This window comes from Pristiophorus japonicus, chromosome 23, assembly GCF_044704955.1.
Source record: "Pristiophorus japonicus isolate sPriJap1 chromosome 23, sPriJap1.hap1, whole genome shotgun sequence".
Classification (NCBI taxonomy): domain Eukaryota; kingdom Metazoa; phylum Chordata; class Chondrichthyes; family Pristiophoridae; genus Pristiophorus; species Pristiophorus japonicus.
In genome coordinates, this window is record NC_091999.1 from 45,334,223 (window position 1) to 45,478,401 (window position 144,179).

General features: G+C 45.5%; 4 non-coding genes and 1 pseudogene across 4 annotated transcripts; all 5 read left to right on the forward strand.

The window, feature by feature from the left end:
* Window positions 1–992: 992 nt before the first annotated feature.
* On the forward strand, window positions 993–91,950 carry LOC139235513 (zinc finger protein 420-like; annotated as a pseudogene).
* trnan-guu (transfer RNA asparagine (anticodon GUU)) lies at window positions 24,901–24,972 on the forward strand. The gene has a single exon. It is a non-coding gene; the product is annotated as a tRNA-Asn (tRNA).
* trnas-aga (transfer RNA serine (anticodon AGA)) lies at window positions 25,191–25,272 on the forward strand. Its single transcript has one exon. It is a non-coding gene; the product is annotated as a tRNA-Ser (tRNA).
* Window positions 26,864–26,935, forward strand: trnad-guc (transfer RNA aspartic acid (anticodon GUC)). The gene has a single exon. It is a non-coding gene; the product is annotated as a tRNA-Asp (tRNA).
* On the forward strand, window positions 42,300–42,382 carry trnal-uaa (transfer RNA leucine (anticodon UAA)). Its single transcript has one exon. It is a non-coding gene; the product is annotated as a tRNA-Leu (tRNA).
* Window positions 91,951–144,179: the final 52,229 nt, after the last annotated feature.

Here is a 144,179-nt window from a genome sequence, read left to right on the forward strand (position 1 = left end):
AGTAACGGATTTCAAACCTTATGCAAGATGGTTCAATAAAGGGGTGGTCCAAAGGAGTTCAGTTGAGTTTAAACTGACACACTGCAGTTAAGTCTACAACTACAACTCGTACTCAAATGGAACAAGTTTGGGGTTTTGCAGAAGGTGAACTCGGTGAGAAATGACATGTTAGATTAAGAAAAAGCACTAAAATGGAACAGTCAGTAACAGAACATCAATTAGTCTCCTCTGATCATGGAGGAATCAAATATTCGACAGACTGTGTTTGAAACAAAGATAATTTATTCAACATTTATACACAATATTAATCTCCAGCTCAGGTATAGGGGTTATTAAGATCATCAGAAACAAAGCAGAGCTGCCAGAGTGAACATGTTTCAGTGCCCAATACAATCACAGTAAATCCTGTTCTATTCACAAATGCAGCCTTTCTCCTCAGCCCATTCAAAACTGAGATAAGGAGAAATGTCTTCTCTCAGAGGGTTGTAAATCTTTGGAATTCTCTGCCCCAGAGAGCAGTGGAGGCTGGGTCATTGAAGATATTTAAGGCGGAGATAGCCAGATTTTTGAGCGATAATGGAGTATAGGGTTCTGGGGAGCGGGCAGAGAGGTGGAGCTGAGTCTATGATCAGACCAGCCATGATCTTATTGAATGGGGAGCAGGCTCAGAGGTCCGGGTGGCCCACTCCTGCTCAAATTTCTCATGGTCTTATGTACCCAGCATGCCCCGCGCGGAAGAATGTGCCGCACCCAGACTACAGGAGCTCAGTGCGCAGGCGCCGATCTTGGATGTGTTTGGAGCATGCGCGGTGCGTGTAATGGCGGAGGAGACACCGTTTGGACAGGCTTCTTAGAAGTGTGCTTTTCAGCGGGACGGAGCGGAATAATGGACCAGCGGGGAGCCGGGGAGGCTTCATAAACATCCGGTGCCCGCCGCAAGCCCGGAATAATAACCGGAATATCGGCGGTTGCAGATTCGGGTCGTTCTCCCGGTCACAGGCCCAGACTAACGGCGGCCAGCTTGGTACAGGAAGGCAGGTTCATCGCTCCGCCATCTTGGTTCAGTGAGTAGCATAGCGCATGCGCTGCTATCTTGGTGCCGGAACAAAGTGAAAGATGTCAGTGTCTGGAACTGCACCCAAGCAGAGTCAGTACCTTCAGGGGAGGGGAACCAGTGAGTGTCGAACTGAACCCAGCCAGAGTCAGTACCTTCAGGGGAGGGGAACCAGTGAGTGTAGAACTGAACCCAGCCAGAGTCAGTACCTTCAGGGGAGGGGAACCAGTGAGTGTAGAATTGAACCCAGCCAGAGTCAGTACCTTCAGGGGAGGGGAACCAATGACTGTAGAACTGAACCCAACCAGAGTCAGCACCTTCAGGGGAGGGGAAGCAGTGAGTGTAGAACTGAACCCAGCCAGAGTCAGCACCTTCACGGGAGGGGAACCAGTGAGTGCAGAACTGAACCCAACCAGAGTCAGCACCTTCAGGGGAGGGGAAGCAGTGAGTGTAGAACTGAACCCAGCCAGAGTCAGCATCTTCAGGGGAGTGGAAGCAGTGAGTGCAGAACTAAACCCAGCCAGAGTCAGCACCTTCAGGGAAGGACATGGAGGGGAGCCAGTGAGTGTCGAACTGAACGCAGCCAGAATTGGTGGTGAAAATTGGGAGTGGAGGGAAAACAGTCTATAACATAAGAAATAGAAGCAGGAGTAGGCCATTTGGCCCCTCGAGCCTGCTCCCCATTCAATAAGATCATGGCTGATCTGATCATGGACTCGGCTCTACTTCCCTGCCTGGTCCCCATAACCCTTTATTCCCTTATTGTTCAAAAATGTGTCTATCTCCACCTTAAATTATTCAATGACTCAGCTTGCACAGCTCTTTGGGGCACAGAATTCCAGGGATTTGCCACCCTCAGAGAGGAAATTCTTCCTAATCTCACTTTTAAATGGACGGCTCCTTATTCTGAGACTATGTCCCCCTAGTTTTAGTTTCCCCTATGAGTGGAAATATCCTCTCTGCATCCACCTTGGCGAGCCCCCTCATTATCATTAAGTTTCAATAAGATCACCTCTCATTCTTCGAAACTCCAATGTGTATAGGCCCAACCTACTCAACCTATCCTCAGAAGTCAACCCCCTATCTCCGGAATCAACCTAGTGAACCTTCTCTGAACAGCCTTCAATGCAAGTATATCCTTCCTTCAATACGGAGACCAAAACTGTACGCAGTACTCCAGGTGTGGCTTCACCCATACTCTTTACAGTTGCAGCAGGACTTCTCTGCTTTTATACTCTATCCCCCTTGTAATACAGGCCAACATTCCATTTGCCTTCCTGATTACTTGCCGTACCTGCATACTAACTTTTTGTGTTTCATGCACAAGACCCCCAAGTCTCTCTGTAATGCAGCTCTTGGCAATTTTTCTCCATTTAAATTATAATTTGCTTTTCTATTATTTCTGCCAAAGTGGATAACTTCATATTTTCCCACATTATACTCCATCTGCCAAATGTTTGCCCTCTCACTTAACCTGTCTATATCCCTTTGCAGATTTTTTGTGTCCTCCGCACAATTTTTGTAACAACAGCAAACACGGTCCCTTCATCCAAGTCATTAATATGGATTGTAATTAGTTGAAGACCCGGCACCGATCCCTGCGGCACCCCACTAGTCATGTTTGCCAACTGGAAAATGACCATTTATCCCGACCCTCTGTTTTCTGTTGGTTTGCCAATCCTCTATCCACGTTAATACATTACCTCCAACCCTGTGAGCTTTTATCTTGTGCAGTAACCTCTTATGTGGCACCTTATCGAATGCCTTCTGGAAATCCAAATACACCACACTCACTGCTCCCCCTTATCCACCCTGCTCATTACATCCTCAAAGTACTCCAGTGAATTTGTCAAACATGATTTCCCTTTCATAAAACCATGTTGAATCTGCTTGATTGAATCATGCTTTTCCAAATGTCCTGCTACTGCTTCCTTAATAATGGACTCCAGCATTTTCCCAATGACAGATTTTAGACTAACTGGTCTAAATTGTCCTGCTCTTTGTCTGCTTCCTTTTTCAAATAGGCATGTTACATTTGCGGCTTTCTAATCTGTTGGGACCGCCCTAGAAACCAGGGAATTTTGGTAGATTACAACCAATGCATCCATGATCTCTGCAGCCACTTCTCTTAAGATCCGAGGATGCAAGCCATCAGTTCCAGGGGATTTGTCTGCCTTTAGTCCTGTTATTTTACCTAGTACTACGTCATTAGTGATAGTGATTGTATTGCGTTCCTCCCTATCTATAGCCCCTCGCTTATCCACTGCTGGGATGTTTTTAGTGTCTTCTACCATGAAGGACTCTTACTATCTGTTTTTATATTTTGTGCTAGTTTTCTTTCATAATCTATCTTCCCCCTCAATCATTTTTTTAGCCGTTCTCTGCTGGCTTTTAAAAATGTCATACATCTCTGGCCTCCCACTAGACTTGGCCACACTGTATGCCTTTGTTTTCAAATTGATACCTCCCTTATTTCCTTAGTTAGCCACGGATGGTTATCCCGTCTCTTACAGTCTTTGCTTCTCATTGGGATATATTTTTGTTGCAGGTTATGAAATATCTCCTTAAATGTCTGCCACTGCTCATCAACCATCCCATTCTTTAATCTATTTTCCCAGTCCAATTTAGCCAACTCTGCCCTCATACCATTGTAGTCTCCTTTATTTCAGCTTGGGACCCTGGTTTGAGAACCAACTTTCTCACCAACCAGAATATGGTTGAATTTGAAATTCAACCATATTATGGTCACTCATTCCGAGAGGATCTTTTAGTACCAGATCATTTATTAATCCTGCCTCATTACACAGTACTAGATCTGAGATAGCCTGCTCCCTGGTTGGTTCCACAACATACTGTTCAAGGAAACTATCCTGGATACACTCTATGGACTCCTCCTCAAGGCTACCCTGGCCAATTTGCTTTGTCCAATCAATATGAAGTTTAGAATCACCCATAATTATTGCCGTTCCTTTATTACAAGCCTCCATTATTTCTTGATTTATACTCCATCCAACAGTGTAGCTACTGTTAGGGGCCTATAGACTCTGTCCACCAGTGATTTTCCCTTTATTATTCCTCATCTCCACCCAAACTGATTCAATATCTTGATCCTCTGAGCAAATATCGTTTCTCACTAACACACTGATCTCATTCTTTATTAACAGAGCTACCCCACCTCCTTTTCCTTTCTGTCTGTCCTTCCGAATTGTCAAAAACCCTGAATATTTAGTTCCTAGTCCTGTCACCTTGCAACCACATCTCTGTAATGGGTATCAGATCGTACCCATTTGTATATATTTGTGCCGTCAATTCATCTATTTTGTTACAAATGTTATGTGCATTTAGACAAAGAGCTTTTAAATTTGTTTTTTTTCCTGTTTTTCCTGCTTTTTTCCTCTGTCCTTCCAACTCACTTTCTATATTTTTGCTTTCTAATTCCAGCTTACTTCCCTCCCACTGAATCTATTCTCAGGTTCCCATCCCCTGCCAAGCTAGTTTAAACCCTCCCCAACAGCACTGACAACCCCCCCCCCCTCCCCCGGACGAGGATATTGGTCCCGGCTCTGTTGAGGTGCAACCCGTCCGGCTTGTACAGGTCCCACCTCCCTCCAGAAGCGGTCCCAATGCATCAGGAATCTAAAGCCCTCCCTCCTGCACCATCTCTCCAGCCAGGCATTCATCTGCTCTATCCTCCTATTTCTGTACTCACTAGTTCATGGCACCAGGAGTCATTCTAAATATTACCCTAGACCATGTCACTATTTATAATTACACATGACCCAGTCTCGGTTTATATTACATTCGACCCTGCCTCTGTTTATATTACACTAGACCCTGTCCCTGTTTATACTACACTTGACAGTATCTCTGTTTACAAATAGAAGTATCGAGTACAAACGCATGGATATTATGATGAACCTGTACAAAACAGGAGCAGCTGGGGTTGCAAGGGGGATAGAGTATAAAAGCAGAGAAGTCCTGCTGCAACTGTACAGGGTATTGGTGAGGCCACACCTGGAGTACTGCATGCAGTTTTGGTCTCTGTATTTAAGAAAGGATATACTTTCATTGGAGGCAGTTCAGAGAAGATTCACTAGGTTGATTCCTGAGATGAGGGCATTGACTTTTGAAGAAAGGTTGAGTAGTTTGGAGCTATACTCATTGAAGTTCAGAAGAATGAGAGGTGATCTTATTGAAACTTAAAACATACTGGAGGGCTTGACAAGGTGGATGCAGAGAGGATATTTCCACTCATAGGAGAATCTAGAACTATGGGGCATTGTTTCAGAATAAGGGGTTGCCCATTTAAAACTGAGATGAGGGGGAATTTCTTCTCTCAGAGGGTTCTAATTCTGTGGAATTCTCTGCCCCAGAAAGCTGTGGAGGCTGGACCATTGAATTTTTTTAAGGCGGAGATAGACAGATTTTTTGAGCGATATGGGAGTAAAGATTTATGGGAGCGAGGGGGAAGTGGAGTTGAGTCCATGATCAGATCAGCCATGATTTTATTGAATGATGGAGCAGACTCGAGGAGCCAAATGGCCTACTCCCGCTCTTATTTCTTGTGTTCTCCTTGGAGAAGATTGAGAGGAGATTTGATCGAGGTGTTCAAAATCATGAGTGGTCTTGCCAGAGTAGATCGAGAGATACTGTTCCCATTGGCAGAAGGGTCGAGAACCAGAGGACACAGATTTAAGGTGATTGGCAAAAGAACCAGAGACGACACAAGAAAAAACCTTTTTGCGTAGCGAGTGTTTAATATCCGGATTGCACAGCCTGAAAGGGTGGTGGAGGTAGACTCAATCACGGCTTTCAAAAGGGAGTTGGATAAGTACCTGAAAGAAAAACATTTGCATAGCTGTGGGGTAAGGGCGGGGGAGTGCGACTAGCTGAGGTGCTCTTGCAGAGAGCCGAATGGTCTTGTTCCGTGCTGTAACCATTCTCTGATTCTATGGTTCTAACTCTCTCAGCATAAGCCTCTATTCCCTTCTCCCTCATATGCTGATCTTCAGTGCATCGATCCTGGAAACACAGAGCGACCAATCCAGAGCCGCTCTATCAGGGTGGTTGCTGGATACGGAAGTCGCCTCCTGTGTGCGTCTGTTTGTTGCATCAGTTTGACCTGGAGTGGAGAGGGGGAGAAGCTGCTGGGTTTAACCCCCAGAACCTCTGGGCCCAGTTGGGACCAACAATTTCCGATGAGAGACTGTCAACGGCGGTGGATTCTAGGGGAGATTAGGTTGTGAAACAGACACTGCCCGCACAATGTAGAAGAGTATTGTTTTAGGAACAAGTATTTCTGCAGAGGCTTTCAATATACAGATTTGTTTTAATCCATTCTTAGGATGTGGGTGTCGCTCGTAGGGCCAGAATATATTTCCAATTTCCATTTGCCCCTTGACAAGGTGATGGTGGGCCTTCTCGAACCACTGCAGTCCATGTGGTGAAGGCCCTCCCACAATGCTGTTGGGTGAGGAGTTCCAGGATTTTCACCCAGTGACGATGTAGGAACGGTGATATATGCCCAAGTCAGGATGGTGTGAGACTTGGAGGGGAACTTGGAGGTGATGGATTTCCATGCACCTGCTGCCCTGGTCCATCTAGGCGGGATAGGTTGCGGGTTTGGGAGGTTCTGTCAAAGTTCTGGTCGAGTTGCAGATGTTTAAATTCCCTCCCCTTCACCCCGCCCACCTCTCCCTCCTCCCATAGAAGCCAGAGTCTTGTGTCGGCCCAGACCGGTTGGTGGGTTCCCTTCCCTGCAGGACATTAGTGACCAGTTGGGTTATTACGACAATCCGTCAGCTTTCATGGTCACTTTTCTTCTGCTGATGGCCGCACAAATAGCCAGGTTCATTCAGCTCAATTTCACAACCTGCCTTTGTGTTTTTGTGGGTTCTCTCTCACCCACCCTTTTTCCTGTTTGAAACTCACTTTACAGGGTATTAAAAGGGGAGGATTTGTCAACCAGAGGCCCAAACCAAACATCACATTAAGATCTGATGGAGTCACTCGATTCATCGGGAACGGAATATCATCGGCCTTTGATCATGGAAGCAAAAAGCACTGTTCACAGCGGGGAGAAACAGTACACATGCTCTGTGTGTGGACAAGGCTTCAGCCGATCATCCAACCTGGAGAAACACAAGTGCAGTCATACTGGGGAGAAGCTGTGTAAATGTGCGGACTGTGGGAAATGTTTCAACTACCCATCCCAGCTGGAAACACATCGGCGAGTTCACACTGGGGAGAGGCCATTCAGCTGCTCTGAGTGTGGGAAGGGATTCACTCAGTCATCCAACCTGCTGATACACCAGCGAGTTCACACTGGGGCGAGACTGTTAAGCTGCTCCGATTGTGGGAAGGGATTCACTCGGTCAGCCGACCTGCTGAGGCACCAGCGAGTTCACACTGGGGAGAGGCCATTACCTGCTCCGAGTGTGGGGAAGGATTCACTCAGTCATCCAACCTGCTGATACACCCGCGAGTTCACACTGGGGAGAGGCCGTTCACCTGCTCCGATTGTGGGAATGGATTCCCTCGGTCCTCCCACGTGCTGGCACACCAGCGAGTTCACACCGGGGAGAGGCCGTTCACCTGCTCCGATTGTGGGAAGGGATTCGCTCGGTCCTCCCACCTGCTGAGGCACCAGCGAATTCACGCTGGGGAGAGGCCATTCACCTGCTCTGAGTGTGGGAAGGGATTCACTACATCATCCCACCTGCTGGCACACCAGCCAGTTCACACTGGGGAGAGGCCATTCACCTGCTCTGAGTGTGGGAAGGGATTCACTCAGTCATCCCACCTGCTGAGACACCAGCGAGTTCACACTGGGGAGAGGCCATTCACCTGCTCAGAGTGTGGGAAGGGATTCACTCAGTCATCCCACTTGCTGACACACCAGCGAGTTCACACCGGGGAGAGGCCGTTCATCTGCTCTGCGTGTGGGAGGGGATTCACTCAGTCATCCACCTTGCTGAAACACCAGAGAGTTCACAAGTGACTGCAGGGGTGGGATTCTGCTATTACTGCTGCTGTTAATCACATCCGGACTGAACCATATTCATTCTGACAGTTGGGGTTTGTTTCCGCTGATGTCAATAACTCCTGTAACTGGACTGGAGTTTAATATTTGGGAGAAAGACAAATAAATTCTTGTTGCTTTCAACACATTGGTGATGATTTCTTTCTTTCCCACCCGAGAGTTTAGCATCACCTGGCTGGAGCTCAGTGAGGATAATCTGGGCGGAGGATCGTATGGGGGGAGAACTTCAGCCTGGACACAGTCCTTCAGGGTCACACTGAGAGGGGCAAATGGCACTTTGGTCTTTCTAATCACTCTTCATTGACAGCAAAGTCGCCATGCGGGTTCACCTTGACATTGTAAGGTACGGATGATATCCACCCAAGGGTGTTTAAAGAGCTGGGACTGGTGCTCTGTCAGCCCTTTGTCCATATCTCCATCAGCTCACTCGAGTAATGGGTTGTTCCCCGAGATTGGAAGGTAGCACACATAGTTCAAGTTTTGCAAATTGGCCACAAGTTGGGAACTGAAGGCCCATCAACGTGACCTCGATCACTGGGAAGGTGCTTGAAGGGATCCTGAGAGATGCTGTTTTCGATCATGGGGAAAGGGAAGGGGCCATTACAGACACTGAACATGGATTCCGGGAAACATGGTCACGCCTTACAAACTAGCTTGAGTTTGTAAAGAAGTTATTCGGTTGGTGAATGGGCGAATCCGGTTGACATTGTCTACCTCAAGGTGTCAAACTCATTTTCTATGCTGGGCCTGATCCGATACCCTGGCACTTGGCATGGGCCACATTCAGCAAAAGCTATTATAATAGGAATAAATGAAGATAAACTACATCGGAATTTACATTTAGATTTTATTTACTGCCGCTGCTCCCGATCCCTGGCACCTCTTTGCTTGAGCATTCATGAACTGACCCTGCTAAAACCATAAGCTCAAGGATATCGGTGCATGGTTCTGCCTCTGACCACAAGGCTGTGTCACTGCCACACAACGATACCGTTTCCTTGTTTCACATCTCCATACAAACACCATCACTTCACACATCCTCTTTCTACACAATTGCAGCAGACATGAGCAAGGACATGAGGCTTATTAAAAGACACATTTCATTACAGCAAAGGTTGCACTGGGAGAAATGTTCAGTTACTTTGCATTACAGGCAAATACCGGACAAACCAGCAGCACACTGGCACCTGAGCAGTGTCTCATCGGCCTTCAGGCTTTTCTTAAATAGATTTGCTGCCTGGATATAAACTTAAACCAGCTTTGCAGGCGTGATGTTCTATTCACACATTGAAGGTGAGGGAGATGCTGTGGGGCACACACTCAGTCCAGTAGCTGAAAGTGATTAACAGACTGGGTTTTGTGTTTAGTGATCCCGCGCGTGTTACCAATACCAGCACAGATGAAGCCCATGGAATAAAAGGGACAGTGGAGCGAGTCAGAATGAGAAGCTTTAACAACAGCCGATGTTTCACAAAGGGAGACCTCACCAGACCAAAGGACATTGGTGGCGTTTAATGGGCTGTTTGTGTCACTGGGCTACAGGAGGCTATTTGTGACAGAAGGAAAGCTGGTCACAGCAAACAAACAGTTTCCCGACCTGTCCAGGGCCCACTCTGACCCCCACCTTCTCTCTCTCACTATTGATGGACACTGCTGCAGTATTTCCTCCTCTGACCTTTCCTCTCTTGTCCCTCCTACACCCCTAATACACGGCCCGACACAATCTCCCTCCCCGAACATCATCACTGTGCTGGAATCCACACCAGTCTCCCCATCTGTTCCTTTTTCTCTCCCTGGATCCTGAAACTACAGTCTGAATCCCATTGTACTTAAGGAAGTGGCCCTCGAAATACTAAATGCATTGGTGATCATTTTCCAACATTCTATCAACTCTGGATCAGTTCCTATGGACTGGAGGGTAGCTAATGTAACACTACTTTTTTTTAAAGTCGAGAGAGTGAAAATGGAGAATTATAGACTGGTTAGCCTGACATCCGTAGTGGGGAAAATGTTGGAATCAATTGTTAAAGATGAAATAGCAGCACATTTGGATCGGTCCAATTCAGCATGGATTTATGACAAGTCTTCTAAAATTTTTTGAGGATGTAACTAGTAGAGTGGACAAGGGAGAACCAGTGGATGTGGTGTATTTGGACTTTCAAATGGTTTTTGACAAGATCCCACACAAGAGATTGGTGTGCAAAATTAAAGCACAGGGTATTGGGGGTAATGTATTGACGTGGATAGAGAACTGGTTGGCAGACAGGAAGCAGAAAATTTGGATAAACAAGTCCTTTTCAGAATGGCAAGCAGTGACTAGTGGGGAGCCGCAGGGCTCAGTGCTGGGACTCCAGCTATTTACAATATGCATCAATGATTTAGATGAAGGAATTGAGTGTAATATCTCCAAGTTTGCAGATGACACTAAGCTGGATGGTGGTGTGAGCTGTGAGGAGGATGCTAAAAGGCTGCAGGGTGACTTGGACAGGTTAGGTGAGTGGGCAAATGCATGGCAGATGCAGTATAATGTGGATAAATGTGAGGTTATCCACTTTGGTGGCTAAAACATGAAGACAGAATATTATCTGAATGGCGACAGATTAAGAAAAGGGGAGGTGCAATGAGACAAGGGTGTCATGGTACATCAGTCATTGAACGTTAGCATGAAGGTCCAGCAGGTGGTGAAGAAGGCAAATGTCATGTTAGCCTTCATAGCTAGGGGATTTGTGTGTAGGAGCAGGGAGGTCTTACTGCAGTTGTATAGACTTTTGCTGAGGCCTCACCTGGAATGTTGTGTTCAGTTTTGGTCCCCTAATCTGAGGAAGGACGTTCTTGCTATTGGGGGAGTGCAGTGAAGGTTCAACAGATTGATTCTCGGGATGGCAGGACTGACCTATGTTGAGAGACTGGTTCGACTGGGCCTGTATTCACTGCAGTTTAGAAGAATGAGAGAGGATCTCATAGAAACATATAAAATGTTGACGGGACAAGACAAGTTAAATGTGGGAAGAATGTTCCCAATGTTGGGGAAGTCCAGAACCAGGGGGTCACAGTCTAACGATAAGGGGTAAGCCATTTAGGACCGAGTTGAGGAGAAACTTCTTCACTCAGAGACTTGTTAAACTGTGGAATTCTCTACTGCAGAGAGTTGTTCATGCCAGTTCGTTAGATATATTCAAGAGTGGGTTCGATATGGCCCTTATGGCTAAAGGGATCAAGGCGTATGGAGAGAAAGCAGGAAAGGGGTACTGAGGTGAATGATCAGCCATGATCTTATTGAATGGTGCTGCATGCTCGAAGGTCCGAATGGCCTACTCCTGCACCTATTTTCTATGTTTCTTACTCACTCTTCCCCTCCTGAAGCCTACAAGCTCTAAAACTGAAGCTTGATGGCCCTCAGTCCCCACTCCTTGATTTACCTCCACTTCTCTCCTCCTCTTTCCCCCTTGGTTCTGTTCCACACTGTGGGACTTGGGCCATCCCCGGGGATTCTCAGAATGAACAGGGGGATGTGTGTTGAGATAGGATGTCCCAGCTCTCCTCCTCTTTCCCCCTTGGTTCTGTTCCACACTGTGCGACTTGGGCCATCCCCGGGGATTCTCAGAATGAACAGGGGGATGTGTGTTGAGATAGGATGTCCCAGCTCTCCTCATCTTTCCCCTTTGGTTGTGTTCCACACTCTGGACCTTGGGCCTTCCCTGGGGATTCTCAGTATGAACGGGGGGATGTGTGTTGAGACAGGATGCCCCAGCTCTCCACCTTTAAAGGGACAAGGAGATGACCAGCTGGGCTGAATGGCCCTGCTTTATGACATCACTGCAGTGCCTAGCAATCAAACTCCCTGAGCCCTGCTCATTATGGGCTGGGTTGAGCTCAGTGCTGTTACAGGAAGGGAAACAGGAGCAGGATTCGACCCGTGTGGAGCCCAGCATTAATGGGGAGAGGTACAGGATGAATTTATACATTAGAGTGAGAAATGTCAGTGTCCCTGACACTCCCTGTCCCTCAGTATCTGTGTCGGGGAGCGACCGATGGGTTCACTCTGTTTCTAACCTGTGCTGTGCCCGACTGGAGAGTGTTTGATGCTGGCACGAGGTGCTCAGCTCGATAAGCACAACATTTAACCCGAAGATGATCAGATAACCCATCACCTTGTCCCTGGACACAGGTCCTGAACGACAGGAAGTGTTTCTAATAATTTGGCTGGTGTCCTTGATCAAATTGAAACACCTCCGATCTCTCTTTAAAAATTTGTTTATGGGATGTGCGTGTCACCTCTCACCTCTCCTTCTAAATGCTGGAGAATATAGGCCATGTCTACTCATTCTCTCAGGACAATCCCCCCATCCCAGGAATCAGTCTGATGAACCTTCATTGCACTCCCTCTGCAGCATGTTTATCTTTCCTTAGGTAAGGAGACCAAAACAGTACACAATACTCCTGGTGTGGTCTCACCAGGGCCCTGTATAATTGCAGTAAGACGTAAGTACTCAAATCTTTTTGTACAAAGGCCAATATAGCATTTGCTTTCTTAATTGTTTGCTGGACTTCATGTTAACTTTTATCGATTTGTGTACAAGAACACCCAGGTCTTTCTGAACACCAACATTTTCCAATTTCTCACCATTTAAAAAAATACTCTGCCTTTCTATTTTTACTATCAATGTCTAACTTAACATTTCTTCACATTATATTCCATTTACCATGTTCTTGCCCACTCACTGAGCCTGTATATATCCCTTTGAAACCTATTTTCATCCTTCTCACACTTACATTACCAACTAGCTTTGTATCCTCAGCAAACTTCGCTATATTACATTTGGTCCCCTCATCCAAAGTATTGATATAGATTGTGAATAGCAGGGGCCCAAGCACCGATCCTTGCAGCACCCCAACAGTTACAGCCTGCCAACCCGAAAATCACCCGTTTATTCCTACTCTCTGTTTTCTGTCCGTTAACCAATCCTCAATCCTTGCTCATATATTACTTTCAATCACATGAGTCCTAATTTTGTTTAATAATCTCTTGTGTGGCACCTCATTGAATGCCTTCTGTAAATCTAAATACACCACATCCGGTGGTTCCCCCTTATCTATCCTACGAGTTACAACCTCAAAAAACACCAACAGATTTGTCAAGAACAATTTCCCTTTCATAAATCCGTGTTAATTCTGCCCAATCCTGTTATCACTTCCGAAGTGTCCTGTTACCACGTGCTTAATAATAGATTGTAGCATTTTCCCGCTACTGATATCAGGATTAGCGGTACTGGACGAGTTAGATACAAAGTAAATCTCACTCCAGCCTATCCCAAACACTACCAGGGTTGATGTCGAGTAAATCTCAGTCTACAACATCCCAAACACTCCCAGGGCAGGTACAGCACTTGTTGGATATAGAGTAAATCCCCCTCTGCACAGTCCCATCAAACTCTCCCAAGGCAGGTACAGCATAATTTAGTTGAGGGTAATCCTCTCTCTAACCTCGCTCTGCAATTGCACAGGACCTTGGTGAGACCACACCTGGAGTACTGTGCACAGTTTTGGCCTCTTTATCTGAGGAAGGGTATACTTGAGTAGCTTTGATACAGAGTACAGCTTCCTCATCACTGTCCCACCAGACATTCCAAGGGCAGGAGAAGGCCACCTGGCCCCTCGAGCCTGCTCCATCATTTAATAGGATCATGGCTGATTTAATCATGGACTCAGCTCCAGTTCCCTGCCGGCTGCATATAAACCTTTATTCCCTTATCGCTCAAAAATCTGTCGATCTCCGCCTTAAATATATTCAATGAATCAGACTCCACAGCGCTCTGGGAAGAGAATTCCATAGATTTACAACCATCTGAGAGAATAAATTCTTCCTCATCTCAGTTTTAAATGGGCAGCCTTTTATTCTGATACTATGTCTCCTAATTTTAGTTTCCCTGATGAATGGAAATATCCTCTCTGCATCCACCTTATCGAGGCCCCTTATTTTCTTATCTGTTTCGATAAGATCAGCTCTCATTCTTCTGAACTCCAATGGGTATAGGCCAACCTACTCAAACTATCTTCATCAGTCAACCCCCTCATTTCTGGAATCAACCTCGTGTTCCTTCTCTGAACAGCCTCCAATGCATGTGTATCCTTCCTTAAATACGGAGACCAAAACTATACGCAGTACTCTAGGTGTGGCCTCATCAACACCCTGTCCAGTTGTACAAATACTTCTCTGCTTTTATACTCCATCTCCCTTGCAATAAGGGCTAATATTCCATTTGCCTTCCTGATTACCTGCTGTACCTGCATACTAACTTTTTGTGTTTCATGCACAAGGACCCCCAGGTCCCACTATAATGCAGCACTTTGCAATTTTTCACCATTTAAACTATAATTTGATTTTCTATTTTTTCTGCCAAGGTGGATTACCTTACATTTTCCTACATTGTACACCATTTGCCAATTTTTTTCCCACTCACTTAGCCTGTCTATCACTTTGCACATTTTTTGTGACCTCACAATTTGCTTTCTCACCCATCTTTGTATCATCAGCAAACTTGACTATATTACAGTTAGTCCCTTCATCCAAGTCATTAATATAGATTGTAAATAGTTGAGGACCCAGCACCGATCCCTGCAGCTCTCCACTAGTCACTGTTTGCCAACAGAAAAATGAACCATTTATCTTGACGCAGATACAAAGTAAATCTCCGTCTACACTGCTCCATCAAACACTCCCAGGGCAGGTATAGTACAGGTTAGCTACAGCAAAAAGTTATCTCTCGACTGTCCCATCAAACACTCCCAGGGCAGGTATGGCACGGGTTGGATACAGAGTAAAGCTGCCTCTACACTGTCCCATCAACCACTCCCAGGGCATGTGCTGCATTGGTTAGATACTAAGTAAAGCTCCCTCTACACTTTCCAAATAAACACTCCTAGGGCAGGTACAGCATAATTTAGATTAAGGGTAACCCTCTCTCTAACTTCGCTCTACAATTGTACAGGGCTTTGGTGAGACTACACCTGGAGTACTGTGCACAGTTTTGCTCTCCTTATCTAAGGAAGGATATATTTGCCTTGCTTAGATACAGAGTAAAGCTCCCTCAACACTGTCCCACCAGACATTCCAAGGGCAGGGACAACACAGGTTAGATACGGATTATATCGCCCTCTACTCTGTCCCAAGCATTCCAGAGTCGATGCTGCATTGGTTAGATACAGAAATAAAGCCCCTTCTAGACTGTCTCATCAAACACTGCCAGGGCAGGTACAGCACAGGTTAGCTACAAAATAAAGCTGCCTCTACACTGTCCCATCAAATCATAGGGCAGGTACAGAATGGGATAGATACAGAGTAAATCTCCATCTGCACTATCCCATCAAACACTCCCAGGGCAGGTCCAGCACGGGTTATAAATCTGACACAAACACCCCAGAGAGCACAACCCCGGGGAATGATTCCCAGAGCCCGATGCCTATCAGACACACACACGCTCTCTCGATCGTTTTCTGTTATACACACCGACTCTCTCAATTTTCCACTTGAACACACAGAAAGGCTCCAGCTTTTAGACAATATTTCTGGGAGATGAGAGGCGGTGCCAGACGATGCCTGCGAGTATTATTGACCCTTCTCCGCTGGTGGGCTCAGTGGGGGTGTTGATTCCTGGATTCTTTTACCTCAATCTGGTTCAGCAAAATTACTGAAACGAATACCGTTTGTGCTTTAAACAAAGCAAGCTTTTATTTTAAAAGCAAATCCCGATCGGGGACTTTATCAGACAGAAGGAATGCAAGTCTGTTCGAACGCACTCACTTCCTACGGACAAAGTGACGTTACATTGTAAAGGGACGATGGTTATACATTTTCGGCAAAAGATAACAAGATAGGGCCAGAGTGACATCCCAGCTCAGCCCATCTCTTTTGATCCCTCCTTCCCTTTGTCCACTCATAAGCCGACCCAAGCATGGTCCGATTTTAAACAAAGACCTTCTGTCAATGTTTCAGGTTAATAACATGATTTAATAAGACCTTGAGGTTTTTCTGCAAGCTGTGGGTTTTGTTTCAATATGTGTTAGTGTTGTAACATTTTGCAGTCTCGAGTCTGAGATGTCATGGCTATTCCACCATGAATTGTTTGTTAGCTTATACTGTCCCTATACAATTCCCACGTTCTCAACTTCAATATCTCTATACATTTTTAAACATTCACATTCCCCCCTTTTATCATTCCATGATAACACTTAGGATCATTCTAGGAGTATCGCATTCATCTGTTCACACTCTATTTCCTGACAGTCACAGTTAGGGTTAGTGGAACTCCCCCTTTGGAATGTATAGGGAATGTATAGGGAATGTGAACACACCCAACATCTAGAAAAGTTCCCATTTTGCGCATAAACATAAGACATGTAGCTCATGTCTCTGTCTCCCCTCCCATGCGCCGAAACTGTCATATAGCAACACTATTATACAGACTGTGGCATACAGACAGTTTCATCTTATGGCGCAGGATTCAGATAAATAGTCCAATTATTTTGCTGATTAAAAGAGTTCAGTTTTCCCGTCTCTCTTCTCAGGTCACCGTCGGTATAGCTGGCTGTCTATCACTATGGGTAAAAGTTCAAACTGGTCCACGTTCCAATTAGGATGCCAACGGCCTTGTTCAGCTATGGAGAAGAGCAAGTCTGGAACAGAAACAGGAGTTATAATAACCAGTAAAATAGGTTCGTTAGAGGGTGGTGAGCTTGCAGTGGTGCAGGTGAACCCAGGCACTTTCCCCCTCAACCTTGGCTGCAGTGGGGGTAGTGAGTAACACCTGAAAAGGCCCCTCCCATGGTGGCTCTAATCCCTTCCGAATCCATACTTCCCTGGTGCCACGAGGTACAATTCGGGTAAAACTGGGAGGTCGAGGTGAGCATCTTGAACCTGGTTGTGAGCTAGTCGCAGAGCCTGAGTCAGAGAAAGAACATAGGTGGTCATCAGTCGAGCTGAGATGCCATATCTAGGAACAATTTCCCTCATTAACACCTTAACAACAGTTTGAGCCTTATTGTCCAGGGTAGGGTAGGCTTCAATCCATCTGCTAAACACATCTACTATTACTAACACATATTTGTAACACTGAACTTTTTGCACCTCAATGTAGTCCAACTGAAATGTCTCAAAGGGACCTTCGGGTAGGGGCGTTTTACCCCAATCACAGGGGACTCCCTTCCCTGGATTATGTTGCTGGCAAACCAGGCAACGACTACTGATGTTCTGGGTGAGCGCCTGGAGTCGAGTGTTCCACCAAGTAGCCAAAAGTGTGTCACTCGTGGTCCTTGCTCCACAATGAGTAGCAAAATGCATACATTCAATAACCCATAGAGCCAACTCGTCAGACATGCAAGTCTGTTCTGCGGGAGTGGTCCAGAGTTTAGAAACATTGTCATAAGTACATGCATAATATTTCCACAACAGTTTAACTTTTTCAGGAGCGTCCTCCTGTGCTTTTATAACATCTTGGATGGCTGGCATTGGTTTTTCCGAGGCTAACTTATCCTTCGCAGGATTTTTAGTCTGACTCATAATTTTGGGCACTACCATCTGTTGGTCACGAGAGGCCTGTTTGGCCTTTTGGTCAGCACAATGATTCCCTATATCAACCAGAGAATTTCCGGTAGTGTGGGCAGCACATTTGACAATGGCAATGCGTTTGGGGAACATGAGGGCTTGCAACAAATCAGATACTAGCTGTTTATGGGATATCTCATTCCCCTGTGAGGTTAGGAATTTCCTATTTTTCCATAGTTGTCCGAAATCATGGGCCACCCCAAAGGCATGCCTCGAGTCGATATCGGCAATTTCAAAAGTGGCAGATTCCAAGACCTGATTCTCCTGGTTTACTATGGCGTATCCTGAGATTCGTGTACCTTCTGGATTAATTCCGTCAACATATATAATACAGTCTGGATCTTCAATTGGTACATCAACAAAATCTTCCCTGACTGATGTGGCCTCTTAAATTAAAGATAAACAATCATGACTGGGCTCTTCCTCATCTTGGGGTGGCTCAGTAAGAAAACAGGCCGGATTAATTGCAGTACAGTGCCGAAAGGTCAGCTTAGGATTGTTTAGTAAGTAGATCTCATATCTGCTTTGCCTGGCCATGGTAAGGTGTTGAGTCTGCAGTTGGCCCAGGAGGGCAGCTACGGAGTGAGATGTGTTAAGACAACGGTAGCACAGTCTTTCAGAACTGTAAATACAGTTGAAAGGGCCGGTCATAGAGGGGCCGGCCCAAAGCCGGAGCTTGCAGCAGGGCTGTCTTTAGTTCCTTAAAGGCTTTGACGTCTACGGTTTCTATTTCAAAGCTGCCTTACTTATTTGTATACGGGGTGAGGTGCTTAGTCATCAGGGCAACATTAGGGATCCAGGATCTGCAGTAATTGATCCTCCCCGAACACTGTCGCATTTGTTTAGCTGTGCTAGGGACTGAAATCTGACTAGCCTCCAAAGCTCGATGGATACTCAGTATTGCCTGTGATAACCGACTTGGGATGGGTCCTCTGCCCACACATGAGGATCCACATAGTCAGGTATGTCAGAGCCAGTATGATGCTGCAGAGTCGTTAAGACCTTCTCGGGGTCCCCGTGGAATTGGACTGTACGGCGATGTTTTACAATTTGCACATCCCGGCTGGTAGGGTCAGCCTCGTCTATAGCCTGGCACACCATAACTTCCAAATCATTAGCATGGTGGGGAGGTAATACTTCACGAGTAATATGTGGTGCCACCGTTGGGGCTGTCCATTTCCACAAAATCTGCCTTCTCTTCCGGTCCAGTCACTCTAGCCCTTAATAGAATTTCCTTCACTTCCCCTTCGTGATCCTGATAAAAGTTCTGCAGGTCCTGATTCTTTCCACTGGGATCGTATGCTAGGGTCACGTGATAGGGTGCCTGCCGCAGGTCCAGAGACCACCACTGAGGGGTTCTAGTGGTATAATACTGCCGCTTAAGGGTTCCCTGTTTTACAATGATCCCATCATCTCCACACTCCAAATGCAACTGGAATTTGCAGAGGAGGTCTCTAGCCATAAAGTTACAGTCCAGATTGGTTGTGATAACAAATCGATGTTCCACCGATTCTTCCTGGTAACCCATTTTAACCGGTTCTGACACCGGGAATGTCGCGATTTGTCCCAGGAATCCTGAAAGTTCCTGTGTTTCAGTCGAGGCAGGGAGTTTAAGCTTTGATTGTACAGAAGACATGAAGGCTCCCGTATCTATCAAAAAGGGTTGCCACTCATTCAGAATCTTTAACAATATCATTGGTTCGTCGTCCGGGGAGGATTCCTGCACAATCAAGCTGCGTAGTCAATCGGGGGACAATTGACCAAAGGGGTTGTTCTGGGAGAAGTTAGTGTAAGATCCTCCTTTCCCCCTTGCCCCCCTCCTCTTCCTTTTCCATGCTGACGGTAGGGGCAATTTTTATTCCAATGTCCTTCCTGCCCACAATTAAAACAGTCAATTCCTCTTACCCAGTCCCGGCCTCTTTCCATACCATGCCGGGGACAATAGGGAGGTTTATTAGCAGGGCTCGGGCAGTTTGGTTGTTTAGTATAACCGTATCCTTGCTTATCCATCCAATCCTGTATGCAACACTGCGGTTCTATTGATCCTTCCTCCCGAGATGGCTCTTCCTTTCTAGTCACGTATTCAGTCTTGACCCGGCTTGGGGGCGAACCTCCCCCCCCCGCCTTTCTTTTCCTGACAATAATATCTAACTGCCCTTTCCATTTGTCCGGATAGCGTGTGCAATCGAATTGTTATTTGAAGATCACATCGACATCTATAGTGGGGTGGTCTGCAGCTTGTTGTGCATCAGGGTTTGGCATTGGTCTGACAGGGAATTGGTGTCGGGATTTTGGGATCCTGGAAATAATTTCTAGGTCGGAGGATGTTTCGGAGCTGTCTGACTGCTTGACAGTTCTGCGTCTCGATCAGCGGGGGTGTTTGCTATGTCTTTCACAACTTGGACTGGTAGATTGACTAGAAGGTTTACGGGACTGTCTGTGATATCGAGATATAGTTCTGCCCTTTCGAGTGTGAGATCTGGTCCTTTCGGCTATATTGCTTGTGAACTGGGGATCCGAATCGCTATCAGAGGATGAGGAGTCAGTTTGGGTTTGTTGCTTTGGTGGTATGGGGTTATTTTTAACTCCTCTCACCGGAGTGTAAGGTGGAGGGTGTTGGGAAGAGGACTGGAGCAAGGGGCCAGGGGGTGCAGGAGGCGCCGTTGGGCGCTGAGTCAGTGACCACTCACCAAATTCATCATCAGCCTCGGTTAACACAAAGCCAGCCATTTGACTACGTAGTCGGTCAATACCTTTCTCAGAGGTCCCAGAGGATCTCTTAGTAAGTTTCTCGTGCACACATTCTTTTTTTTTAAGACCTCTACAGTTTTAACATGTGTTCCCTCTGTCAATGAGAATCCCAATTTAATAGCATTTATTTGACAACTTGACAGAAGTGATGCATCTTTTAATTTTTGTCAATCCCTGTGCTTTTTTTTGCTACCTCTACGCTTCTAGTGCCACCTAGAGGCCACTGGTCATCTCCTAATAATTTGTTCAGGGCTCCTGATAATTTTCTAAAGTCTTCAGCTCTTTCAGGGAATTCCACACATAACTTTTGTAGCGGACTGTCCGCATTCGTTGTTTTATCCAACTGATTATCCAGTTTCACGCTGCCCCTCGTATTACCGTGTCGTTACGCGTTCGTGTCGTCGTGCAATTTGAACATACTTAAAATAAACACAGACTTTATGAAACTAACACTGACTTTGAACAAACTCAAAATAAACAGACTTCACTAAATCTAACACTGATCCGCGTCGCCCCACGGTTCACGTCGCCGCTCGATTTAAAACACTTAAAATAAACAAAGACTTTACTAAATCTAACACTGATCCGCGTCGCCCCACGGTTCGTGTCGCCGTGCGATTTAAAACCCTTAAAATAAACAAAGACTCCCACGTCGCCACGCGATTTAAAACATTTAAAATAAACAAAGACTTACTGACACCAGCACTGACTTTGATATCAGCCCGCGGTTCGCGTTGCCGCGCGTTCGCGTCGTCCGATGTTCACACGGCCGCGCACTAGCGCCGTCGCACGTCCCGCGCTGCCACGCGTTCCACGCTGCTGCGCGTCTGCGTCAGCCCTCCTTCACTCGGCCGCACGCTCGCGCCGCCGCAAGTCTCGCGTCGCTACGCGTTCCACGCTGTGCTCGTCTGCGTCAGCCCTCCTTTACTCGGCGGCACGCTCGCGCCGCCGCACGTCTTGCATCGCTGCACGTTCGCACCGCTGCGCGTCCGCGTCGGTCCTATCTTTCGAGTTGCTGCGTGATTTAAATTCAGTCAGTGCCTTGACGGGCCAAGTGATATACGAGGTCGACGTCACACCTGAGTTGAACATCTATCCTCTATTTAATTCCCCATAAGCCTTACTTAATTTCCTGTGAGCCTAAGTTTCTAAATTTGATTTCTTATGAGCCTTATTTAATTTCTTTTAGTCTCCAAATGTCCCTATCCTTTCGCGTCACTGCGCAGTTTAAATCCAATCAGTCAATGAAAGCCCTAATTTAATGGAGTTTTTTTGCCAATTGGACAGGAGTGATTTTTTTTTTAGACTGCAGTGGAATTTTTCTCATAATTTAAAATACCAAGACATTTTTTTTTCAGCACCTATTTAGTACGTTACTTTTATTTGTCTTTTCCATAACTAGAGAGATGTCTGGCACGTAGGCTGTGGACTGCTTTTCGTTATCACAATTGTTCCAGCCTCAAGGTCGTGTTATTTAATATATTTTTTTTTGAATCCTTTTGAATCCATCTCAGTTGTTTTGCTGTGCCTTCTCTGAATGTTTTCTTTCGACAAGTAAGTGAGCATGTTACATCTTTTTTTTTAACCACCGGGACCATGTAATTTTTTTCTTTTTTTTTTACTCAACAACCCTATCCTTTGTGCATTTCCTGGCTCCGTAACTTATCATCCGAATATACGTAATTTAATAAGGTTCACACTCTTAAACTTCCCACATACAGGACAACACTACGAAGGGTTAAAAAAAACTTTTATTCTGTTTGAGATAAAACAAACCACAACTCCCCGTCTTTTTTTTTTACAGTAAAAATCACAGAAGCATTTCTCATTTAAACAGACGTTCACAAGAGTCTCTTTTCTTTCCTATTAATTTTTAGATCCATGATTGATCATCTATCCCTATCTAGCTCTAACTATAACCTATCTTTCCAAGTCGCCGCTTGGTTTGCGTTTTCGCGCAATATCCCTATCTCTATCCCGATTCTAAGTTTGAAAGGTATTCACCAGATTGTCCTGGATCTCGTTCAGACAATACCTGAGAACCAGCGAGTGGCTAAACTTTCCTCAGACATTTGAAACCGGGGGAAACTGGAGCAGTATTGAAATCATACTCACACTAGTGGCCACTTTCCCCATGTCTCGTCCAAGGCTAGTCTGGCTCTTAATTCGCAAGTTTTCGGCAGTCGTCCGTTGAGATCCCACTTCTGACACCAAATGTTGATTCTGGATTCTTTTACCTCAATCTGGTTCAGCAAAATTACTGAAACGAATACAGTTTGTGCTTTAAACAAAGCAAGCTTTTATTTAAAAAGCAAATCCCGATCGGGGACTTTATCAGACAGAAGGAATGCAAGTCTGTTCGAACGCACTCACTTCCTACGGACAAAGTGACGTTACATTGTAAAGGGACGATGGTTATACATTTTTGGCAAAAGATAACAAGATAGGGCCAGAGTGACATCCCAGCTCAGCCCATCTCTTTTGATCCCTCCTTCCCTTTGTCCACTCATAAGCCGACCCAAGCATGGTCCGATTTTAATCAAAGACCTTCTGTCAATGTTTCAGGTTAATAACATGATTTAATAAGACCTTGAGGTTTTTCTGCAAGCTGTGGGTTTTGTTTCAATATGTGTTAGTGTTGTAGCATTTCGCAGTCTCGAGTCTGAGATGTCATGGCTATTCCACCATGAATTGTTTGTTAGCTTATACTGTCCCTATACAATTCCCACGTTCTCAACTTCAATGTCTCTATACATTTTTAAGCATTGATATTGGCAGGGTGTGTGATCGCTGGGAAAAGTCCAATTCTGTACTAATACCATTTAATTTTGACCAGGCCAAATATGCGAGTGGAGCCCTCCTGTCGGGGAGGGCACTTGTACAATGATTTTTGGTTTTGGATTAGCCTCTTTAAATGACTCCCATGTCCAAACGTTTTAACAGACTGAGGAGCAAAGTAACCACCTCCAATCCTGCTCTAATCTCAACAACACCAATTAACCCTAACACTCAGTCTCCTATTTCCAGACTGCAGTTCGCCCTACTGGAATTAGTAATGGGGAACATGGAGATGGCAGAAACTCTGAACAAATATTTTGTATCAGTCTTTAAGGTAGAGGGCACTAGCAATAATATGGCAGTGGATAGTCAAGGGGCTGTGTGGGTGGGGGGTGGGGGGTAGGGGGAGGAACTTAACACAATCACAATCTCTAAGGAGGTGGTACTCAGTAAGATAACGGGACAAAAGGAAGCTAAATCCCCTGGACCAGATGGCTTGCATCCTAGGGTCTTAAGAGAAATAGTGGCAGGGATAGTGGATGCATTGGTTGTAATTTACCAAAATTCCCTTGATTCTGGGGAGCTCCCAGCAGATTGGAAAACTGCAAATGTAACACCACTATTTAAAAAAGGAGGCAGACACCAAGCAAGAAACTATAGACCAGTTAGCCTAACATCTATCGTTGGGAAAATGTTGGAGTCCATTATTAAAGAAACAATAGATGGAGATTTGGAAAAGCAAAATTCGGTCAGACAGTGTCAGCATGGATTTATGAAGGGGAAGTCTTGCTTGACAAATTTGCCGGAGTTCTTTGTGGATGCAATGAAGAGGGTGGATAAAGGGGAACCAGTGTATTTGGACTTGCAGAAGGCATTTGTCAAGGTGCCACATAAAAGGTTACTGCACAAGATAAAGTTCACGGGGTTGGGGGTAATATATTAGCATGTATAGAGGATTGGCTAACGAAAAGAATACAGAGAGTCGGGATAAATGGTTCATTCTTGGGTTGGCAACCAGTAACTAGTGGGCTGCTGCAGGGATCAGTGCTGGGCTCTCAAATATTGACTATCTATATTAACGATTTGGAAGAAGGTACTGAGTGTAACGAAGCCAAGTTTGCTGACGATACAACAATGGGAGGAAAAGCAATCTGTGAGGACACAAAAAACCTGACAAAGGAAATAGACAGCCTAAATGAATGGGCAAAAATTTGTCAGATGGAGTATAATGTTGGAAAGTGTGAGGTCATGCACTTCTCTCTTTCCCATCATTTCGGTCTGTCCACGTCTTTGCCTGTCTCTGTTAGTCCCTGCCTCGAACCTGAAAAGTATTTCCATCATTTTCTGTTTTAGTCTCTATCTCTCTCTCTATCTGTCTCTCTCCTTGTCACTGTCTTTATCATTGTCTTTCTCTCACTCTTTCCCTCTCTCTCTTAATAGATCACACACACACACACACGTCTTTGTCTCTGTATGTGTTTGAGTCTTTTTCTCACCCATTCTGCCTCTCCTTCTCAGTCTCACACTTTCTGTCTCTCGTTGTTTCCATCTCGGTGCCTGTCTGTCCCTGTTTGTAGGTTTGTCTCTGTCTCTCAATGTGTCTGTCGACTTCTCATGGTGTCCAGTTCTGTTCACAGCTCGATTCCTGCTCCGACAGAGCAGATACTCGTCAGTTCCTCGTTAGTATAGTGGTGAGTATCCCCGCCTGTTACGCGGGAGACCGGGGTTCAATTCCCTGACGGGGCGGCAGTTGTTTCAAAATGTTGAATTTTACTTCTGTTTCTTGGTTGAGAGACAAATTAAAAATTCCAGAGCGACATCGAAATGTGAAAATACAGGTAGAGGAGTTTGCCTCTTCCAGATTTTGAGCAAACGGAGACTTTTTCAGGATTCTTTGGCCGTCTGCTGCAAAGAGATGGATGACTGAGTTTTTTCTGAGTAACGTTTAAAAAGCCAGCGACACAGTAGTCGTGGCCGAGTGGTTAAGGCGATGGACTAGAAATCCATTGGGATTTTCCCACGCAGGTTCGAATCCTGCCGACTACGATTCTCAGCATTTTTCATTCCATTTCACAATTTAACCAGTTCTCTGCCAAACTGATCATGAGATAAATGGAACAACGTCCCACACCTTTCAACACTGATATTTGTTTCTCATTTTTATTAATCTGCAATATTCACGATACATCCGTTTAAAAAATCGCAAAAATCAGTCAAAGTTGCGACAGTGTTTCAGCCTGTCTATCCCCCGAGATGTCTGAGGCATCTGTGCATGCCCGTTGGTGCGTGTAAATTTTTGGTTATGTGTGTGTGTGTCTCTGTGTCTGTCTATCTCTATTTTTGTCTCTGTATATGTGCAAATGTCTGTGGAAATCATCACCATGAATTTGGTATGTCCTTGAACTTATAAAAAAGACTTGGGGAAAATAATACGGTTGTGAACTTTTGCATCGGCTTTGGTTCAGTAGCAGCATTCTCGACTGAATCAGGAGTTTGTGTGTTCAAGTCGCACTCCTTGGACTTGAGCATATCATCTTGGCTAACACTCAAGTGCAGCACTTGGGGAATTTTGAAATGTTGAAGCTGTTGACTTTTGGATGAAATGTTAAATTGAAGCTCAGTCTGCAATCTCGGGTGGATATGAAAGGTCCCAGAGGATTTCTCGAAACAGAGTCGGAGAGTTGCCCCCGTGCCAATATTCCTAAAAATGTTCGTAAATGCTCACTAAAAGACGATGTGCATGTGTTTGTATGTGGGGTTGGGGTTGAAGCCCAGTTTGTCACAGAGACACAATCCAAACTCTCACAGGACCAGCATAACCGAGTGGTTAAGGCGTTGGCCTTGAACCTCAAAGGATGTTTTCAGCGTGGGTTCTTCCCCACTCCTGGTATCTATTTAATTTAACACGGATTTCCTCCCATTCTGATCAGTGATATCCGATTTTCATCGGTTGAGTCAACAATTTTCTGTAACTATGTGACACTCTGAACCGATAATGAAATGAAATAGTGAAATGTATCTGTGTCGCTCGGTCTCTGCCTCTCTCTCTCTTCACAGAGCTGTGTATGTGTTTTTATATTTGAGTCTTTGTCTCTCTCAGTCTGACTCACTCTGTCTGTCCCTGTTTCTCCGTTTGTCTCAGTCTCTCAATCTGTCTCTTTCTCACGGTGCCCACGTCTGTTCCAATGGGATTCTCTCAGATTCATTGTCTGACTGGCTCTCTCTTTCCCATCATTTCGGTCTGTCCATGTCTTTGCCTGTCTCTGTCAGTCCCTGCCTCGAACCTGAGAAGTATTTCCATCATTTTCTGTTTTTGTCTCTATCTCTCTCTCTCTCTATCTGTCTCTCTCCTTGTCACTGTCTTTATCATAGTCTTTCTCTCACTCTTTCCCTCTCTCTCTTAATAGATCACACACACACACATCTCTGTCTCTGCATGTGTTTGAGTCTTTTTCTCACCCATTCTGCCTTTCCTTCTCAGTCTCACACTTTCTGTCTCTCGTTGTTTCTATCTCGGTGTCTGTCTCTCCCTGTTTGTCGGTTTGTCTCTGTCTCTCAATGTGTCTGTCGACTTCTCATGGTGTCCAGTTCTGTTCACAGCTCGATTCCTGCTCCGACAGAGCAAGTATCCGTCAGTTCCTCGTTAGTATAGTGGTGAGTATCCCCGCCTGTCACGCGGGGGACCGGGGTTCAATTCCCTGATGGGGAGGCAGTTGTTTCAAAATGTTGAATTTTACTTCTGTAAGATACATATTAAAAATTTCAGAGCGACATCGAACTGTAAAAATACAGTTAGAGGAGTTTGCCACTTCCAGATTTTTAGCAAACGGAGAGTTTTTCAGAATTCTTTGGCCATCTGCTGCACAGAGATGGATGACTGAGTTTTTTCTGAGTAACGTTTAAAAAGCCAGCGACACAGCAGTCGTGGCCCAGTTGTTAAGGCGATGGACTAGAAATCCATTGGGATTTTCCCGCACAGGTTCAAATCCTACCGACTACGATTCTCAGCATTTTCCATTCAATTTCACCAGGTCTCTGCCAAACTGATCCTGAGATAGATGGAATAACGTCCCACACCTTTCAACACTGACATTTTTTTTCTCATTTTTATTAATCAGCAATATTTACGATACATCCATTTAAAAAATCGCAAAAATCAGTCAAAGTTGCGACAGTGATTCAGCCTGTCTTTCCCTCGAGATATCTAAGGCATCTGTGCATGTCCGTTGGTGCGTGTACATTTTTGGTTATGTGTGTGTGTGTCTCTGTGTCTGTCTATCTCTATATATGTCTCTGTGTATGTGCAACTGTCTGTGGAAATCATCACCTTGAATTTGGTACGTCCTGGAACTTATAAAAAATGACTTGGGGAAAATAATACGGTTGTGAACTTTTGTATCGGCTTTGGTTCAGTGGCAGCATTCTCGACTGAATCAGGAGTTTGTGTGTTCAAGTCGCACTCCTTGGACTTGAGCATATCATCTTGGCTAACACTCAAGTGCAGCACTTGGGGAATTTTGCAATGTTGAAGCTGTTGACTTTCGGATGAAATGTTAAATTGAAGCTTCGTCTGCACCCTCGGGTGGATATGAAAGTTCCCAGTGCATTACTCGAAAAAGAATAGGAGAGTTGCCCCCGTGTCAATATTGCGAAAAATGTTCATAAATGCTCACTGAAAGCCGATGTGTTTGTGTTTGTATGTGGGGTTGGAGTTGAAGCCCAGATGCTCACAGAGACAGAATGCATGGTCCCACCGGAGCAGGATAGCTGAGTGGTTAATGCGTTGACCTTAAAATTCAATGGGTTTTTTTCCCCGTGTGTTCGTACCCCAATCCTTGTACCTCTTTAATTTAACACGGATTTCCACCCTTTCCAATCAGTAATACCGGATATTCATCATTTGAATCAGCAATTTTATGTAACTATGTGACACTCTGAACCGATAATGAAATGAAATTGTGAAATGTATCTGTGTCGCTCGGTCTCTGCCTCTCTCTCTCTCTTCAGAGAGCTGTGTATGTTTTTGTATGTTTGAGTCTTTGTCTCTCTCAGTCTGACTCACTCTGTCTGTCCCTGTTTCTCTGTTTGTCTCTGTCTCTCAATCTGTCTCTATCTCACGTTGCCCACGTCTGTTCCAATGGGATTCTCTCAGACTCTTTGTCTGACTGGCTCTCTCTTTCCCATCATTTCGGTCTGTCCATGTCTTTGCCAGTCTCTGTTAGTCCCTGCCTGTAACCTGAGAAGTATTTCTATCATTTTCTGTTTTAGTCTCTATCTCTCTCTCTCTCTCTCTGTCTGTTTTTCTCCTTGTCACTGACTGTATCATTGTTTTTCTCTCACGCTTTCCTCGCTCTCTTAATAGATCACACATACACACATCTCTGTATATGTGTGTGTTTGAGTCTTTTTTGTCACTCAGTCTGCCTCTCCTTCTCAGTCTTACACTTTCTGTCTCTCGTTGTTTCGATCACGCTGTCTGTCTCTCCCTGTTTGTCGGTTTGTCTCTGTCTCTCAATGTGTCTGTCGACTTCACATGGTGTTCAGTTCTGTTCACAGCTCGATTCCTCCTCTGATAGAACTCATGCTCGTTAGTATCGTGGTGAGTATCCCCGCCTGTTCCGCCGGAGACCGTGGTTCTACTTCCCGACGCGGTGGCAGCATTTATAAAATGCAGAATTTTACTTCTGTTTCTTGGTGTTGATTCATATTAAAAAGTTCCAGAGCAATATAGAACAGTACAAATTCAGGAAGAGGAGATTGCCTCTTCCAGATTTTTAGCAAACGGAGACTTTTTCCGGATTCTGTGGCCGTCTGTTGCACAGAGATGGATGACTGAGTTTTATCTGAGTAACATTTAATGATGCAGCGAGCCAGTAGTCGTGGCCGAGTGGGTAAGACAATGGACAAATAATCCATCGGGGTTTCTCTGCGCAGGTTTGAATCCTGCCGACTATGTTTCTCAGCATATTTCATTCTGTTTCACAATTTAACCACGTTACTGCAAAATTGATTCTGAGAAAGATGGAGCAACGTCCAACATCTTTCGACGCAGCCGCTTTTTTCTTTCTTTGATTAATTTGCAGTATTCACGATACATACGGATAGAAAAACGCAAAAGGCAGCCACAGTAGCGACAGTCACACTGCCTGTCTAACCATTTATTTGTCTAAGGCAACCTGTGTATATCTTGATCTGGGTGTCATGGTACATCAGTCATTGAAAGTTGCGTGCAGGTGCAGCAGGTGGTGAAGAAGGCAAATGGCATGTTCGCCTTCATAGCTAGGGGATTTGAGTATAGGAGCAGGGAGGTCTTGCTGCAGTTGTACAGGGCCTTGGTGAGGCCACACCTGGAATATTGTGTTCAGTTTTGGTCCCCGAATCTGAGCAAGGACGTCCTTGCTATTGAGGGAGTACAGCGAAGGTTCACCAGCATGATTCCTGGGATGGCAGGATTGCCATATGAGGAGAGACTGGATCAATTGGGCTGGTATCCACTGGAGCTTAGAAGAATGAGAGGGGATCACACAGAAAAATATAAAATTCTGACGAGATTGGACAGCTTAGAGCCTGAAAGAATGTTCTCGTTGCTAGGGAGTATGAGACGAAGGATTACAGTCTAAGAGTAAGGGGTAAGCCATCTAGGACCGAGATGAGGAGAAACTTCTTCACTCAGAGAGTGGTTAACCTGTGAAATTTTCTACCTCAGAAAGTCGTTGAGGCCAGTTCGTTAGATGTATGGAAAAGGGAGTTAGATATGGCCCTTACGGCTAAAGCGATCAAGGGGTATGGAGAGAAAGCAGGAAAGGGGTACTGATGTTGAATGATGAGCCATGATCAAAGGGCCGAATGGCATATTCCTGCACCTAATTTCTATATCTCTATGTTTCTTTGTTGATGCATGTAAAGTTCTGGTTATTGTGTGTGCGCGTGTCTGTGTATGTCTATCTGTATGTATGTCTCTGTGTATGTGCAACTGTCTGTGGAAATCATCACCATGAATTTGGTACGTCCTGGAACTTTTTTAAAAACTTGGGGAAAATAATACGGTTGTGAACTTTGGTATCGGTTTCGGTACAGTGGCTCCATTCTCGACTGAATCAGGAGGTTGTGTGTGTAAGTCCCACTCCTGAGACTTGAACACATCATCTTGGATGACACTCAAATGCACTATTTGGGGAATGTTGCATTGTTGAAGTTGTTGACCATCGACTGAAATTTTAAATTGAAGCTCCATCTGCACCCTCGGGTGGATGTGAATGTTCCCAGAGCCTTAGTCGAAAAATAATAGGAGAGCTGCGCCCGTGTCAATATTACGAAAAATGTTCGTAAATGCTCCCTGAAATCCAATCTGTCTGTGTGTCACTGTGGGGGTGGAGCTGAAGCCCAGATTCTCACAGAGGCAGAGTCCAACCACTGAAAGGATCAGGACCAGGATGGCCGAGTGGCAAAGGCGTTGGACTTAAGATGTAATGGGTTCAAACCCCACTCCTGGTAATTCCTTAATTAAACAGAGATTTTTCCCAACCTGCTCAGTGATACCTGATTTTCATCTGCTGAATCTCCAATTTTCTGTAACGATGTGACACTCTGAGCCGATAATGAAATGAAATTTTGAAATGTATCTGTGTCGCTCTCTCTCTTAAGAGAGCTGTGTATGTGTTTGTGGTTTGAGTCTTCATCTCTGTCTGTCCCTGTTTCACTGTTTGTCTCTGTCTCTCAATCTGTCTCTTTCTCACGGTGTCCAGTTCTGTTGCAATGGGATTCTCTCAGACTTTCTGTCTGACTGTCTCTCTCTGTCCTATTATCTCTGTCTGTCCATGTCTTTGCCTGTCTCTGTTAGTCCCTGTCTCTAACCTGATAAGTATTTCCATTATTTTCTGTTTTTGTCCCTATGTCTCTCTCTCTATCTGTCTTTCTCTCTATCTGTCGCGCTCTTTGTCTCTCTCTTTGTCCCTGTCCTTTTCTCTGGTTCCCAATGTGTCTGTCACTTTCTCACGGTGTCCAGTTCTGTTCGAATGGGATTCTCTCAGTCTCTCTGTCTGACTGTCTCACTCTTTCCCATCATCTTTGTCTGTCTATGTTTCTGCCTATCTGTCTCTCTTTGCCTGTCGCTGGTAATTCCTGTCTCTAACCTGCTGAGTATTTCCATCATTTTCTGTTTATATCTTTGCCTCTCTCTCGATTTGTCGCTCTCTCTCTATCTGTCTCTCTCCTTGTCATTGTCTTTATCACTGTCTTTCTTTCACTCTTTCCCTCTCTCTCTTTATTGATCACACACACACATCTCTGTATATGGAGGTGTTTGAGTCTTTTTCTCAGAGTCTGCCTGACTTTTCAGTCTCACCCTTTCTGTCTCTCGTTGTCTCTCTCTCTCGCTATCTGTCTCTCCCTGTTTGTCTCTGTCTCTCAATGTCTCTGTCGACTTCTGTTCACAGCTCGATAACTGCTCTGACGCAGCCCGTACCCTCGTCCATGTAGTGGTGAGTATCCCTGCTTGTTACATTGGAGAACCGGGTTCAAATCCCCAACGGAAAAGCAGCTTTTTCAAAATGTCGAATTTTACTTCTGTTTCTTGGTATAGATTCATATTAAAAAGTTTCAGAGCAATATAGAACAGTAAAGATACAGCAAGAGGAGATTGCCTCTTCCAGATTTTTTGCAAACGGAGACTTTTCAGGATTCTGTGGCCGTCTGCTGCACAGAGATGGATGACTGAGTTTTTTCTGAGTAACATTTAAAGTGCCAGAGATGCAGTAGTTGTGGCCGAGTGGTTAACGCGATGGTCTAGCAATCCTTTGGGTTTTCCCCGCGCATGAACGAATTTTGCCGGCTACGATTCTCAGCATTTTTCATTCCATTTTACAATTTAACCAGGTTTTTGCAAAACTGATCCTGAGAAAGGCGGAAGAACGTCCCACACCTTTCAACACTGACATCTATTTCTCATTTTTATGCAATATCTCAATATCTGCAATATTCAAGATACATACGGATAGAAAAACGCAAAAATCAGCCAAAGTAGCGACAGTGATTCAGCCTGTCTATCCCTCGATATGTATAAGGCATATGTGCATGTCCGTTGGTGCATGTATATTTTTGGTTATGTGTGTGTGCGTGTGTCTCTGTGTCTGTCTCTCTGTATCTATGTCTCTGTTTATGTGCAACTGTCTGTGGAAATCATCTCCATGAATTTGGTATGTCCTGGAACTTATTAAAAAGTGTTGGGGAAAATAATACGATTGTGAACTTTGGTATCGGCTTTGGTTCAGTGGCAGCATCCTCGACTGAAAAACGCAAAAGCAAGACAAAGTAGCGACAGTGACCCTGCCTGTCTATCCATCTATTTGTCGAAGGCAACCTGTCTATATCTTAATCTGGATGACATGGTACATCAGTCATTGATTGTTGGTATGCAGGTGCAGAAGGCGGTAAAGAAGGCAAATGGCATGTTCGCCTTCATATTGAGGGGATTTGAGTATCGGAGCAGGGAGGTCTTACTGCAGTTGTACAGGGCCTTGGTGAGGCCACACCTGGAATATTGTGTTCAGTTTTGGTCTCCAAATCTGAGGAAGGACGTCCTTGCTATTGAGGGAGCACAGCGAAGGTCACCAGCATAATTCCCGCAATGGCAGGACTGACGTATGAGGAGAGACTGGATCAACTGGGCTGGTATCTACTGGAGTTTAGAAGAATGAGAAGGGATCTCATAGAAACATATAAAATTCTGACGAGATTGGACAGCTTTGAGGCTGGAAGAATGTTACCGTTGATGGGGTGTTCGAGACCAAGGATCATAGTCTAAGAATAAGGTGTAAGCCATTTAGGACCGAGATGAGGAGAAACTTCTTCACTCAGAGAGTGGTTAACGTGTGAAATTTTCTACCGCAGAATGTAATTGAGGCCAGTTGGTTAGATATATTCAAAAGGGCCCTTACGGCTAAAGCGATCAAGGGGTATGGAGAGAAAGCAGGAAAGGGGTACTGAGGTTGAATGATGAGCGATGATCTTATTGAATGGTGGTGCAGGCTCGAAGGGCCGAATGGCATATTCCTGCACCAAATTTCTATGTTTCTATGTTTCTATGTTGATGCGTGTATATCTTTGGTTATTGTGTGTACGTGTGTCTGTGTATGTCTATCTGTATGTATGTCTCTGTGTATGTGCAACTCTCTGTGGAAATCATCACCATGAATTTGGTACGTCCTGGAACTTTTAAAAAAACTTGGGGAAAATAATACGGTTGTGATCTTTGAGATCGGTTTTGGTTCAGTGGCTCCATTCTCGACTGAATCAGGAGGTTGTGTGTGTAAGTCCCAACCCTGAGACTTGAACACATCATCTTGGCTGACACTCAAATGCAGTACATGGGGAATGTTGCATTGTTGAAGCTGTTGACCATCGGCTGATATTTTAAATTGAAACTCCATCTGCAACCTCGGGTGGATGTGAAAGTTCCCAGAGCCTTAGTCGAAAAAGAATAGGAGAGTTGCGCCCGTGTCAATATTAAGAAAAATGTTCGTAAATGCTGCCTGAAATCCTGTGTGTCTGTGTGTCGCTGTGGGGGTGGGGCTGAAGCCTAGATTCTCAGAGAGGCAGAGTCCAACCTCTGACAGGATCAGGACCAGGATGACCGAGTGGTAAAGGCGTTGGATTTAAGATGTAATGGGTTTATACCCGCGTGGGTTTGAACCCCAGTCCTGGTAATTCCTTAATTAAACGTCGATATTATCCATCCTGCTCAGTGATACCCGATTCTCATCTGCTGAATCTCCAATTTTCTGCAACGATATGACACTCTGAGCCGATAATGAAATGAAATTGCGAAATGTATCTGTGTCGCTCGGTCTCTGCCGCTCTCTCCCTTTCGAGAGCTGTGTTTGTGTATGTGTGTTTGAGTCTTTGTCTCTCTCAGTCTGCCTCTCTCTGTCTGACTGTCTCTCTCTGTCCCATTATCTTTGTCTGTCCATGTCTTTGCCTGTCTCTGTTAGTCCCTGACTCTAACCTGATAATATTTCCATTATTTGCTGTTTTTGTCTCTATGTCTCTCTCTCTCTATCTGTCTTTCTCTCTATCTGTCACCCTCTTTGTCTCTCTCTTTGTCCCTGGCCTTTTCTCTGTCATTCCATCGCAATTTGCCTCCCTCTCTTTATGGAGCACGCAAATACATCTCTGTGTATGTATGTGTTTGAGTCTTTTTCTCATTCATTCTGATCCTCCCTTTCAGACTCAAACTTTATGTCTCTCTTTGTCTCTACCTCACTGTCTGTCTCTCCCTGTTTCCCTGTTTGTCTCTGGTTCTCAATGTGTCTGTCTCTTTCTCACCGTGTCCAGTTCTGTTCGAATGGGATTCTCTCAGTCTCTCTGTCTGACTGTCTCACTCTTTCCTATCATCTCTGTCTGTCTACGTTTCTGCCTGTCTGTCTCTCTTTGCCTGTCGCTGATAGTTCCTGTCTCTAACCTGCTGAGTATTTCCATCATTTTCTGTTGAAATCTTTGTCTCTCTCTCTATCTGTCGCTCTCTCTCTATCTGTCTCTCACCTTGTCACTTTCTTTATCACTGTCTTTCTCTCACTCTTTCCCTCTCTTTTTATAGATCACACTTACACATTTCTGTATATGTCGGTGTTTGAGTCTTTTTCTCGCTGTTCTGACTGACTTTTCAGTCTCACCCTTTCTGTCTCTCGTTGTGTCTCTCTCGCATTCTGTCTATCCCTGTTTGTCGGTTTGTGTCTGTCTATCAATGTGTCTGTCGACATCTGTCCACAGCTTGTTTACTGCTCTGACGCAACACGTTCCCCTGTCCGTACAGTGATAATTATGCCCCCCTTGTACGCGGGAGAACCGGGTTCAATTCCCCGACGAAAAAGCAGCTTTTTCAAAATGTCGAATTTTACTTCTGTTTCTTGGTATAGATTCATGTTAAAAAGTTCCAGAGCAATATAGAACAATAAAAATACAGCAAGAGGAGATTGCCTCTTCCAGACTTTTTGCAACGGAGACTTTTTCAGGATTCTGTGGCCGTCTGCTGCGCACAGATGGATGACTGAGTTTTTTCTGTGTAACATTTAAAGTGCCAGAGCGGCAGTAGTTGTTGCCGAGTGGTTAAAGCGATGGTTTAGAAATTCTTTGGGTTTTTTGCGCGTAGGTTCGAATCATGCCGACGACAATTCAAAGCATTTTTCATTACATTTTACAATTTAACCAGGTTTTTGCAAAACTGATCCTGAGATAGGCGGAATAACGTCCCACACATTTCATCACTGACATCTATTTCTCATTTTTATTAATCTACAATATTGATGATACATATGGATAGAAAAACGCAATAATCAGCCAAAGTAGCGATAGGGATTCAGCCTGTCTATCCCTCTATATGTCTAAGGCATGTCTGTTGGTGCATGTATATTTTTGGTTATGTGTGTGGGTGTGTGTGTCTCTGAGTCTGTCTATCTGTATATATGTCTCTGTGTATCTGCAACTGTCTGTGCAAGTCATCACCATGAATTTGGTATGTGCTGGAACTTTTTAAAAAGACTTGGGGAAAATAATACGCTTGTGAACTTTAGTATCGGCTTTGGTTCAGCGGCAGTATCCTCGACTGAAAAACACAAAAGACAGCCAAAGTTGCAATAGTGACCCTGCCTGTCTATCCATCTATTTGTCTAAGGCATTCTTTGTATATCTTGATCTGGGTGTCATGATACATCAGTCATTGATTGTTGGTATGCAGGTGCAGCAGGCGGTGAAGAAGGCAAATGGCATGTTCCCCTTCATAGCTAGGGGATTTGAGTATAGGAGCAGGGAGGTCTTACTGCAGTTGTACAGGGCCTCCGTGAGGCCACACCTGGAACATTGTGTTCAGTTTTGGTCTCCGAATCTGAGGAAGGATGTCCTTGCGATTGAGGGAGTACAGCGAAGGATCACCAGCTTGATTGCCGGGATGGCAGGACTGACATATGAGGAGAGACTGGATCAACTGGGCTGGTATCCACTGGAGTTTAGAAGAATGAGAGGAGATTTCAAAGAAACATATAAAATTCTGACGAGATTGGACAGCTTTGAGGCTGGAAGAATGTTCTCGCTGCTGGGGAGTTCGGGACCAAGGATCACAGTCTTTGAGTAAAGGGTAAACCATTTAGAAATGAGATGAGGAGAAACGTTTTCACTCAGAGAGTGGTTAACCTGTGAAATTTTCTATTGCAGAAAGTCGTTGAGGCCAGTTCGTTAGATATATTCAAAAGGGAGTTAGATATTGCCCTTGCGGCTAAAGGGATGAAGGGGTATGGAGAGAAAGCAGGAAAGGGGTACTGAGGTTGAATGATAAGCCATGATGTTATTGAATGGTGGTGCAGGCTCTAAGGGCCGAATGGCATATATCTGCACCTAATTTCTATGTTTCTATGTTGATGCGTGTATATTTTTGGTTATTTAATGTGTGTGTGTGTCTGTGTATGTCTATCTGTATGTATGTCTCTGTGTATGTGCAACTGTCTGTGGAAATCATCACCATGAATTTGGTACGTCCTGGAACTTTTAAAAAAAACTTGGGGTAAATAATACGGATGTGACCTTTGGTATCGGCTTTGGTTCAGTGGCGGTATTCTCGACTGAATCAGGCGTTTGTGTGTTTAAGTCCCGCTCCTGAGACTTGAACCCATAATCTTGGCTGACACTCAAGTGCAGTACTTGGGGAATTTTCCATTGTTGAAGCTGTTGACTTTCGGAAGAAATGTTAAATTAAAGCTCCGTCTGCACCCTCGGGTGGATCATAGCATTACTCGAAAAAGAATAGGAGAGTTGCCGCCGTGTCAATATTAATAAAAATGTTCCTAAATGCTCACTGAAACCCTATGTGTATGTGTGTGTCTGTCGGGTGGAGTTGAAGCCCAGATTCTCACAGATACAGAATCGAAACACTGGAAGGACCAGGGTGGCCGAGTGGTTAACGCGTTGGCCTTAAAATTCAATGGGATTTTCCCACGAGGGTTCGTACCCCACTCCTCGAATCTCTTTAATTTATCATTGATTTTCTCCCATGCTGATCAGTGATACCCGATTTTGATCTGTTGAATCAACAATTTTCTGTAACTCTGTGACACTCTGAGCCGATCATGAAATGAAAAGTGAAATGTATCTCTGTATCTCAGTCTCTGCCTTTCTGTCATTAGAGAGCTGTGCATGTGTCTGTGTGCTTGAGTCTGAGTCTGCCTCTCTCTGATTCACTCTTTTGTGCCTGTTTCTCTGTTTGTGTCTGTCTCTCAATCTGTCTCTTTCTCACGGTGCCCACGTCTGTTCCAATGGGATTCTCTCAGACTCTCTGTCTGACTGTCTTTCTCTTTCCCATCATCTCTGCCCATGTCTTTGCCTGTCTCACTTTGTCCCTGTCTCTAACCTGATGAGTATTTTCATCATTTTCTGTTTTAGAAACATAGAAACATAGAAAATAGCTGCAGGAGTAGGCCATTAGGCCCTTCGAGCCTGCGCCGCCATTCAATATGTTCATGGCTGATCATTCCTTCATAGAAACATAGAAACATAGAAAATATGTGCAGGAGCAGGCCATTCAGCCCTTCTAGCCTGCACCGCCATTCAATGAGTTCATGGCTGAACATGAAACTTCAGTACCCCCTTCCTGCTTTCTCGCCATAACCCTTGATCCCCCGAGTAGTAAGGACTTCATCTAACTCCCTTTTGAATATATTTAGTGAATTGGCCTCAACTACTTTCTGTGGTAGAGAATTCCACAGGTTCACCACTCTCTGGGTGAAGAAGTTTCTCCTCATCTCGGTCCTAAATGGCTTACCCCTTATCCTCAGACTGTGACCCCTGGTTCTGGACCTCCCCAACATTGGGAACATTCTTTCTGCATCTAACCTGTCTAAACCCGTCAGAATTTTAAACGTTTCTATGAGGTCCCCTCTCATTCTTCTGAACTCCAGTGAATACACGCCCAATTGATCCAATCTTTCTTGATAGGTCAGTCCCGCCATCCCGGGAGTCAGTCTGGTGAACCTTCGCTGCACTCCCTCAATAGCAAGAATGTCCTTCCTCAAGTTAGGGGACCAAAACTGTACACAATACTCCAGGTGTGGCCTCACCAAGGCCCTGTACAACTGTAGCAACACCTCCCTGCCCCTGTATTCAAATCCCCTCGCTATGAAGGCCAACATGCCATTTGCTTTCTTAACCGCCTGCTGTACCTGCATGCCAACCTTCAATGACTGATGTACCATGACACCCAGGTCTCGTTGCACCTTCCCTTTTCCTAATCTGTCACCATTCAGATAATAGTCTGTCTCTCTGTTTTTACCACCAAAGTGGATAACCTCACATTTATCCACATTATACTTCATCTGCCATGCATTTGCCCACTCACCTAACCTATCCAAGTCACTCTGCAGCCTAATAGCATCCTCCTCGCAGCTCACACTGCCACCCAACTTAGTATCATCCGCAAATTTGGAGATACTGCATTTAATCCCCTCGTCTAAATCATTAATGTACAATGTAAACAGCTGGGGCCCCAGCACAAGAACCTTGCGGCACTCCACTAGTCACTGCCTGCCATTCTGAAAAGTACCCGTTTACTCCTACTCTTTGCTTCCTGTCTGACAACCAGTTCTCAATCCACGTCAGCACACTACCCCCAATCCCATGTGCTTTAACTTTGCACATTAATCTCTTGTGTGGGACCTTGTCGAAAGCCTTCTGAAAGTCCAAATATACCACATCAACTGGTTCTCCTTTGTCCACTTTACTGGAAACATCCTCAAAAAATTCCAGAAGATTTGTCAAGCATGATTTCCCTTTCACAAATCCATGCTGACTTCGACCTATCATGTCACCATTTTCCAGATGCACTGCTATGACATCCTTAATAATTGATTCCATCATTTTACCCACTACTGAGGTCAGGCTGACCGGTCTATAATTCCCCTTTCCTGCTTTCTCTCCATACCCCTTCACCCCCTTATCCGTAAGGGCCATATCTAACTCCCTCTTGAATATATCCAATGAACTGGCATCAACAACTCTCTGCGGCAGGGAATTCCACAGGTCAACAACTTTGTGAGTGAAAAAGTTTCTCCTCATCTCAGTGATAAATGGCCTCCCACTTATCCTACGACTATATCGCCTTGTTCTGGACTTCACCAACATCGAGAACATTCTTCCTGCATCTAACCTGTACAGTCCCGTCAGAATCTGTTATATTTCTATGAGATCCCCTCTCATCATTCTAAACGGCAGTGAATAAAGGCCCAGTTGATCCTATCTCTCCTCATATGACAATCCTGCCATCCCTGGAATCAGTCTGTTGATAATATCGGACCGAGTCAGCATGGATTTATGAAAGGGAAATCATGCTTGATGAATCTTCTGGAATTTTTTGAGGATGTAACGAGTAGAGTGGGCATTGGAGAACCAGTTGATGTGGTGTATGTGCACTTTCAATAGGCTTTTGACAAGGTCCCGCACAAGAGATTGGTGCACAAAGTCCAAGCGCATGATATTGGGATTAATGTACTGACGTGAATAGAGAACTGTTTGGCAACTGGTTTGCTGCACTCCCTCAATGGCAAGAACGTCCTTCCTCAGACTAGGAGCCAAAACTGAACACAATATACCAGGTCTGGCCTCACTAAGGCCTTGTACAACTGCTGTATGGTCTCCCTGCTCCTATATTCAAATCCCCTAGCTATGAAGGCCAGCATACCATTTGCCTTCTTTACCGCCTGCTGTACCTGCGTGCCCACTTTCAGTGACTGATAAACCATGACACCCAGGTCTCGTTGCACCTCCCCTTTTTCTAGTCTGCCGCAATTCAGATAATATTCTGCCTTCGTGTTTTTGCCCCCAAAATGGATAACCTCACATTTATCCACATTATGCTGCATCTGCCATATATTTGCCCACTCACCTAATCAGTCCAAGTCACCCTGCAGCCTCTGAGCATCCTCCTCACAGCTCGCACCGCCACCCAGTTTAGTGTCATCCGCAAACTTGGAGAAATTACACTCTATTCCTTCAACCAAATCGTTAATGTATATTGTAAAGAGCTGGGGTCCCAGCACTGAGCCCTGCGGCACACCACTAGTAACTGCCTGCCATTCTGAAAAGGACCTGTTTATCCCGATTCTCTGCTTCCTGTCTGCCAACCAGTTCTCTATCCATGTCAGTACATTAATCCCAATACCATGCGCTTGGACTTTGTGCACCAATCTCTTGAGCGGGAACTTGTCAAAAGCCTACTGAAAGTCCAAATACACCACACCCACTGGTTCTCCCTTGTCCACTCTAATCGTTCCATCCTCAAAAAATTCCAAAAGATTCGTCAAGCCTAATTTCCCTTTCATAAATCTATGCTGACTCGTCCGATCCTGTCACTGCTTTCCAAATGGGCTGCGATTTCATCCTTAATGATTGATTTCAACATTTTCCCCACTACTGATGTCAGGCTAATCGGTCTAGAATTACCCGCTTTCTCTCTCCCTCATTTTTTAAAAAGTGCCGTCACATTAGCTACCCTCCAGTCCATAGGAACTTATCCAGAGTTGATAGATTGTTGGAAATTGATCACCAATGCATCCACTATTCTAGGGCCACTTCCTTAAGTACTCTGGGATGCAGACTATCAGGACCCAGGAATTTATCGGCATTTAATCCCATCAATTTCCCTAACACAATTTCCCGCCAATAAGGATATCTTTCAGTTCCTCATTCTCACTAGACTCACAGTCCCCTCGTACATTTGGATGTTTTTTTTTTATCTTCCTTTGTAAAGACAGAACCGAATTATTGTCTCTATCTCTCTCTATATCTGTCTTTCTCTCTATCTGTCTCCCTCTTTGTCTCTCTCTTTGTCCCTGTCTTTGTCTCTGTCATTCCATCACTATTTTCCTCCCTCTCTTTATGGAGCACACAAACACATCTCTGTGCATGTATGTGTTTGAGTCTTTCTGTCATTCACTCTGACCCTCCCTCTCAGTCTCAAAGTTTCTGTCTCTCTTTGTCTCTATCTCGCTATCTGTCTCTCCCTGTTTCCGTGTCTCTCAACTTATCTGTCTCTTTCTCACGATGTCCAGTTCTGTTCCAATGGGATTCTCTCAGTCTCTCTGTCTGACTGTCTTTCTCATTCCCATCATCTCTGTCTATCCATGTCTCTACCTGTCTCTCTCTTTGCCTGTCTCTGTTAGTTCCTTTCTCTAACCTGATGAGTATTTCCATCATTTTCTGTTTATATCTCTGTCTATCTCTCTATCTGTCGCTACTCTTTCTCTGTCTCTCTCTTTGTCACTGTCTTTCTCTCACTCTTTCCCTCTCTCTCTTTATAGAGCACACACACAGACATCTCTGTATATGTGTGTGTTTGAGTCTTTTTCTCACTCAGTCTGCCTCTCCTTCTCAGTCTCATACTTTCTGTCTCACGTTGAATCTATCTCGCTGTCAGTCTCTCCCTGTTTGTCGGTTTGTCTCTGTCTCTCAAAGTGCCTTTCGACTTCTCATGGTGTCCAGTTCTGTTCACAGCTCGATTCCTGCTCTGACAAAACAAATACCCGTCAGTTCCTCGTTAGTGTAGGAGTTAATATCCCTTCCTATCATGCGCGAGGTCGTGGTTCAATTCCACGACGAGGATGGAGCTTTTTCAAAATGTTGAATATTACTTCTATATGTCCTGGAACTTTATAAAAAGACTTAGGGAAAGTAATACGTATGTGAGCTTTGGTATCGGCTTTGGTTCAGTGGCAGCATTCTCGACTGAATCAGGAGGTTGTTTGTGTAAGTCCGACTCCTGAGACTTGAGCGTATAATCTTGGCTGACACTCAAATGCAGTACTTGGGGAATTTTGCATTGTTGAAGCTGTTGACTTTCGGATGAAATGTTAAATTGAAGCTCCTTCTGCACCCTCGGGTGGATGTGAAAGTTTCCAGAGCATTACTCGAAAAAGAATAGGAGAGTTGCCCCTGTGTCAATATTACGATACATATTTGAAAATGCTCATTAAAAACCTATGTCTGTGAGAGTGGAGCTGCAGCCCATATTCTCACAGAGACAAAATCCGAACACTGTCAAAACCAGGATAGCCGAGTGGTTTTGGCGTTGGACGTAAAATCCAATGGATGTATAGGTTCGTGGGTTCGAACCCCACTCCTGGTAAATCAAACCGATTTCCTCCCATCCTGCTCAGTTATACCCGCATGTATTTTGTTGAATCTGTACATGTCGATAACTTTACAACATTCTCAACTGACAAAGAAATGGGATTATGCAATGTTTCTGTGCCTCTCACTCTCTGTCTCAAGAGAGCTCTTTATGTGTTTGTGTTTGAGTCTGACTCACTCTGTCTGAGGAATTACAAGCTGAATTTCGGGAGCTGGGAGCTAAATTAACAAATAGGACCTCAAAGGTAGCAATTTCAGGATAGCTACCACTGACACCTGCTAGTCAGAGTAGGAATCGTAGGATAGCTCAGATGAATGTGTTGTGCAGAATGGAGGGATTCAATTTCCTGGGACATTGGAACCGGTACAGGGGGAGCTGGGACCAGTGCAAACCAGACGCTCTGCACCTGGGCAGAACCAATGCCCACGGGGGAGAGTTGGCTCGTGTTGTTGGGGAGGGGTTAAACTCATATGGCAGTGGGATGGGAACCTATGCAGGGAGACAGAGGGAAGTAAAATGGGGGCTGAAAAGTAAAGGTGGAGGGCAGAGAAACCCAAGGCAAAAATCAAAAAGGGCCACATTGCAGCCAAATTATAAAGGGACAAGGTGTGCTAAGATAACAAGCCTGAAGGCACTGTGCCTCAATGCGAGGAGTATTCGTAATAAGGTGGACAAATTAACTGCACAGGCTGCAATGAATGAATATGATGTAATTGGCATCACGGAGAAATGGCTCCAGGCTGACGAAGGCTGTGAACGCAACATCCAGGGATATTCACCAATCAGGAAGGATAGACAGAAAGGAAAAAAGGTGGGGTGGCATGGCTGGTTGAAGAGGAAATTAATGCAATAGTAAGGAAGGACATTCGCGTGGATTCTGTGTGGGTGGAGCTGCGGAATATCAAAGGGACGAAAACGCTCGTCGGAGTTGTGTATCACCAAACAATAGTAGTGAGTTTGGGGACAGCATCAAACAAGAAAGTAGGGATGTGTGCAATATAGGTACAGAAGTTATCATGGGCGACTTTAAGCTACATATAGATTGGACTAACCAAACTGGTAGCAATACGGTACAGGAAGATTTACTGGAGTGTATTCGGGATGGTTTACTTGACCAATATGTCGAGGAACCATCCAGAGGGCTGGCCATCCTAGACTGGTTGATGTGTAATGAGAAAGGACTAATTAGCAATCTTGTTGTGCGAGGCCCCTTGGGGAAGAGTAACCATAATAAGGTAGAAATATTTGTTAAGGTGGAGAGTGAAACAATTAATTCTGAGACTGGGGTCCTGAACTTAAGGAAAGGTAACTTCGATGGTATGAGACATGAATTGGCTAGAATAGACTGGAAAATGATACTTAAAGCGTTGACGGCAGATAGGCAATGGAAAACATTTAAAACCACATGGATGAACTTCAACAATTGGACATCCCTGTCTGGAGTAAAAAAATAAAACGGGAAAAGTGTCTCAACCGTGGCTAACAAGGGAAATTAAGGATAGTGTTAAATCCAAGGAAGAGGCATATAAATTGGTCAGAAAAAGCATCAACCTGAGGATGGGGAGAAATTTAGAATTCAGCAGAGGAGGACAAAGGGTTTATTTCGGAGGAGGAAAATAGAGTATGAGAGGAAGCTTGCTGGGAACATAAAAACTTCTATAGATATGTGAAGAGAAAAAAATTAGTGAAGGCAAACGTAGGTCCCTTGCAGTCAGATTCAGGTGAATTTATAATGGGGAACAAAGAAATGGTAGACCAGTTGAACAAATACTTTGGCTCTGCATTCACGAAGGAAGACACGCATAACCTTCTGGAAATAGTACGTGACCGAGGGGCTAGTGAGAAGCAGGAACTGAAGGAAATCCTTATTTGTGGGAAATTATGTTCGGAAAATTGATGGGACTAAAGGCCGATAAATCCCCGGGGCCTGATGGTCTGCATCCCAGAATACTTAAGGAAGTGGCCCTAGAAATAGTGGATGCATTGGTGATCATTTTCTAACAGTCCATCGACTCTAGATCAGTTCGTATGGACTGGAGGGTAGCGAATGTAACACCACATTTTGAAAAATGAGGGAGAGAGAAAACGGGTAATTACAGACCAGTTACCCTGACAACAGTGGTGGGGAAAATGTTGGAATCAATTATTAAAGATGAAATAGCAGCACATTTGGAAAGCACTATCAGGATCGGTCCAAATCAGCATGGATTTATGAAAGGGAAATCATGCTTGACAAATCTTTTAGAATTTTGTGAGGATGTAACTACTAGAGCGGACAAGGGAGAACCAGTGGATTTGGTGTAGTGGGACTTACAAAAGACTTTTGACAAGGTCCCACACAAGAGGTTGGTGTGCAAAATTAAAGCACATGGCATTGGAGGTAATGTATTGATGTGGATAGAGAACTGGTTGACAGAGTCGGGATAAACGGGTCCTTTTCACAATGGCAGGCAGTGACTAGTTGGGTGCCGCAGGGCTCAGTGCTGGGACCCCAGCAATTTACAATATACATCAATGAATTAGATGAAAGAATTGTGTATAATATCTCCAAATTTGCAGATGACATTATGCTGGATGGCGGTGTGATATGTGAGGAAAATGCTAAGAGGCTGTCGGGTGACTTGGACAGGTTAGGTGAGTGGGCAATTGCGTGGCAGATGTCGTGTAATAAATGTGAGGTTATGCACTTTGGTGGCAAAAACACAAAGGCAGAATATTAACTGAATGGCGGCAGATTAGGAAAAGAGGAAGTGCAAAGAGATCCGGGTGTCGTGGTACATCAGTCATTGAATGTTGGCATGCAGATGCAGCAGACAGAAAGAAGGCAAATAGCATGTTGGCCCCATATCTTTGGGATTTGAATATAGCAGCAGGGCGGTCTTGCTGCAGCTGTACAGGGCCTTGGTGAGCCCTCACCTGGAATACTGTATTCAGTTTTGTTCTAATCTGAGGAAGGACGTTCTTGCTATTGAGGGAGTGCAGCGAAGGTTCACCAGACTGATTTACGGGATGGCAGGACTGACATATGAGGAGAGATATGATCGACTGTGTCTGTATTTACTGGAGTTTAGAAGAATGAGAGGGGACCTCAGAAACATAAAATTCTGATGGGACTGGGCAAGTTAGATGCAGGAAGAACGGTCCCGATGTTGGGGAAGTCCAGAACAAGTGTCACAGTCTAAGGACAAGGGATAAGCCATTTAGGACAGAGATGAGGAGAAACTTCTTCACTCAGCGAGTTGTTAACCTGTGGAATTCGCTTCCGCAGAACGTTGTTGATGCCAGTTCATCAGATATATTCAAGAGGGAGTTGGATATGGCCCTTAAGTTAAAGGGATCAAGGAGTATGGAGCGAAAGCAGGAAAGGGGTACTGAGGTGAATGATCAGCCATGATCTTATTGAATGTTGGTGCAGGCTCGAAGGGGCGAATGGCCTATTCCTGTAACCTTTTTCTATGTTTTTATGTTTCTATGTTTCAGGGTGCATGCATCTAATGGCCCAGTGTGCTGTGCCATTTCTTTCAACTGGGTGCTATTTATTGAACCTGTAACTCGCCCGGTTTGTATCTGATCCATATTGTGTCTCACCTGACCAATCATCCATCTCCCATAGGCATGACATGTGTCTCTTTTCCTGTCCTTGGCATCGTCCTCTCAATTCCTGCTTATTTTGCTCGTTAATTGTTCGTGCATGGCCTTCCAATACGGATACACCCTCTAGCATTTTTTTTGGATGTTTTAGATCCTAACTCTGAAGATTCTATCCCAATCCTGGCCTGTTTCCTGATTAGTACCTCCGTTATTCCCCTAAAACTATCTACACGTGCCTGGATCGCCTGTATATCTGGTGCATCTACTAGAAATGTCCCTATAAAGTTAATAAGTCATTCGCTGTAAATCTCCTCTGTCTTCCTTCTTTGTGTCTCAGCTTCTTGTGTTACTCCCTTGCTCCTGATGTGTCACTAGCTATTCTCAGGATTGTGTCTAGCAATCGTATTTACAAAGCTTTCGTCTTGTGGCTAATTTTTTCTGGCAGGTATAGGGCTGATTAATTTATGCTCACAGGTAACATTTCATGCTGCACATTGTCAAATAACAACATTACTTCTGTTCCAGGTTTAACTACCACGCAATTTCCCAAGGTTAATTCCCCTGGTTTACAATATTCAGGTTACATTTTTTACACACTTATCTTATGGCTTCAAGACAAACGCTCCGGACACTTGATGCCACCCCCTAGAGGCTGCTTTACGTAGTTGTTGTACCCTCCGCTGTGGTTAAATGCTTCTGGGCCCCCTCGGGGCGGCCTTGCAGCTTGTCCTTGTACAATCTGAAGGACGGTGATGATCACGTTTATATTCTGTTGATAAAACACATCCTGGATATTCCAGGTTTTAGTTAGAGTCTTACCATTTCCATTTCAACCGGATTTTCCTTTCACTAGCCACTGTATTGGTTCTGCAATTGCTGTGGTTAGGCACAAAATTCCTGCAATAGCTAAAGAATCCCACTACCTTACAAACCCCTCAGACTGGTTTTGGTCGGGGCATAATCCTAATGTCCTCCTTCCTGTCATTGGAAATGGTCCGAGTTCCTTGGGATATTTCGTGTCCCAGGTACTGTACCACAGCTTGTCCGATTTGTGCCTTTTTGGGATTTACTTTAAATCCTGCTTTCCGTTATCTCAAATGTCTTTTCCATAACGAGAACAGAGTCTAGCATGGAGGCTTTGATAGCTGCTTTCCGTCATCTCATATGTTCCAGTTTCAAAACCTTTACGTCTCACTTTCTGTGGTTCTTCAATCACTGTATCTGAAGTCACAAGTTCAACTTATATTTTCCTTTGTTCTAAACTGCTAAAGCCTGCCGTTTTAACAATTAATTTTTTTCAATATTCCTTTTACACTTTGGCAGATAGCTCCCCAGTTGCCCAGGAGTTTGACCTGATCCCTGAAGGTATTTCTATATTGTTTCCAAACATTATAGTTTTTTTTTTAAGAGATCAGATTTAACTTTTTATGTTAAATGTATTTCATTTTGTTGTGTATTTTATTAAACAGTGGTACTTGAAATCTTCACAACAAAATTAACTCTTCATTGCTCCCATCCTGATTTCTGCTCCCCTTTTGTAGTATTTGTATTTATTGTTGGATTATGAAATGTCAAATATGGTAATACTATTTTTTAATCGGACTTATCATTTATGCTTTATAGTGATTCACAGATCATAGAATGCAAAGTACTTGTTTTATAATTATGTGCCTAACTTCTGTTTTAGAAGCTGAACATCAAAAACTCTAATCTTTTGCGCTGTAACTTCAATTTTGTGATACAGTATCTCATAAATTTAATCTTTTTAAGTTTCAGCTTCTGACGCAGTATGTTTACTTTTATTAAAAGTCTTCCAAACCCAAGATTTTCCAATAAACCAAAATGTTTATCAAGGAGAATCACCAGAAATGTCTCAAAATCCCAATTCAAATATGCCAATTTTTATTTAAAAATCTTTTTACTGAGCTCGAAGCTTTCGCATCAAGATTTTACACAAAGAAATTTGGGGGCGTACTTCCCAAGCCCGCAGCCTTGAGACACCCATGCAGGATTCTTTTTTTAAGGCATTACAATTTCCCTTCTCAGTTCTTTTTCTCATTCCTAGACTAAATGTATTGTCTTTCAAACAAATGTAATCAATGATGACATGTTTTCTTTTGACAAGTGAGCGTGTCGAAATTTTTTTTTAAAACCATCGGGACCACACATTTTTTATCTTTTGCTCAACAAACCTATCCTTTGTGCATTTCCTAGCTCCATAACATATCATCTGAATAAATCCACACCTGGGTTTGTAAATTAAAATGTAATTCAATTCTAGGTTCACACTTTCTTAAAACTTCCTTCATACAGGACAACACTGCAAAGGGTTAAAACAAATTCAATCTGTCTGAAAAAGTGGGTGGGGCCATAACAACAGACAGCTCCACCACTTTCTGGAGCAGGCTTTCAGACACCTGAAAAATTCATTAATTCCCACCTCAAATATTCCGTAATCCAAAATCACACAAGCACTTTCATTCAAAGACAGACATTCACAAAAATCTCTCTTCATTCAAGAAAGCTTATAGTTTGGCCGGCTCTATTTTTGTATCCATACTTCACTTAAGAAAGTCACTAACAGTTTTTGTTATGGACCTCCGAAAAATATCTACTAAGCGAGCCTTCTGGCCCCCAATCAATACTTTATTTTACTCAGGTCCTAATCATAACCCTGTTAGTGGGGTATACAAATTTGGGCCGAATTCCTCTGTCCATTTCCTTCTGTCATCTATATCTATTTTTATACTTACATCCTGTTGTCTTTTCTCACTTTCTCTGTCCATCTCACCTCCGGGTATCTTTCTATTCATCTTTCCGGCTGTTAAAATTATCTTTTTCCCTTCATCATATCCTGCCTTAACCATCTTCATGACCTTTTCAGATTTATCTCTCAGAAACCCTTCTGGTAGTTTATACCTCAGCCCTTCAAGGGCCTTGGCAGATTCCTTTGCCATTTCATACATTGGGGCTTTTTCCCCAGTTCCTGTTTTACCATCTTTACTTAAGCAGAACTTTTTAAACCAAGGCTTTTTACCTAGTGCTGTTTTTCTGCTTTTACTTATGCGGGACTATTTACACTGAGGCTTTTTTCCTGTATACGTACTTATTGTACCAAAACTTACAGTATTTATTTACAGTGTCCTGACGCGCCCGTCAACTGGATTAACTGGCTGCATGGACTCTACCTCAGATTCGTTGGATCTCTGGTTACTTTGCGAGGAGAATTTCTCAAGGTAATTCTCTACTCACTCGTTATTTGGTTGATTTGGCTTTTTGAGTCGAATCTGCCCGTCCAGTAGTTCCTGCTGACTGCGCCATGTTGTTAGAGTTAACTTCAAACCACCACTTGGAGTCAGTTAGCCTTAAAGTAAATGCAGTTTTTATTAATAAAAGATACAAGCTGGCAGGTGAGCTATACTTGAATGAATGCTCAGAGAAACTGCCAGAGACATCTTATTTTATACAGTTTCAGAATATAGTCTTACTTAATTATGCAAGTTACAATTAATATGTGCTGGTTGATTATTACATGATTATCTGGTAGGTTGCTTCCTCCAATCTGGCCTCTATATACTTTAATTAGTAATTCAGGATACGTGTTGTTATGATTCTTTTTATTTAAGTTGTATCTTATTATAGAATTCAAATTCTACGTTATCTGTGTCTGTGCCCAGCTCCCAATGCCTTTGGTCTATGAATTGGAACATCTGATCCTCTGCGGAAGGCATCCCACACATGCTTACCACAGACTGAAAAACAGGCTGTGGGATCCATTTTAAAAATCTGCTAACTCCATTTTAAAACATCACAATTATTATTATTAATTGGAATTAAAATTTGTGATCTGCCCTTTCAGTCTATTATGGGGTATCTTATCGAAGGCCTTTGGAACTCTAGATAAATTACATCTACTACATTACGTTAGTTTACGCTATCTGTCACTTCTTCGAAAAATTCAAAGAATGTGGTCAATTCAAGACTTTCCCTTTTATAATCCATGCTGACTATTCATTTTTGGTTTCTAGTTGTTCTTCCACTTTCTCCTTTAGTAGGGAATCCATTATTTTTCCTCCCAACGATGTTAAGTTGACTGGACTATAGTTCCTCAGACACGTTCTACCTCACTTCTTAAAAATAGGTATTACATTAGGTATCTGCCAATCCTCCGGCACTGCACTTTATTCTAACGAAATATTAAATATGTTTACTAATGCCTCTGCTATCTCTTCCCTCGATGTAATTTGTCCGAAGCCGGCATTTTATCCATTTTCGCTTTGATTAGTTTATATAATATTTTCCTCTTGTTATTTTAAATGCAGCTATTTCATTTCTAATATCATCCAATGTCATGTCCACCTGTGTTGACTCCCTGATAAATACTGATGCAAAGTAATTGTTTAATATTTCTTCCTATCTCTGCCTGTGGACAACTTTCTGAGCCACGTACCTTGGTATGTATTGTGGATGACCTCCACGCAATCTTTATCCTTATCGTTGGGCAGGAGCAGTGTCTCATTCTCAGCCTCTCCTCAGTTCTCGCTACATGGCACCCAATCAGCCACGGACTTTCCTGAACCTGCGCTTTTCTGTGGGATGTGACTGTTTTCTGGATTAAATAACTTCTCCTCTGTGTTTCAGACTGTGTCGAACTCGCACTCCAGCCAAATTACCCTGAGCCAGAATGAATAAAGCAGAGACATTTCCTGCAGATGTGGGAATGTGGGACAGATTTGATGTCCACAAACTCACACATTACAGTCTCGATTCATTGCCTACCCTGCCATCTTTAGTTATTTTTTATAAATGTATTTGCTTCTTTACACACTGAATTAATTTAATTACTTAGTTTTTATTCAAATGGTTATTTATAATTATATTAATTAATTAGTAATTATAGTTAAATTATTAATTTAATAAAGTATTGTTGTTGCTCCCTGGTCTTAGTGTGGACCAAGCTTCGAGAAAAAAGGTAATACTCACCAAACGTTCATCTACCTGCTGTATTTTGGAGGCCAAAGCAGCACCTCCTTCAACCACTGTTCCCATTCAAACTCTCACCAAATTCCGTTTAATATCACTGTGCAGAACACAATGTGAATCAGCAGTTAATGTTTAGTTTTATACCTTTGGAGCCACACACAAGTTACAAGTGCTGTCTCAGCTCCATGCCCATTGCTCGCAGTAATTAGCACATATTTAAGACTAACACTTACAGCTGACTTTAGTTAACTACCACTAACAGGCAGTTTCTGCTAACTTCTGTATTTAAAGTTCGAAGTTCAATTCAAAACGTTAATCTAAATTTCCCTTCTTAGAGCTAATACTCAACCAGACTCAACACACAGACTTACCACTGAATCTCACTTTCTCTCCGTTCCCAAGTTTACCACTCTCTTTGTGCACTCCGTTTAAGATCAGGATGTGGTGATAGAGTAAACTCTGGCATGATCTGCTGGGCTGAAAGGGTCGGGGTGGGGAAGGTCGCTCTGTAAATTTGCAGTCCACATGCAGATGGGCTGCTAACTTCCAGCACCCCCAGGTAAACATCAGGGGAACCGCCTCAGACCAGTTTGCAGCTGCGAGCACCGAATGGCCTATTTCTGTGCTGCAGACATTAAGTAACTCTTTGTAAAGTGATGTGTGAAGGAGAAGGGATGTCTGAAATGCAACTCTGTGTCAACCACAGAGCAGGGCGTGGTCAGAAGGGCAGGTCTGTGATGTCACAATACACAGGCACAGTGTCATGCGAGTTTCCCCGCTTTATTACATCACACACACTGCAATACCTAGCAACAACGCTCGTTACCACCCTCCCTGAACACTGCATATTATGGGCTATGTTTAGCTCGGAGATTTTACAGAGAGTGAGGAGGAGCTGAGTTTAATGTGTGTCGAGTCTGTGCGGTGAACACTTCATCCTGCAGCTCACCGCATTGTTCAGGCAAACTTACAAAGGAACGTTATAGTGGTGAATGTCACTGGCATATACTCCGTCTGCAGGAGACCCTTTAATCCCAAAGGTAGATTATCTGAAACAAGGATACGTCGCTATCACCAGGCGCTGGGGCTGCTCAGGTTAAACCGCACTGGGAGAAAAGCAGAAGGAGCCTGCAAAAGGATGAAAGCACTGACCTTTGAGCCTTTGAAACCTTCCCTCCCTGGCTGTTGTTTGGTCCCAGGCCATTTCCCCCCAGCTTTCACTGGGAGTGCTGGGGACTGAGCGGCCCTTCCACCCGTGGAATGTACAGTAACAGAGCCACCTTCCCTGCGCCGCTCCCTTTAGATAAACTCATCCGACACGAGCCTGGCGGTCGGGAGCTTTATAAACCCGTCCCAGGCCGCAGCAGACATCTTAGCGGGGATAAAACCTGCAGGAGTCCAGCGGGACTGATCTCCGTGGACTTCCCCACCTCTATCATTTTTGTTAGTCGCTGAATCCGCGCGGTGAAAAATGAAAACATGCCTCACTGTGTGTGTATCACAGAGATGAGCGGATTGGGCAGAATACACGCCCAAAACATTGTGTGATTCTTATTATTTAATGCGTTTAACAATTTTAGTGAAGTGATATTTCACCACATTCTTCAACTCCTCTCTGAATTTCGTCTGGGTCACGGCATAAATACATGTGTTGGTGCGGCAACTCAGGAGCTGAAGCATAAATCCCATTTCCTGTACATATCTAGGTAGAGATACAGGAATAAAGTTTAATGAATACAAACGATTACCCACAGAATACAACAGAAACACTGCCCATAAGAGGATAAAATTGCCGGCTATAACAAACTGTAAAATGATGGATTTCCATCGCTTCTCCATCTCTGGGTCACTGGGACTCTCCCCACTGCTGTGGGCCCGGAATCTCCTGCGGGCTCTGCTCGATGCTAAAACATGTCGGACAGTTAAAGCATTGAGCAGAAGGATCAGAACAAATGGAATAAACGGTGTTATAATATAATGAAGGAATTCAATTACTGCCCATGATAGTGACACAGAGACTTCCCATCTAACAAAACAAAACCAGGGATTATTGGAAATCTGATACGTACCTCCATACATAAAGTGCCAGAAAGTGTTCTTTACACAGAACAGCGCACTCAATGTTCCCACAGCCACAGTCGCCGTTTTCTCGGTGCAATATTTGGTTTTGAGCTTCTGACAACAAATGGCTTTACATCGATCAAAGGTAAAAGCAACTGTGAACCAGACGGAACAGTCTGTGACTGCGTAAAGCAGGATGGCATTGATATTACACACTTTAATCTTCCAGATGAAATCAAACGCGGTCCAATAAAGGATATGAATCTGCCTGGATATCAGGTCGAGGATAACGACCAGTAGATCTGCCACTGCCATTGCCACCAGGTAACGGCTGACAAACTTGGAGAGACCGCACCTTCCTCGAGACACGATCATTATCGTCACTAAGTTCACTGCAAGAAAGAGAAAAACAGGGAATTTATATTTCAGATTGAGAGCAACAACAGCTGCCTCAAAGAATTATGTGTGAAATGTGTCAGGATTAAATGAACCAGCCAATGGGACTTGTGGTGTTTGGGTCAGGTCTGATGAAATCATTGGATGGGACCTGTGCTGTTTGGGTCAGGACTGATTACACCAGCGGATGGGATGTGTGGTGTTTGTCACAGGTACTGAAAGAACCAATAGATGGGACGTGTGGGTGTCGGGTCAGGGACTGAATGTACCAATGGATGGGATGTGTGGGTGTTCGCTCTGGACTGAATGTACCAGTGGATGGGATGTTTGGGTGTTGTGACAGGGAGTGAGTGAAGCGGTGGATGTGATGTGTGGGTGCTGGGTCATGACTGAAAGCATTAATGTATTGGACTTTTGCCAGGTGGGTAAAGCTCCGAATGAGATTAATATATAACGCCATATCCAAGTCAGAGGGAGCAATAATTCAGCACAAGAAGCCGCGAGTTTGTGAATAACCTGTGTCCACTGAGGGGAATAGAGTCATTGTCCAGGGATGGGAATGTAGTATGAGGACAGCGAGGTGAATGGAATCTGTGTACAGGGAGGAGAATGGAGTTGTGGGCCAAGGGAGGGAATGGAGTATGTGGCCAGACAGAGGAATCGATTCTTTGTCCAGGAAGGGGAATCGAATCTGTGTACAGGGAGGAGAATGAATTCTGTGGCCAAGGTGGTGAATGAAATCTGTGGCCAGAGAGGGCAATGGAGTCTTTGGCGAGGTTACTGCGGTTTTGTCGAAGGCTGAAGAAGATGAATTAAATTGTATTATGTGTCGAAATCAGATCCTTTCCAACCATTGTATTGAAAGTACTCTTTGTAACTGGCTTAAGCTGTCTTTCCAACCATATTGCAAATAATCTTTAAAGAAGGGACTTTCGCTTTACAATAGACTGATGATGACCCATGTTGTAAGATGTCACAGAAGATTTTCGAACGTGTCTGTTTACAGCTGGAACCGTGTCAACCAGCTGCCTGTCACCTGGTATGAGAAAGTTACAGACTTCCAGTTGACAGAGAGAGTATGAGACTGGAAATATCAAAATATTTCACAATATAGTGCTCCGTTTTGAATAGTTGCTACCGTGCGGCCCAAACCGAGATTTCCAGAACTGTGGCTGAACAAGGGAAATAAATCAATTCAAACACAACGGAATAAACATTTTACTGGAAGACGTGTTGCAGTTTTTACCCTGTCCTGATCATCTGGAATTAGTGACTGTGAGGCAGAGCGGGAGGCGGTGGAAATTACGACAACTGTCTATAGCTGAATCATTAGTGGATAATGTCTCATATCTCAGTGTATTTGTGAAGGATCTCTCAACGCTGATTTCCACAGATCAATGTCGTTAACAATAACCAGCGGTACTTAAAAAACTTATTACCTCTGAACACCTATTTATTATCCAACACTGGGCATCAGTGCAGAAAGCTGACTGCAAGCTGTTCAATAAAGTAAATCGTTCACTAACATATCTTGTGTCAATAAAATCAAATTTTTGTCAAATCCTGTAAACCACGATTACTGGAAGCAAGTTGTGGAAACAACACACTGTCTATTGAACTGGGAGCAGCGAGTCAGCAAATGATCAGACATTACATGACTGAAACTTCTGTGCATTGCCAGACACAGAACAAGAGATTTAATATGTGAAAACAACAGACTATTCATTGAACTGAGATCAGCAAATCAGCAAATGATCAAACATTACATGCCAGAAACTTCCGTGCATTGCCAGACACAGAACAAGAGGTATAAATTGTGAAAACAACATACTGTTCATTGAACTGGAGCAGCGAATTAACAAATGATCAAGCATTACATGACAGAAACTTATCTCCATTGCCAGACACAGAACAAGAGGTTTGAATTGAATACAATTAATAAGTAGAACGAAAGGACAAGAATAGTAAATACAGAGAAACATGGGTTACATAATTAATTGCAGATGAAGGACTCACCAGGAACACCAACAGCAGCGAGGAGCGGGTAATAAATACGTTCTACATTTAAAAATGCCCACAGAATCCAAAGCTCAGTTGGAATCTCCCAGAACACGATTTGACTTTCTGTGAGCTCCAATTAGTATTGCTAATTTTAGAAAACAACTTCAGTCAAACATTGCTGTACAGACTGAAAAGAATCCCTATTTATAGCCTGAGGGAACTCTCCAGTGAGACAATTAAACTGCACACTGAAGGATATTAATCACAGTCACTGAATAAACAAGTTGTCTGAACCTTTTCTTTGCATCAGTTTCAATTGCAAAATATCTTAAAAGCAACGTGGCTTTCTGATCAAATAACTTTATCCAAAACCAAGCACTATTGGTAAAAGCAGAAATAGTTAAGTCCACAGAATCACAGCATGCATGTGAAGGGAGCAGCTTCATTTAGGGAGTTTCTATTATTGCTGAGATGTAAAATAACTCTGTAATTTCAGATTTTCAATTCACTTCTCGGCGTAACACAAGTGAAATAAAACAAATGGAAGGATAGATTTCTCAGTAAAGTTCAGTAACATACATGGGGACTGACAGTACAGTGCTAAGTAAGGATACATGGGCACTGATAATACAATGGTCAGTAAATATATATGACGACTGATCACACAATGATCAGTAAGGATACATGGGGACTGATAATACAGTGGTCAGTAAGGTTACATGAGGACTGATAATACAATGGTCAGTAAGGGTACTTGAGGACTGTTAATGTAATGGTGAGTAAGGATACGTGGGGACTGATAATACAGTGGTCAGTAAGGGTACATGGGGACAGATAATACAATGGTCAGTAGGGTGACATGGGGCAGATAATATATTGGTCAGTAACGGTTCATGGGGACAGATAATACAGTGGTCAGTAAGGGCACATGGGGACAGATAACATATTGGTCATTAAGGATATGTGTGTGCTGTTAATACAATGGTCAGTAAGGATTCATGGCGACCGATGCCATACTGACAGTCGCAGGCCATCCTATGGTTCATTTTCCTCAGTACAGGGAATTGAGATGAAAGGAGCAGAGAGGTAAGGAGGGGAGAAGAGAGAGGACAGGAGGCGGGAGGGGGGTCGACCAGTGGAGATGAGTGTGGAGGAGAGGAGAGGAGGGGAATAGGAGGGGAGATGTGAGGGGAGGAGATGCGTGGAGTGGACAAGACAGCAGATCAGAGTAGAGGATAGGAGGTGAGAGGAGAGGGTGGGAGGAGGAAAGAGAGAAGATGAGCAGGAAGGGGATGAGAGGTAAGTGGAGGATACGATAGATGAGAGAGGAAGTAGAGAGGAGGGCAGAGGAGGACAGAGCAGAGATGAGTAGAGGAACGGAGAGGAGAGTTGATAAGAGGAAGGAGAGGACAAGAGAGGAGAAAAGAGAGGAGATGAGAATATAGGAGAGGGGAAGAGAGGAGAGGAGGGGAATGGAGATGATAGTGTAGGGGAGATGGTAGGAGAGGAAAGTGGAATAGAGGTGGGGAGAAGGTAGGGGCGGGGAGAGGGATGGGTGGAAAGGAGAGGGGAGTGGAGATGAGAGTGTAGGGAAGATGGTAGGAGAGCAGAGTGGAGTAGAGATAAGGAGAAGGTAGGGGAGAGAAGAGAGATGAGAGGAGCGTGGAGTGGAGGAGAGGAGCAGAGCGGAGAATGGAGGAATGGAGAGAAGTGGAGAGTGGAGAGAGGATGCGAGGGAAGGAGAGTAGAGCAGAGGAGAGGGGAAGGGCGGCGGGAGAGCAGAGGAGAGACCTTAAGAGGAGAGGAGAGGAAGAGAGTTGGGAGAGCAGGGGCGAGAAGAGATGAGAAGGCAGGGGAGGAGTTCGGAGAAGAGAGGGGAAGTGGAGAGGACAGTGGAGGAGAGCAGAGCTGTGGAGAGTCGAGCAACGGAGAGGAGAGTAGAGGAAATGAGAGGAGAAAAGAGAAAAGAAGAAAGCAGAGTGGAGTGAGGAGGTTAGTAGATTAGAGGAGGGGAGAGGCCAAGAGAGGGGACAAGAGAGGAGAGGAGAAGAGAGGGCAGGAGAGGATAGAAGAGTGGGTAGTGGACAGGTAAGTAAGGTGAATGGAAAAGAAGGGTGGTGAAGTTAGAGGAGAGAAGACAAGGGAGAAGATAGTGAATGAGAGGAGGAGGTGAAAAGAGGGTAGAGGAAAGGAGAGCAGAGGGGAGGAGAGGGTAGGAGGGGGAGGAGAGGAGTGGAGAAGAGAGGAGTGGAGAGGCTAGGTCAGAGCAGAGGGAAAGTGTGGAGCGGGATGGAGAAGAGAGGAGAGAACATCAGAGGACACAATTGAGGAGAGGAGTTAAAATGAAAGGGGAGAAGAGGTGAGGAGGAGGGGAGAGGAGAGGAGGGGAAAATTTAGGGGAGAGGATTCGAGATAATTGGAGTGGAGAGGAGTGGAGAGAAGAGAGGAGAGTGGAGAGAGAAGCGACTTAAAAACAGGGGAGAGAAGAGGAGAGGATAGGTGAAGATAGGGGAGGAGAGGAGATGAGTCGAGATGAGAGAGCAGAGGAGAGGAGATGAGAGGAGAATGGAGGAGAGGAAAGGGGAGGCGCAGAAGGTCGGGGCGAGGGGAGAATGGAGTAGAGGCGTGGAGAAGGTAGGCAAGAGGGGAGAAAATTAGGGCACAAGAGAGTTGAGGAGAACAGCTGAATAGGGAGGAGAGTTGCGGAGAGGGGAGGAGAGGGGAGAGGAGAGAGGAGAGAACGGGAAGACAGTTGAGTAGAGAAGTGGAGAGGAGAGAGGAGGAGATGGCAGAAGGGATGAGCCGAGTGGAGAGGATAGGGGAGGAGAGGGGAGAGGAGGAGAGAAGGTGAAAGGATAAGAAGGTGAAAGAGGAGAGAGGAGAGGAGAGGAGTGTGGCAGAGAGGAGAGGCAAGAGGAGGAGAGTAGAGGAGAGGGGAGGAAAAGAGAGACGAGGGGAGCGAGGAGGGTAGAGATGAGCAGGGAGGGGACGAGAGTGTAGGGGAGGAGAGGGGAGAAGAAAGCAGAGCAGGGGAGAGTTGAGGAACGGAGAGTAGATGTGATGAGAGGAGAGGAGAGGAGAGGAAAGTGGAGTGAAGAGGGAAGGCGATTAGCGGAGAGGACTGGGCAGGGGAAAGGAGAGAGTAGGGGCGAGGGTAGGAGAGGAGAATGGAGTGGAGGAGGGGAGAAGGTAGTGGAGAGGAGAGGAGATGAGCATAGGAGAGATGTGAGGAGAGAGGAGAGGAGAGGGGAGGGTTAAGGAGGGGAGGTGTTAGGGTACAAAGGAGGCTTGTCTCCTTCAAGGTGGACTAACTGATGCAGTTAATCGATACCTGCCCGTCCGTTGGGCTAAAAGGAGGCTTCTCTCCCTCGGGATGGACTAACTGATATAGCTAATCTACACTTCACCCAGCTTCCCACTGTATAACGACCACGGAAGTAAACAAACGAAACCTCAGGTTTATCGGTTTTATTACGAGCAATGCACGGGAAGTTTCAGTCTTGGAACCTCTGAAATAGAAGCGTTTTCAAGCATAATTTATACAGGTGTTGGAGAAGAGCTAACCTCCTACAAAATCATCGATAGGTCTATTGCTATTAGCGAAGTTACATTGATTTGTTGACTCTTATTAGACGGGCTCTGAGTGGTACATGGAACTGCCCATCTCTCATCATTGTTTTGTTCCATTTTGCCCTCTACCTCAGTCTATCCGACGCCTGGTGTGGTTGTCCTGGCTTCTTTATCTCGTCTCAGGGACATTTAAACAAAACTGCTGACTTTGGCTGTTTCAATGTTACTAAGGTTAAGCTGTAATATAATGCGTATAAGTATAAGTGTGTTATATCTTTATAAGCAAGTGTTACATACATAGGCAATTGATAAGTTCACAACCTTCAGCATAATTCTGACCCCCTTTCTAAAACCTAACTACTTATCCCTTACAATTCCCCTTAATGGCCCTTGGCTATATGCCCAAGATAGGCCATTTCGCAATTAATCCCACATGGGTGAGCTTCCAGGTTTGTCCTTTCACTTGGGTAGTGCGATTTCCCGAGCTCCTGGAGCTATCTGTTGGCTTCCCCATCCAGGTTATACTACCGGATTGTCTGATTTCCATTTCTTCAATGTTTTAACTATAGAACGGGCTAGGGCCTGCCTCTTATGTCGGTTACTGCTTTTAAAAGGATAATACTATCAAGGTGAGTACCCTTGCACTACAACCAATATATTGAGTCCAGCATAGTTCGTGGAAAAGTCCTTTCTAGCCAACATTTTCTTGGTGTTCGAATTATGTCCCGCCTGGGGTATCCTCTGTTTCTTCTATCTTCCCTCCACTTGGGTTCTTCTCTATTCTGCCGAATTTCTGCCCCGCCTGGAATATCCTCTATGTTGTCGAATGGTGTCCACTTCAGTCGAGTTTGTTTCTCTTTCAGTTCGAGTATCCGTTTTCTTGTGGCCCGATGGCCTTCGTATAACCTCCTCAGGTAATGTCCATCATTGTCCCATCGATCTTTCCTCCTTTATCTCAGGGGTTATAACAAACACGTTTATATCTGTCTCATCAAGTGGACTAAAGCAGAAGTCAATATCCATAATGGTGCATGAGGTGTTCCTATCTTCATTTCAGTTGCCGTGGTGCTCACACATCAATCTCCATATCATTGTGGAACAGTGATAAATTAGTAGTAATGTGTTAGCGGGGTGATACTCAAGGTGCACCCGTCCACTTGGTTATATCCACAGTCATCTTTGATTATTCGTAGTGGATCTCGAAATAAAGCAACTTGGTTATTTTTATAACAATCTATATATGCTGAGACTCTTAGTACTGTTGTTCTCTTCAATTACGTTTCTGGTTTGTCATCGTACCACACACGAGTTTGATTCCTTATTTCTCCTACATTGTTTGGTGTTGAGAATCTCGCCTTGTCACATCATACTGTCGTATAGATAATAAAACATCTATTTAAATGTCCGGTTGCACAGCAGGCCTTTGGGACCCAAGCATAACTGTTTCTCTACACCTCGCAAGCATGAGTCATGTTTTTGTCTAAGGTCCAGTTGGTAAATATATCGAGTGTTATCCAATCCGGCACCTTTCTATTCTGAAACTATTCTATGTTATGTTTTAGTCCATTGAGCAACCATGTTTCATATTCTGTACATACTAATTCTGTCAGTCTGGTTTTACTTAAGTTCCATTCTGCTCTATTCATTTATAGTTCTGGCGTGGTCTCGCAATGTTTGGGCGACTGTAATAATTCCCTTTCTGCGCCATTACCCAGTTGCGCCTATAACTTTTCATTATCCTCATCCCTTTCCAGCAATCCCTGTAAGGTTTGTGTTCGGGCATTAACTCACTCATCTATCGTGTGTAGGTCTATAGTGTCGCAGCTCCCGCCGCCAATCCCGCCGCGTATCCTGCAGTGTATCCTGCCGCGTATCCTGTGTACCATGTACCTTTTCTAGTATACCTATTTTTCCCCAGTCCCGTTTTTTACCTGACCCTCTTTTCACAATATACTTCATGGCTTTTGATTCAAGGCCTTTAAGTGCTCGCAGGGTCAGGTTTGTATACAGGCTTTTACTGTTTAACCCACAGATGTTGGGGACAGTTATATTGTTGAAATTTATGAATACAGTAATTATTCGCTGACATATCCTGAAGTGTATCTTATCCTTGGTCTGCCTTATCAATTTTCTTTTGCCCCAGTGCTCACAGTTGGACAGGTTTGTGACAGGTTTGGGTGCACTGTGTTTGTCCCTCCTGATTATAAAACACACCGCGGTCTTAATCCCACTAATTGTGGTCCTGTATTATTGACCCATCCCCAATGTTGTTTCGTTTCCTTGTAACGTTGTTTTATGCCCGTTATTTAACTCTACTGTTGATCCGTCCGTCACCATCAGTGTTTTTGATGTTTTATTAAACTAATGTCGCCCACGTCCCTGTAATGTAGGCCTTGCCATCCCTCAGTCTGTTGTCCCTGATATGAGGCTGCGTTACTCCACGTTATTTCCACGAGCACTCGAGTCCTGCAAAAAGCAATATTTTCCAGTTGTCACTGGTTAGTTAGTGACCATGCTTTTTTAACTGGGTCCAGTGTTTCCACTTTCCGACACTCCTTATAAGTACCATAACTTACCATGATTACCTGATAGAGACCAATCCATTTGGATGCGAACCCGAACCTCTCTGGGGTAATCTCTTGACTGCCTATTTGGGGTGTTTGGAACTTCTGTTTCTTAGTGTCGTTCTCTAAATCCATGATTTGCTGATCTCTAACCTTTGACTCTAAATCATGGAACTGCTTACAGAGTTCCATTACAGATTTCCATTTTTTTTAGTTCAAAGGGTATCATTCCTGTCGTCCGACTAGCGGTTGCCTTGAGCTTTATTTATACTCAGGGTATCCTGTCTACCAATCCATTTCCAGTCTCTTTTATGTGGGATATTTTTGCCTAATTCCTCGGCGCAGACATGTTTCATTATCTTCCGTGTGAAGTGTGAACCTTGATGTGAGTTCAGCTGTAGTGCCATTATTCCTTTGCTAGGATCCTGGCCATGGTTTCTACTGAATAATTCCTCGTGGCGAATGTTTCTACCCACTTCATAAACGTGTCTATTATAACTAAGCAGTATGTTTTCCCCTTGTTGCTGGATAATGGTCCAGTAAAATCTACCTGCAAATTTTCCCAGATTCCCTTCGGTCGGGGCTGATGTCACATTCTGACCTTTACTTTCTCCCCTGGGTTGTATTTTGCGCATATCACGTACCTCCTGCAGAGGTTCTCTATATCTCTGGATATTCCCTTCCACCACCAGCATCTGGACATCGAGCTTATCGTGTTGGTTCTACCTGTATGGACATACCCGTGGTATAAATTTAATAGGCTCCCCTGGATGCATTCTGGGACCACCACATTCCCATATTTTCTCCATATACCGTTGGTCCCTTGTTTGGCCCTCTCTGCTTCCACCCCTTCTGTTCCTGCGGAGTGGTCTCTCCCTGGACCTCAAGCATGTTTACTTCCTCTGGTCCAATTGTACATGCTCCGCCTTGGGCTTCCCGGGCCAGTGTACCTGTCTCTGCCACTCGGTTGCTTGCTTCATCTGTCCCTTGTTCATACTGATCATTATTTTTTACGTGTGCTTTGATCTTTATTATCACACACTCCTGGGGTAGGAGGGAGGCTTCCACTAGATGTTTCCCAATCTCGTCATGTTTAATCGGCCCTCCTTCTGAGGTCGTGTACCCCCGTCTGCTCCAGGCTATCATATAATCATGCACTACTCCGAAAGCGTATCGACTGTCTGTATAGACGTTTACTCATTTTCCCCTAGCCAGCCTCAGAGCCTCAGTGAGAACCACTAATTCAATCACTTGAGCTGATAGATTCTCTTCTAACCGTCCTTCCCCTTTGGCCTGACCGCTGCTATCTACCACGGCCCATCCCGTCTGTGGTGTCCCATTGATATAGTGCCAAAACCCATCGACATATAGATCCATGTCTGCCTCCTCAAGCAGGGTTTCACTTGCCTGACTACTTCCCTCATCTTCCTCTGTTGGGTTACACTGATGCTCCTCTCCCTCTGTAATGATCCACCCTGCAGGCGTCTTTTATTATTGTTACCGTCCCGTTGGGTGGGGTGGTGGGGGGGGGGGGGGAGGAGGGGGGAGAGCGTTATTTACCACCTTGCCCTTTGTGCATCGAAAACCGTTTTTAGCCTTCCAGTTTTAAGTAATTCTACTAAGGTATGCTGGGTATGTAGAATAATGCATCCTGACATTATTATTGGTTCGCTAACTCTGATGGCCCAAGCCGCACAGTCGAGGGCAGCAACGCACCTGGACAGTCCTGCAGCTACAGGTTGCTGTTTATCTGAGTAATATGCCACGGTCTATGCCTGTCTCCATGTAATTGAATCACCACCGCGTTATAATGATGGTTAATATGGTAGGTATAGACGTGAAAGGACCTATTCTGGTCTGGTAGTCCCAGGGCTGGAGCACTTGTGAGAGTTTGTTTTAACTGCACACATGCAGTTTTTTGATCTAGGCCCAAGTTTACTGGCTCTTAGGAGGGTTTCCACCCTTTGACCTGGTCAATATAGGTTAGGCCACCTTGGCATATTAGGGAATAACATTTCTGCAGTAGTTGAATAGCCCTAGTACACGCCTGAACCCTTTCACGGTTCCCGGCCTGGGGATTGATTGAATTGCTTCCTTACTGTCCTCGGGCATTTGTCTCTTCCCTTATGATATTATGTATCCCAGATATGTTACTTTGTTCCTTCCTTCTCCGACGTCTACTGGTTCCAAAATCCCTGACAATATTCGATGACATATGCTCCGGCTGTTATTGAATCCCTGTGGTACTCTGGCCCATTTGTATTGGTATCTCTTTACCGTGAAGGCAAATTTTCCTTGGGACTCTTTGTCTAAGGGAATGGTCCAAGTTCCATTCGCTATACCAGCACGGTGAATATCTTATGTTCTGGATCCAAGCCATTAAAAACTGTGTCCGGACTTGCCACTATTGGCTGTTCTCCGGAAGTCACCTTATTCAGGGCGGTATAATCGATAGTCAGTCGGTAAGACGTGTTGGGTATCTTTATCAGCCACACAGGTGAATTAATGCAGGCTATCACATGTTTCAATACACTTTGCTCCTCTAATTCCTGCACTACCTCAGCTTCGGGTGTTAATTGGAACTGTCGGTGAGCTTTGTGTTCAGATCCAGGAATTTTGATGGATGATATCTCTGCGAATCCACAATCTTGTTTGCATTGTGCCCACAGAGTCTGGTATAATTGGCACACGCTACCCCATACAGCCTTTGTTTCCCACTCGGGTTGGATTATGGTTGTTCCTACCACTCGTTGCTCCTGGTGTCCCGGGTGTTCGAACTTAATTCAGTTTTCGTGCTTATCCCCCAAAATTATCCGGTTATGCTGAGGATCTATCAGTACCCCTATCTCCGTTCTATGTATCGATGCCCAATATGTTGTCTTCTGTATTCTGACAGCACCAAAACTGAGCAGGTAGCATTACCCCTGTATTTCTAACAACACCATCTCACTTAGGGTCGCTTTCTGATAACCCCCACCCTCTATTTTAAAGTTGACGGACCTATGGCTCAGGGGCAAATCTAAGTTGGTTATTGGGTGTTCTCGGGTTGGGGCAGTGGTGGCAGTGGTACCAGTGGTGCTGGTACCTGTCTGTGCATGTCCATCAGATCTTCCCTGGTTAATGGTGTTCCCTTCTTTGCCTGTTGGTGGCCTCGCCTTCCTGCGCCTCCCCCACTACTCCAATCTTTGGCCAAATGTCCAAGTTTACCACAATTTAGAATTTCCGTAATCTCTGCTTTTCTGCGGGCAATCCCGACTGAAGTTGCCTTCCTGATTGCAGTTTAAACATATCAGGTGAGCTGCGCGGGAGTGCATCTCTTCCTCCTTCGTCTTGGCTGCTACTGCTGCAGCTGCTATTTTTGCTCTTTTATCTCTTTGTTCTAACTTTAACTCCTCTGCATGTTCTGCCCATTCCAAAGTTTCATCATAATCATCTCCAATGTTAAATACTCACTTAATTATCTTTTGATGTGCCTTTCATAGTCTATCCTTAAACATTTTCAAGAATGCTGCATCATTTCTGTTGCGGTCATCAGCCCCAGAGTGGTTTTTATATTCAATCCACTTTCGTTCCCCATACTCCCCAACCCTTTTCCCTGCCTTTTGAGTCAAAATATTCCTCTCCAAACTTTTGTCAGAATTCTGTATTTCTACTATTTTGCTTTAGCGGTTGGTTACTTATTCAATAGAATTTGTCTCCTGTGGGCTGAGGGGCACCTCCTGTTTGGTAATGTGGGCTGCTCAACATCGGCTGGAGCGAATGGTGGTGGTGCGTATCGGTGTCACTGATAAATAGCCATTATCATGTGCCAGGGCCACTCTACTCTGCAGTCATTATCCCTGTCTGATTGACTGTTAGGTTGGGGTTGTGGACTACACTTACCCACCGTGGGGTACACCGTAGGGATAGTGCACTGCACTATCCGTCTGGTCCTGTCTTTATCTCTTCCAGCTTATTTATCTTGGCTTCTAACTCTTGAATTTGTTTTATTTGAGTATGTATCTGTCCTCTGTAGCAGGCAAGTATTATTGCATAGGCTTTCTTCATTTTATTTTTATTCTGACTATACCACCATGTCCTCTGTCTGTCGGTTGAGTCTTCTTTCTTTTATTAAGAAATCCAAACTAATAATGTCCAGTATAAATAAACCAGCTGTCAATGGAATGGGTTTACTCCACTACAGGTTTGTAAGAAGGTCTTACGTCATTACGTGACTTCGGGTATTCAGCTGAAAATATTTCCCCAAGTCTTTGTGCTTTCAAAACTTGATAAGAAATTAGGAATCCGTTAAAATAGCAGAAATTATTAGTAAAGTTGTCATAATAAAACCTTCTCAGCGGGAAAGGCAGCATTTTAGATTAAACTCCAATTTCTCTACACATCCAATTCAAATACTTGCCAACGAGTTTTTGATTGATTTAAAGCGAGACCACACATTTTTAATAGCTATTCTGTTTACAGAAATCCAATTTCCACGCAATCTATATACATTCCAGCAGTTTGTTTTTTTTACGATCCCCCGTTCATTGAGCAAATCTTATGTTTTATTTCTCTCGGCACAAAATCTAAACTTCGGTGCCAGTCCATCTTTTTTAAGAATTCTGTAACTCCCAGTTTTTTCTTTCTGTGCTGAGTTCGCCTAGCTTACTACTTTTCCCCCTTTTGAATCCGAACTTAATCATTTTTGATGACCTTACTCCAGTCCATAGTTAAACATCGTTGTTTCTCTTTCTTAGCACAAAGCTTTGTCGGGTTTATCTCGTAAGTTTTTATATTTAAACCAATATCTTTTTCACAGCCAATCTCGTTTCTTCAAATTAGGTTTTGTAATTTGATGATCTTCCTCCAGTCCATTTTCCTCAACATTTTTGTTTCTCTTTCAAGCTGCTGCAGCTTTAAAGTTCGCATTTGTATCTTTTGGTAAAAACAAACTCCTTTGTAAATTCAATTTGCTTTTCCAACATTTTTCTTTTCTTTTATTAATTTTCAATTTATTTCAGCTAGCATTTTATCCCACTGCCCAGTTTTCCTAGGATCCTGGGGTCCCACCCCACTTTTTAGCTTGAATTCCTTCTTGCTTGCACTACGCACGATCAATACCAGCTTCACTGTGTTATTACCATGTCACGCTTCAGGTCATACGCCGTATATTTCCTCTAACGATCGCTGGGGTACACTCTCCCTTTAGTTGTATTCCTTCTTTTTCAGGCAATACACCTATCCCACCCTTGGTTTTCTGCCTTCTGTGGTTCGTTATAACTTGTCCTGCAGCTCACCCCTTGTAATCCTTTATACAGATTACCTCATTCCCGTCAATGCTACAGCCATGTTGCTCCTTTCAGAGTACAACACTGCATATCTGGTACTATACAAGTTCCTCCCTTCTTAATCAGATATCTTGGATATTTCTCATACTGTTTATGGACCGGACTTAACTCAGTCTTCCACCCTTGAAAACGATTCTACCCTATACACCGCCCAAGGTTTCGTTTCATTTCCATTTTTCCTTAGCAAAGGCAAGACCAATCCCACTGGTCTAATATCTTCACTTCTTTCTCCTTCCCGAGGGGAAAAAATCCCCATTCCTATTGGATGCATCACATCAAAGCCTATGACTTTATTCCCCTAAACCATTTTTTCAGTTGTCCTTCATGAATAAACAAAGGGATTTGATTACTCTCTCTCTTGTCTAGTCCCTTCTGTACCACATTCATGATAAATGTCACAGAGACTACACATGATACCTCCAATAAGGTACATCGTGTTCCCATTCACTTTCTATATCTATTCTGTTTACTCCTGCTAACCTTGCTGTGCCTCCTATTCTGAGCTATCCTGTCAGCTCTCACTTTCCTTGCGATTTAAACTGATTCTCCTTGTATTCCCCATCTTCCTCATCCCTTGGTTCCTGTTTTCTATTCTTTACTAACACATCCTTTACTAATTCTATTCCAATTTTGTCTATTAACTGTGAATATCTCCCTTCACATAATCCAGTTGATTAATTCAAGATCATGTTTAAATCTTTTGATTTCAATTAACAATTTAAAAACACACATTGTTATATAATACATTTCCTGATTCAGTTACTTCTCGTCCATTAAAATGTGGGTTATTGTACTGGATCGGACAGGTCAAGTTCTTTTTGTGAGGTGGGATGTCATTTTATTTAAGTCCCACATATGATGATCACTATCAGCGTTTGTACTTGGCAAACCAATAGTTAACATTACTGATCAACATACGACATGTCTTACTTTAAAATAACCTGCCGTCATTACCGTGTTAGTTTGTATTGAAGTATTTTATAATGTTCTTGAATTACATATTGTGCTGGAGTGATACTAACTCTTTAAGTGAACACTATTAATTTAGTGTTTGGGGTCAGGATGTGTCCCAACCCACGTGGTTCAGGGGAGTCTTCCTGGTCTCCCAATCTTCCCAAGGAGCACGCTTTAGGGTTCTTTCTCTATTGCCACCAAAATTATACTTTTGAGGGTCTCTGCCTCGGTTTATCACGGATTCCAAAACTAACCCTTTTGAGATCCTCTACTTCCTCCTGGAGATCGCCTCTCACTTGGATCCATGTGTTGTTATGGAGCCTGTGAGGTCTGGCCTCCTTATCTCCCACCTTCAGCTTGTCGCTGATCTGTACACAGCCATGGCCACCTTGTCCAGACAGAGACAGGCTGACTTTTTTACCTTTTAGCCTCTCTACCAGATTTCTTTGTTCAGTACTTAGTGGAGGCCTTGAAACTGACGACCATTCTAGCTGTAATGAAATCCTAATTTGATCAGCATTCTCGCTACTGTTAATTCTAATGCCTCTGACAGGTAGCAGTGTGTTTAACTCTATCCTGATTATTTCAAAGTCGGTTTCTCAATGGAGAATGTGTCACGACCTTGATGGTTTAAAAAGTTCTCCTACTCTCCTGTGCCACATTAGCCATTTCATGTTGTGCTGTTGTCGATAACTGAACATGCCTGAAACTCGTTCACACACACACGCAGCGGTTTCCCAATATCATGCCACATGTGACATCTGATCCAAGCCATTTGAGGTGATCTTATCAAAAGATCGTGGGGTGTCTGAAGATCTTTGCTCATCTCCCTCTGCACAGTCCCGATGTCTCGGGTCGTGGCCAGGCGAAAAAATTCAGTTTTCTTATTGTTAAGTATAGGCAATGACACAAACATCTCAGAGAAATCTTAGGAATTTCCTACACTTCCCTGACTTGAACAAGAATTTACATTAACACCAGATTGTACCCAGGTGATTTATGACAATTCGCCCAGGAAAAATGTGTTAAGAAAAATTTCTATTTGGAGGTGTAACTTTCCTGTTTTCCTCTTATATCCTCACTCATTTCCTCTCATTACATTTTATACAGTGTTCACCATTTCATTCATGAGCCCGGAGGAACTTTACTGTCTAATACAATATTGTCATACTGTCTGTAAACATCGATCAAACATTCCCACTTGGTTCAAGTTTTGACCCAGTTTCTTTGTTAAATTTTATTTAACCAAACCTCTTCTTGGACCTTTTATTCTCCAAAATATGCCAGAGAGCAATTCAGTCGACAACAAGAAGGATGTTAGTTACCTTGAGCATAACAGTCGCCCCCAAAAACTTATTTCTGAATACATAGTTTGGACAGAACCACAGAGACAGGACCTTTTCAAAAATAAAACTTAATTATCTCAATTTTCAGCTAAATTTTCCTTCCCATGTATTTGACCAGCGACGCTTAGCAATATATAAATCAGTTTTAATTTCACAAACAAATTATGCCCAGATTTTGTCATTTTACAAAGAAGGCAAAAGTAACAATTGCGTTTGGATGCAGGTCATTTATCTTCCCCTTCGAGCAGTGTGACTTGGACAATAGGATTACATCGGATATACGGCACAGAAACAGGCCATTCGGCCCAACCAGTTCATGCCGGCGTTTATGCTCCACTCGAGCCTCCTCCCTTCTTTCCTCATCTAACTATATCCACATAACCCTCGATTCCATTCTCCCTCATATACTTGTCTAGCCTCCCCTTAAATGCATCGATACTATTCGCTTCAACCCCTCCCTGTGGCAGCGAGTTCCACATTCTCACCACTCTCCGGGTAGAGGTTTCTTCTGAATTTCCTATTTGATTTCTTGGTGACTATCTTATGTTGATGGCCTCTAATTATGCTGGTCCCCACAAGTGGAAACACTGTGTCTACTCTTTCAAAACCTTTCATCATTTTAAAGATATTAGGTCACCCCTCAGCCTTTTTTTTCAAGAGAAAAGAGACCCAGCCTGTCCATCCTTTCCCAATAGGTATAAGATCGCCTTTCTGGTATCATCCTTGTAAATCTTCTCTGCACCCTCTCCAGTGCCTCCATATCCTTTTTAGAATATAGTGACCAGAATTGCACACACAAAGTCTAACCAAGGTTCGATACAAGTTTAGCATAACTTCACCACTTTTCCATTATATAACAATTCAATTCAATAACAATCAATCCCAATAATTTAACTCAAAACTTTAAATTCTTAAGTCCAACTTTGTCAGCATGCTGCGACATTCGATGTCTGCAGATAACTGGAGATAATTTTGTTTTAACTGCTGGATCTTTTGCTATGCCATCAACCTCTTATCCAACTGGAACTAGCATTGCCTAATATGGTCGTCTTTGGCTGAGGCATAGTCCAGAGACACAAGTCTGCATTTTCTTCAACATACATCAACAATGTTGGAAGCACTGATCTTTCTGTGACAAGCACAAACCACTAGTCTTTGAACTCTTCTTATTCTAACATAATATTTCTAATCTAAACATTCTATGATGAAAATATCCTCGGCCAGTTGGTTGCTAACACCAACTGCTGCTCAGTGAAATCTCTCTCGAATGATAACAACCACATTTTCCCCGATATGGAGTGAACTAAACATGAAGCTGAAGCTGAATTAACCGAGTTCCCTATGCCAACACCCCTCTCGTCTTCCATTCACTTCAACTGAAAGAAAAACGCCAGATTGTATCAGTCGGGATTTGAAAGATATTTACAACAGATGCTAGATATTCTTAGAGTTAGTAGTATTCTCTATTCTGTCTATTCGAGGAATTTGATAACAGACTTTCTCCTGTGAATGTAGAGCTGGAATATTGGGCTGGGATGTATTTACTTGTTCATCTTCTTGACTCGAAACCGTTGGCAATTATTTCATGTGATCTATGTTTTCTTAAATACATTTCCTGAATGGATTCAAATTATATTGAACCCAGGTTTGCAGGCGTGATGCTCCACTCACACATCGAAGGAGAGAGATGCTGTGGGACACACGCTAAGTCCAGTATCTGAAACTGATTTACAGACTGGGTTTTGTGTTCAGTGATCCCAGGCATGTTACCGACACCTTCCCACAATACCAAGGCTAGGAGAGGCACTCTGGAAGGTAAGGGGAACTGGCATTTGCTCACGAGAGTAACCGAAGGTATGAGAACTGAAATAATCCAGAGTTTGAAAGGAGAAAAGGCCCCAAAATGGTGCAGTCAGTAACAGGACATCAATTAGTCTCTTATCTTGGAACATTAAATACCGACACACTCTGTTCTTGAAATATCAAAATATTATATTCCAGCCCAGTTATAGGGTTATTATCATCAGAAACAAACTTCAACTGTCGGAATGGACACGATTCAGTCGGGATGTGAATAACAGCTGCAATGATAGCAGAATCCAAACCCTGCAGTCACTTGTGAACTTGCTGGTGTCTCAGCAGGTGGGATGACCGAGTGAATCGCTTCCCACACTCCGAGCAGGTGAACGGCCTCTTCCCAGTGTGAACTCGCTGGTGTTTCACCAGGCTGGATGACACAGTGAATCCCTTCCCACACTCAGAGCAGGTGAACGGCCTCTCATCAGGAAGGCAAATGGAATGTTTTATAAGGGGAATGGAGTATAAAAGTAGAGAAGTCTTGCTACAACTGTACAGGGTGTTCGTGAGATGCTTTTGAGGAATAGACAAAATATCTAAGCATTGATAAATGCATCATCTAACATCTCTAACTGAGCTATCCTGCTGTAATATGTCAGTATTTGTGTCAGCTGTGACTCAGTGGTTATACACTTGCCTCTGGGTCACAGGATTGTGGGTTGATGTCGCACTCCAGAGACATGAACACAAAAATCTCGGCTGATGCTCCAGTACAGTGCTGCGGGACTGCTGTACTGTCGGAGATGCTGTCTTTTGGATAAGATGTTAAACCGAGGCCCCGTCTGCTCCCTCAGGTGGACGTAAAAGGTCCCATTGCACTATTTCAGGCAGAACAGGGGAGTTACCCCAGATGTGCTGGCCAATATTTTCCCTCAACATCAGTAAAGCAGATTATCTGGTCATTATCACATTGTAAATTGGTTGCTGCGTTTCCTACATTACGATAGTGACGACACTTCAAAAAGAACGTAATTGACTGTAAAGTGCTTTGGGGCATTTGGTGGTGGTGAAAGGTGCGAAATACATGCAAGTGTTTTTATTTTCTATGTGTCTTTTATTAGTCACCCTTCTCCCATTGTGCCTCCTTTTGTCTGATGTCACTTCCCCACCTCCTCTTCCCCACCCAACTTTACAGTTCATTTCTAGTGTATATGGTCTCTCTCTCTCTCTCCTTTCCCTCACTCTATCGCTCCCTATAAGCTGTCCATCTCCATATCTCCCAGTTCTGATCAAATGCTCTCCCTGACCCATCACCATTTCTCCTTCCTTTATAGACAACAACTTTCATTTATATAGCGCCTTTAAGAACATAAGAGTTATGAGCAGGAGTAGGCCACACGGCCCCTCGAGCCTGCTCCACCATTCAATAACATCATGGCTGATCATCAACCTCAACTTCACTTTCCCGCCCGATCTGCATATCCCTTGATTCCCCGAAACACCAAAAATGTATCTATCTCAGCCTTGAAATAACTCTGTAAATTGGCCCCTGGTGCTTCACAGGAGCATTATCAGATAGAATTTGACTCCGAGGATCAAAGAGGCACATTTTAAAGATGGTTAAAAAGGAAAAGAGTGGCTAAGGTAAATGTTGGTCCCCTGGATGATGAGACTGGGGAATTAATAATGGAGAACAGGGAAATGGCAGAGACATTGAACAAATATTTTGTATTGGTCTTCACGGTAGACACTAAAAACATCCCAATAGTGGATAACCAAGGGGCTATAGGTAGGGAGGAACTTAATACAATCATTATCAGTAATGAAGTGGTATAAGGTAAAATAATGGGACTAAAGGTGGACAAGTCCCCTGGACGTGATGCCTTACATCGCAGGGTCTTAAGCGAAATGGCTGCAGAGTGGATGCATTGGTTTTAATCTACCAAAATTCCCTGGATTCTGGGGCAGTCTCAGCAGATTGGAAAACCACAACTGTAACGCCCCTATTTAAAAAAGGAGGCAGAGAAAAAGCAGTAAACTACAGACCAGTAAGCCTAACATCTGTCGTTGGGAAAATGCTGGAGTCTATTATTAAGGAAGCAGCAATGGGACATTTGGAAAAGCATGATTCAATCAAACAGAGTCAGCATGGTTTTATGAAAGGGAAATCATGTTTGACAAATTTGCTAGAGTTCTTTGAGGATGTAACGAGCAGGATGGATGAGGGGGAAACCAGTGGATGTGGCGTATTTGGATTTCCAGAAGGCATTCGGTAAGGTGCCACATAAGAGCTTACTGCACAAGATAAAAGCTCAGTGGGTTAGGGGCAATATATTCGCATGGATAGAGGATTGGCTAACTAACAGAAAACACAGAGTCGGGATAAATGGGTCATTTTCCAGTTGACAAACAGTGACTAGTGGGGTGCCGCAGGGATCGGTGCTGGGTCATCAACAATTTACAATTTATATTAATAACTTGGATGAAGGGACAGAGTGTAATGTAGCCAAATTTGCTGATGATACAAAGATGGGCGGGAAAGTAAATTGTGAGGAGGACACAAAAAATCTGCAAAGGCTCAATGAGTGGGCAAAAATTTGACAGATGGAATAAAATGTGGGAAACTGAGAGATTATCCACTTTGGCAGAAATAATAGAAAAGCAAATTATAATTTAAATGGAGAAAAATTGCAAAGTGCTGCAGTACAGAGAGACCTGGGGGTCCTTGTGCATGGAACACAAAAAGATAGTATGTAGGTACAGCATGTATTCAGGAAGGCAAATGGAATGCTGGCCTTTATTGCAAGGGGGGTAGATTATAAAAGCAGAGAAGTCCTGCTCCATCTGTACAGGGTATTGGTGAGGCGACAGCTGGAGTACTGCAGGCAGTTTTAGTCTGCTTATTTAAGGAGAGGTATACTTGCATTGGAGGCTGTCAGAGAAGGTTCACTAGGTTGATTCCGGATATGAGGGGTTGTCTTATGAAAATAGGTTGAATAGGTAGGTTGAATAGGTTGTGTCTATACTCATTGGAGTTCAGAAGAAAAAGAGGTGATCTTATTGAAACATATAAGATAATGAGGGGGTTCGATAAGATGGATGCAGAGAGGATATTTGCATCCACTCATAGGGGAAACAAAAACTAGAGGACATAGTCTGAGAATAAGGGGCCACCCATTTAGAACTGAGATGGGGAGAAATTTCTTCTCTCAGAGGGTTGTAAATCTGTGGAAGTCTCTGCGCCAGAGAGCTGCAGAGGCTGGGTCATTGAATATATTTAAGGTGGAGATAGACAGATTTTTGAACAATAAGGGAGAAAAGAGTTACGGGGAGCGGGCAGGGAAGTGGAGCTGAGTCCATGATCAGATGAGCCATGATCTTATGGAATGGTGGAGCACGCTCGAGGGGCCAAATGGCCTACTCCTGCTCCTATTTCTTATGTTCTTCGGGTCTTAAAGGAGGAGGGAGAGGTTTAGGGAGGGAATTCTGGAGCTTAGGGCCTAGGCAGCTGAAGGCATGGCCACCAATGGTGTTGTGATTAAAACCAGGAATGTGCAGGACGCCAGAGATCCTGGAGGGTTGTAGGGCTGGAGGAGGTTACAGAGATAGGGAGGGGCGAGGGCACGGAGAGATTTGAAAATAGGATGAGAATTTTTAAATTGAGCTTCGTGCCCAGTCATCATTTCTCTTTCTTTTACAGACGCTCACTGACCACTCTCCATTTCTCCTTCCTTTACAGACGCTCCCTGAACACTCTCCATTTCTGCTACATTTTTTGAAATATTTGAAGAGTTTAATACATCTTTGAAGGTCACAGAACAGGTTAACAAAGCTGTTAATAAAGCATAAAGGATCCTGGGCTTTATAAATCGAGGCACATAGTACTAAAGCCGGGAAGTTATGCTAAAGCTATATAAAACACTAGCTCGACCCCAGCTGGAGGATTGGGTACAATTCTGGGCACACTTCAGGAAGGACACAAAGGCTTTGGAGAGGGGACAGAAGAGAGTTACTGGAATGGTGCCAGGGATGAGGAACTTCATTTATGTGGAGACTGGAGAAGCTGGGATTGTTCTCCTTGGAGCAGAAAAGGTTAAGACGAAATTTTATAGAGGTGTTAAAAATCATGAAGATTCAATAGAATCAATAGAGAAACTGTTTCTAACACTGATAACCAGAGGGGACAGATTTGAGGCGATTGGCAGAAACAGAGGTCACATGAGGAAAACCATTTTCACACAAGGAGTGGTTAGGGTTTGGAATGCACTGCCTGACGGAGCGGTAGAGACAGAGTCAATAGTAGCCTTCAAAAGTGAATTGGACAAACACTTGAAGCAGAATGATATTGCAGGGATTTGGGGAAAGAGCGGGGGAAGCGGGATAACCGGATTGCTCCCCGAAAGTATCGGCGCACTCGATGGGCCGAATGGCCCCCCCTTCTGTGCTGCAATACTCTGTGATTCTAGAATTCTTTACAGATGTTCCCTGCTCAGTCACCATTGCTGCTTCATTTACAGACGCTCCCTGGTCCATTACTATTTCTCGTTGATTTATATACGCTACCTGAGAGTTTGACGCAGCCACAGCGCATGCACTGACCGTTCCTTCGGGCTGGAGCGGACCCAGGACCCGGCAGGCAGGGGGAGAATGTTCCCCGGTTTATATCCCCCCTCCCCCCCGGTGTGCGGAGACTTTTCCCCGGTTTATACCCCCCCCCCCGGTGTGGGGAGAATGTTCCCCGGTTTATATCCCCCCCCCGGTGTGGGGAGAATTTTTCCCGATTTATATCCCCCCCCCAGGTGTGGGGAGAATGTTCCCCGGTTTATATCCCCCCCCAGGTGTGGTCAGAATGTTCCCCGGTTTATATCCCCCCCGGTGTGGGGAGAATGTTTCCCGGTTTATATCCGGGCCCGGGGCTGCACTCGGTGTTGTTGTCCCCAGCATTTCTTTAACCCGCTCCCTGGAGCTCGCTCACCTCCTGCTTCAGCGTCTGGCACCGCCGCCTGCACATGCTCAGCTCGGGTGATTGACGGCAGCTCCCCACCAATAGGAAGAGCGGGGCGGGGCTGGAGGACCGAATGTGCAGTTGGTCCTCCAACTAATTGGAGTTTGTGAGGTGCAGTGCTTCCGTCCGGCTGTAACTGGTGGGGTGCAGCAAGGATCAGTGCTGGGGCCTCAGCTATTTACAATCTATATTAATGACCGAGATAAAGGGACCGAGTGTAATATTTGCTGACGATACAAAGCTAGGTGAGACAGTAAGCTGTGAGCAGAACACAAAAGTGCAAAGATATATAGATAGACGATGTGAATGGGCAGTAAGGTGGCAGATTGAGTATAATGTCGGGAAATGTGAGGTTATTCAATTTGGTCGGAAGAATAGAAAAACAGAATATCTTTTAAATGGTGAGAAACTTTAAATGTTGGTGTTGAGAGAGATTTGGGTGTCCTTGTGCAAGAAACACAGAAAGCGAGCATGCAGGAACAGCAAGCAGTAAGGGGGTGGAGTACAAGAGTAAGGATCTATTGCTGCAATTGTACAGGGCCTTGGTGAGACCACACGTGGAGTACTGGGCAGTTTCGGTCTCCTTATCTCAGGAAAGATATACTTTGCTTGGAGATGGTGCAATGGAGGTTCACAAAATTGATTCCTGCGATGAGAGAGCTGTCTTACGATGAGAGATTGTGTAGAATGGACCTATACTCTCTGGAGTTTAGACGAATGAGAGGGGCTCGCATTGAAACATACCAGATTCTGAAGGGTATTGACAGGGTAGATGCTGAGAGCTCGATTACCCCGGGCTGGAGTGATTGAACTCGGGGGCTCAAGATAAGGGGGAGGCCATTTAAGACAGAGATGAGAAATTTCTTCACTCAGAGGGTTGTGAATCTTTGGAATTCTCTGCCCCAGAGGGCTGTGGATGCTCAGTCTATTCAATGCTGAGATAGATAGATTTTTGGACTCTCGGGGAATCAAGGGATATGGAGATCAGGTGGGAAAGTGGAGTTGTGGGCGATGATCTTATTGAATGGCGGAGCAGACTCGAGGTGGCAGTATGACCTACTCCTGCTCCTATCTCTGATATTCTAATATTGACATCTAAGGGGCTCTAGATTTATTAGTCCCACCCTTTATCTTAACGGAACACACTTGATCTGAACCCTCGCTATCTCCTCCTTGAATGCCTCCCACTGCTCTGACACTAATTTACCTCCATGTCGCTGTTTCCAGTCCACTTTGGTTAAATCACATCTCTGCGAAGTAACATTAGCTTAACCCCAATTGAGAACGTTTATTCCTGGTCCATCTTTGTCCTTTTCCATCACTATCCTAAATCTAACTGAATTATGACCACCAGCACCAAAATGCTCTCCCACTGATACCCCTTCCACCTGCCCAAGCTTCATTCATTAAACCGAAGTTCAGAACCACCCCCTCTCTTGTTGGGCTTGCTACGTAATGGCTTAAAAAGTTCTCCTGGATGCATTTTAAGAATTCTGCTCCTTCTATATCTTTCAAACTAATTCTATCCCAGTTAACATTTGGGTAGTTGAAATCCCCGACTATTACTGCCCTATTATTTTTGCACGTATCAGAAATGTGCCGACATATTTGCTCTTCTATCTCCCTCTGACTGTTTGACGGTCTATAGTACATCCCCAGCAGTGTGATTGCCCCTTTTTTGTTCTTCACTTCTCCCATGTGGCCTCATTTGATAATCCTTCGAACATATCATCCCTCTCCACTGCTGGAATTGTTTCTTTAATCAACACTGCGACGCGCCCGCCTTTTTTTTATCCCCGTCTCTATCTCGTCTTAAAACCCTGTAACCAGGAATATTGAGCTGCCATTCCTGCAGTTCTTTTAGCCGTGTTTCACTAATAGTTACAATATCATACCCCCACATGTCTGTCTGTGCCCTCAGCTTATCTGCCTTAATCCCTAGACTCCTTGCATTGGTATTGAAGTATTTCTAGATTGATTCCTGGGATGAGAGGGCTGTCTTATGATGAGAGTTTGTGTAGAATGGGTCTCTGCTCTCTGGAGTTTAGACGAATGAGAGGTGATCTCATTGAAACACACTGGCACTGGCATTTAGCACTGCCAAACTCCCTTATTGCCTATTTTCTAGCCTTTGTTTCCTCTGCCTTCCAAACACTAGCAAAGCCCGCAGTGAGGATATTGTCCGGTCGTGTTGAGGTGCAACCTGTCCGGCTTGTACTGGTCCCACCTCCCCCAGAAACACTCCCAATGCCTCAGGAATCTAAAGCCCTCCCTCCTGCACCAAACTCCAGCCATGCATTCATCTGCTCTATCCTCTTATTTCTGTACTCACCAGCACGGGGCACCGGGAGTAATTCGGACATTACTACCTTTGAGGTCCTGTTTTTTAACTCTTTCCTCGCTCCCTAAAACCTGCCTGCAGGATCTCATCCCTCTTTCTACCTATGTCATTGGTCCCGATATGGACCACAACCTCTGGATGTTCATCCTCCCCCCCTCAACAATGTCCTGCAGCCGCTCAGTGACATCCTTGACCCTGGCACCAGGGAGGCAACATACAATTCTGGAATCATGTCTGTGCCTGCAGAAGCGCTTGTTTGTTCCCCTATCTATCAAATCCACTCCCACTATTGCTCTTCCACTCTTCTTCCTCCCCGCCCTGTGCAGCTGAGCCACCCACGGTGTCGTGGACATGGCTCTGGCTGCACTCCCCAGAGAACCCAGCGCTCTCATCAGTATCCAGAACTGAGAACCTGTTAGCGAGCGAGATGCACTCAGAGGAATCCTGTCCTACTCTTGCCCCATAACGCTGAAAATGTTTTCAACTCATGTTTATCTCTTTTGAAAGTTACAAGTGAATCTGCTTCCACCATCCTAACAGGCAGTGCGTTCCAGGCCAGAACATCTCGCTGCTTCATTAGTCCCCTCATGTAGCATCTGGTTCATTTGCCAATCACTTTAAATCTGTGCCTCTGGTTACTGAACTTTCTGACACTGAAAATTGTTTCTCCATATTAAGAGGATTGGCGGGCTGGAGGAGCTTACAGAGATAGGGAGGGGTGAGGCCTTGGAGGGATTTGAACAAAGGGATGAGAATTTTAAAGCTTGAAGCCACCAGCCGTCTCTCCCAGTGCAGAATGTGACTCACTGCGAACAGAAAGGATTTTTGTTTACTTGCAAAAGATGCATAATGAAGGGAAATCAATCTCTGTATCTTTAACTAACAGCGACACGAGGGAAATGAATGACCTTTAAACACCTGGTTCACTTGGCACTGAAGTGTCTGAAACTCATAATAGGAACTCCAGGGAAACAAAATATTGACAAATGTTAAACTGTTTTGCTGACAAAAGAAATCTCGATTTAACTTTAAAAGATAAATAGTTTAACAGGGGTTCACACAGACTCACCTGATAGGCCGACTCAGGATCCTCCCCTCAAGAACTGCGATTGGTTGCAGAACACGCTGCTCCCTGGGCCCTCCGGCCTCTGACCTCTCTTCCTGTTGGTTCCCAAGGCAATCAATCACCACTCGCCAACATTACACTGACAGATTAAGTTGAGGGGCTCGGAGTAAGAAATAAAATGGGGCCGTGAATCTGAGTTAAGAAATAAAATTAGAGAAGCATACTTAAATTTATAAACAAAACTATTTAATGTCAAATCAAAGGAATTGTTGCATTTAATACATCCTTCGGAAACAAGTGATGTGTGGGCTGTGCAGAGTGTCTGTGCCCGGTTACACAGCGTGTCCCTGGCTCCCCGCTCCAAGTCCACATGTTTCAGCTCACATGCAACTGACTGGATAAACCTCGCCCGTCTAAACCCCATCACACAAATAGCAGCATTTGATGTTTAGTTATGCTCAACCTTTATAAACACTGGTTAGGCCTCAGCTGACGCATTGTGCTCAATTCTGGGCACCACACTTTCAGAAGGGTATCTACACCTTAGAGGGGGACAGAAGAGATTTACTCGAATGGTACGAACGAGGAGGGACTTCAGTTATGTGGAGATATTGGAGAAACTGAAGTAATTCTCCTTGGAGCACAAAAGGTTAAGAGGAAATTTGATAGAGTGTTCAAAATCATGAACGGTTTTGATGGACTAAATGAGGAGAAACACTTTCCAGTGGCAGAAGGGTCGGTAACCAGAGGACACAGAGTTCAGGTGATTGGCAAAAGAAGCAGCGGCGACATGAGGAACCATTGTATAAGCAGCGAGTTGTTGCAATCTGGAATGCACTGCCTGATAGGGCGGTGGAAGCAGATTCAATAGTGGCTTTCAAAAGTGATTTGGATAAATACTAAAGGGACAATATTTGAAGAGCTATGGGGAAAGAGCAGGGGAGTGGAACTAACTGGCTAGCTCGACCAAAGAGCCAGCGCAGGCAAGATGGGCCGAATGGTCTCCTGCGCTTTCATTCTTTGAAAATGGCAGATGATCTTATCCAGAATGCTATGACCACATAATCCCCAGAAAACCAAGACCACCTATTTCCACCTGTGGAATATCGGCCGTCTCCATCCCTGCCTCAGCTCACCCTCTGCTGAAAACCTCGTCCATTCCTCGGTTACCTCTAGACTTGACTATTCCAACACATTCCTGACTGGCTTCTCACATTCTACCCCACGTAATCTTCACTTCATCCAAAACTCGGCTGCCCGTGTCCTAACTCGCACAAAGTCTCGTTCACCCATCACCTCCTGTGCTCGCTGACCTACATTGGCTCCCGGTTGAGCTCATCCTTGTTCACAAATACCTCCATGGCCTCGCCACACCCTTTCTCTGTAATCTCCTTCAGCTCAACAACCCCCGAGATGTCTGTGCTCCTCTCATTCTGCCCTCCTGAGCATCCCTGATTATAATCGCTCAACCATTGGTGGCCTCGTCTTCTGTTGTCGAGACCCCAAGCTCTGGAACATCCTCCCGAAAACTCTGTGCCTCCTCCCTGAAAGCACTGACTCTGGCTTTGTCCAGTTCTACACTCACTGGTTCCCCTCCCCTGAAGGTACTGACTCTGGCTGGGTTCAGTTCTATACTCACTGGTTCCCCTCCCCTGAAGGTACTGACTCTGGCTGGGTTCAGCTCTACACTCACTGGTTCCCCTCCCCTGAAAGCACTGACTCTGGCTTTGTTCAGTTCTACACTCACTGGTTCCCCTCCCCTGAAGGTACTGACTCTGGCTTGGTTCAGTTCTACACTCACTGGTTCCCCTCCCCTGAAGGTATTGACTCTGGCTGGGTTCAGGCCTACACTCACTGATTCCCCTTCCCTGAAGGTACTGACTCTGGCTGGGTTCAGTTCGACATTCACCAGTTTCTCTCCAATATGTGACCCATGTGCCCAAACTTCATGTATGAACCTCGACAGTGAGTGTCGACTGGCTAGAATGAGCCATTTATCCCTACTCTCTGTTTTCTGTCAGTTAGCCAATTCTCCATCCATGCTAATATATTACCCCCAACCCCGTGAAATGTTATCCCCTCCCTGTTCCCCCCCTTAAAGGTACTGACTCTGGCTGGGTTCAGTTCTACACTCGCTGGTTCCCCTCCCCTTAAGGTACTGACTCTGGGTGTCTGTGCTCTCGTCACCTCTTTATACACTCTGACCATCCCTATATATCTGTAATATCTCCCTGTTTTGGTGATAGGCTCTCCCTGACCACTCACTCCCTGACTCTCACCATTTCAGGGAATCATACGGGACAGAATGAGGCCATTCGTCCCATCGAGCCTGTCCGACTCACTGAAAGACCAACTCCCTGCACCTGCCCCAAAACACCAGAAAATGTTCCCTTTGAAGCATTCCTGGTTTTGAAAGTTTTTATATCAATATCTGAGGTCTAACTAGTGAGTGATAAAGGTTGACCAGAACTTGCTTGTTGTACTCTACACTGCTATTAATGCTGGAACAGATTGATCAGCGGACCCTGCCCCTCACAGCTTTGTGTTCACCTGCAAATTGCACCATTTGCTTCAGAATGCCTCCCAATTTCCCTCCTTCCCAAATCCCAGCTGGCGGCCGTTGACCTCGCTGACCCCGGGCCTGTCACCGCAGGTTAAGCCCGGGGTCAGCCTCTGGGCTGTGATTGGCCCTGGGCCCTACACCAGGTGTTTATGATGCTCACCAGCCCCACGCGCGGCTCCAATTCCTGCCCCGCGCCGAAAACCGACATCATCCGGGCTCCACCAACTGTCGTCGCCGCCGCCCGCACATGCTCAGTGCGGGAGATCCGGGCACAGCCCCGCCCCTCGCACACTCCGATTGGTTGAAGGACCAACTGCCCGCTCGTTCCTCCAAAAACGCCCCCGCTCTTCCTATTGGCCCGAAGCCGCCGTCAATCACCCGGGCAGTGTGAGCCGAGCATGCGCGGTGGGGCGGCTGTGTCTCAGGCAGCGGCTGAGAATTGGGCGGAGGGAGGGAGCGGATTAATAAACCCCGGGGGGCCGCCCGCCCGAGAGACAACACTCAGCATTATCCGCTTCACACACACCCGCTGTGGGCCTCAGGCCCCGAACAACAACCTGCGGCTCCGGCCTTTCCCCGAGCGGGGCCCCCGGGGAGGTGTGCTCTGGGCCCGTGCGGTTCCCCGGGGAGGTGGGTTCCGGGCCCCCGGGGAGGTGGGCTCGGGGCCCCCGGGGAGGTGGACTCTGGGCCCGTGCGGGGCCCCCGGGGAGGTGGGCTCTGGGGAAGATTAGATTGTTAAACACACCCTGTCCACATAATGGAAAAGTGTTTGAGGAACAAGTATTTCTGGAGAGACCTTTAATCCATTGAACATTTACACATTTTTAAATTTGTTCCGGGCTGTGGCCGTCGCTGCCAAGGCCGGCATTTATTGGCCATTTCTAATTACACTGGAGAAGGTGGTGGGCAGTCAACTACTTGAACCGCTGCAGTCCGTGTGGTGAAGGTACTCCCACAGTGCTGTTAGGGAGCCAGTTCCAGTATTTTGACCCAGTGATGATGAAGGAACGGCGATATATGACCAAGTCCGGATGGTGTGTGACTTGGAGGGGAAATTGCAGATGATGGTGTTCCCATTCACCTGCTGCCCTTTTCCTTCTGGGTGGTAAAAGCTGTGGGACAGGGTGGGTGGCAGGTTCCCTTCCATCAGAACATAAGGATTTGGAGCAGGAGTCAGCCATATGATCCTTCCAGCCTTCTCCATCGGTCAATACGACCATGGCTGATCTTCGATCTCAACTTGACATCTTCTGCCCGATCCCCATATCGCTGAAGGACATTAGTGCGCCAGTTGGGATTTTAGTGACAATCCGGCAGCTTTCATGGTGACTGTTTTTCTAGAGCCTGCCCCACAAATTCCCCAATTCATTCAGCTCAATTTTTCAACAAGCCTTTGTGTTTTTCTGGGTTCTCTCTCTCACTCCTTTTTACCTGTTTTATATTCATTTTACAGATTATTAGAACTGGGAGGATTTGTAGACGGGAAATTTTACTCCAACATCACATCAAGATCGGTCAGTCTATTCATCGGGACCTGAATATCTTTAAACATAACATGGAAGCAAAAAGCAGAGTTGACAGCGGGGAGAAACCGTACACGTGTTGGGTGTGTGGACGAGGATTCAGCCGATCCTGTGGCCTGGCGAAACACAATCGCAGTCACACTGGGGAGAAACCGTGAAAATGCGGGGACTGTGGGAAAGGATTCAATTACCCGTCTGAGCTGGAAACTCATCAACACAATCACACTGGGGGAGGGGGGCTGTTCAGCTGCTCCGTGTGTGGGAAGAGATTCACTCGGTCATGTGAGCTGCTAACACACCAGCGAGTTCACACTGGGGAGAGACCTTCACCTGCTCCGTGTGTGGGTCAGGATTCATTTCCTCAACCCACCGACTGACACACCAACTTGTTCACACCAATGTGAGACCGTTTAAATATTCTGCCTGTGAGAAGAGCTTTAAAAGCAAAAAGGAACTGCTGGCACACCAGCGAGTTCACACTGAGGAGTGGCCGTTCACGTGCTCCGTGTGTGGAAACACATTCAACAGTAATTACTGTCGCGTTTTCCAGCACTCGAGTAATGACTCCACGAGGTAAGGTATTGCACTTGCACTGTTGTGACCTTCGTCCTTTTATTGCAGCTCCTGAATGAGGTAACAGTAAGTTGGGCCCCCTTTTATACCTGCGGTGTGCAGGTGACCTCTAGGTCTCCACCTGTTGCATCCTCTGGTGGTACAGGCATATTGTCTACAGTGTAAAGATACATTCATAGGTCTTATGTAACTGTACATTGAGTGGACAGGGTGAAAACACGCACAACAATTACCAACTTCTGAGACACCAGCGAGATCAGACCAGGGAGAGGCCGTTCACTTGCTCCATGTGTGGGAAGGGATTCACTCGATCATTCAGCCTGCTGAGACACCAGCGAGTTCACAAGTGACTGCAGGGTCTGGATTCTGCTGTTATTACTGCTGTTAGTTACATCCAGAACTGAACCATGTTCATTCCACCGCTGGAAGAGACACCGTGCAGCAGATTTAAAGGGACAGGGTCACCAGCTCCCACCGCTGGAAGAGACACCATGCAGCAGATTTAAAGGGACCGCTCACCAGCTCTCACTGCTGGAAGAGACACCGTGCAGCAGATTTAAAGGGACCACTCACCAGCTCCCACCGCTGGAAGAGACGCCGTGCAGCAGATTTAAAGGGACCGCGCACATTGGTGAGAACAAAGTGCTAAATTGTTAAATTTGAAACAGTCCCACTCTTGGGGCCCAAATTTGACCAGTAGAGATTTCTGACGAACTCACCAGAGGTGCGCTGCTTTTATACACCGATTAGGGCGCCAAAAATCTTCAGGCCGAGTTTGGCCGCTCCCCAGCCTGGCCTCGATAGAGGCGTAGCCAGGTCCCGGTGCTGAAAACAGTGCCAGGACCTCAGCACATGCACGCTCGAGTGTGCGCGCATGTGCAGTAGCTCCTCACCCCCAGAATCTCTGCGTGTGCTCTGCAGGTTGAGTGGGAGGGGCCCGAAGCGCGCTTCCCCTATCCCTGGCCGAATGGGCTCCCTCATCGGCGGCCCGCTGAAGGTAGGACTTCTATTTTTTGTGTGTTTATTTATTTATTGATTGCTTGTGGTCCATTTTTCAATTTGCTTTCTGGGTTGCAAGAGATCTCTTGAGACCCCAGTTTAAGTTTATGAAAGAGATTCTGAGCTTTCTCTGAGTTTTGACTGCACATGCATGCATGTTGAGTTGCAGTCAGTCGGAGGTTGAGGGTACATCACCAGGAGCAGATCTACACTGTGAGAAAGAACTGAAGCGCCGACATTTTTATTTGTTATTGATTGATTGCTTATTACATACTAACATAGAAAATAGATGCAGGAGTAGGCCATTCGGCCATTCGAGCCTGCACCACCATTCAATAAGATCATGGCTGATCATTCACCTCAGTACCCCTTTCCTGCTTTCTCTCCATACCCTTAGATCCCTTTAGCCGTAAGGGCCCGATCTATCTCCCTCTTGAATATATCCAATGAACTGTCATCAACAACTCTTTGCGGTAGGGAATTCCACAGGTTAACAACTCTCCGAGTGAAGAAGTTTCTCCTCATCTCAGTCCTAAATGGCCTACCCCTTATCCTTTGACTATGTCTCCTGGTTCTTGACTTCCCCAACATCGGGACATTCTTCCTGCATCTCACCTGTCCAGTCCCATCAGAATTTTATATGTTCCCATGAGATCCCCTCTCATCCTTCCAAACTCCAGTGAATACAGGCCCAGTCGATCAAATCTCTCCTCATATGTCAGTCCTACCATCCCGGGAATCAGTCTGGTGAACCTTCGCTGCACTCCCTCAAAAGCAAGAATGTCCTTCCTCAGATTAGGAGACCAAAACTGAACACAATATTCCAGGTGAGGCATCACCAAGGCACTGTACAACTGCAGTAAGACCTCCCTGCTCCGATGCTCAAATCCCCTAGCTATGAAGGCCAACATACCATTTGCCTTCTTCACCGCCTGCTGTACCTGCATGCTAACTTTCAATGACTGATGTACCATGACACTCAGGTCTCGTTGCACCTCCCCTTTTCCTAATCTGCTGCCATTCAGATAATATTCAGCCTTTGTGTTTTTGCCACTAAAGTGGATAACCTCACATTTTCCACATTATACTGCATCTGCCAAGCGTTTGCCCACTCACCTAACCTGTCTAAGTCACCCTGCAGCCTCTTAGTGTCCTCACAGCTCACACCGCCACCCAGCTTAGTGTCATCTGCAAACTTGGAGATATTACACTCAATTTCTTCATCTTAATCATTAATATATATTGTAAATAGCTGGGGTTCCAGCACTGAGCCCTGTGGCACCCCACTAGTCACTGCTTGCCATTCTGAAAAGGACTCGTTTATCCCGACTCTCTGCTTCCTGTCTGCCAACCAGTTCTCTATCCACGTCAGAACATTACCCCCAAAACCATGTGCTTTAATTTTGCACACCAATCTCTTGTGTGGGACCTTGTCAAAAGCCTTTTGAAAGTCTAAATACACCACATCCACTGGTTGTCCCTTTTCCACTCTACCAGTTACATCCTCAAAAGTTCTGGAAGCTTTGTCAAGCATGATTTCCCTTTCATAAATCCATATTGACTTGTCCGATCCTGTCACTGTTTTCCAAATGTGCTGCTATTTCATTTTTAATAATTGATTCTAACATTTTCCCCACGACTGATGTCAGGCTAGCCGGGCTATAATTACCCGTTTTCTCTCTCACTCCTTTTTTGAAAAGTGGCGTTACATTGGCTACCCTCCAGTCCATAGGGACTGATCCAGATTTGATAGACTGTTGGAAAATGATCACCAATACATCCACTATTTCTAGAGCCACTTCCTTAAGTACTCTGGGATGCAGACTATCAGGCCCCGGGGATTTATTGGTCTTCAATCCCATCAATTACTTTGGTCTCGGTGCTTTAGATGCAGGGTTCCTGCTATTTTTTATTTGTTAATTAATTGCTCATTACTTTTTGTGCTTTGTTTCGTGCTTTGTAAATCTTGGTGCTAGGTGCAGGTCCTCTCAGCTTCCTTGTATTTATTTATTTTTTTGACTGCTTATTTTTGTGCTTTGTTTAGTGTTTGGTGCTTTCTTAACTCTCCACAAGGTTTTTCTGTGTGGCCAGATATGCTGGCCTATGTTAGTTTGGAGTAACTATTAGATGTTCAAACTAGCTTAATAACATCACTGCAGTGCCAAACACCAACCTCCCTCAGCCCTGCTCATTATGGGCAAGGTTTAGCGTTTGATGAACAGTGTAGAGGGAGCTTTACACTGTATCTAACCCTTGCTGTACCTGCCCTGGAAGTGTCTGATGAGACAGTGTAGAACATAAGAACAAATGAACAAAAATAATAGGAGTAGGAGCAGGCCATACTCGAGCCTGCTTCACAACCCAACACGATCATGGCTGATCCGCTCATGGACTCTGGACCACTTCCCTGCCCTCTCCCCATAATCCCTTATTGGTTAATAAACTGTCTATCTCTGTCTTAAATTCATTTAATGACCCAGCTTCCACAGTTCTCTGAGGCGGCGAATTCCACAGATTTACAACCCTCCGAGAGAAGAAACTGCCACCAAAGCAAGTATATCCTTTCGTAAATATGGAAACCAAAACTGTACGCAGTATTCCAGGTGTGCCCTCACCAATACCCTATATAACTGTAGCAAGACTTCCCTGCTTTTATACTCGATCCCCTTTGCAATAAAGGCCAAGATTTCACTGGCTTTCCTCATCACTTGCTGTACCTGCATACTAACCTTTTGTGTTTCATGCACAATACTCCCAAGTCCCGCTGTACTGCAGCACTTTGCAATTTTTCTCCATTTAATTAATAACTTGCTCTTTGAATTTTTCTGCCAAAGCACATGACCTCACACTTTCCAACATTATACTCCATCTACCAAACTTTTGCACGCTCATTTAGCCTATGTCCTTTTGCAGATTTTTGTGTCCTCCTCACGCATTGCTTTTCCTCCCATCTTTGTATCGTCAGCAAATGTGGCTATGTTACACTGGGTCCTTTCTTCCACGTCGTTAATATAGATTGTAAATAGTAGGGGTCCCAGCACTGATCCCTGCGACACCACACTAGTTACTTATTGCCAACCCGAGAATGAATCATTTATCCTGACTCTGTTTTCTGTTAGTTAGCCGATCCTCTATCCATGCTAATATATTACCACCAACCCAGTGATATTTTATCTTGTGCATAACCTTTTATGTGGCACCTTGTCAAATTCTTTCTGCAAGTCCAAATACACCACAACCACTGGTTCCCCTTTATCGACCCTGTTTGTTACATTCTCAAAGAATTTCTGCAAATTTGTTCAACATGACTTCCCCTTCATAAATCCATGGTGAGTCTGCATGACTGAATTGTGCTTTTCCAAATCTCCTGTTACTGCTTCTTTAATAATGGACTCCAACATTTTCCCAACCACAGATGTTAGACTAACTGGTCTAGTTAGCTTCTTTTTGTCTGCATCCTTTTAATTTGCAGTTTTCCAATCTGCTGGGACCTCCCCAGAATCCAGGGAATTATGTTAAATTACAACCAATGCATCCACTATCCCTGCCGTTACTTCTCTTCAGACCCTACGATGCAAGCCATCAGGTCCAGGGGATTTATCTGCCTTTAGTCCCATTATCTTAATGAGTACCACCTTCTTAGTGATTGTGTTAAGTTCCTCCCCCCCCCTATAGCCCCTTGACTGTCCACTGTTGGAATATTGTTTGTGTTCTCTACCTTAAAGACCGATACAAAATATCTGTTCAGAGTTTCTGCCATATCCATGTTCCCCATTATTAGTTCCTCGGTCTTGTCCTCTAAGGGACCAACATTTACTTTAGCCACTCTTTTCCTTTTTATATACCTGTAGAAACTCTTGCTGTCTGTTTTTATATTTCGTGCTAGTTTACTTTCATAGTCTATCTTCCCTTTCTTAATCATTTTTTTCGGCTTTCTTTGCTGGCTTTTGAAAGATTCCCAATCTTCTGTCCTCCCACTAGTTTTGGCCACTTTGTATGTCCTTGTTTTTCATTAGATACCGTCCTTTATTTCTTTAGTTAGCCACGGATGGCTATCTTTACTTTTACACCTTTTTCTCCTCACTTGAAGATAATTTTCTTGGGAGTTTTGAAATTCTCCTTAAATATACGCCACTGTTCAAAAAGTCCTACAAGTTAATCTATGTTCACAGTCCACTTTAACAAACTCTGCCCTCATACATTCATAGTCTTCTTTATTTAAGCTTAGTACACTGGTTTGAGAACCAACTTTCTCACCCACCATCTGAATTTGAAATTCATCATGCTCTGATCACTCATTCCAAGGGGATCCTTTACTAGGGGATTGTTTATCAATCCTGTCTCATTACACAGGGCCAGATCTAAGATAGCCTGCCCCCTGGTTGGTTCCGTTACATACTGCTCAAGGAACCCATCCCCTATTAACTCCATGAACTTTTCCTCAAGGCTAACCTGACCAATTTCATTTGTCCAATCGATATGGAAGTTAAAATCACCCATGATTATTGCTGTTAACTTTTTACAAGCCCCCACTATTTCGTGGTTTATAATCCGACGAACACAGTTGCTACTGTTAGAGGGCCTAGAGACTGCGCCCACCAGTGACTTTTCCCCTTTATTATTCCTTATCTCCACGCAAACAGGTTCAACATCCTGATCATTTGAGCCAATATTGTTTCTCATTATTGCAGTGATCCCATCCTTTATCAATAGAGCTGCCCCACCTCCTTTTCCTTTCTGTCTGGATTGTCAAATACCCCTGAATATTTAATTCCCAGTCCTGGTCACCTTGCAACAAGACTCTGTGATGCCTATCAAATGATACCCATTTGTATCGATTTGTGCCGTCAACTCATCTATTTTGTTACGAATGCTACGTGCATTTAGACAAAGTGGCTTTAAGTTTTATTTTAACACTTTTTACCTGCTTTTTTCCTCTCTCCTTCAAACTCACTTTCTTTAATTTTGCTTTCTATTTCCAGCTTTACTCCCCTCCTTACTGAATCTATTTTGATGTTCCCATCCCTCTGCCAAGCTCGTTTAAACTCTCCCCAATAGCACTAGCAACCCCCGCCCCCGCGAGGATATTGGTCCCGGCTCTGTTGAGGTGCAACCCGTCCGGCTTGTACCGGTCCCACCTCCCCCAGAAGCGGTCCCAATGCCTCAGGAAACTAAAGCCTGCATCATCTCTCCAGCCAGGCATTCATCTGCTCTATTCTCCTGTTTCTGTACTCACTAGCTCGTGGCATCGGGAGTAATCTAGAGATTACTAGCTTTGAGGGTTCTGCTTTTAAATCTGTCTCCTAACTTCCTAAACGCTGCCTGCAGTACCTCACCCCTCTTTCTACGTGTGTCATTGGTCCCGATGTGGACCACGCCCTCAGGCTGTTCCCCCTCTCCCCTCTGCAGCTACTCAGTGACATCCTTGACTCTGGCACCAGGGAGACAACACACCATCCTGGAGTTATGTCTGCGGCCGCAGAAACGCCAGTCTCTTCCTCTGACTATTGAATCCCCGACCACTATAGCTCTTCCATTCTTCTTCCTCCCCCCACCCCCGTGCAGCTGAGACACCCGTGGTGCCGTGGATTTGGCTCTGGCTCACTCCCCAGAGCCTCACCAGTACTCAGAACAGAGAACCGGTTGGAGAGCGAGATTAACTCAGGGGACTCCTGCACTACCTGCCGAGTCCTCCTCTTCTGTCCAGGGTTCACCCAATCCCTATCTGCCTGCACACTCGTAAACTGCGGGGTGACCACCTCCAGAAACGTGATATCCCCGTAGCTCTCAGTCTCATGGATGCACCGCAGTGACTCCAGCCGCCGCTCAAGCTCCAAAACGCGGAGCTCGAGTTGGTGCAGCTGCAGACACCTCCTGCACATGTGGTCGTCCCAGCTGTGCGAAGCTTCCAGGATTTTCCACATGCCACAGGATGTGTAATCCACGGGACTGAGCTGTCCTGTCATCCCTCTAGTTGCACTCGCAACTATCAAGTAGAACTAAATTCTAAACCTTAGAGAAATACACCCAGCAAATACTCCGCAATCAATTGATTTAACTAACATTTATTTAAAGAGTAAATACTAACTTAACAGAAAAAAAAACCTTCAGGGGAGGAGAGGGAGGGGAACCAGTGAGTGTGGAACTGATCCCAACCAGAATTGGTGTTGAAAACTGGGAGTGGAGGAGAAACAGTTTAGAATTGTGTGTTGATTTGGATTTCAGCACAGCAGGAGGGACAATGTGTGGGACAGGGATTTACAGCTTTGGAAGAACAAGAGAGGAAAGAATGTTCCATGGAAACTAGATGTGTCTATCCTGAATTTCTGTCTTGTACTGACAGTGATGAGTTTTGTTATCTCCTTTTACAGCATATTAGAAAGGGAGATTTTCAGACATGAATCACAAACCAAACATCGCGTCAAGATCTGATGAAGTCAATCGACTCATCAGGACCCGAACATCATCGGCCTTTGAAAGTGGAAGGAGAAATGTTTGTCTGCCCTGCCTGTGGGAAAAGATTTCAAATATCTGTGTGACTGGAAAAGCACCGAGACACACACACCCGAGTGAGTGTTCCAGTGCACTGCCTGTGGTAAGAGCTTTAACCAGTTACACAGCCTTAAGAAACATCGCACCATTCACAGCGGGGAGAAACTGTAAACGTGTTGTGTGTGTGGGCGAGGCTTCAACTGATCGTCCAACCATCCAGTCACAAGGATACCCGCCCCACGGAGAAACCGTGGACATGTGATGACTGTGGGAAGGTATATAGATCGCCTTCTGTGCTGGAAATTCATCGACGCATTCACACTGGGGAGAGGCTGTTCACCTGCCCCATGTGTGGGAAGGGATTCACTGGGTCATCCGATCTGCTGACACATCAGCGAGTTCACAAGTGACTGCAGGGGTTGGAATTTGGTGTTATTCACATCCCGACTGAACCATGTTCATTCTGACAGTTGGGGTTTGTTTCTGCTCATGTTAATAACCTTATAACTGGGCTAGACTTTAATATTCTGGATATATTGCTGATTGTGTTCTCGGGGCTGCTGTGTCCATTTAAGAAACGCTGTGTGTTATCTTTCCCATTAATTCAGCGACTCTCAACAGAAATTTAGTTTGCAATAAAATTATGCATTTTTACTTCAATCCTAAATTGATCTTTGGTGCAAAATCTACAATAGTGTCAAACATTCCACTGAATATAATCTCCAATTAGAAAGAGCTTGCTGACAATGCTTACTGACTTGCACATTACACACAGTGGCCCCTCCATTATCCACCGGAAAGAAGGGGAATGGGAATTGGTGAGGAATCAGTGTCCCCAAATGTTGCCCCTCCCGTCTGGTGTAGCAATCCCCTCGGCACGGGAATGGAGACAAGTCCAGACCAAAACTGTGCACAGCACTCCAGCTGAGGTCTTACCAATGCCCTGCACAGTTGTAGCAGGACTTCCCTACTTTTATACTCCATCCCCCTTGCAATAAAGGCCAGCATTCCATTTGCCTTCCTGATTATTTGCTGTACCTGCATGCTAACCTGTTGAGTTTCTTGTAGAAGAAACCCCAGATCCCTCTGTACTGCAGCATTTTGTAATCAACCCTATTTAAATAATAACTTGTGTTTTTATTTTTCCTACCAAAGGGGATAACCTGATGTTTTACCACATTATAGTCCATCTGCCAGATTTTTGCCCACTCACTGAGCCTGTCCATATTCCTTTGTAGATTTGTTGCGTCTTTCTCAAAACTTGCTTTCCCACCTATCTTTGTATCATCAGCAAATTTGTCTGTGTTACTCTCGGTCCCTTCATCCAAGTCATGAATATAAATTGTAAATAGTTGAGGCCCCAGCACTGATCCCTGTGTCTCCCCACTAGTTACAGTTTGGCAACCTAAAAATGACCCATTTATCCTGACTCTCTGTTTTATGTTCGTTAGTCAATCCTCTATCCATGCTAATATATTACTCCCACCTACGTGAGCTCTTAGCTTCTGCAGTAACCTTTTGTGTGGCAATTTATCAAATGCTTTCTGGAAATCCACATATATGGCATCAACTGGTTCTACTTCATCCACTCTGCTCGTTACATCCTCAAACAACTCGAGCAAATTTGTCAAACATGATTTCCCTTTCATAAAACCATGCTGACTCTGCTTGACTGCAATATGATTTTCTAAATGTCCTGCTCCTACTTCCTTAATGATGGACTCCAGTATTTTCCCATTGACAGATGGTCGGCTAACTGGTCTATAGTTTCCTTCTTTCTGTCTCCCTCCTTTCTTAAATAGGAGTGTTACATTTGCTGTTTTTCAGTCGGCTGGGACCTCTCCAGAATTCAGGGAATATTGGTAGATTACAACCAGTGCATCCACTATCTCTGCAGCCACTTCTCATTAGACCCTAAGATGTATGCCATCAGGTCCAGGGGACTTGTCCACCTTTAGTTTCATTAATTTGCTGAATACTTTATCTCTAGTGATAGTGACTGTTTTAAGTTCCCACTCACTCCCCCGCAATAGCTCCTTGAATAACAACTGTTGGGATGTTTTTAGTGTCCTCTACCGTGAAGGCCGATACAAAATATTTGTTCAAAATCTCTGCCAGTTCCATGTTTCCCATTATTAATTCTCCAGTCCCATCCTCTAAGGGACCAGCATTTACTTTAGATGCTCTTTTCCTTTTTACATACCTGTAGAAGCTCTTGCTGTCTGTTTTTATATTTCTTGCAGTTTGCTCTGATCTGCTATCTTCTCCGTCTTTATCATTTTTTTAGTTGTCCTTTGCTGGTTTCTAAAAATTTCCCAATCCTCTGGCCTTCCACTGTCCTTCACAACATTGTATTCTTTTTTTTCAATTTGATACCATCCTTTACTTCCTGGTTAGCCAGGGACGGTTCATCCTTCTCTTGGCATCTTTATTTCTCACTTGAATAAATCTTTGCTGAGATTATGAAATGTCTCCTTAAATGTTTGCCATTTCATTTCTACAATTACCCTTTAACATATTTTCCCATTCCGCTTGGTGTCAGTGACCAGGATTGGTTTATTTCACATGGGAGGAGATTGGTGTCAGTGACTGTGGGGTTGGGTCAACCTTCTTTGACCTGACCAAGGCCTTTGACACTGTCAACCGTGAGGGATTATGGAGTGTACTCTTCAAAATCGGCTGTCCTCAAAAGTTTTACACCATCCTCCAATTGCTTGGTGATAACATGCAAGCTGTGATCCTGAGCAATGGATCCACCACAGACCCAATTCATGCAGGAACCAGGGTGAAGCAAGGCTGTGTCACTGCACCGACACTCTTCTCCATCTTCCTTGCTGCATGCTACATCTCACCATCAGAAAGTTTCCCGCTGAAGTGGAGATAATCTACAGAATAAATGGGAAACTGTTCAACCTCCATCGTCTTCAGACCAGATCCAAGGTCGTACCATCCTCTGTTTTCGTATTACAATATGCAGATGATGCTTGTGTCTGCGTTCACTCAGAGGACGACCTCCAAAACATCGTCTGCACATTCACCGTAGTGTCTGAGAGCATAGGTCTTACACTAAACATCTCCGTAAAACATAGATGCTCTATCCACCTAGCCCCGCCACACAGCACTGCCCTTCCAAGGCACCACAGGTGGCTCAGCTGCACAGGGGGTGGGGACGAAGAATAAAAGAGCTGTAGTGATTGGGGATTCTATAGTTAGAGGAGCAGAGAGGCGTTTCTGCGGCTGAAGACGTGACTCCAGAATGGTGTGGTGCCAGGCTGAAGGATGTGACAGAGCAGACACAGGGAATTCTGGGTGGTGGGGGGGGGGTGGGGAGAGGGTAAACAGCGAGAGGTCATGGTCCATATCAGGACCAGTACCATAGGTAGAAAGAGGGATGAGGTCCTACAGGCAGAATTTAGGGAGCTAGGAAGAACATTAAAGAGTAGGACAACAAAGGTTGTAATCTCCAGATTACTACCAGTTCCACGTGCTAATGAGTACAAGAAAAGAAGGACAGAGAGAATAAACGTATGGCTGGAGAGTTGGTGTAGGAGGGAGGGCTTTAAATTCTTGAGTGATTGGAACTACTTCTGGGGGAGATGGGACCTGTACAAACCGGACGGGTTGCACCTCAACAGGGCCGGGACCAATATCCTCGCGGGGAGCTTTGCTAGTGCTGTTGGGGAGAGTTTAAACTAGCTTGGCAGGGGGATGGGAACCTGAGAACACATTCAATAGGGAAGGGAGTTTTGCAGAAATTGTATAGCAAGAGTTTAGAAAGTGAATCTGTAAAACAGAGGAAACAAGGGTTAGTAAGTAGTAATCAAGGAGGTCTTCCTGTGCCAAATGGTATATACTTTAATGCAAGGAGTATAGCGAATAAGGCAGATGAGCGAAGAGCACAGATCGATACTTGGGAGTATGATATTGTAGCCATTACAGAGACATGGCTGAAAGAGGGGCAGGTTTGGCAGATCAATATTGCTGATTACAGGATTTTTCGACAAGACACAGAGGGCGTAAAAAGGGTGTCGCAGCATTGATTAAAGAAACTATTACAGCGGTGAGGAGGGATATTTTAGAGAGATCATAAAATGAGGCCATATGGGTCGAATTAATAAATAAAAAAAGGGCGATCGCACTGCTGGCCATGTATTATAGTCCCCCAAACAGTGGGAGGGAGATAGAGGAACAAATATGTCGGCAAATTGCTGCGAAGTCCAAAAACCATATGGCAGTAATAGTAGGGGAGTTTAACTATCATAATATTGATTGGGACAAATTTAGTGTGAAGGGTATAGAGGGTGCGGAATTCTTAAACTGCATTCAAGAGAACATTTTTAGTCAGTATGTAACAAGTCCAACACGAGAGGGGGTGGTTTTGGATTTAGTTTTGGGGAATGATACTGGGCAGGTTGAAGGGGTATTAGTGGGAGATCACTTGGGTGTCAGTGACCATAATTCAGTCAGATTCAAGTTAGTTATGGATAAGGACAAGGATAGGCCTCGAATAAAATTTCTAAATTGTGGAAAAGCTAACTTCGCTAAGTTGAGGAGTGATTTGGCCACAGTGGACTGGAAACTCCTACTTGTAGGTAAATCAGTGTCGGAACAGTGGGAGGCATTCAAGGAGGAGGACTGGAAGGCTCAGGCCAAACATGTGACTTTAAAGAAAAAGGGTGGAATAACAATTCTAGAACCCGCTGGATGTCTAAGGACTTACAGGGGAAGGATAAAGAAAAAACTGGAAGCTTGTGTCATATACTAATGGCTAAATACTATAGCATCTTTGGTGGAATATAGAAATGTTAAGAGGTAAAATAAAAAAGGATATTAAGAGAGAGCATGAAAAATATTTGATTAGTAAAATTAAGGAAAACCCAAATATGTTCTATAAATATATTAAGAGCAAGAGGATAAATAAAGAAAGGGTATGGCCTATTAGAGACCATGAGGGTAATATTTGTGTGGAGGCGGAAGATGTTGTTATGATTCTTAATGAATACTTTGCGCCTGCTTTCAAAAAGGAAAGGGGCAATGCAGATACTGCTGTCGAGGAGGAGTGTGATATTCTGGATGAAATAAACAGTGAGAGAGGATTATTAAGGGGATTAGCAGCTTTGGAAGTAAATAATTCCCCAGGCCCAGATGAAATGCATCCCAGGCTGTTGAGCGAAGTAAAATAGGAAATAGCAGATCTCTGGACCATAATTTTCCAGTTCTATTTGGATTTGGGCATGGTGCCAGAGGACTGCTAATGTGGTAGCCTCGTTTAAGAAGGGAGAAAGGGATAGGCCGAATAATTACAGATCTGTCAGCCTAACCTCAGTGGTGGGAAATTCTTGGAAAAAATATCTGCAAGAGAGGTTAAATCTACATTTGGAAAGGCAAGGATTAATTAGGGACAGTCAGCACAGATTTGTTAAGTGAAGATCGTGTTTGACTAACCTGATTACCTCCTCAAAAAATTCAACCAAGAGGGTCGATGAGGGTAGTGCATAACATGTAGTGTATATGGCCTTTAGCAAAACTTTTGATAAGGTCCCACATGGTAGACCGGTCACGAAGGCCATGGGATCCAGAGCAAAGTGGTAAGTTGGATCCAATATTGGCTTTGAGTAGGAAGCAAAAGGTAATGATTGATGGATGTTTTTGTGACTGGAAGGATGTTTCCAATGAGGTTCTGCAGGGCTCAGTCATGGGTCCCTTGCTTTTTGTGGTACATATCAATGATCTAGATTTGAATCTAGGGAGTAAGATTAAGACATCTATAGGTGACACTAAAATTGGCTGTGTGGTTGATAATGAAGAGGAAAGTCATGGACTGCAGGAGGATATCAATCTACTGGTCAGGTGGGCAGAGCAGTGTTTGCTAGTGCTGTTGGGGAGGAGTTAAACTAATATGGCAGGAGGAGGGGAACCAATGCAGGGAGACAGAGGGAAACAAAAGCAAAAGACAGAAAGGAGATGAGGAAAAGTGGAGGGCAGAGAAGCCCAAGGCAAAGAACAAAAAGGGTCATTGTACAGCAAAATTCTAAAAGGACAAAGGGTGTTAAATAAACAAGCCTGAAAGCTTTGTGTCTTAATGCAAGACGTATCCGCAATAAGCTGGATGAATTAACTGTGCAAATAGATGTTAACAAATATGATGTGATTGGGATTACGGAGACGTGGCTCCAGGATGATCAGGGCTGGGAACTCAACATCCAGGGGTATTCAACATTCAGGAAAGATAGAATAGAAGTAAAAGAAGGTGGGGTAACATTGCTGGTTAAGGAGGAAATTAAGGCAATAGTTCGGAAGGACATTAGCTTGGATGATGTGGAATCTCTCTGGGTAGAGCTGCAGAACACCAAAGGGCAAAAAACGTTAGTGGGAGTTGTGTACAGACCTCCAAACAGTAGTAGTGATGTTGGGGAGGGCATCAAACAGGAAATTAGGGGTGCGTGCAATAGAGGTGTAGCAGTTATAATGGGTGACTTTAATATGCACATAGATTGGGCTAACCAAACTGAAAGCAATACGGAGGAGGAAGATTTCCTGGAGTGCATAATGGATGGTTTTTTAGACCAATATGTCGAGGAACCAACTAGGGGGGAGGCCATCTTAGACTGGGTGTTGTGTAATGAGAGAGGATTAATTAGCAATCTCGTTGTGCGAGGCCCCTTGGGGAAGAGTGACCATAATATGGTGGAATTCTGCATTAGGATGGAGAATGAAAGAGTTAATGCAGAGACCATGGTCCAGAACTTAAAGAAGGGTAACTTTGAAGGTATGAGGCGTGAATTGGCTAGGATAGATTGGCGAATGATACTGAAGGGGTTGACTGTGGATGGGCAATGGCAGACATTTAGAGACTGCATGGATGAACTTCAACAATTTTACATTCCTTTCTGGTATAAAAATAAAAAAGAGAAGGTGGCTCAACCATGGCTATCAAAGGAAATCAGGGATAGTATTAAAGCAAAGGAAGTGGCATACAAATTGGCCAGAAATAGCAGCGACCCCGGGGACTGGGAGAAATTTAGAACTCAGCAGAGGAGGACAAAGGGTTTGATTAGGGCAGGGAAAATGGAGTACGAGAAGAAGCTTGCAGGGAACATTAAGACGGATTGCCAAAGTTTCTATAGATATGTAAAGAGAAAAGGGTTAGTAAAAACAAACGTAGGTCCCCTGCAGTCAGAATCAGGGGAAGTCATAATGGGGAACAAAGAAATGGCGGACCAATTGAACAAGTACTTTGGTTCGGTATTCACTAAGGAGGACACAAACAACCTTCCAGATATAAAAGGGCTCGGAGGGTCTAGTAAGGTGGAGGAACTGAGGGAAATCCTTATTAATCGGGAAAATTTGTTGGGGAAATTGATGGGATTGAAGGCCGATAAATCCCCAGGGCCTGATGGACTGCATCCCAGAGTACATAAGGAGGTGGCCTTGGAAATAGTGGATGCATTGACAGTCATTTTCCAACATTCCATTGACTCTGGATCAGTTCCTATGGAGTGGAGGGTAGCCAATGTAACCCCACTTTTTAAAAAAGGAGGGGGAGAGAAAGCAGGGAATTATAGACCGGTCAGCCTGACATCGATAGTGGGTAAAATGATGGAATCAATTCTTACGGATGTCATAGCAGTGCATTTGGAAAGAGGTGATATGATAGGTCCAAGTCAGCATGGATTTGTGAAAGGGAAATCATGCTTGACAAATCTTCTGGAATTTTTTGAGGATGTTTCCAGTAGAGTGGACAAGGGAGAACCAGTTGATGTGGTATATTTGGACTTTCAGAAGACTTTCGACAAGGTCCCACACAAGAGATTAATGTGCCAAGTTAAAGCACGTGGGATTGGGGGTAGTGTGCTGACATAGATTGAGAACTGGTTGTCAGACAAGAAGCAAAGAGGAGGAGTAAATGGGGCCTTTTCAGAATGACAGGCACTGTTTAGTGGGGTACCGCAAGGTTCTGTGCTGGGACCCCAGCTCTTTACACTGTACATTAATGATTTAGACGAGGCGATTAAATGTAGTATCTCCAAATTTGCGGATGACACTAAGTTGGGTGGCAGTGTGAGCTGCGAGGAGGATTCTATGAGGCTGCAGAGCGACTTGGATAGGTTAGGTGAATGCATGGCAGACGAATTATAATGTGGATAAATGTGAGGTTATCCATTTTGGTGGTAAAAACAGAGAGACAGACTATTATCTGAATGGTGACAGATTAGGAAAAGGGGAGGTGCAAAGAGACTTGGGTGTCATGGTACATCAGTCATTGAAGGTTGGCATGCAGGTACAGCAGGCGGTTAAGAAAGCAAATGGCATGTTGGCCTTCATAGCGAGGGGATTTGAGTACTGGGGCAGGGAGGTGTTGCTACAGTTGTACAGGGCCTTGGTGAGGCCACACCTGGAGTATTGTGTACAGTTTTGGTCTCCTAACCTGAGGAAGGACATTCTTGCTATTGAGGCAGTGCAGCGAATGTTCACCAGACTGATTCGCGGGATGGCGGGAGGACCTATGAAGAAAGACCGGATCAACTGGGTTGTATTCACTGGAGTTCAGAAGAATGAGAGGGGACCTCATAGAAACGTTAAAAATTCTGACGGGGTTAGACAGGTTAGATGCAGGAAGAATGTTCCCAATGTTGGGGAAGTCCAGAACCAGGGGACACAGTCTAATGATAAGGGGCAAGCCATTTAGGACCGAGATGAGGAGGCATTTCTTCGCCCAGAGAGTGGTGAACCTGTGGAATTCTCTACCACAGAAAGTTGTTGAGGTCAATTCACTAAATATATTCAAAAAGGAGTTAGATGAAGTCCTTACTACTAGGGCGATCAAGGGGTATGGTGAGAAAGCAGAAATGGGGGACTGAAGTTGCATGTTCAGCCATAAACTCATTGAATGGCGGTGCAGGCTAGAAGGGCCGAATGGCCTACTCCTGCACCTATTTTCTATGTTTCAATGTTTCTATACCCGCCCTCCTGTATGGCTCAGAGACGTGGACCATGTACAGTAGACACCTCAAGTCGCGAGAGAAATACCAACAGCGATGTCCCCACAAGATCCTGCAAATCCCCTGGGAGGTCAGACGCACAAACATTAGCGTCTTCGTCCAGGTCAACATCCCCAGCATTGAAGCACTGACCACAATTAATCAGCTCCACTGGACAGGCCACATAGTTTGCATTCCAGACACAAGACTCCCAAAGCAAGCGCTCTACTCGGAACTTGTCCACGGCAATCGAGCCAAAGGCGGGCAGAGGAAACGTTACAAGGACACCCTCAAAACCTCCCTGATAAAGTGCGACATGCCCACTGACAACTGGGAGTCCTTGGCAATAGACCGCCCTAAGTGGAGGAAGTGCATTCGGGAGGGCGCTGAGCTCCGAGAGTATCGTCGCAGAGAGCATGCAGAAATCAAGCATAGGCAGTGGAAGGAGCGTGCGGCAAACCAGGCTCCCTGCCCACCCTTTCCCTCAACGACTATCTGTCCCACCTGTACCAGAAACTATGGTTCTCGTATTGGACAAATCAGCCACCAAAGAACTCAGGCTAAAAGTGGAAGCAAGTCTTCCTCGATCCTGAGGGACTGCCTATGATGATGATGATACACATTAAGCGGTAGAGGATCAAAGGGACCTTGGAGTGCTTGTCCACAGATCCCTGAAAGTAGCAGGCCAGGTGGATAAGGTGGTTAAGAAGGCAGACAGAATACTTGCCTTTATTGGCCGAAGCACAGAATACAAGAGCACGGAGGTTATGCTTCAATTGTATAATACTCTGGTTAGGCCACAGCTGGAGTTCTGGTTGCTGTATTATCGGAAGGATGTGATTGCACGAGAGAGGGTGCAAAGGAGATTTACTAGGATGCTGCCTGGAATGCAGCATCTTAGCTGTAAGAACAGATTGGATCGGCTGGGTTTGCTCTCATTGGAACAGTGGAGGCTGAGAGGAGACCTCATTGAGGTGACAACATTTTGAGATATAGTGGATAGCAAGGGTCTATTTCCCTTGGTGGTTGAATCAGTTTTAAGGTGGTTAGTGGAATGCTCAGAGGGGATTTGAGGAGAAGGCTTCTTCACGCAGAGGGTTGTGGGTGTCTGGAACTCACTGCCTGGAAGGGTGGTGGATGCAGAAACGCTCACCACATTTAAAAGTTGCTTGGATGGGCACTTGAAGTGCCGTAATCTGCAGGGTTACGGACGTAGAGCTGGTAATTGGGATTAGACGGGATAACCTCCTGTTGGCTGGCACAGATACGATGGTAAGTACTGCAGATAATCGAATATGTCCAGCGTGATCTCCTGGACTCGTTTCGATCGCCTGGATGGGTCAGAGAGTAATTTTCCCAGATTTGTTTCCTCCAATTGGCCTGGGTTTTATCTGGTTTTTGCCTCTCCCAGGAGATCACATGGCTCCGTTTGGGGTGGAGTGTAGAATGTTTCAGTGTAAGGGGTGTCGCAGTTGTGTGAGGCGGACTCGTTGGCCCGGGTGCTCTTTACCTTTCCGCCATTGTTCATTGCTCATAGGTTTATATGTAAGCTTCAGGGCTGCTGACCGAGGGCCGTGCGGCGCTTTATTGGTCGGCGTGGACAGGATGGGCCGAATTGGCCTGCTGCGCTGTAAATTTCTACGTTTCTACCAATTACTTTAAATCTATGCCCCTAGTTATTGACCGCTCTGCGAAGGGGAATAGGTCCCTCCTATCCACTCCATCTAGCCCCTCATAATTTTATAAACCTCAATAAGGTCTCCACTCAGCCTCCTCTGTTCCAAAGAAAACCACCCCAGCCTATCCAATCTTTCCTCATACCTACAATTCTCCAGTCCAGGCATCATCCTGGTAAGTCGCTTCTATACCCTCTCTTTTCTGTAATGTGATGACCAGAATTGCACGCAGTATTCTAGCTGTGGCCTAACTAGTGTTTTATACAGTTCAAGCTCTTATATTCTATGCCGCGGCTAATAAAGTCTAGTATCCCGTATACCTTCTTAACCACTTTATCGACCTGTCCTGCTCCCCTCAGGGAACTGTGGACAAGCACGCCAAGGTCCCTCTGTTCCTCTACACTTCTCAGTGTCCTACCATCTATTGTGTATTCCCTTTCCTTGTTAGCCCTCACCAAATGCATTACCTCACACTTCTGCGGATTCAATTCCATTTGCCCCTGCTCTGCCCACCTGACAGGTCCATTGATACCTTCGTGCAGTCTGCAGCTTTCTTCTTCATTATCAACCACACGGACAATTTTCGTATCTTCTGCAAACTTCGTAGTCATACCCCTTACATTCAAGTCTAAATCATTGATCTATCCCAGAAACATCCTTCCAGTCACAAAAACACCCATTGTCCATTAACCTTTGCTTCCTACCTCAGCCAATTTTGGATCCAAGTTGCCACTTTGCCTTGTATCCCATGGGCTATTACTTTCATGACCAGTCTGCCATGTGGGATCTTATCAAAAGCCTTGTTAAAATCCATATACATAACGTCAAACACAACTCCGTCATCGACCCTCCGTGTGACCTCCTCACAAAATGCAATCAGTTTAGTCAGACACGACCTTCCATAAACAAATCCGTACTGAATGTCCCTGATTAATCCCGGTCTTTCTGAATGAAGATTTATCCTGTCCCTCAGAATCTTTTCCAATAATTCAAAGTCCAAATTGGGGGAACTGAATTTTATTTTGTCTTGCTATCGAGATTGGGGCCAGAGGGACAATATATAATAATAAATAAATTATTTTAAAAATCGGTGATCAGACCTGCAGTATGATCAAAATCTCCAGATGAAGCCAAAAATGGGGAGAGTGGGGCTCTGTGAAGAGGACTGTAAGTGAGTTCAGTCTGAATGCACAGGTTTGTAAATGGGCTGGATGGATGGCAGATGAAATTTAGTGCAGAGAAATCTGATGCAAAACATTTTGGAAGAAAAATGGAGGAAATGTATATTAAATGATAATATTTTCAATGGAGTGGAGGGGTAGAGAGATTTGGGGATGTAAAAGTTTAGCTAATCCCTTTTCTTATTAATAGGAAGTTCCATAGTCCAATGTCAGTAACTTTAATACCTTAATAAGAAATATAAGATTTGCAGTTTCTCCGTCATCCACCGTATCTTATACTGATCCACCAATCAGAGTAAAGATGCAAGTCCAGCGTGTCCACAGTAACTGACACCAGGTCAGTCCGCGGGATGGAACATCGGACGCCCTGAGCTTGATCTCCGGTGTCTCCAGTCCCCACTGACCCCTTACATCAGTCTCCCCTCACTTTTATACCCTGCACTGATCCACCTCTGGCACCGGACTCTTCTTTGTCTTCTCTGCTGGGTTTGGGCAGGAAGTGAGGAAAAGACAGCTGGAACTTTTCTAATCTCTGATTTAGAAGGACACTTTCCCTGGTTCCCAGCAGTTACTTTTCTTCAGTAATTTTCTCATTATCCCTAAACTACCCTGCCTGCTGTTAGTTCTTATAGTTTCAACATTATAGGTTTAAACATCTTACATTAAAATCTAATCTATTCTATTACTCACACTGGTTTAAGCTTGGAAGAAGCACTGATGGTAGCCAGGGCACCGAATATACACTGGGTGAGGAACTTGAATGTCCATCACCAAGAGTGGCTTGGTAGTACCACTACTGACTGAGCTGGCCGAGTCCTGAAGGACATTTCTGCCAAACTGGGCCTGCAGCAGATGGTGAGAGAACCAACACGAGGAAAAAACCTACTTGAGCTGGTCCTCACCAATCTAACTGTCGCAGATACGAACAATGATGGACAGGCAAAGACCATCGGGTATATCGAGCCTGTCCCACATGGAGCTGCATCGGTCTATGACAGCATTGGTAGCAGTGACCAGCGGACACAGTCATTGTGGAGACAAAGTCACACCGAAGGCAATCTCAAATGTGTTGTGTGGCACCATCATCGTGCTCAACGGAATAGATGCAGAACAGATCGAGCAGCTGAAAACTGGGCATCCTTAGGGTGCTGTGGGCCATCAGCAGCAGCAGCATTGTATTCCACCACAATCTGCAACGTCATGGTCCGGCATATCCCTCACTCTAACATTACCATCAGGCCTGGTTCAATTAGGAGTGCAGAAGAACATGTCAGGAGCAGCACCAGGCGTACCGAGAAATTAGATACCAGCCTGGGGAAGCTGCAACACAGGACTACATGAATACTAAGTAGCAGAAGCAGCATGGTCTAAACAGGGCTAAGCAATCCCACAATCAACGAATCAGATCAAAGCTCTGCAGTTCTGCCACATCCAGTCGTGAATGAACACAAGAACATAAATAAGAACTAGGAGCAGGAGTAGATCATACGGCCCCTCGAGCCTGCTCCGACATTCAATAAGATCACGGCTGATTTTCCAACACAACTCCACTGACCTGTACTATCCGCATATCTCTTGATTCCCTTAATATCCTATGGTGGGTTTAGTTCTACACTAACTGGTTCCCCTCCATCTCCTTCCCTGAAGGTATTGACTCTGGTTGGGTTCAGTTCTGCACTCACTGGTTCCCCTCCCTCTCCTCCCCTGAAGGTGCTGACTCTGGATGGGTTCAGTTCTACACTCACTGGTTCCCCTCCCTCTCCTCCCCTGAAGGTATTGACTCTGGCCTGCACCTGCACCTATTTTCTATGTTTCTATGTTTCCTCCCCTGAAGGTATTGACTCTGGCTGGGTTCAGTTCTACACCCACTGGTTCCCCTCCCCTGACGGTGCTGACTCTGGCTGGGTTCAGTTCTACAAACATAGAAACATAGAAAATAGGTGCAGGAGTAGGCCATTCGGCGCTTCGAGCCTGCACCGCCATTCAATGAGTTAATGGCTGAACATGCAACTTCAGTACCCCATTCCTGCTTTCTCGCCATACCCCTTAATGCCCCGAGTAGAAAGGACTACATCTAACTCCTTTTTCAATATATTTAGTGAATTGGCCTCAACAACTTTCTGTGGTAGAGAATTCCACAGGTTCACCACTCTCTGGGTGAAGAAGTTTCACCTCATCTAGGTCCTAAATAGCTTACCCATTATCCTTAGACTGTGACCCCTGGTTCTGGACTTCCCCAACATTAGGAACATTATTCCTGCATCTAACTGTCGAAACGCATCAGAATTTTAAACGTTTCTATGAGATCCCCTCTCATTCTTCTGAACTCCAGTGAATACAAGCCCAGTTGATCCAGTCTTTCTTGATTGGTCATTCCCGCCATCCCGGGAATCAGTCTGGCGTACCTGCGCTGCACTCCCTCAAGTTAGGAGACCAAAACTGTGCTTAATACTCCAGGTGTGGCCTCACCAAGGCCCTGTACAACTGTAGTAACACCTCCCTGCCCCTGTACTCAAATCCCCTCGCTATGAAGGCCAACATGGCATTTGCTTTCTTAACCGCCTGCTGTACCTGCATGCCAACCTTCAATGACTGATGTACTATGACACCCAGGTCGCGTTGCACCTCCACTTTTCCTAATCTGCCATCATTCAGATAATAGCCTGTCTCTCTATTTTTACCACCAAAGTGGATAACCTCACATTTATCCACATTATACTTCATCTGCCATGCATTTGCCCACTCACCTAACCTATCCAAGTCACTCTGCAGCCTCATAGCATCCTCCTCGCAGCTCACACTGCCACCCAACTTAGTGTCATCTGCAAATTTGGAGATACTACATTTAATCCCCACGTCTAAATCATTAACGTACAATGTAAACAGCTGGGTACCCAGAACAGAACATTGCGGTACCCCACCAGTCACTGCCTGCCATTCTGAAAAGTATCCATTTACTCCTACTCTTTGCTTCCTGTCTGACAACCAGTTCTCAATCCATGTCAGCACACTACCCCCAATCCCATGTGCTTTAACTTTGCACATTAATCTCTTGTGTGGGACCTTGTCGAAAGCCTTTTGAAAGTCCAAATACACCACATCAACTGGTTCTCCCTTGCCCACTCTACTGGAAACATTCTCAAAAAATTCCAGAAGATTTGTCAAGCTTGATTTCCCTTTCACAAATCCATGCTGACTTGGACCTATCATGTCACCTCTTTCCAAATGCGCTGCTATGATATCCTTAATTATTGATCCCATCATTTTACCCACTACTGATGTCAGGCTGACCAGTCTATAATTCCCTGTTTTCTCTCTTCCTCCTTTTTTAAAAAAAGTGGGGTTACATTGGCTACCCTCCACTCCAATAGGAACTGATCCAGAGTCTATGGAATGTTGGAAAATGAATGTCAATGCCTCTGCTATTTCCAAGGCCACCTCCTTAAGTTCTCTGGGATGCAGTCCATCAGGCCCTGGGGATTTATCGGCCTTCAATCCCATCAATTTCCCTAACACAATTTCCCGACTAATAAGGATTTCCCTCAGTTCCTCCTTCTTAATAGACCCTCTGACCCCTTTTATATCCGGAGGGTTGTTTGTGTCCTCTTTAGTGAATACCGAACCAAAGTACTTGTTCAATTGGTCCGCCATGGAGATTTCGCCAGACGTCCACCAAGTCGAAGGACCCGACCAGGTCCCTCAACTTCTCAATCGCCGTCATGCTCTGCGGGGCACCGGAGCAGTCCCTCGCCTCGAGGGTGCAGTTAAAATCACCCCCGAGGACAAGGCAGTCGCCGACGTCGACGGAGCCAAGAAGAGCGAACACTTCTTCGAAGAAGCGCGTTTGCTGCGGGCCGGGCTGAGGGGCGTACACGTTCACTAGATGGAGCGGCACGGCCCCCAGGGGAACCGTGACGTGCAGCAAGCGGCCTGGCACGGGCTCCTTGACCCCCAAGATCTCTGGCTGAAAATGCGGGGCCAACAAGAAGTGGTAGTGAGGTGGCTCATGCGGACCTCTCCTTGCCATTCCAGGAGCCACGTGGCTTCGTCTCCCGGAACGGTGTGGGTTTCTTGCAGGAAGCACACTGCATAGTTCCCCTCCCGCAGGAGCGGAAAATTGTTAAATCTACGGTGTGCCTCTCTGCCACCGTTGATGTTGAGGCTGGCTATGGTTATCTTCATGACAAAAGCATAGTGCAACCTCTACCTAAACTATTGTGGTGGGGTCAGTGGAGTCGTTTGTTGACCTCCACTTCTTGAGCAGCCCAGCGAGGAACCTTTTGAGCCGGCGCAGCTCAAGGCCTTGCGCCTTTGATAAGGAGCCACCCGCGGCCATGGTTTTAGCGGCGGCGCGGACGGACGCGACGAGCAGCCCCGGCTCGGACCATCTTTCCAGGGCCAGATGGGCTGGGTTGCGGCGACCCTGGCTCTGGAACAAATGTCCCGGAGTTCCTTTGCAGGAATGAGGGGGGACTCAGCGGCGGGCACGAGGAGATCCACCGCCTCACTGGCGATGGACGCGAGATCTTCTCCCTCGTCCCCCACTGAGTCCCCGTCCCCCTCCGGGAGGTCGCTGCCAGCAGCTGGTCCGTCGACCGCACGAGGTACGGCAAACGGCCCGGCCGCTCCATCCGACCCTGGCTCTGCCCCGATCCCAGCCCCAGGATCGTCGGCAGGGGAGTCCCCACTGGGCTCTTTTAAAAGTGGTGCTGGGTCAGGAACGACAGCGGAAGGGGTTACTCCTCCGGCCCAGCAACCGGGGAACATGGAGAGACCTGGCCAAAGTAATGTGCCAGATCCTCCAAGTACCCCAGCTCCATTAGTAGGGGGCGAGGGTTGTTGTTATTCCCCCTCCCCGCCGCCCCAACCCCCGGCCCAGCGTTTGGATGTTCTGTGAAATTATTATCATTTTCAGTTTCTGCCGAGTCGAGCAAATCCCGGGGGAAGTTGGATATTGGCTGGGCGGGCTCAGGTTCGGCATTTTCGGCCCCGCCCGCCTCAGTCCCCGGGACGCTTGACCCGGTGGCTACGCATTCCTCCGCTAGCCCCACGCCCCTCACGACAGGCAGATCTTCCACGCCATCCCTGGGAAGCAGAGGCAGGGCAGCCTCGACTGTCGCACACTCCCCGGGGACAGACTCCTCTCGCCTACAGCGCAGCTTGGGTGTGCTGGTGGGGGATGCGGGACATGCGGCGGGATGTTGTTCCCCCTCCGCCTCATTGGAGCGGCGCCTCCGTTTGTTCCTGGGGGGGCGCGGAGGCAGGGAGACCTCCATGTCTGCCGAGGCCTCCCGCTCCACTCCCCCCTTTTTCTTATCTTGCCCGCGCCCGAGCCCCTCTGTGATATTGGTCAAGGGCTCGGGCACGGGCTCAGGGCACCCCGTGCTAGCCGGTGACAGGGCTGGGATGAGCGCGGTGATCAGACTGTCTGGCGCACTGAGGGGACGCGCCTCAAAGATGTTTCGCCTTCCTCCGCGCCTTCATTCCAATCGGACGTTCTCCCTCCCCCCCGCCGGAGGCCGTGAAAACAAAGGCCCCTGACGATGCCCTCGCACTGACAGGTCCCGGCACGCGGACGCTACAATGGGGAGAGGTGGCGGCGGCGCCAGCCTTGGCCGCCTTCGGTGGTTTTGCGGCCTTGGAGGCAGGGCAGTTCTTGCGAACGTGCCCCACCTCCCTGCAGGCAAGGCACCGCACGCCGTCCGACGTCCAAAAGATGCGGTAGGCAGTCCCCTCGTGCACCACATTAAAATTGACCTCCGTCGTCTCCTCCCGCGCCAGCCGGATAAAGAGCTGGCGGCGGAAGGAGAACACATGGCGCAGACTGTTCTCCCTGAGGCCGAGCGGTATGGTGTTGATCCCCGACCTTACCTCCCCCAGTTGGTGTAGGTGAGGGAGGAGGAGCTCAGCGGGAACAAAGGGCGGAACGTTTGAAAGGATGACCCTCTGCGCGGTGGCCTCAAGAGGGTCCACCGGCAGGAACGTCCCGCCAACTGTGAGCCCATTTTCAAGGGCCAGGGACAGCGCCCGCTCCGACCCCAGGAAGAACACGGCCTTCCCAGACATCTTGGAGGTTGCGACAATGGCCGAGGGGCCGACTACCCCAGCCATCGCCCGCACGCACTCCTCGATGCTCATTGTGGGTGAGTGTAGCTCATGACCCCGTGTTTTTTTGTTATCAGTCTGAATGGTGGCAGGGCAGCAGGAGGCGCAGGAGGCGCCGTCGATCTGGACGCCGCCTGTGCATATGTCCTAGCTGGCTCTGCCACCGGCGTGGATGGGGTCGCTATCTCGGGGTCCCTTTAAGGGCTACACCCACCCCAAAGTCACAGGCCTTAATGATCTTTAATTGGCCTCGTTGGTGTTTTGAGCAGAGGGAGCTTTTAATGGGGCACACCTCTCCCCTAGTTAACGAATGGGGAGGGGCCTTGCTCCCTCTGCTCAGTTGTCTTAATTGTTTTTACAATTAAGAGGAAAGGGCTCTCAGAGAGAGAGGTGAGAGACAGAGAGAGAGAGAAAAAGAGGGGGTGGGAAAGATGGAAGCTTCGAGGGCAGGTCTCCCCTCACAGCGATGGGTGGCTGTTTCTTGGGGTGTACTCACCAGATGGCAAAAAAACACAGTCTTTGTAGAATGGTCTTCGGGTGGGGGGGAGAAGATGTCTTCACCTGGGGTAGCTGGAGCCACCGAGGCACACACTCCCAACGATATTTAATAGGGTGATTAGTACTACTTCAGCCAGTTAGCTCCAGCTATCCCAGTCTAGGCAATGGGGGAGGGGTGCTTCAGTGATGTGTGGGGCCCAGCTGTAAGCAAGACCCCCACACACACTTCCACACACACACACCCACCGCGATGTTCCGGCCCTCGAAAGGGATTCTTTCCTCCCCCCACCGATACAACAAAGTCTTTCGGGGGAATGCACCAAAACACACCCACTTGTCGAAGATTGTAGAAATGCTTCTCCCTCCTTCCACACTGGATTGTGTTTTCTCAGGATGTTCTTATCCCCCTCTCTCCAACTCTCTGTAGCAGTAATAAAGTTGATACATTTTCTGCTCTCCTCCTCTCCTTCTGGACGTTGAATTGTATTAAGCCAGCCCTCTCCTCCTCATCCTGGGCTGTTTCACAGGGCTCACTCTAGGCTTTCCAGACAGGAGCTTCAGCAGGGAGTTCCTTCTCTCAGAACAGCACAGCTCCAACTGAATAGGCCACGCCTCCAAAGCTCCACCATTGGTCCACAGAACTCTATTTTTTGGAGAAAATTAAAACATTAAATCATAAAATCGTTTCCCCCCGATCTGGGGGGGCGCACCAAACATTTGCAAGGCCATTTGTTTGTGTTTATTTTTGTTTATTTGTTTTTTTTTAAAGTTTTTTTTTGGGCACTAAAATCTTTTTTTTTTCTCCAAGTGCCCCCTATAAAAGGGGATGGGGACATTAAAAACACTGGCAATTAAAACAAATGAAACTTTAAAACATAAAATCAAATTAAAATTTGGTTGCACTTCAACCCTTTGGTGTCCACCTCTCGCGGAAGGCCGCAGCGTACTGGTGGACACCGCGTGCTCCATCTCCAAGGACACCCTGGTGTGGATGTACATGCGGAAGAGAGGCAGGCAGTCAGGTTGAACGACCCCCTCGACCGCCCGCTGCCTGGACCGGCTAATGGCACCCTTGCCCGTGCCCAGGAGCAGTCCACGAGGAGGCCCTCGGACCTACCAGCTCCCCTCCGCACAGGGTGTCCAAAGATCAGGAATGTGGGACTGAAGTGCAGCCAGAATTTCAGGAGCAGCAACTTTAAATAATAAAACAGGGGCTGCAACCTCGTGCATTCCATAAAAACATGGAACACAGACTCTTCCAGACCGCAGAAATTGCAGGCGGCCTGGGAGCCCGTGAACCGGCTTAAAAATTTATTTCACTGGACTGCTCCGTGCACCACCCTCCAGGCCAAGTCCGCGATAAATACTGGGAGGACTCCCTCGTAGAGTGCTCTCCATCGAGGACCCCCGCCTCCTCCGGACGGCAAGATGGTACGCCATGGCGTGTCCGGATGGCAGGCGAGGATTGCAAAGTTGAGAGTATGCAGGAGCAGCCCGTAAAGGAAACCCCGCCGCGCGGAACTGAAAGGCATGGAGGGGACTTCCTCGAGGCGGCTCAAGTTGCGAGGCGCCGGCTCCCGAGGGAGGTTCCGGGGTTTGGCGCCGATGAGCAATTCCGTCCGGATGGGGGTCAGTTCGGACGGGATCTCCCCACGTGTTTGAGCCGCCTCGATACACCTAACGGAGTCAGGGCCCAGAGCTGTTTTTAGCGATTCGATGGCATCGGCAGCGCGGCGGACGTTGGCAGAATTTAGGCACAGCGCCAGCGCGTCTGGCGCCATCCAGCCCGCTCCTCCACCATCGAGCAGGTCCCTGACCCTGGTCACATCACCAGACACAGCCCTCTCGTCCGACCGCCACCTAAAACCTCGGTCGTGGAGGTACGGATTCCCGAGCAGCGGCTCCTGCAGGACAGCCGCCACTCCAGCCGGTGGAGAGCTGCGCTTGGTGGAGACTTTGTTGCAGACCCTGGTGAGTTCCTTGTAAAAAACAGGCAGCTCCTGGAAGGCGGACCTGACGCCCCCCAAACTCACAAACAGGACCTGCGTGTCGTAGTTGAGGCCGTGCTGCTGGCGGAAGAAATACGTCGCCAGAGCACGCCACCTAGGAGGGGGCTCGACGTAAATGTATCTCTGCAGTGTCTGAAGATGGAAAGTCGCGAGCTGGGTGCTGACGCACACCAACGACTGACCGCCCTCCCCAAGCGGGAGACTCAAGACCGCGGCAGAGACCCAGTGCTTGCTGTTGTTCCAGAAGAAGTCCACCAGCTTCTTCTGTATCTTGGTGACGAACGCAGGGGGAGGGGTCAAAGTGACCAGCCGGTACCACAAAATGGCGGCGACTAGCTGGTTTATGACTAGCGCTCGACCCCTGTAGGACAGCACTCGGAGCAGTCCTGTCCAGCGCCCTAGGCGAGCGGCAACCTTGGCCTCCAGCTCTTGCCAGTTCGCCGGCCAGGCTTCCTCGTCGGGGCTAAGGTAGACTCCCAGATAGAGGAGATGGGTCGTGCTCCAGGCAAAAGGCCTGAGCTCCTCCGGCAGGGAGTCCACCCAGCACTGACCCACAAGGAGTCCGGAACATTTCTCCCAGTTAATCCTGCCAGAGGATGCGGTGGAGTAAATTTCCTTGCACTCACGCAGCCCCCGCAGGTCAGCGGGATCCTCTATCGCGAGGAGCACGTCATTGGCGTAAGCCAAGAGGACGACGTCCACGCCCGGCCCTTGCAGAGCCAGTCCCGTCAACCTCGTCTGCAGGAGGCGCAGGACAGGCTCCACGCAGATGGCATATAACTGGCCAGACATGGGGCATCCCTGGCGCACCCCTCTCCCAAAGCGAAGGGGCGCCGTCAAGGACCCATTAACCTTTATCAGACACTCCGCGGCGGCGTACAATAGTCGGATCCGGGCGACGAAATGCGTCCCGAACCATAAAGCGCGCAGAGTTCCGAACAGATAGTCGTGATCCACCCTGTTGAACGCCTTCTCTTGGTCGAGAGATAGGAAGGTGACCGACAGACCAGCCTCCTGGGAATGATGGATGAGGTCCTGGTCGAGATAGATGTTATCGTGGATATCCCGGCCCGGGACCGTGTTGGACTGGTCGGCGTGGATCATGTGGTCCAGCACGGTGCCAAGGCGAGCAGACATCGCCCTGGCGAAGATTTTGTAGTCCGTGCTGAGGAGGGAGACCGGGCGCTAGTTCTTAAGGAGGCGGAGATCGCCCTTCTTAGGCAGCAGGACGATGACTGCCATGCGCCAAGAGAGGGGCATCTCCCCGGTCGCCAGACTTTCCCCCACGAGCCGCGCGTAGTCGCCCCCCAGGACCTCACAGAACACCCTGTGGAACTCCACGGTCAGCCCGTCGAGCCCCTGGGCTTTTCCCCTCGAGAGCCGGTCGAGGGCGCCGGTCAGCTCCGCCAGGCTTAGCGGAGCTTCCAGATTTTTGGCGCCCTCCGGGCCTACCTTCGGCAAATCCTCCCACAAAACTCTACGCGCTTCCTCGCTGGACGGCTCCGGAGAGAAAAGATCCCCGTATTATTCACGGACCCTGTTGTTGACGCCCTCCGGATCCGAGACGAGAGAGCCGTCGTCGGCCAGCAGCGTCAAGAGCTGCTTCCGGGCACTCTGTCTTTTTTCCAGCGAGTAGAAGAAGGGGAAGCCGCGGTCCAGATCCCACAGGAACCGGATCCGCGACCTCACGACCGCGCCTCAGGACCCGACGAGCTGCAGGTCCTTCAGCCCGGCCTTCTTCGCTTTGTACACCATCCGCAGGGCCGGGTCCTCGACGACTTGACCGAGACGGGACTCCAGTTTGAGAACCTCTTTTTCTCAGCGCCCGACCCTCGCCGCCCGCCTCTTGGTCGACCCCCTCGCGTACTCTTGACAGAAGACGCGGACGTTGATCCTTGCCCACGTCCCACCATAGCCTCAAGGAGGGGAAGCCCACCTGCTTCCTTCTCCAGTCGGCCCAGAAACGATGGAACGAGTCCTGGAACCGCACGTCCTCCAGCAGCTGGTTGTTAAAATGCCAGTACGCGGACCCCGTACTCGCGCGGAGCGAAGCGAGCTCCGCCCACACCAGGTGGGGGTCCGAACACGGCACCGGTCGCATGGAGGCCGCCGGGACGCAGCAATCCTATGCCCGAGACACGTAAAGGCGGTTGACTCTGGACCATCCTTCTCCAGGCCTCACCCAAGTAAAGGCACTGGAGTCGGGATGGAGATTTCGCCAGACGTCCACCAAGTCGAATGACCCGACCAGGTCCCTCAACTTCTCCATCACCGTCATGCTCTGCGGGGCACCGGAAAAGTCCCTCGCCTCGAGGGTGCAATTAAAATCCCCCACGAGGACAATGCAGTCGCTGACGTCGACGGAGCCAAGAAGAGCGGACACCTCTTCGAAGCAACGCGGATGCTGCGGTCCGGGCTGAGGGGCGTACACGTTCACGAGATGGAGCGGCACGTCCCCCAGGCGAACCGTGACGTGCAGCAAGCGGCCTGGCACGGGCTCCTCGACCTCCAAGATCTCCGGCTGAAAATGCGGGGCCAAAAAGATGGCCACTCCACAAGAAGTGGTAGTCAGGTAGCTCATGCGGACCTCTCCTTGCCATTCCAGGAGCCACGTGGCTTCATCTCCCGGAACGGTGTGCGTTTCTTGCAGGAAGCACACCGCATATTTCCCCTCCCGCAGGTCCTCCAAGTACCCCAGCTCCAAAGTAGGGGGCGAGGATTGGTGTTCTTCTCCCTCCCCACCGCCACCCCCCGGCCCAGCATGTACAGATTCATTAAAATTGTTAATAATGTGTATTTCTGCCGAGTCGAGCAAGTCCCGGGGCAAGTTGGATATTGGCTGGGCGGGCTCAGGTTCGGACTTTTCGGCCCCGCCCGCCTCAGTCCCCGGGACGCTCGACCCGGCGGCATCGTATTCCTCCGCTGGCCCCACGCCCACCATGACAGGCAGATCCTCTACGCCATCCCCGGGAGGCAGAGGCTGGGCAGCCTCGACTGCCCGTCCCTCCCCGGGGACAGATTCCTCCCGTCTACGGCGCAGTTTGCGGGCGCTGGTGGGGGACGCGGGACACGCGGCGGGCACCGACTCCTCCACGGAGGAATGTTGTTCCCCCTCCGCCTCATTGGAGCGGCGCCTCCTTTGGTCCTGAGGGTGCGCGGAGGCAGGGAGACCTCCATGTCTGCCGAGGCCTCCCGCTCCACTCCCCCCTTTTTCTTATCTTGCCCGTACCCGAGCCCCTCTGTTATATTGGTCAAGGGCTCGGACACGGGCTCAGGGCACCCCGCGCTCGCCGGTGAAAGGGTTGGGCTGAGCGCGGTGATCAGACTGTCTGGCGGACTAAGGGGACCCAGCTCAAGATGTTTCGCCTTCCTCCGCGCCTTCTTTCCGATCGGACTGTCTCCCTCCCCCCCTCCGGATGCCGTGAAAACAAAGGCCCCTTATGATGCCCGCGCACCTACGGCTCCCGGCACGCGGACGCTACTCGGGGGTGGGGTGGCGGCTTTGCCAGCCTTGACCGCCTTCAGTGGTTTGGCGGCCTTGGAGGCGAGGCAGTTCTTGCGAACATGCCCCACCTCCCTGCAGGCATGGCATCGCACGCCGTCCGACGTCCAGAAGACGCGGTAGGCAGTCCCCTCGTGCACCACATTAAAATTGCCCTCTGTCGTCTCCTCCCGCGCCAGCTGGACAAAGAGCTAGCGGCGGAAGGAGAACACATGGCGCAGGCTGTTCTCCCTGAGGCCGAGCGGTATGGGGTTGATCCCCAACCTTACCTCCCCCAGTTGGTGTAGGTGAGGGAGGAGGAGCTCAGCGGGAATAAAGGGCGGGACGTTTGAAATGATGACCCTCTGCGCGGTGGCCTCGAGAGGGTCCACCGGCAGGAACGTCCCGCCCACCGTGAGCCCCCTTTCGAGGGCCAGGGACACCGCCCGCTCCGACCTCAGGAAGAATACACCCTTCCCAGACATCTTGGAGGCCATGACAATGGCCGAGGGGCCGACTACCCCAGCCATCGCCCGCACACACTCCTCAATGCTCATTGTGGGGTGAGTGTAGCTCTTGACCCCGTGCTTTTTTGTTATCAGTCTGAATGGTGGCAGGGCAGCAGGAGGCGCAGGAGGTGCCGTGGATGTGGACGCCGCCGGCGCATATGTCCTAGCTGGCCCTGCCACCGGCGTGGATGGGGTCGCCATCACGGGGTCCCTTTAAGGGCTACACCCACCCCAAAGTCACAGGCCTTAATAATCTTTAAATGGCCTCGTTGGTTTTTTTGAGCAGAGGGAGCACTTAATGGTGCACACCTCTCCCGTAGTTAACGAATGGGGAGGGGCCTTGCTCCCTCTGCTCAGTTGTCTTAATTATTTTTACAATTAGGAGGAAAGGGCTCTCAGAGAGAGAGGGGAGAGACAGAGAGAGAGAGAAAGAGTGTGGGGGGTGGGGAAGACGGAAGCTGCGAGGGCAGGTCTCCCCGCACAGCGATGGGTGGGCGTTTCTTGTGGTGCACTCCCCAGATGGCAAAAAACACAGTCTTTGTAGAATGGTCTTCGGGTGGGGGGAGAAGATGTCTTCACCTGGGGTAGCTGGAGCCAACCAGGCACACACTCCCAACGATGTTTAATAGGGTAATTAATACTATTTCAGCCAGGTAGCTCCAGCTATCCCAAGCTAGGCAATGGGGGAGGGGTGCGTCAGTGTTGTGTGGGGCCCAGCTGTAAGCAAGACCCCCACACACACTTCCACACACACACACCCGCCGCGATGTTCCGGTCCTCGAAAGGTCATCTTTCCTCCCCCCACCGATACAACAAAGTCTTTCGGGGAATGCACCAAAACACACCCACCTGTCGAGGATTGTCGAAATGGCTCTCCCTCCTTACACACTGGATGTTATTTCCTCAGGATGTTCTTTTCCCCCTCTCTCCAACTCTCTGTAGTAGCAATAAATGATACATTTTCTGCTCTCCTCCTCTCCCTCTGGACGTTGAATGTGTAGTAAGCCAGCCCTCTCCTCCTCTTCCTGGGCTGTTCTCAGGGTTCACTCCAGGATTTCGAGACAGCAGCTTCAGCAGGTAGTTCCTTCTGTCTCAGCAGCACAGCTCCAACTGAATAGGCCACGCCTCCAAAGCTCCACCATTGGTCCACAGATCCCCTGAAAGTAGCAGGCCAGGTGGAGAAGGTGGTTATGGAGGCACACGGAATGCTTGCCTATATTAGCGAAGGCATAGATTATAAGAGCAGGGAGGTTATGCTTAAATTATAAAATACTTTGCTTAAGCCACAGCTGGAGTACTGTTTGCAGTGCTGGTCATCATATTATAGGAAGGACATAATTGCACTATCGAGGATACAGAGGAGATTTACTAGGATGCTGCCTTGAATGGAGAATCTTAGTTGCAAGGACAGATTTGATAGGCTGAGTTTGTTCTCATTGAAAGATAGGAGGATGAGAGGAGACCAAAATGAGGTGTACAAAATATTGTGCGGCCTGGACATAGTGGATAGTAAGGGCCTATTTCCATTGGTGGAGGGTTCTATTACACGGGTGCTTAATTTTAAACTGGTTGGTGGAAGTTTTAGAGGGGGTTTGAGGAGGGGGGGTCTTCTTTATGCAGAGGATGCTGGTCTTCTGGAATTCACAGCCTGGAAGAGTGGTGGAAGCAGAAACCCTCACCACTTTTAAGAGAGGGTGGGATGGGTACTTAAAGTGCAGTAACCTGCAGAGTTACGGACCTCGAGCTGGTAATTGGGACTAGACTGGATGACTTTTTGTTGGACTGCGCAGATATAATGGTAAGTACTGCAGGGAATAGAATACGGCCAGGGTCATCTCCTGGATTGTTTTGATCACGTGGATGGGTCGGAGTGGAATTTTCCCAGATTTCCTTCTCCCTAAATTGGCCTGGGTTTGTAATCTGGGTTTTGCCTCTCCCAGGAGATCACAGGGCTCCAGTTGGGGTGGAGTGTTGAATGTTTCAGTATAAGGGGTGTCGCAGTTGTGTGGGGTGGACTGGTTGGGCTGTATGCTCTTTGCCTTTACGTCATTGATCATACGTTGATATGTAACATTTAGGGCTACTGACCAACGGTCGTGTGGCTCTTTTTCAGCTGGTGTGGACACGATGGGCAGAAATGGCTTCCTTCTACTCTGTGTATGGCGTAACTTTCGGCACACTACTGTGTGCCTAAAGTTACGCCATAAACAAATGGGCAATAATTGGATGTTAGTTTCCATTTTTAATCAAAATGGCTTTAAACTAAATATTAGTCTTTAAATGCGTGGTAATTGGGCGAACCCGATGGAAAGTCTCGCCCAATGTATATTAAGGGCAGCGGACACTTCTGACGGTGTCCCGCACATGCAAGCATCAGTGGCAAAAGAGGAATCTATTTGGGGGTAATATCAATGTCCCATTGTAATAGTTCCAATGTCCATTTATTAATCCATTGGGATTAGATCAAGCAATCGCCTGGTTTCATGAGGAGGTTCAGCGGGGCGTGAGGGCAATGCAAGATGGCCCTCTCGAAGCCCATGATGTTGGTAAGACATTGACTAACTCAGAACGTCGCCAGTAGGTGGCGCATGCAGGCAGAATAAATCGTGAAGCAAATGCCATTGGTTGTAACCTGCCTCATCGTTCTTGACGTTGGACTGCAGTCAGACTATGATCAGTGGATGCAACTTCGAGATGGAATGGTTGTGTTGGGTTGGGGTTCATTAAACAGATAGTCTGTATCATGTATTGTTTCAATTTCTCAACTGCAGCAGTCTCATTTGGCTCCCATAGGGAGGAGACTTGACCCTCCTTTTCTCACAACTGCTCATAGAGGGGCCTAGCAAGTTCTGTAAATCGAGGAATAAAATTACGCAAGTATCCTACTGGTCCCAATAATGATCGGAGCACTGTCCCGGATGCAGGAAGCGGCAGTCATCAGAGGATCTCTATTTTGTTTTCGGCAGGTGTTAGACTGCGCGGAGAGATCGTGACTCCCAAATAGGTGACCTGTTTCTGCAAAAGATTAGCTTTTCAATTATTAATTTTCAAGCATGCATTGCTTAATAGTGTTAACAGACAATTAGTAGTCAAGATGGTACTCGACCGTACTGTTGGTTAGTAACAAATTATCAATGTACTGAAGCAGGGAATGGGGCTTAGAAGAAACATCAAGGATCTGTACCATTCTGGTATGCACGATGGTCGGGGTATCTTGCAAGCATTGGGTCAGGTACGTCCCCGTGTTCCTCTGATCCTCATAAATAAAAGCAAATTTATATTGATCATCTGTTCAAACTGGAATACTCCAAATGCCGATTGCAATCTCTTGGGTGGAAAAGTATTTGGAGCCTTTTGGGAGTTCTGATACTAAAGTTGGAGCATCCCTATCTAAAAAGTCGCCCTTGGGCGAAACTTTGTTCAGACTTTAGTGAACAATAGTGACACTCCAGCTAACATCCAGCTTCCGAACTGGCCAAGCTGGTGAATTGGTCGTGAAGGAGCCAGTTCCCAGAATGCCCTGTTTTAAAATGGATTCGTTTACATCTCGAATATAGGGATGGCATTTTTTGAGAATTGGGTACATAAGAATATAAGAAATTGGAGCAGGAGTAGGCCACTGGGCCCCTCGAGCCTGCTCCACCATTCAATAAGATCATGGCTGATCTGATCATGGACTCAGCTCCACTTCCCCGCTGCTCCCCATAACCCATTATCGCCTTATCCTTTAAGAAACTGTCTAGTTCTGTCTTAAATTCATTGAATATCCCAGCTTCCACAGCTCTCTGAGGCAGCAAATTCCACAATTTACAACGTTCTGAGAGAAGAAATTTCTCCTTATCTCTCTTATTCGAAGATTATGCCCTCTAGTTCTGATCTCCGCGTCAGTGGAAACATCCTGTCTGCATCCAACTTGTTAAACCCCCTCATAACCTTATACATTTCGATAAGATCATCTCTCATTCTTCTGATTTCCAATGAGTAGAGGAACAACCTGTTCAACCTTTCATCATATGTCAACCGCCTCATTCCCAGCATCAACCTAGTGAACTTTATCTGAACTGCCTCCAAAGCAAATATGGAAACCAAACCTGCACGCAGTATTCCATGTGTGGCCTCACCAATATCTTGTATAGCTGTAGCAAGACTACCCTGCTTTTATACTCCATCCCTTTTGCTATAAAGGCTAAGATAACTTTGGCCTTCCTGATCATTTGCTGTATCTGCATGCAGCATCCATGCATATGTACCCCAGGTCCGGCTGGACTGCAGCACTTTGCAATCTTTCTCCATTTAAATAATGGCTTGATCTTTGATCTTTTGCTGTCAAATTGCATGAACTCACGCTTTCCAGCATTATCCTCCATCTGCCAAATTGTTGCCTTCGCACCTAGCCAGTCTATGTCCTTTTGCAGATGTTTTGTATCCTCCTCAAACAGTGCTCATTCCCCAATGTTTGTATCATTATTAAACTTGGCTACGTTACACTCAGTCCCTTCTTCAAGTCGTTAATATAGATTGTAAATTGTTCGGGTCCCAGCACTGATCCCTGCGGCACACCACTAGTTATTTGTTGCCAAACAGAGAATGAGCCATTTATCCCGACTCCATGTTCTGTTTCTCAATGGAGTGAGGTGGGCCATTAATCATCTCCTCACCCTCCATCCCACCACAATCATGCTTGCTAGAGGCGAATGCGGGCGAGCGCGTTTGAATTAATGTTTTGATTCGCTCATCTGGGTGATCTGGCATCTTGTACAGAAAAGTCCTCTTAATCACAAATACGGAGTGGGCATCTGATATTTCGACCAATTCGCTACCTCTTGTCCCGATCGAAACACACCCCTGGCTGTAATCAATAATTTTCCCAAACAATACTTCCCAGGAGTTGTAATCATGACGGGTTTATCAACAATCAAATGTACCCCATCCATGCGCAGAATTATTATTTCCCCATTAAGAGCAGAGATTGACTCTCATCAAAGCCTTGTAACGTTAAGCAGCCCATGCACCCCGCCGCATGGCACTGTGCATGGGGATTCCAAACCTCGGAGTGTACATGACCATTCTAACTCGTCTACTGTAAGTGAGGATTCTTCTCATGGGACTGTAAATAAGGATTATAACCCTGGGACCGTTGATGGATATACTATTACTGTGACTGTACAGGGTGATTCCAAACCTGCAGCTGTATATGGGCATGCTAAAACTGAGAATGTACATTTGTATTCTAACCCTGGGACTTTACATGTGGATTGAAACCCTGTGATTGTACATGGCGATTCTCACCCTGGGATTTTACATAACGATTCCGAAACTGGAAATTTACTTAAGGATACTAATATTGGGAGTGTACATGTGCAGTCTAACCCTGTGACTGTAGTGGTGCATTATAAACCTGGGACTGTATACTGGGACTCCAAACCTGGAACTGTACAAGTGGATTCAAATTGAATGCTGTAAATTAGGAATCTAACTCTGGGCATGTACATGGGCATTCTAACCCTAGGACTGTACCTGGTGATTCAATCCCTACGAATGTACATGGGCATTCCAACCCTGTAACTGTACATGGGGATTCAATCCCTGGCACTGTAGAAGAGGATTCTAATCTTGAGACTGTAAATGATATTGTATCCAATGGACTGTACATAGGCATTCTAACCCTAGAAATGTATACGGGGATTCTAACCCTGGGCCTGAACATGGGGATTCTAACGCTGGGTGCGTATATATTGATTCTAAACCTGAGTCTGTGTATGGGAATTCTAACCGCGGGACTGTACATGGGAATTCCAAAACCGGGACTGTACATGGAGACTATAATCATGGGAATGTACATGGAGATTCTAACCCTGATACAGTACTTGGGAATTATAACTCTCGGTATGAACATGTGAATTCTGACCCTGGGACAGTAAATGAGAATTCTATCTCTGGGACTGTATATGGAATTTTAACCCTCAGCGTATACGTGGGTTTCTAAACCTGGGACCATACATGGGGATTCTCACCCTAGGAGTGAATTTAGTGATCTAGCTCGGGCAGTGTACATGTATATTTTGACCGTGGGCTTGTCCATGGGGATTCTAACCCTGGGATTGTGCACGATAACACTGCCCTTCGCTTAGTAATGTGTCTCATTGCAAGGACAGACACTTCTTACTGAAGAAAATGCATATCGTGTTTTCATAATATAGAGATCAGACCTGGGGCATTCAACAATAACATCATTAAATTGATAACAAATAAATAAATAGTGCAATGCTTCAATAAACAAATCATTTCAATATCTGCAATGTTGTGAAAGAACTGAAGACTGTGATTAATTTCTACTCAAATAGGGAGAACTCCATAGAACTGACAGTATAAAGCATGCGATTCGACCCAACTCGTTGATGTCCGTATTTATGCTCGACAGTAGACTTTTCCCACCCCTCTTTATCTAACCCTATTAGCATAACCTTCGACTAGTTTCTACATCGTGTACGCATCTAACTAACCTTTAAATGATACTCTGCGAATCACTTCATACTCCAAGTTGCAGCGAGTTCCACATTCTCACCAGTATCTCAGTAAATGCATTTCTCCTGAATTCCTTCTTATATTTATTATTGTGTAGCTTATATCGATGGTCTCTAGTTTTGGACTTACGTCACATGTGCAAAACTTAAGTTAACCATTCATAATTTAAATGCCTCTATTAGGCCAGCCCTCGGCTTTTGTTATAAAATAAAATTGCCCCAGCCATTTTAAACTTTCCTGATGGTTACAGTTATTGCAGTTCTGGCATCATTATTGTAAACGATATGCACCTTTTCCAGTGCTTCGATATCGGTTTTGTAATATGTAGACCAGAGCTGTACACATTACGTTAATTATGATTTAAACACGGTCCTATATAATTTTAAGATAACCTCTTTGATTTCGATTAAATTTCGGTGGAAAACACCAGTGGTCCATTTGCATTTCGATGCCCATGTTAACATGCTTTTCTTATGGAAATTATTTTTGAATCTGTACCCATGAAACTCTTTGGCCCTCCACCCATTTCAGACTCTCCTTTATCAAGCAGTAATTAGGAACAACAATCTTCCTACCGAAATGCACCGCCTCAGACTGCAATCTTCCTCTCTATAACCAGTACTACCAATTTGGATTCATCTGCATATTTTGAATTTATGATTCTTCTTCTTGTGTCCATATCGTTTATGTAAATGTTGAACAACAGAGGTCTCAACGTCTATCCATGTGGAACACTACTTCTCACCTTCACTAATCTGAGTAAATACCTTTCTGCCTTACTCCCTATTTTTATTTGTGTATCAAGCTTGCTAACCATTCTGCTGCTAGTCCCCGAACTCCACTTTCTTTGTGATTATTCTTGAGTCTGCTATGTGCTATCTTATCGAAGGGCTTCAGAAAATCAAAGTATATTTTATCTACTGCATTGCCCACATATGCTCGTTCTGACACATATTCAAAGATTTCAAAAAAGCTGGTCAAGCATGCCATTCCTTTTTGGATTACATACAGACTTCGTGTATTTTGTGCTTTCAGATCTTTCTTTTTTTACATTTTTGAATAAGAATTCCATTATCTTTCCGACCATTGGCGTTATGCTAACTGGTCTGCAGTTCTTTGGACTTGTTCTGTCTTCCATTTTATATACAGGAATAACTTTTAAATGGTAAACCACAATGGTCTTCCCTTCCTTTCCTCGACGTCTCCATCTCCATTTCAGGGGATAGACCATCCACCAATACCTACTGTAACCCGACCAACTCCTGCAGGACTCTTGCATGTACTTCCTCCCACCCGAATTCCTGGAATGACACTATTTTATTCTCATGTTACTGCACCTCGGTTGCATTTATTTTGCCGATGCCACCATCCAAACCAATGCATCCGAAATGTCTTTACTTCTCCTCAGACGAGGAATCACCTCCACTGTAGTGGACAGAGCCATCTACCATGCGAATCCTGCGTTACTGCTATCACCCCTTCCCCTCACTGACAAAACCCAATTACTGTTCCATGTGTCCTCACCTTCCACTCCACCGACCTCCACGTTCAAGACATTATCCTTTGCCATTTTTGCCACTTACACTGCCAAGGCCACCAACAAATATATCTTCCGCTCTCCTTCCGTCCCACTCTGGTCCACTCTTCCATCAGCTCCCACAGCCCATCCACTTTCCCAGCACCTTTGGATGCACAGTACACATAGGAAATTACAGGTGAATGAAACGACGGATGGCTTTAATCTACATATTGATTGGGCAAACCAAATTTTCGCTAATAGTGTGGAGGACGAAAAAAGGGTCCTCAGAGAGGAGTGACCAATATATGATAGATTGACATTAAGTATGAAAGCGATTTATTTAAATCCGGTCTTTTGTGTTAATTATAAAAAAATGGAAACTAAAAAGTGGCTAAGGGAGATTGGGAAACTATACTAAAAGATATGACGGTAGACAAGCAATGGAATTAAACCAGCATTTAAAGAATTAACATCATTTACAACAAACTAACGATCCTTTAGGGCAGAAAAAAACCCCACAGGAAAAGTGGTCCAACCGTGGCTAACAATAGAAATTAAAGATACTATTAGATCAAAGGAAGAAGCTTATAATTGTTCCAAAAAGTGCACTCAGCCTGAGGATTCGGAAGATTTTAGAATGTTTAGAATTCAGCTAAGGATGCAACGAAATTGATGAAGAAAGGAAAGTAGAATGTGAGAGTAAACTTGTAAGAATCACAAAAACAGATTGTAAAAGCTTCTATTTTTATGTAAAAAGGAAAAAATGAGCAAAATCAAATGTGGGTCCCCTACAGGTTGAGACAAGAGAAATTATAACGGGGATTAAAGAAATGGCAGATAAATTAAACACATATGTTGTGTCTGTTTTCACGGAAGGAGACACGAAAAAACCCCCGGAAATATTTGAATGCCAAGGGCCGAGCAAGAATACATAACTGAAATAAATTAATATTAGTAAAAACATGCTACTGGAGAAGTTAATGGGGATGTAAGCCGATAAATCCCTTGGAATTGAGGGCCAACATCCTAGGGTTTTGAAAGAAGTGGCTACAAAGGTAACAGATGCATTGGTTGTCATCTTGCAAATTTCCATATATTCTAGAATGGTTCCCGCGGATTGGAAGGTAACTAACATTAAAGCATAATTTAAGAAAGGAGGGAGAGAGAAAACGGGGAATTGCAGAACAATTAAACTGATATCAGCAGTAGGGAAAATGGTACCGTCTATTATTAAGTACTTAATAACAGGGCACTCAGAATATAATATTAGAATTGGGCGGAGTCAACATGGAGTTATGAAAGTGAAATAATGTTTGACAAATCTGTTGGATATTTTTGAGGTTTTAACTCGCAGAACTGATAAGGAGAAACCAGTGGATGTGGTCTATTTGGATTTTCATTAGACATTCGAAAAGTTGCCACGCATGAGGATATTGAAGAAAATTAGGGTTCATGGGAATGGGGGTAATTATACTAGCATGGATGGAGCATTGGTAAATGATCAGAATATAGAGAGAAGGAATAAACGTGTCATTTTTGGGTTGTCAGACTGTAAATAGTGAGGTGCAGCAAGGATCAGAGCATGGGCCTCAGCTGTTTACAATCTATATCAAAGATTTGGATGAGGGAACCAAATGTGATATACCGAAGTTCGCTGATGATAGAAAGCTAGGTGGGAATGTATGTAGTGAGGAGGCTGCATATCGACTTCAAGGGGATATAGAAAAGCTATGTGAGTGGGCAAGAACATGGAAAGTGGCATATAATGTGGAGACAAGTGACGTTATCCACTTTGGAAGGAAAACAGAACAGCAAATTAATTTTTAAACCATCAGAAATTGTAAAATGTTGATGTTCAGAGGGACTTGGGTGTCCTTGTATATGAATCACTGAAAGTTACCATGCAGGTACTGCAGTCAAATAAGAACGTAAATGATATGTTGGACTTTATTGCAAGAGGATTTGAGTATAAGAGAAAATCCGTGTTTCTGCATTTATATGGAGCCCTGGTGAAACTGCACCTGGAGTATTCTGTAGAGTTTTGGTCTCCTTACCGAAGAAAGGTTATACTTGCCATTCATGGAGTGCAACGAAGAAAAATTCCTGCGGTGAGCGGATTGTCTTATTCTTAGAGGTCTAAATTCAAGAGAGTTTAGAATAATCAGAGCTGATCGCATTGCAACATAAAAAAGTCTTACATTGCTTGAGATGTTAAATACAGTGAAGATGTTTCGTCTCGCTCTTGTCTAGAAACATGGGCCCCAGACTCAGAATAATGCCATTTAGGACTGAGATGAGAAAGAAGTACTTCAGTCAGAGTGTTGTGATTCTTTGTAATTCTCTACCCAAGAGGGCTGTTAAGGCTCAGTCTTTGAGTATATTAAAGGCAAACATCGATAGATTTTTAGATATTATGTGAATCAAGGAATATGGGTTAGCGCAGGACGGTGCAGTTGAGTTAGAAGATCAGCCATGATCTCAGTTAAAGGCGGAGCAGGTTCGAGGGGCCGAATGACCTACTCCTGTTCCTGATTATTGGATTCGTATGTTCTAATGTTCTTGTGCAAGCGATGAAGATGAACAGCGGCCCTCTTACCATTTTCCATCACAACAGCAAAGGCCCCATACATTCCATCGACTTGAATCAGCGATTTACTTATACCTCTTCCAATTTGGTATCCTCCATGCGCTGCTCAGGATGCAGTCTCCTGTACATTGGGGAGATCTCAATGCCAATTCATTGATTGCTTTGCTGAATGCCTCTGGTCAATGAGCCAGCTTGACGCTGTAATAATTTGCGACGTTAATTCTACATGCAACTCCGACTTTGGTGTATGTGTTCTCGGCCACAAAAACTGTGTCTGTGTTTCACTCAATGTTTAACAGCACCGTCTTTTTACAACAGGCATTTTGTTGCCTGTCGGACTCATCAATATTTAAAAGAATTCTGATCATAACCTCGGATGACTTTCTCAGAGGACATGCTGGCGCTAGAGGATTGCTGCACTCGAGTCTTTGGGCTGGAGGATTATGGGTTTGGGCATAGGGTTCCCCGGTGAGGCATGGGATGGGTATTCAGGTACAGGACCGGTGGGCTGGGACACACACCTGGGGCTGGAGGAGGTTTGGGCTGAGGCTTGGGATGGGAATTCCCAATACACGACTGGTGGCCTGGGACGCCCACCAGGTGGCGGAGGTTTGCGCTGGGGCTTGGGATGTGAATTCCGGTACACGACCAGTGGGCTGGGACACACACCTGGGGAAGGAGGACGTTTGGGCTGGTGCTTGGGGTGGGAAGTCACAGTGCCTGACCAGAGCACTGGTCCACACACATGGGGGTGGAGGAGATTTGTGCAGGGGCTTGGGGTGGGGATTCCAGATACACTGCCCGCGGGAGAACCACACGCCTGGAGTCTACTCGAATTTATCTTTATCATTTGCCATGCCCCCCAACACCCCTCAGTTATTCTTCTGTAAGCATTTGCTGCTGCACTGGGCCCAAAGTCTGTTCCTTTCATTCAATTCCTTTATATTCAAGAGGGTGTTAGATATGATCCTTATGTCTAAAGGGATCAAGGGGTATGGAGAGAAAACAGAAATTGGGTACTGAGATGAATGAACAGCCATGATCTTCTTGAATGGTGGTGCAGGCTCTAAGGGCCAAATGGCCTATTCCTGCACCTATTTTCTATGTTTCTATGTTTCTATGTGTTTATGCTCTTTTTGCTTTGCACCATCATCCGCTATGTCATTGAATCACTCCTGCCCACCAACCGATCACATACTGTCCTCCTCTACAGAGGAACGTAAGAACAGAAGAAATAGGAGTATGTGTAGGCCATCTGGCCCCTCGAGACTGCTCCACTAATCAACAAGGTCACGGCTGGTCTGACCTTGACCTCAGCTACAATTCCCTGCCCTCTGCCCATAACCATTGATTCGCTTATCATTAAAAAAAAATCTATCTCCACCTGAAAGTTATTCAATGACCCAAAATCCACAGCTCTCACGGATAGAGAATTCCAAAGATTTACGACAAATTGAGAGAAGAAATTCGTCCTCATTCGTCCTCGTTTTAAATGGATGACCGCTTATTCTGAGACTGTGCTCCCTACTCCTAGATTCCACCACGACAGGAAACATGCTCTCTGCACCCAACCTATCAAGCTCCCTCAGAATCGTCTGTTTCAATTAGATCACCTCTCATTCTACTAAACTCCAATGAGTATGAGCTCAACTTGCTCAAGCTTTCTTCGTGTGATAATTGTTTCCTCACAGCAATCAACCTCGTGAAAGTTCCCTGAACCTCCTCCAATACAAGTATAGCCCTGCTTCAGTAAGGAGACCAGTACTGTGCGCAGTACTCCAGGTGTGGTCTCAAGAACGCCCTGCACAGTTGTAGTAGGGCATGCTAAATTCTATACTCCATCCCACCTGCAATAAAGACCAACATTCCATTAATTTCCTAATTACCTTCTGGACCTACACACTTAATTTTTGTGTTCCATTGACAAGCAGCCCCAATTCCGTCTGTACCGTAGCATTTTGCAATCTCTCCCAATTTAAATAATAATTTGCTTTTTTACTTTTCCCACCAAAGATTATAGTGTCACATTTTGCAACATTATACTCCATCTGCCAATTTTTTGCACACCCACTAAGCCTATCAAGAGCCGTTGCAGATTATTTACGTCTTCCTCACAATTACTTTCCCAATTATTCTTGTATAATCAGCAGATAAATCTGTATTACATAAGAACATAAGAATTAGGAACAGGAGTGAGCCATCTTGTCCCTCGAGCCTGCTCCACCATTCAAAAAGATCATGGCTGATCTGGCCGTGGACTCAGCTCCACTTACCCGCCCGCTCCCCATACCCCTTAATTCCCTTATTGGTTAAAAATCTGTTATTTGAATACATTCAATGAGCTAGCCTCAACTGCTTCCCTGGGCGGAGAATTCCACAGATTCACAACCCTTTGGGAGAAGAAATTCCTTCTCAACTCGGTTTTAAATTGGCTCCCCCGTATTTTGAGGCTGTGCCCCCTAGTTCGAGTCTCCCCGACTAGTGGAAACAAACTCTCTGCCTCGATCTTGTCTATCCCTTTCATTATTTTAAATGTTTCGATAAGATCACCCCTCATCCTTCTGAAATCCAACGAGTAAAGACCCAGTGTACTCAATCTATCATCATAAGGTAACCCGCTCATCTCCAGAATCAGCCTAGTGAATCGTCTCTGTACTCCCTCCAAAGCTAGGATATCATTCCTTAAGTAAGGTGACCAAAACTGCATGCAGTACTCCAGGTGCGGCCTCACCAATACCCTGTACAGTTGCAGCAGGACCTCCCTGCTTTTGTACTCCATCCCTGTTGCAATGAAGGCCAACATTCCATTTGCCTGCTGTACCTGCAAACTAATTTTTTGGGATTCATGCACAAGGACCCCCAGGTCCCCCTGCACCGCAGCATGTTGTAATTTCTCCCCATTCAAATAATATTCCCTTTTACTGTTTTTTTTTCAAGGTGGATGAACTCACATTTACCGACATTGTATTCCATTTGCCAAACCTTAGCCCATTCGCTTAACCTATCTAAATCTCTTTGCAGCCTCTCTGTGTCCGCTACACAACCGGCTTCCACAGTAATCTTAGTGTCATCTGCAACTTTTGTTACACTACACTCTGTCCCCTCCTGCAGGTCATCTATGTATATTGTAAACAGTTGCGGTCCCAGCACCGATCCCTGTGGCACACCACTAACCACCGATTTCCAACCTGAAAAGGACCCATTTATCCCAACTCTCTGCTTTCTGTTAGCCAGCCAATTCTCTCCATGCTAATACATTTCCGCTGACTCCGCGTACCTTTATCTTCTGCAGCAACCTTTTGTGTGGCACCTTATCAAATGCTTTTGGAAATCTAAGTACACCACATCCATCGGTACACCTCTATCCACCATGCTCGTTATATCCTCAAAGAATTCCAGTAAATTAGTGAAACATGATTTCCCCTTCATCAATCGATGTTGCGTCTGCTTGATTGCACTACTCCTACCTAGATGTCCCGCTATTTCTTCGTTAATTATAGCTTCAAGCATTTTCGCCACTACAGATGTTAAACTAACCGGCCTATAGTTACCTGTCTTTTGTCTGCCCCCTTTTTTAAACAGAGGCGTTGCATTAGCTGCTTTCCAATCCACTGGTACCTCCCCAGAGTCCAGAGAATTTTGGTAGATTATAATCAATGCATCTGCTATAACTTCCGTCATCTCTTTTAATACCCTGGGATGCATTTAATCAGGACCAGGGAAATTGTCTACCTTGAATCCCATTAACCTGTCCAGCACTACCTCCCTAGTGATAGTGATTGTCTCAAGGTCCTCCCTTCCCACATTCCCGTGACCAGCAATTTTGGCATGGTTTTTGTGACTTCCACTGTGAAGACCGAAGCAAAATAAGTGTTTAAGGTCTCAGTCATTTCCACATTTCCCATTACTAAATCCCCCTTCTCATCTTCTAAAGGACCAATATTTAATTTAGTCATTCTTTTCCTTTTTATATATCGGTCAAAGCTTTTACTATCTGTTTTTAAGTTTTGCGCAAGTTTACTTTCGTAATCTATCTTTCCTTTTTTTTATTACTTTCTTAGTCATACTTTGCTGTCGTTTAAAATTTTCCCAATCTTCTAGTTTCCCACTAACCTTGGCCACCATAAACGCATTGGTTTTTAATTTGATACTCTCCTTTATTTCCTTGGTTATCCATGGCTGGTTATTCCTTCTCTTACCACCCTTCTTTTTCACTGGAATATATTTTTGTTGAGCACTATGTAAGAGCTCCTTAAAAGTCCTCCACTGTTCCTCAATTGTGCCACCGTTTAGTCGATGTTCCCAGACTACTTCACCTAACTCTGCCCTCATCCCACTGTTGTCCCCTTTGTTTAAGCATAGTATGCTCGTTAGAGACACTACTTCCTCACCCTCAATCTGTATTTCAAATTCAACCATACTGTGATCACTCATTCCGAGAGGATCTTTTACGAGGAGATCGTTTATTATTCCTGTCTCATTACACAGGACCAGATCTAAGATAGCTTGCTCCCTTGTAGGTTCTGTTACATACTGTTCTAAGAAACAATCCCGTATGCATTCTATGAATTCCTCCTCCAGGCCACCCCGTGCGATTTGAGTTGATCAATCGATATGTCGGTTAAAATCCCCCATGTTTACTGCCATTCCTTTTTCACATGCCTCTATTATTCCCTTGATTATTGTCCGCCCCTCCGTGAAGTTATTATTTGGGGGCCTATGAACTACGCCCACCAGTGACTTTTTCCCCTTACTATCTCTAATCTCCACCCACAATGATTAAACATTTTGTTCATTAGAGCCAATATCATCTCTCACAACTGCCCTGATATCATCCTTTATTAACAGAGCTACCCCACCTCCATTCCCTTCTTGTCTATCCTTCCGAATTGTCAGATACCCCTGTATGTTTAATTCCCAGTCTTGGCACCCTGCAACCACGTTTCTATATGGCCACCAAATCATACCCATTTGTAATGATTTGTGCCGTCAACTCATTTACTTTATTTCGAATGCCGCGTGCGATTAGGTCGGGTGTTTTAATACTAGCATTTAAACTATGATTTTTAGTTTTGACCCCTCCTGCAGCCCCTTTATCTTCATTCATATTGTCCCTTCCTTTCACCTTGTGGTTTACACTCACCCCAGTGCTACTCTGCTCTGTTGCCTCCTGCCTTTTGTATTCTTTGTTGGGGTTCTTTTCATCTGCAATCTCACCCACTCTAAATAGCTCAGAGCCCTCTCCTGGGTTCCGAATACTCCTCGCATTGAGACACTGAGCTTTCAGGCTTGCTTTTTTATTACACTTTGACCCTTTAGAATTTTGCTGTACATTGGCCCTTTTTGTTTTTTGCATTGGGTTTCTCTGCCCTCCACTTTTACTCATCTCCTTTCTGTCCTTTGCTTCTGTCTCCATTTTGTTTCCCTCTGTCTACCTGCCCCTGCCATATTAATTTAACTCCTCCCCAACAGCACTAGCAAACACTCCCCCGAGGAAATTGGTTCTGGTCCTGTCAGCTGCAGACCGTCTGGTTTGTACTGATCCCACCTCCCCCAGAACCGGTTCCAATGCCCCAGGAATTTGAATCCCTCCCTGCTCCACCACTGCTCAAGCCACGTATTCATCTGAGCTATCCTGCGATTCGTACTCTGACCAGCACATGGCACTGGTAGCAATCCCGAGATTACTACTTTAGAGGTCCTACTTTTTAATTTAGCTCCAAGCTCCTTAAATTCGTCTCGTAGGACCTCATCCCTTTTATTACCTATGTCGTTGGTACCAATGTGCACCACGACAACTGGCTGTTCACCCTCCCTTTTCAGAATGTCCTGCACCCGCTCCGAGACATCCTTGATCCTTGCACCAGGGAGGCAACATACCATCCTGGAGTCTCGGTTGCGGCCGTAGAAACGCCTATCTATTCCGCTTACAATTGAATCTCCTATCACTATCACTCTCCCACTCTTTTCCCTGCCCTACTGTGCAACAGAGCCAGCCACGGTGCCATGAACTTGGCTTCTGCTGCCCTCCCCTGGTGAGTCATCCCCCTCAACAGTACTCAAAGCAGTGTATCTGTTTTGTAGGGGGATGACCGCAGGGGACCCCTGCACTACCTTCCTTTCAATGCTCTTCCTGCTGGTCTTCCATTCCATAACTCGGCCCATTACAGTCGGTCGTTTCATCCAAGTTATTTATGCAGATTGTAAACAGTTCATGCCCCAGCACTGACCCCTGTGGCACCTCATTACTTACAGTTTGTCAACCTGACAATGAACCAATTATCCTGACTCTCTGTTTTCTGTTAGTTAGCCAGCCCTCTATCCATGTTAATGTACTACCCCAACTCCGTGAAGCCTAATATTGTGCCTGTTGTGTGGCAACTTATCGAATGCCTTCTGGAAATTCATATAAATGACATCGACTGATTCCGCCTCATCCACCCTGCTCGTTTCATCCTCAAAGCAGTACAGACAATTTATCAAACGTGATTTGCCTTTGGTAAAACCATGCTGACTCTGTTTGACTGCATTATGATTTTCTAAATGTCCAGCAATTCTTATTTAATAATGGACTCCAGCTTCTTCCCAAAGATAGGTCTTAAGCTAAATGGTCTATCATGTCCTGCTTTCTGCCTCCCTACTTTCTTAAGCAGGAGCTTTACATTTGCAGTTTTAAAATCCACTGCGATCTCTCCACAATCCGGGAAATGTTAGTAGATTACAACCAATGCATGCACTATATGTGCAACGACATACTTTAGGACCCAAGGATGCAGGCCATCAGGACCAGGGGACTTCTCCATCTTTCGTACTATTAGTTCACCTCTTACTTTTTATCAAATGACAGTGATAGTTTTAAGTTCCCTCCAGACACATTGGCCCCCTGATTATCAATTATTGGGATGCTTTTAGTGTCTTCTACTGAGAGGACCGATACAAAATATTGTTCAAAGTCTCAGCCATTTCCCCATTATTCATTTCCTCATCTCATCCTCTGAGAGGCCAACGTTTAGTTATCTACTCTCTTCCTTTGTATATACCTGTAGAAGCTCTTACTGTTACTTTTTATAATTCTTGTTAGTTCACCCTCATAAACTATCTTCTCTCTCGTTGTCATTTTTTTAGTCGTCCTTTGCTGGTTTCTGAAAAATTTCCAAACCTTTGGCCTTCCACTATTCTTCGCAAAATTATATGCCTTTTGGTTTCAAGTTGATACCATATTTTACTTCCATAGTTAACCAGGGTTGCTTCATCCTTCTCTTAGAATCTATCTTTCTCTCTGGAATATTTCTTTGCTGAGAGTTATGAAATATCTTTTTAATGTTTGCTACTTGTTATCTATCGCCTTACACTTTAATTCATTTCCCCAGTGCATTTAGCCAACTCTGCCTTCATATCTTTGCAATTGCCTTTATTTAAGATCGATGTATTCATTTGAGACCTAGCTTTCTCACACTCAAATTGAATTTGACAATTCTACTACGCTAAGATCACTCTTCCCAAGAGGATCCTTTACTATGAGATCATTAATGAATCATGTCTTATTGTATGTTTCTCATCCTAGCCCACTGTTCTCTGTCTCTAGTCTTCCTTTAATGCTGTTACTCTTGGGAGCAGTGACCGAAGCGGGAGCAGCGACCGGATCAGGAGCAGTGGCTGCATATAATGGCCCAGCGGCTGTCCGGGTTTGGTCGCTGGCAGTTCGGGAGCAGCGGCTGTAGCAGAAGCAGCGGCAGCCTATAAAAGCCCAGCAGCAGTCCGGCGTTTGCGGTAGTTCGGGAGCAGCAGCCGGAGCAGGAGCAGCGGCGGCCTATAAATGCCCAAAGGCTGTCCAGGGCTGGCAGCATTTCGGGAGCAGTGGCCGGAGCAGGAGCAGTGGCAGCCTATAAAGGCCCAGCGGCAGTCCGGGGTCAATTGCATTTCAGGAGTAGCGGCCGGAACAGGTGCAACGGTGGCCTATAAAGGCCAAACGGCTGCCCGGGGACAGTGCCAGTTCGGGAGCAGCTAGCTGCAATTGGGTCAAAAATAAGAAAGAAGTAAAAAGTAATCGAAGGATGACGTCACAGCCAAGTGGGTAAATGACTGGCTGGTTGAGTGGGGAGCAGTTTTATTTTTCTTTTTCATTTATCCTATTCTTTGCAGTAAAAGATCGTTGGCATTATTGCCAAATTAAATAATTTAAGGGTTACGTCATGGCAGGAGAGCCCAGACCAATGTCATGCTCCTCCTGTGTGATGTCGGAAGTCAGCGACGCTTCCAGTGTCCCTGACAACTACATGTGCAGGAAGCTGCAGCTCCTGTCAGACTGCATATGGCACGGGGATGGGAACCAATGCAGGGAGACAGAGGGAAACAAAGTGGAGACAGAAGCAAAAGACAGAAACGAGATGAATAAAAGTGGAGGGCACAGAAACCCAAGGCAAAAAACAAAAAGAACCACTTTGCAGCAAAATTCTAAAGGGTCAAAGTGTGTTCAAAAGGCAAGCCTGAAGGCTCTGTGCCTCAATGCGAGCAGTATTCCGAATAAGGTGGACGATTTAACACTGCAGATAGCATTAATGGATACGATGTGGTTGGCATCACGGAGACATGGCTCCAGGGTGACCAAGGCTGGGAACTCAACATCCAAGGGTATTTAACATTTAGGAAGGATAGACAGAAAGGAAAAGGAGGCGGGGTGGCGTTGCTGGTTAAATAGGAAATTAATGCAATTGTAAGGAAAGATATTAGCTTGGATGATGTGGACTCGGTATGGGTGGATATACAGAATACAAATGGCAGAAAACGCTAGTGGTTGTTGTGTACAGACCTCCAGAGAGTAGTAGTAACGTTGGGGAGTGCATCATACAAGAAATTAGGGGTACATGCATAAAAAATGCAACAGTTATCATGGGTGACTTTAATATGCTTATAGATTGGGCTAACCAAACTGGAAACAATACGGTGGAGCAGTATTTGCTGGAGTGCATAAGGGATGATTTTCTCGACCAATATGTCGAGGAACCAACGAGGGGAGGCAAGCCATCTTAGACTGGGTGTTGTGTAATGAGAGAGGATTAATTAGCAATCTCGTTGTGCAAGGCCCCTTGTGGAAGAGTGACCACAATATGGTGGAATTCTACAATTCTACATTAGGATGGAGAATGAAACAGTTAATTCAGAGACCATGGTGCAAAACTTAAAGAAGGGTAACTTTGAAGGTATGAGGCGTGAATTGACTAGGATAGATTGGCGAATGATACTTAAGTGGTTGACAGTGGATGGGCAATGGCATACATTTCGAGACCGCATGGATGAACTACAACAATTGTACATCCTGGTCTGGCGTAAAAATAAAAAAGGGAAGGTGGCTCAACCGTGGCTATCAAGGGAAATCAGGGATAGTATTAAAGCCAAGGAAGTGGCATACAAATTGGCCAGAAATAGCAACGAACTGGGGGACTGGGAGAAATTTAGTACTCAGTAGAGGAGGACAAAGGGTTTTATTAGGGCAGGGGAAATAGAGTACGAGAGGAAGTTTGCAGGGAACATTAAAATGGACTCCAAAAGCGTTTATAAATATATAAAGAGGAAAAGGTTAGGAAAGACAAACGTAGGTCCCCTGCAGTCAGAATCAGGGGAAGTCATGACTGGGAACAAAGAAATGGCAGACCAATTGAACAAGTACTTTGGTTCGGTATTCACTAAGGAGGACAAAAACAACCTTCCGGAGAGAAAAGGGGTCAGAGGGTCTAGTAAGAAGGAGGAACTGAGAGAAATCCTTATTAGTCGGGAAATTGTGTTGGGGAAATTGATAGGATTGAAGGCCGATAAATCCCCACGGCCTGATGGTCTGCATCCTAGAGGACTTAAGGAGGTGGCCTTGGAAATAGCGGATGCATTGACAGTCATTTTCCAACATTCCATAGACTCTGGATCAGTTCCTTTGGAGTGGAGGTTAGCCAATGTAACCCCACTTTTTAAAAAAGGAGGGAGAGAGAAAACAGCGAATTATGGACTGGTCAGCCTGGATAAAATGATGGAATCAATTATGAATGATGTCATAGCAGCGCATTTGGTAAGAGGTGACAAGATAGGCCCAAGTCAGCATGGATTTGCGAAAGGGAAATCATACTTGACAAATCTTCTGGAATTTTTTGAGGACGTTTCCAATAGAGTATACAAGGGAGAACCAGTTGATGTGGTGTATTTGGTCTTTCAGAAGGCTTTCGACAAGGTCCCACACAAGAGATTAATGTGCAATGTTAAAGCACATGGGATTGTGGGTAGTGAGCTGACGTGGATTGAGAACTGGTTGGCAGCCAGGAAGCAAAGAGTAGGAGTAAATGGGTACTTTTCAGAATGGCAGGCAGTGACTAGTGGGGTACCACAAGGTCCTGTGCTGGAGCCCCAGCTGTTTACATTGTACATTAATGATTTAGATGAGGGGATTAAATGTAGTATTTCCAAATTTGCGGATGACACTAAGTTGGGTGGCAGTGTGAGCTGCGAGGAGTATACTATGAGGCTGCAGAGTGACTTGGATAGGTTAGGTGAGTCGGTACATGAAGTATAATGTGGATAAATGTGAGGCTATCCACTTTGGTGGTAAAAACAAAGAGCCAGACTATGGTGACACATTAGGAAAAGGGGAGGTGCAACGAGACCTGGGTGTCATGGTACATCGGTCATAGAAGGTTGGCATGCAGGTACAGCATGCGGTTAAGAAAGCAAATGCCATGTTGGTCTTTATAGCGAGGGGAATTGAGTACAGGGGCAGGGATGTGTTTCAAATTTGTACACGGCCTTGGTGAGGCCACACCTCGAGTATTGTGTACAGTTTTGTTCTCCTAACTTGAGGAAGGATATTCTTGTTATTGAGGGAGTGCAGCGAAGATTCACCAGACTGATTCCCGGGATGTTGGGACTGACCTAACAAGAAAGACTGGATGAACTGGGCTTGTATTCACTGGAGTTCAGAAAAATGAGAGGGGACCTCATAGAAACGTTTAAAATTCTGATGGGTTTAGACATGTTAGATGCAGGAAGAATGTTCCCAATGTTGGGGAAGTCCAGAACCAGGGGTCACAGTCTACGGATAAGGGCTAAGCCATTTTGGACCGAGACGAGGAGAAACTTCTTCACCCAGAGAGTGGTGAACCTGTGGAATTCTCTACCACAGAAAGTAGTTGAGGCCAATTCACTAAATATATTCAAAAGGGAGTCAGATGATGTCCTTACTACTAGGGGGATCAAGGGGTATGGCGAGAAAGCAGAAAGAGCGTACTGAAGTTTCATGTTCAGCCATGAACTCATTGAATGGCGGTGCAGGCTAGAAGGGCTGAATGGCCTGCTCCTGCAACTAGTTTCTATGTTTCTATGTTTCTATTAGTGGGAGTTGTGTACTGACCACCATACAGTAGTAGGGAGCTTGGGGATGGCATCAAACAGGAAATTAGGGCCGCGGGCAATAAGGGTTCAGCAGTTATCATGGGCGACTTTAATCTGCATATTGATTGGTCTAACCAAACTGGTAGCAATACTATGGAGGAGTAATTTCTGGAGTGTATAAGGGATAGTTTTCAAAGTCAACATGTCTAGGAATCAACGAGAGAGCATGCCATCCTGGACTGGGTCTTGTGTAATGCAAGATGATTAATTAAAAATCTGATCATGCGGGTCCCCTTGGGGAAGAGTGACCATAATATGGTAGGATTCTTCATTAAGATGGAGAGTGACACAGTTAATTCAGAGACTAGGGTCCTGAACTTAAAGAAAGGAAACTTCCATGGTATGAGCCGTGAATTGGCTATGAAAGACTGAATAATAATGCTAAAAGGGCAATGGCAGACATTTAAATAGTAAATGGATGAACTGCAACAACTGTACATCCCGGTGTGTCATAAGAATAAAAAGAGGAAGGTGGCTCAACTGTAGCTATCAAGGGAAATTAGCAAAAGTGTTAAATCCATGGAAGAGGCATATACATTGGCCAGACAAAGCAGCCAGCCTGAGGACTGGGAGAAATTTAGAATTCAGCACAGGAGGACTAATGGTTTAATTCGAATGGGGAAAATAGAATATGAGAGTAAGCATGCAGGGAACATAAAAACTGATTGCAAAACCTTCTAAGGATATGTGAAGAGAAAAGGATTAGTGAAGACTAATGTACATCCCTCGGAGCCAGAATCTGAGGAATTCATAATGGGGAACAAGGAAATGCCAGACCATTTGAACAAATACCTTGGTTCTGTCTTCACTAAGGAAGGCACGAATAACCTTCCGATAAATACTCGTGGTCCTAATGTCTAGCGAGGAGGGGGAACTGAGAGAAATGCTTATTAGTCACCAAATGGTGTTAGGGAAATTGAAAGGACTGAAGGCCGATAAATCTGCAGGGCCTTATAGTCTGGATCCCAGAGTACTTAAGGAATTGGCCCGAGAAATAGTGGATGCATCGGTAGTAATTTTCCAACATTCTATTGACTCTGGTTCAGTTCGAATGGACTGGAGGGTAGCCAATATAACACCACTTTTAAAAAAAGGAGGGAGAGAGAAAGCAGGGAATTATAGACTGGCTAGCCTGACATCAGTAGTGGGGAAAATGTTGGAATCAATTATTAAAGATGTAGTAGCAGCGCATTTGGAAAGCAGTGATAGGATCGGTTCAAGTCAGCATGGATTTATGAACGGAGATCATGCTTGAAAAATCTTCTAGAATTTTTGGAGGATGTAACTAGTAATGTGAATAAGTTGGCTCCAGAAGATGTTGTGCATTTGGACTTTCAAAAGGCTTTTGACAAGGTCCCACACTAGAGATTAGTCTGCAAAATTAAGGCGCATTGTATTGCATCCAATGTATTGACGTGGATAGAGAACTGGTTGGCAGACAGAAAGCAAAGAGTGTGAATAAACGGGTCCTTTTCAGAATGGCAGGCAGTGACTAGTGGGGTGCCGCAGGGTTCAGTGCTGGGACCCCAGCTATTTACAATACACATTAATGATTTCGACAAAGGAATTGAACGTAATATCTCCAAGTTTGCAGATGACTCTATGCTGGGTGGCAGTGCGAGCTGCGAGGAGGCTGCAAGCAGGCTGCAGGGGGACTTGGGCAGGTTACGTGAATGGGCAGATGCATGGCAGATGCAGTGTAATGTGGATACCTGTGAGGTTATCCACTTTGGTTGCAAAAACAGGAAGGCAGATTGTTATCTGAATGGTGACAGCTTAGTAAACGGGGTGGTGCAACGAGACCTGGGTATCATGGTACATAAGTCATTGAAGGTAGGCATGCAGGTGCAGCAGGCAGTAAAGAAGGCAAATGGCATGCTGGCCTTTATAGCGAGGGGATATGTGTAGGGGAGCAGGGAGATCTTACTGCAGTTGTACAGGGCCTTGGTGAGACCACACCTTGAGTACTGTGTGCAGTTTTAGTCTCCTAATCTGAGGAAAGACATTATTGCTATTGAGGGAGTGCAGCGAACGTTCACCAGACTGATTCCAGGGATGGCAGGACTGATATATGAAGAAAGACTCGATCGACTAGACTTATATTCACTGGAATTTAGAGGAATGCGTGGGGATCTCAGAGAAACATATAACATTCTGACGGGATTGCACAGGTTAGAATGTTCCCGATGTTGGGGAAGTCCAGAACCCGGGGTCACAGTCCAAGGTTAAGTGGTAAGCAATTTAGGACCGAGATGAGGAGAATCTTCTTCATTCAGTGAATTGTGAACCTGTGGAATTCTCTATCACAGAAAGTTGTTGAAGCGAGATCGTTAGATATATTCAAAAGCGAGTTAGATCAAGGGATCAAGGTTTATGGCGAGAAAGCAGGAAAGGGGTACTTAAGTTGCATGATCAGCCATGATCATTTCCAATAGTGCTGCAGAGTCGAAGGAGATAATGGCCTTCTCCTGCACCTACCTTCTATGTTTCTATGTCTTCCAGTTCTGATGAAAGTCGATCGACATGAATCTTCAAATCTGTTTCTCTCTCCACAGAGGCTGCCTGACTGTTGATATTTTCAACATTGTCTCTTTTCAATCATAATTACAGCAATCACTTTAATTTTATTTTGCTCAATGATTGGTCCGGGATTTTAGCTGCGTTGGGTTATGTAGGCGGTGGGCGTGGGATGGGGTGGGAGCAGAGTTTAAGAAAGTAGTCACGAAGACGGAATGTTAGGGACCCTTAACCCAACATGTTCCTTGACGTGTTCCCCACGCTGGTCGTCGGCCTGATTGACAGTCAGGCTTTCAGTCGGTCGTGAAACAAGGGGACTCAGGATCAGGACCAAGTCGGTCCAATTCTAAAAATCGGGAGAATGGGGCTCCCGATCCGCCGTTGTGTGCAAACACCGACCCAGGGGTTTGCGCTGTCTCGGTGGTTGCCCTGTCCCGGGGGTTTCCCAGTCCAGGGAGTTTCCCAGTCCAGGGGGTTTCCCTGTCCCGGGGGTTTCCCTGTCCCTGGGGTTGCCCTGTTCCGGGGGTTGCCCTGTGACAGGGGTTGCCCTGTTCCGGGGGTTGCCCTGTCCCAGGGGTTGCCCTGTTCCGGGGGTTTCACTGTCCCTGGGGTTGCCCTATACTGGGGGTTGCCCTGTCCCGGTGGAAGCGCTGTCCCGCAGGTTGCCCTATCCTGGGGGTTGCCCTGTCCCGGGAGTTGCCCTGTCCCGGGGGAGTGTCCGATCCCCACTCCTGGGGATGTCCGAATCCGGAGTTCTTTCGGGGCGATAGTAAGAACTTGGGGATGACGGACGAACGCATTCCAAGGCCCCAGAACCCGGCCAGCCACAGTTAAACCTGTAAAACAGATAAACCAGATACTAGCAGCATCCTTCAAATATTGACATTGCCAATCCACCCACTGGGAGCAGGCGGCCATCCACCTGCTGTCCCTACTTCATACAAATCGGAAGAGGGCTGTTTGGAGGCGGGTTGGGGTCGGGATGGAGATTTGAACAATTTAACACCTGACCCGACCATAACCTACCCGTTGTTGGTAATACCCAGACCTTACTGTCTGGGCTCGGATACGGAAAATGTTTCATCATGAACTTTCAGTCTCCCCTCCCTTTTACTTGTTTACAGTGAATTTATTGGTGATGGTGATCCTGTCCCGGGGAAAATGCGGGCTTTCCACCTGCACCACTCGCTACCTGACGTCAACTATGGCGTATCACTTACTATTATTACCCGGTGTCTTTCCTGATCATCACCCCTGTATGTAATGTTATCACTGTCCAGGTCACTGCAGTCACAGTCTGCTCTGTCAGGTTCACCGTCTCTTTCACCTTTGATCGATTTGTGGTAATTAGTTGCCAGAAGCTGAAATCTACATATTGCGCGGGAAAGCTGTGGTTCCCTAAACAACATGAATTCTGCTTTGTTAAAACTACAATCCCCACTTGTGTGATAGACAACAATGTAACAATATGCCGTGGTTCTGTGTCGCCATATGTTATAGATTTCTTATATTAAAGCACTGCAAGATTCCCTATTTACATTGATATTTTCTATATCTGTGGAGAAGTCAAATATATGCTCGGAATTTAAGTTGCTGCACAAATACATTTATTTACGGGATGACTCATCCAAGTTTAGAGAGCAGTTGATGAGCGCAGTGAAATATCCGGTTTCCTCAATTATACAATTAATTAATAAGAAGAACGACTGAGCGCAGTCTCACGGCGGGTCCCAGTGTTCCCAGTCCAGGAATGTAATATTTAACACGAGTCTGCCTTCAACTGAATTGCACCAGGATTGGCTGGTGATCTGAAAACATGCCAAGCGGCGGGGCAAGCACTGTGTTTATGACACGGCACTGTTTCTGATTGACAGTTCCCATATTGCCTTTGGGGACAGCACCAGTAGTTTGCTGCATTACATCAGCGTTCTTGTGCAAAGTGTCAGTTCAGCTCTTTCGTGAATCAATTCATTTGCATCTTCTATGTTAAGAGCCTCGTCATTAGGTACGCAGGTAGATTTGTGCTGCAATTTAGAGGATTACATTATATGGATTATACAGCGCACACCCGTCCATTCGGCCCAACAGGTCTATGCTGCTATTTATGCTCTATTCGAGTCTCCACTCATTGCACATACATCACTCAGACTCTCTCCATTTCTTTCTATTCCCCTTTCTCTCATGTACACGTCAAGTCTCCTTTGGAAAGCATGTAAGCGATGTGATTCAAATACTTCCTGTGGTAGTAGCTTCGGCAGTCTAACCATTATATGAGCAAATAAATTGCGGCTTATTTCCCTATTGGATGTATGAGTAACTTTCTTATATTTATGGCCCCCTAGCTTTGGATTCTCCCAGAGATGTAAATATTTTCTCCACATCGACCGTGATAAACCCATTAAGGATTTTTAAGACATCTTTCAGCCCTCCTGTAAGTCACCTCTCGACTAAAGAAAGAAGGCCAACCCATTCAAACTTTCCCGGTCGTGAAATCTTTCAGTTAACATACGAACATAAGAAAAAGGAGCAGGAGTAGGCCACTTGCATCCTCGAACCTGCTCCACCATTTAATAAGACCATGGTTGATCTGATCATGGACTCAGCTACACTTCCCTGCTCGCTCCCCATAATCCTCCCTTATCACTCAAAAATCTGTCCACCTCCGCCTCAAACTTATTCAATGACCCAGCCTCCACAGCTCTATGTGGCAGAGAATTCCATAGATTTATAATCCTCTGAGATAAGAAATTCCTCCTCATCTCAGTTTAAAATGAGTGGCTCTTCATTCTAAGACTATGTCCCCTCGATTTATTTTCCCCTCTAAATGGAAATCTCCTCTCTGCATCCACCTTGTCGAGCCCCCTGATTATCTTGTGAGTTTCAAAATGATCACCTCTCAGTCTTCTGAACTTCAACTTCTATCGGCCCAACCTACTCAACGTATCCTCCTAAGTCAACCCCCTGATCTCTGGAATCAACCTAGTGAATCTTCTCTGAACAGCCTCCAATGCAAGTGTATCCTTCTTAATTCTCGACGAAAACTGTACACAGTACTCCAGGTGTGGCCTCACCAATACCCTGTAGAGATGTAGCAGGAGTTCTTTGCTTTTATACTCCGACCCCCTTGCAAACAATGTCAACAAATAATTTGCCTTGCTGATTACTTGCTGTATCTGCATACTAATGTTTTATGTTTCGTGCACAAGGAGCCCCAGGTCTTTCCAATTTTTCAACATTTAAATTATAATTTGCTTTTCTATTATTACTGCCAAAATCGATAACCTCACATTTTCCCCCATTATATTTTATCTGTTAATTTTTTGCCAACTCACTTAGCCTGCCTACATCGCGTTGCAGATATTTTGTGCCCTACTCACATTTTGCTGTTCCATCCATCTTTGTATCATCAGCAAACTTAGCTACATTACATCGAAACATGGAGCATAGAAAACAGGTGCAGGAGTAGGCAATTCGGCCATTCGAGCCTGCACCACCATTCAATGAGTTCATGGCTGAACATGCAACTTCTGTACCCCATTCCTGCTTTATCGCCATACCCCTTGATCCCTCTAGTAGTAAGGACGACATCTAACTCATTTTTGAATATATTTAATGAATTGG